We start from the raw sequence: 133143 nt of genomic DNA on the forward strand, positions 1-133143 counted from the left end.
GCGGAGTTGGCCATATACCACAAACCCCTGAGGTGCCTTATTGCTATTAAAAACTGGTTACCAATGTAATTAGAGCAGTAAAAATAAATGCTTTGTCATTCCCATGGTATACGGTCTGATATACCATGGCTGTCAGCCAATCAGCATTCAGGGCTCGACCTCACCCAGTTTATACTTTAACACATTTGACAGAATGACAGAATATCTGGAATGATTTATTCCATAAATGTCTAGCATACTTTTACAACCTTTGTTTTGAATACAAATTCCAGTTTTGATTTGATAAAAATACAGAAAATCTATAGAATGCCATTAAAAGCGGTATAAACTTTTACAACATTTTATTTGAGTAAACATTCTAGTTCTGATTAGATAGAAATACATAACACCTATAAAATGTAATTTAAAGCTGTACAAATCAATAACCTTTTCACAGATTATGACAGAAGAATCAAACTAGGTATGATGTATTCTATAAATGTATAGCATAGTATAGTATAGTATAAAAATTCCAGTTTTGATTTGATAGAGGGAATGTAGTCCGTCTAGAGTGCATGTGGTCAAAGTTCAAACCAGTCTGTTGTACCCTATTAGAAGGGACCTGGCATAAGATTCTGCATCTTCAGTCATATTAAATTACAGGAAAAAACTATGGGATGAAGGGGTCAGGCCTGACTAACAAAAAAGACAGGTGGATGGATCAACATGGACCTTCCACAGTGGAGATAAGGAAAACTAAGAGTGACCCATAACCTACACTCCCATTCAAAGAAAAGCACGTTTTTTTGTCCATGAAAATAAGATCAAAATGATCAGAAATACAGACTAGACAATGTTAATATTGTAAATGACTCGTAGCTGGAAATGGCAGATTTTGGGGGGAATATCTACATAGGCATACAGAGGCCCATTATCAGCAACCATCACTCCTGTGTTCCAATGGCACATTGTGTTAGCTAATTCAAGTTTATCATTTTAAAAGGCTAATTGATCCTATGAGGACCTTGTGGATCAGATGTACCATTATACCCACTGATCAAATGTATAACAGACAGACCCTGCTAAAAAGGGGTTGTTTGTGATATTTTCACTCAGTTGCCACTTTATTAGGGTCACCATCCTATTCACGAAAATAAATTGCTCTTACATACAGTTGAAGTCGGATGTTTACATACACCTTAGCCAAATACATTTAAACTCAGTTTTACACAATTCCTGACATTAAATCCTAGTAAAAATGCCCTGTCTTAGGTCAGTTAGGATCACCACTTTATTTTAAGAATGTGAAATGTCAGAATAATAGTAGAGAGAATTATTTATTTCAAATTGTATCACATTCCCAGTGGGTCAGAAGTTTACATACACTCAATTAGTAATTGGCAGCATTGCCTTTAAATTGTTTAACTTTGGTAAAACATTTCGGGTAGCCTTCCACAAGCTTCCCACAATAAGTTGGGTGAATTTTGGCCCATTCCTCCTGACAGAGCTGGTGTAACTGAGTCAGGTTTGAAGGCCTCCTTGCTCACACACGCTTTTTCAGTTCTGTCCACACATTTTCTATAGGATTGAGGTCATGGCTTTGTGATGGCCACTCCAATACCTTGACTTTGTTGTCCTTAAGCCATTTTGCCACAACTTTGGAAGTATGCTTGGGGTCATTGTCCATTTGGAAGATCCATTTGCGATCAAGCTTTAACTTCCTGACTGATGTCTTGAGATGTTTCTTAAATATATGCACATAGATGGCATCATTAGGATGGAAAATTATTTAGTGAAGTGCACCAGTCCCTCCTGCAGCAAAGCACCCTCACATCATAATGCTGCCACCCCTGTGCTTCACGGATGGGATGGTGTTCTTCTCCTTGCAAGTCTCCCCCTTTTTCCTCCAAACATAACGATGGTCATTATGGCCAAACAGTTATATTTTGTTTCATCAGACCAGAGGACATTTCTCCAAAAAGTATGATCATTTTACCCATGTGCAGTTGCAAACCGTAGTCTGGCTTTTTTAAGGCGGTTTTGGAGCAGTGGCTTCTTCCTTGCTGAGCAGCCTTTCAGGTTATGTCGATATAGGACTCGTTTTACTGTGGATATACATACTTTTATACCTGTTTCCTCCAGAATCTTCACAAGGTCCTTTGCTCAAATTATGTCGATTAGCCTATCAGAATCTTCTAAAGCCATGACATAATTTTATGGAATTTTCCAAGCTGTTTGAAGGCACAGTCAACTTAGTGTTGACTGTGGTCATCCCCCTCTTCAAAGGGGGAGATACTCTAGACCCAAACTGCTACAGACCTATATCTATCCTACCCTGCCTTTCTAAGGTCTTCGAAAACCAAATTAACAAACAGAGTACCGACCATTTCAAATCCCACCGTACCTTCTTCGCTATGCAATCTGGTTTCAGAGCTGGTCATGGGTGCACCTCAGCCACGCTCAAGGTCCTAAACGATATCATAACCGCCATTGATAAGAGACATTGCTGTGCAGCCGTCTTCATCGACCTGGACAAGGCTTTTGACTATGTCAATCACCACATTCTTATCGGCAGACTCAACTGCCTTAGTTTCTCAAATGACTGCCTCGCCTGGTTCACCAACTACCTCTCTGATAGAGTTCAGTGTGTCAAATCGGAGGGCATGTTGTCCGGACCTCTGGCAGTCTCTATGGGGGTGCCACAGGGTTCAAATCTCGGGCCGACTCTTTTCTCTGTATATATTAATGATGTCGCTCTAGCTGCTGGTGATTCTCTGATCCATCTCTACGCAGACGATACCATTCTGTATACATCTGGCCCTTCTTTGGACACTGTGTAAACAAACGAGCTTCAACGCCATACAATACTCTCCTTCCAGACTCACATTAAGCATCTCCAATCCAAAATTAAATCTAGAATCGGAGTCCTATTTTGCAACAAAGCATCCTTCACTAATGCTGCCAAACAAATCCTCGTAAAACTGACCATCCTACCGATCCTCGACTTCGGCGATGTCATTTACAAAATAGCCTCCAACACTCTACTCAACAAATTGGATGCAGTCTATCACAGTGCCATCCGTTTTGTCACCAAAGCCCCATATACTACCCACCACTGCAACCTGTAATCTCTTGTTGGCTGGCGATTGCTTCATACTCGTCGCCAAACCAACTGGCTCCAGGCCATTTACAAGTCTCTGCTTGGTAAAGCCCCGCCTTATCTCAGCTCCCTGGTCACCATAGCAGCACCCACCTGTAGCACGCGCTCCAGCAGGTATGTCACTGGTCACCCCCAAAGCCAATTCTTCCTTTTGCCGCCTTTCCTTCCAGTTCTCTACTGCCCATGACTGGAACAAACTGCAAAATTCACTTAAGCTGGAGACTCATATCTCCCTCACTAGCTTTAAGCACCAGCTGTCAGAGCAGCTCACAGATCACTGCACCTGTACATAGCCCGTCTGTATATAGCCCATCCAACTACCTCATCCCCATACTGTATTTATTTATTTATCTTGCTCCTTTGCACCCCAGTATCTCTACTTGCACATTCATCTTCTGCACATCTACCATTCCAGTGTTTAATTACTATATTCTAATTACTTTGCCACCATGGCCTATTTATTGTCTTACCTCCCTTATCCTACCTAATTTACACTCACTGTATATATACTTTTTATATTGTATTATTGACTGCATGTTTGTTTATTCCAGGTGTAACTCTGTGTTGTTGTTTGTGTTGCACTGCTTTGCTTTATCTTGGCCAGGTCGCAGTTGTAAATGAGAACTTATTCTCAACTAGCCTACCTTTTTAAATAAAGGTGAAATAAAATAAATAAAATAAAAAAGTGTATGTAATCTTCTGACCCACTGGAATTGTGATACAGTGAATTAGAAGTGAAATAATATGTCTGTAAACAATTGTTGGAAAACTTACTTGTGTCATGCACAAAGTAGATGTCCTAACCGACTTGCCAAAACTATCATTTGTTAACAAGAAATTTGCGGAGGGGTTGAAAAACGAGTTTAATGACTCCAACTTAAGTGTATGTAATTTTCCCGACTTCAACTGTATACCAAGTCCATAAAGGTTATGTATTTCTATCAAATCAAAACTGGAATTTGTATTCAAAACAAAGGTTGTAAAAGTATGCTAGACATTCATAGAATAAATAATACCTAGTTTGATGTTTCTGTGACAAACGGTGAATTAGTTATTGATTTATACAGCTTTAAATTGCATTTGATAGATTGTATGTATTTCTATCAAATCAAAACTGAAATTTGTATTCAAAACAAATGTTGGAAAAGTATGCTGTACATTTATATAATCAATCCTATCTAGTTTGATGATTCTATGACAAACGGTGAATTAGTTATTGATTTCTAAATTTGTAAATGGTTTTTGGCGAATGTCTGTTGAATGTCCGAATGTGTGAATATAAAACCAACTTCACCTCGGTCTTTATGAGAACGAGCTGATCCAGTAGTCTAAAGCCAATAGCTACTAAAGACTATTATTATAGTCACCAATAAGATAGTGACTATAATAATTAGCTTGCACCGCAATTGTGTCATCGGCTATGTATAGGTTAGTCAGAGAAGACTCACAGGCGAGTTACATGGCGACATCAGCATTCCAAAAATACTGGAAGTTGTGGCGAGCTCGGGCTGTGACTGTAAAAGAGATCAATGAGATAAGAGGAGAGGAATTCCTGTTTCACTGAGTGCTTGTGGGTAACGATGTTCTGGGTTGTTCAGAGGACTGAATGTATGTGACTGGTGAAGACACCGAATAGAAGTTCTCGGTGAACCCGTTTCAATGAAGAAACTTGACATTTACAGAGACAAAATACACGAGTCATGCTTGCGGAGTTCAGGAGTTTGAGACAGACACCACGATTTGGAACAGCGCGCCTAACCTGGGATCTGGATGAGTCCGTTTTAAGTGGGATATTCTGTCGGCAATTCTTTAATGTCGAATAATATGCAGCGAAAACTGGCAATAAATTATTAACCAATTTATACCGTCAAAACAACGCTTGTTCAGCGGCGTTATCAGTTTATCGTTCAGCCAACCAGCAGCAAAATAGCGAGCGCTGCCCTACAGTGTTAAAGGGACACCGCATGTATTGACTAAATTGTTGTCGTGACATTTAAGGTTACCATCACATGCCATTGTCGGACCTGGATTGACTAAATTGCCATCATGTCATCCGGAGCGGAGAAGAGGCTGGACACCCGGCTGAAAAAGTTGGAATCGCTGATCAGAGACCCGAAGTCAGCGTTAAACTTGGAGAGTTTACTGGTAAGTTTTTAACAACAGGACAACATAACTGTCAAGAGAGAGGAGCAGCATGGATTTACAGTAGCATATCATCAATCTATGAGTAGCTGATCAGTCAAACGTCCATCTAATCTATTAGATGGTGGTAGTAATTTTTCCTCTTTATCTTGGCTATTCAGGGATTTTGCCCCCAGAGTTAATTCACTCTTATAACATCTTGTGGGTGTGTAAAGCACATGTCAATAATTTAGTCCAGTACAGTACACTACCGTCACATGGAAGGACAAATGTTTTGCTATCATCCTATACAACTATAGTGATTTAGATTGAACAGAGCCTGAAGCAATAAGGTTCCCATCATCTTGCTCTCCCCTCATACTAGAGGGAAGATTGCACTTCGTTGCATCAGGTGTATGGGACACAGATCTGAAAATCTGGCTCCAAGAGTTGGCCTATTTGCTAAGTCAACCTGTAGTAGGCTCAAGTGTTAAATAAGTACAAGAGGTGAGCAACCACCCATGTTTGTCTCCCTGACAGCTAGCAACCTCCTCTGCTTGGACAAGCCCCTTGTGACCACCTGGCTGGCGGCCATTTTAGAACTTGACCTATCAAGGAATGGACCGCAGATCTCTCAGAAAGCAACCTTGTGTGGATGCAGCTCTTTGTTAGCTGATGTCAGGGGATAGGGGAGTCACTAGGTTTTTGTTCTAGCGTGTTATCAGTGCATTCATTTGACTTAACCTCAGCACACACCCCTTAGCCTCAGGCAGTGGCCTAATGCCCTGAATCTATGGTATTTCCAGGGTTTTGGATCATTAAAAAAAACATGCTTAGTAGGTGTCTATAACATCTCGACTATAATTTACTTATAATACAGTCAGGCATTTTTATTTTTTGGTGGCACACTTAATTTGCTAACCAATGAAGCGTTTTAAAATAATTCACAGAAAAATGTCTAGACTGGATGAACATGCTTTTCTAGATGAACATGTACTCACTATCCATTCCCCTCATTCCATGTCTATTTCAGGTCACAGATGTGATGCTTTAACTTGAGGAAATGGTTTAGGATTACACCTCAGTTTTGGATTCAACAAGTCAAATCAGTAGACCTACACACTCTTATAATCTCTTTCAATCCCTCCCCCATAACTCCCATGAGTGGATTTAACAGGTTTGGAATAAACAGATTATGTGTAGGCAGATTGTTAGGCATATTAGGTCATTATGAAATTAAGGAAGAAACAGATTAGCTAGCTAACTCCATAGTCCGACTGTCTCAAATCTGGGCCTGTATGTGTCTGAGTAGGAGGACTGATTTAGGATCAGTTTTGCCTTTTCAATCACAATGAATAAGACCTGATCCTAGATCAGCACTTCTACATAGAGTCCCCAGAGAATCTACTCTTGAGTGTTTGGTTGTAAGAAAAAGTGTCATGTGCTCCACAGACATTGATAACAAACCCATACTTTATCTACATCAGCATACTGCAAATAAAGGGATTGGCAGGTTGTTGTGGTACACCCAGCACATATGATGATATAGACTATGACCTTAGTAGCTACACAATAATGGAAGCTACTAGACAGTATATCAGAGGAAGCTATTGGATATGGATATGCCTATAAATCTTCTTCCATTTGTAAAGGGACACGTCAGGATTTTGGCAATGAAGCCATTTTATCTACTTGCCCAGTCAGATGAACTCCTGGATACAATTTTTATGTTTCTGTGTGCAGTTTGAAGGAAGTTGCTAACTAGTATTAGAGCAATGACTGGAAGTTGATGGTAACAGCTAGCATGCTTAAGGGAAAGGGGGATACCTAGTCAGTTGTCCAACTGAATGTATTCAACTGAAATGTGTCTTCCGCATTTAACCCAACCCCTCTGAACCAATGAGGTGCTAAGTGGTAGCATGCTAGGTATCCACTATAGGTTTCAATCATTGTGTATCTGCTGATGATGGAGATATGGAGAAGAAACCACATTAGGCTATTTGAGAGTGACGCAACCTAATGGTCTTGTGTGAAAATGACGACACATCCAAAATTACCTGCTTAATGGAATAATTGTGTTGTTATTTTGGGTTGTCATGAGTCACTGTGAGAGGAAGGCCCATTGAAACCCTCACAATAGACCAATAGTGTGCGCTCACTAGATCGTAATCTAGGACTGTCATGGATCCAAATATGGGCATTGTATTTTACACTATCGGCTAGTTGCTATTCCAGCTATGCTAAGCCTCTCTTATTCAACCATTCCTAAATTGTTTTTTTTACAATGATAATACATGTTTATTGTGATCAATTAATCAATTATCCCTCAATCCACCTGACTTAGTTAAAGGAATAGTTTGGGATTTTGGCAATTAAGCCAATGCTTGCTGATCCCTTAGACTTTGTCATTGTTTGGGGACCAGCATGCCTAATTTTTAGCCCTACAGAACTGGGTCCTGTTCAGTAAGGTACAGCATAGCAAAACATTTCACAACACTAAAATCTTTGTTCTTATTGGACAAGTTCAGATAGCAGTACATCCGTTTCATTCTTTATCAAAACATTTTCACCCAACTAGCCTAAACACTAACCTGTTTTTGTTTCATCCAGTGCTCTCATATCACTAAGGATACCCAACTGATTGTGATTGTGATTTTAAAAAGATATTTAGAAATCGCCCCAGAAACTACCTTCAACTTCCTTCTAACAGCACGCAGAGACCTATACATTGTATCCATGAGTTCATCTGACTGCCAAAATCTCAAACTATCCCTTTAAATCACAAGAGTGGTAGGCTATCAGCTGATTCAATTTAGTGATATGAGGGCACTGGATGATACCAAAACAGGCTAGTGTCTACATTAGTTGGCTGACAACGTTTTGTTGAAAAGTGAAACTGGGATGTACTGCTATCTGAACTTGTCCAATAAGACCGCAAAATGTTTTGCTAATGTTTTGCTATCCTGTGCCTTACTGAACAAGTCTCTGTAGAAGGCCTAAAAATGAGTCATGCTGGCCCCCGCTGCAGAGCACCACACCTCAGGAAGCTGAAAGCACATCCTGGCATTGAGCATGGAGATAACCCACCCTGACCACACAGTACTATTTCCTGTTTGTTTACGCTTGTTTTGATGTAGTCGCTGGCACTCATCGTTTGTGAGGAAAACAAGCAGGAATACATGTTTCAATGAGACCTGTGTCTCCTGAGTAAGTTTACCAGTCCGCTTGTCCCTGTATTTGTTTTATATATTCATCTTACATTCAGTCAAAATGTACAGACAGGCCTGGAAGGAGGTTTGAGATGGAAATGTGATAAAACTAGCGATAAAACTTTAAGGGTCAAATCCTAAAGCATGAAACGCACAGAGAATCTGACTGCCGATAGACGTACCTGCTGCGTACCGACGAACCTGACCTTTCTACTTTTAGAATCGCAATGCTCGGCAGTGGCCGACAACCTGACTTTGAGCCAATCAGAGAGCACTTCAACCTCCACGTGGGGGAGTGACAAGAAAAAGGAAGAGGGCACTTTTTCCGATCTAAACCACCCACCTTTTCATCAGAATTATAAAACTATAAAGCTGCATAATACATTTTATTTTTTCTAGAACAAGTCTTTACATCTTTTACATATAGCTAAGGAGTTTTCCGCTCAAATATTTTTCTGTTTGTTAGCTTTGATAATGTGCCCTAGCTTATTAGTTAGCTAGCTAACGCTAGCTTGTTAACAGGCAGTCACACAGACTTTATATGAAACAAATGGGGCGGTAAGTGCAGCACATTGCGCACACAATACTAAATGCTTTACCAAGCTAGCTATCTGGCCACTGCAGTAATATTATGATTAAATCGCAATGGATTTCCATGAAGCAGCTGCCCGTAGCTGGCTGCCGAGAGTCAATGCGGGGCGGCAGGTAGCCTAGGGGTTCTAGCGTTGGGCCAGTAACCGAAAGGTTGCTAGATCGAATCCCAGAGCTGACAAGGTAAAAATCTGCATTCTGCCCATGAACAAGGCAGTTAACCCACTGTTCCTAGGCTGTTATTGTAAGTAAGAATTTGTTCTTAACGGACTTGCCTAGTTAAATAAAGGTAAAATAAAAAATGCAGTGTATTTTACTTTACCTAGCTAGCACAGCAGCTAGCTAGCTAGTAAATCATGCTAACCATTTAGCTAATGTTAGCCTGCTAGCTAAAAATGTATGCGATGATGGAAGGTGAAATTGTTGGCCATCTTGCTAGCTAGTTACAGTGCCTTCGGAAAAGTATTCAGACCCCTTCACTTTTTCCACATTTTGATACGTGCCTTATTCTAAAATACATTAAATAAAACAATTTCCTCATCCGTCTACACACAATACCCCATAATGACAAAGCGAAAACATTAAAAGCAAAAAACATAAAAACCTTATTTACATAAGTATTCAAACCCTTTGCTAAGAGACTGGGAATTGAGCTCAGGTGCATCCTGTTTCCATTGATCATCCTTGATGTTTCTACAACTTGAGTGCAGTCCACCTGTGGTAAATTCAATTGATTGGACATGATTTGGAAAGGCATACACGTGTCTATATAAGTTCCCACAGTTGACAGTGCATGTCAGAGCAAAAACCAAGCTATGAGATGAAAGGATTTGTCCGTAGAGCTCAGAGACCGGATTGTGTCGAGGTACATATCTGGGGAAGGGGACCAAAGCATTTCTGTTGCATTGAAGGTCCCCAAGAACACAGTGGCCTCCATCATTCTTATTGGAAGAATTTTGGAATCACTAAGAGTCTTCTTAGAGCTGGCCAAACTGAGAAATCGGCGGAGAAGGGCCTTGGCTAGGGAGGTGACCAAGAACCCGACGATCACTCTGACAGAGCTCTAGAATTACTCTGTGGAGATAGGAGAACTTTGCAGAAGGACAACAATCTCTGCAGCACTCCACCAATCAGGCTTTTATGGTAGAGTGGCCAGACAGAAGCCACTCCTCAGTAAAAGGCACATGACAGCCCTCTTGGAGTTTGCCAAAAGGCACCTAAAGGACTCTCAGACAATGAGAAACAAGATTCTCTGGTCTGATGAAACCAAGATTAAACTCTTTGGCATAAATGCCAAGCATCACATCTGTAGGAAACCTGGCATCATCCCTACGGTGACGCATGGTGGTGGCAGCATCATGCTGTGGGGATGTTTTTCAGAGGCAGGGACTGGGAGACTAGTCAGTATCGAGGCAAAGATGAACGGAGCAATGTACAGAGAGATCCTTGATGAAAACCTGCGCCTTGGTCTCCTCCTTACGACGACCGTAACGTACGTGTGTGTGTGTGTGTGTGTTTGTGTGTGTGTGTGTGTGTGTGCAAATGGCGTGAAGTGGTAAGGCAATAAATAGGCCAAAGTAATTACAATGTATCAGATTAACTCTGGAGTGATAGATGAGCAGAGGATGTACAAGTAGTGAAACTGGTGTGCAAAATAGCAGAAAAGTCAATTAAAAACAAAAAGAAGCCTTGGCCAGGTCGATGAAGACGGCTGCACAGTACTGTCTTTTATCGATGGCGGCTATGATATCGTTTAGTACCTTGAGCGTGGCTGAGGTGCACCCATGACCAGCTCGAAAACCGGATTGCTCAGCGGAGAAGGTACAGTGGGATTCGAGATGGTCAGTGATCTGTTTATTAACTTGGCTTTTGAAGACTTTAGAGAGGCAGGGCAGGTTGGATATAGGTGTATTACAGTTTGGATTCAGAGTGTCACCCCTTTTTGAAGAGGGGGATGACCGCAGCAGCTTTCCAATCTTTTAGGATCTCGGACGTTACGAAAGAGAGGTTGAACAGACTGGTAATAGGGGTTGCAACAATGGCGGCGGATAATTTTAGAAAGAGCGGGTCCAGATTGTCTAGCCCAGCTGATTTGTACGGGTCCAGGTTTTGCAGCTCTTTCAGAACATCTGCTATCTGGATTTGGGTGAAGGAGAAGCTGGGGGGGCTCGGGCAAGTAGCTGCGGGGGGTGCGTAGCTGTTGGCCGGGGTAGCCAGGAGGAAAGCATGGCCAGCCATAGAGAAATGCTTATTGAAATCTTTGATTATCATGGATTTATCGGTGGGGACTGTGTTACCTAGCCTCAGTGCAGTGGGCAGCTGGGAGGAGGTGCTCTTGTTGTCCATGGACTTTACTGTGTCCCAAAACTTTTTGGAGTTAGAGCTACAGGATGCAAATTTCAGTTTGAAAAAGCTAGCCTTTGCCTTCCTGACTGACTGCGTGTATTGATTCCTGACTTCCCTGAACAGTTGCATATCGCGGGGTCTATCCGATGCTATTACTTTATTTAACCAGGTAAGCTAGTTGAGAACAAGTTCTCATTTGCAACTGCGACCTGGCCAAGATAAAGCATAGCAGTTCGACACATACAACAACACAGGGTTACACATGGAATGAACAAAACATACAGTCAATAATACAGTAGAAAAAAAGAAAACAAAGTCTATATACAGTGAGTGCAAATTAGGTCAAATAAGGGAGTTAAGGCAATAAATAGGCCATGGTGGTGAAGTAATTACAATATGGCAATTAAACACTGGAATGGTAGATGTGCAAAAGATGGATGTGCAAGTAGAGATACTGTGGTGCAAAAAGAGCAAAATAAATAAATACAGTATGGGGATGAGGTAGATAGGTGGGCTGTATACAGATGGGCTATGAACAGGTGCAGTGATCTGTGAGCTGCTCTGACAGCTGGTTCTTAAAGCTAGTGAGGGAGATCTATTGCAGTCTGCCACAGGATGTTTTTGTGCTGGTCAAGGGAAGTCAGGTCTGGAGTGAACCAAGGGCTATATTTGTTCTCAGTTCTACATTTTTTGAAAGGGGCATGCTTATATAAGATGGTGAGGAAATTACTTTTAAAGAATGACCAGGCATCCTCGACTGTGTGCTAAAGCAGTGAGTAAAACAAACTTAGGGTGGAGGCTTCTGATGTTAACATGCATGAAACCCAAGACTTTTTCATTTACAGAAGTCAACAAATGAGAGTGCCTGGGGACACGCAGGGCCTGGGTTAACCCCCACATCTCCTGAGGAACAGAGGAGGAGTAGGATGAGGATACAGCTATAGACTATCAAGACTGGTCGTCTAGTGCGTTGGGGACAGAGAATAAAAGGAGCAGATATCTGGGCGTGGTAGAATAGATTCAGGGCATAATATGCAGACAGGGGGTATGGTGGGGTGCGGGTACAGTGGAGGTAAGCCCAGGCACTGAGTGATGATAAGAGAGGTTGCATCTCTGGACGTGCTGGTTATACTGGGTGAGGTCACCGCATGTGTGGGAGGTGGAACAAAGGAGGAATCTGAGGCATGTAGAGTGGGACTAGGGGCTCTACTGAACTTAAACAATGATAACTATCCTAAACAACAGTATAGAAGGCATATTGACATTTGAGAGTGTTACGGTTTTCTTCCGGTGAAGGAGAGGAGGACCAAAATGCAGCGTGGTTAATTCGATACATCTTTAATGAAGATGATACACGAACAATACAAAACAATAAACATAACATGAAAACCTAAACAGCCTTATCTGGTGCAAACAAACACTAAGACAGGAACAATCACCCACGAAACACTCAAAGAATATGGCTGCCTAAATATGGTTCCCAAACAGAGACAACGATAAACACCTGCCTCTGATTGAGAACCACTCCAGGCAGCCATAGACTATTCTAGACAACCCCACTAACCACAATCCCATGACCTACAAAAACCCCAAGACAAAACACATCACATAAAATAACCCATGTCACACCCTGGCCTGACCAAAATAATAAAGAAAACACAAAATACTAAGACCAGGGCGTGACAGAGAGAGACATATAGCGAGGCATAAAGAAATCACAGGTGTTGATTGGGAGAGCTAGCTAAGACAACAACGGGTAAGACAAAAGCAGCTAATCAGCTAAGAAAACAACAGGTAAAATGGCGATAAATGGGCAGAGGATTGGTTAACTACACACAAGGCCTGAGTTCGGGGCCGACAGATAAACAACGTGGAGTACCGTGATATGAACAGTCCAGCAGGCATCAGCTATGTAGCCAAGTGATCATAGGGTCCAGTGAACAGCAATAGATGGAAAAAGGGAAGCTGCGGGGTAGTCGTTGCTACGCTAGTACGAGGGAGACACGGCGTCTAAAGTTAGCAGGCCGGGGGTAAGTAGAAGCATCTGCGCCGACGCTGGGCACAGTGGATGGAATTACGTCTGCGGGACCAGTTGTGGTGGTACGGCGGGGTGCCGTGGCGACAAAGGGACCGGGCCAGATGGCGGAAGAGGTATTGTAGTTGTAGGAATTTAGTTTGCTAGCTGGGAGATGCGCCTGGCTCAGGGCTAGCTTCGGGGCTGGGTCACTCGGTGGCAGCTAGCTAGCTTTGATGATTAGGAGTAATGGTCCAGGGTTTACGGCAGGAATACGGCGTTGTAGTGGAGAAAACAGTCCGAGGCTGACAGGTGTTAACCAGGCTAAAAAACGTCTGGTGCCTATGCAGAGGGTAAAGGCCGCTAGCAGTGGCTAACATTGACTAAATAGCTAGTAGCAAATTAGCTGCTTAGCTTCTGATGGCTAGCAACTGATGGAGGTTTTGGCTATAATGTCTAAAAACAAAATAGCGGGTTACCGGGAGGTAGATTTAATTTTAAAATATAAAAGAGATTGAAAAATAAATTGAAATGTATACAAAAAAATACAAAAAGTAAAGGGAGGACGACGCCATCTTGGAATTGCTGTATTGGAATATAGCTGTGGCCATCTGGCTAGTATCAACAAGGGTTTTCTACAACAGTAGCAACTTTAGCGCAGTTACAGTAACTAGTAGGGCTGCAGGATTTGGACAAAATATCTAATTGTGATATTTGGGGGGGGGGGGGGGGGGCATAAATTGCAATTTATGAATTGCAGCTTTTAAACACGTGAGTGTAAACTTGTTAATTCCATCAGACATAGTTAAAACAACTGACACTTCTAAAATGAGATCATATTCTGAATAGATACCGCAGCTAACCGAGTGAAATACTTTCCAACATTGTTATAGGCTGTATATGATACCATTATTACACCTACATATTAACAGACAAATGTTTAACATGATTATCAAAATATAGTGTGCTATAAGCACAGTACTTATTAATTAATTCATAACATTGAGTTTATTTTATCATTAGGCATATGATTTCTTAAATTAAGTTCATTTTTAATTCAGGCAGCCATAGGCTGCAGATGGAATAGGAAGCTTATGATTGTGTAGAAGTAAGTTCAATCATTATTATAATGGAATTATAAGTCAAAGTGCCTTAACCTACCAGTTGCAAGGTGCAGCCAGTGTCCAAAACATTGTAGTCTGGTCCACTCATTCAACGCAATGTTTCAACTTCTCCCTTCGTTTTGTTATAGTGTTGGGATGGCGACTTGGGAGAAATATCTGCAAGATGGAATCGTGTATCTCCTGTCAGCTTGTTTATCATCTTCTTGAAGCTGTCTTTGCTGACTGTGTAGATAGGAGACATGTCTTTGGTCACGTTATAGGTATAGCCTCTGATTTCCATGTGTCTGTGGCATGTTTTATATTCAAATGATTGAATACATTTGTAGTGTCGTCGCCACAACTCCGAGGCACTTTTTGCACAACACCTGCATTTGGTCGCTTTGCCTATAGCCAAAATACTGCCATACTCAGTAACAGTGTGTGGGTAAAATCACCAGGGAAGCCAAGCCAGGTGGAAAAAATACATATTACAACCTATGTGTTGTGATAATTGCGTTGTTTGCTCTATAACCTGTTAGTTCAATCATATGTTACAACAAACAGTTACATGACCTACAGCATGGCCAAGCAAGTTAATGTCTCTGACATTTTTGGACCACATAACAACTATTAAGTTACCACAGGTCATAAAGAAAACAAGCACTGACTACATTATCCAACACCATTTCAACTTCAACATCATCTAGTCAACTATGCTTAGTCTAATACAGTAACAACTAAAAGATAACAAATGATTTAGTCCAATCAAAGTAAGCCGAATATGATGTGGAATAATACATCTAGCTACATTTTAAACTTCCATCCTTTCAGGCCAGGGGCACAATGTATGAATTTATGTTTGAATCAGAATTGTTGTTATAATCATTGGCCAGTACAGAGAATGAAGTAAAACCACAAGTCAAACTCCCTATCTCCATCCATGACTAGTTTAGGAAAGAGATGATTTTAGCTAAATGGCTAGCCACCGGAGGACAACAACGCAACGATTCAATGACATTTGTCTTCTGATGTGATTTGTGTGAAGCCAAATCCAAACTGGCTTCCCTTCCCTTGTGCCAGGACCGTTCATAGCAGCGTTCACTCAGTTTAGGCACGCTACGGGCGGTAACAATGTCATACTCTTTTTGACCAGACAGCATCAGATAGATGGGCTACACATACTGAGACAGAGGGGCGCTCTTTCGTTCGATGGGATGCTTTCTCCGGTGAGATACATTCAGTCTTGCGATTTGAGGGATATTTATGAAACCCAGAGAGATAAAAGGTAAATCATTTTGTATGTTTTTTTCTTTGTTACATTTTTTGGGGAAGCCTGGCTCACTTTAGCATCCATGAATACATGCCACTGGCCATACCACTGAAGATGCACCCTTCTTTGGCACTATATCAAAGGTCTTGTTAGCACCAGCAGCACTCATGTTTCTGACAAGCACTCTGTGGTATAGCTGTTCTCTCCTCACCAGTATCTAACTGCTCACTCTTAGCGGGGACACTTGTAATGGGACAGCATGCCATGCAGAGAGTGAGAGAAACCATTTGTGATTGGTCAGCATCCTCTGCATGTAGAGAGGGAATGATGGGGTCTAGTTTATCGCGTTGGAGGAGGTACCGTAGTCTAGTTTTTGTTGTATTAACAGAGTGTGTAAAAAAGGAGAATCACAGCCTACAGGAGGGTAGCTCTCCAGGAACAGGCTCTCCGACCACCAAGCAACAGACAGACATGCATTGTCAAACACTACTGCCACCTTCTGGTTTGGAGTATTTTAACTGAGTGGCTGACGACTTCAAGGTCATTGCTGTGTGAACACGAGATTGGCTACCGAAACTGTTCAGAGTTGCTAAGTAGCCACCCGTGTGACAGTCCTACTGGTGTGTCTGAGCCATTTGATGAGTACTCTGGATGTAGATTTAGGATTCGTCACTATTACAAATAGAATACATGTAGTCAATGACAAAATGTATTCCGTCACAGACCCACACAGCTGCTAAAATTAAATGGACCCTGAGCTCCTAGAAATGCTGGGTCAAGTCAGAGAACTGTTCAATAAACCATTATAGCCTCTGAGCCCCGGGTCTATTTCCACACACCCGGCCTGCACCGGGGGACATCTCTCTCGCTCCCTTTTTCTTTCTCTCACTCTATCTTTAGCTCTCTCTCTCGCTCTTTAGCTCTCTCGCTCTTTAGCTCTCTCTCTCTCTAGCTCTCTCTCTCTAGCTCTCTCTCTCTAGCTCTCTCTCACTCTCGCTCTTTAGCTCGCTCTCTATATATAGCTCTCTCTCTATATATAGCTCTCTCTCTCTCTCTCTCTCTAGCTCTCTCTCTCTCTCTCTAGCTCTCTCTCTCTCTAGCTCTCTCTCTCTCTCTCTCTCTCTAGCTCTCTCTCTCTCTATAGCTCTCTCTCTCTGGCTCTCTCTCTCTCTCTCTCTCACTCTCTCTTTAGCCCTCTCTCTCTCACTCTCTCTTTAGCCCTCTCTCTCTCTCTCTCTTTAGCTCTCCCTCACACACACACAAAAGGCTAGGAATTGTTCCACATGCCAGGGAGAGCCATCCTAGACCTGGCCACTCACATGGCTAGAGTTAAGGGGGGGACATTTGATGCTGTGAGAACATCCTCCCTTCCCCCTAGTTGACTCCACTTGACCCTCCCTCCACATTCCTGGAGGTAATAACTTGAAATGTTTCAAAACTTTTTCTTCCTACTAAACCCATGGTCTTAAGTAGCATGGAGTCCCTCACCACCCACACATCCCCCGTGGGTGTGGTATTTATAAACTACCCTCACTCTATATACTACCAGCCGGCTGTGGTGGAGTGTAGACAGGACCTGGAAAGGACAGGCAGGAGGTCTGCCTTATATCACTGTGACTTGTTTTGGAAGGAGATGTTGAATGCCCATGCCCAGATGGCCATCCCTCTAGGAGGTTGTTGAAATGCCCAGATGGCCATCCCTCTGGGAGGTTGTTGAAATGCCATGCCCAGAAGGCCATCCCTGTTACCCCCTACTTCAAAGGCCGAACTCCACTAGTCATTGTGTCATTTGTTTGTTATTCTGTCTATTAGCAGACTCATCTTCTCTCCCAGCTGTGTTGCATTTGGGAGAACGCTGCTATGAAGGGCAATAAGAGATATTGATTTCATTAGCCTAGTCATTTTGACCTTTGCCTTTTTATTCATTAATTTGATGGTATAAATCATTGAGTTGTTTGCTGGAGATCAGAAAGAAGACAGAGGTTATGTTCCATTGTCCATGCTAGCGTACGACTTGTCCATGCTAGCGTACGACTTGTCCATGCTAGCGTACGACTTGTCCATGCTAGCGTACGACTTGTCCATGCTAGCGTACGACTTGTCCATGCTAGCGTACGACGTGTCCATGCTAGCGTACGACGTGTCCATGCTAGCGTACGACTTAGAATGCATCTCCAGCCCAATACATTGCTTCATTCTAAGTAGTATGACTGTTTGGATATCGGAACACAGACCGTTTTGGTTAGAAAGATTTAAAACTCATAGCGATATTTCAGCAATTTTACATATTTTGATCATGAGCTTTCAAGGTAAGTAAACAAATGTGAAAACATGTAATCACTGAACTTGCCCTTTAAGCTTGTATTTAGCAGGTGAACTGAATTATTGGCTTAATTAGATTCTATAATAACGCATGAAAACCATTTCAAACACATTCAATTGATTGGATTTATTTGACTTTTTCCGCAGGATTCCATGAATGCCTTGGCCCTGGATTTGGACTACCCAGCGCTACGGAAAAACAAAAACATAGACGCCTTCTTAAACAGATGTAAGATATATCATTGCTTTGAGGCAGACCTTGGTAATAAGATGCTTTGCATTATCTGAGGTAGCAAGGAAGAAGGAGATGGCAAAAGCAAGCAAGTGTGTTGTATGCGTTGCTATGGTGATTCAGAAACAGTGCAAATCAACATCCAGTAGAAAAAGTACAAATATTTTAACTCTGGCGCCAAGTCCCATCTACCGTGGCGGCTGATGGCATTCACTGCCAGGTTCAACGGCATTTACCTTCATGCTCTATCTCGTACCATCTAATCTAAACGCAGCTGAAGCATGGAGATATCCAGAGCACATAAATATGGCTCTATATTTAATATTGCTCGACTTCATATCTCCTTAATTCCTGGCTACTTTCAACATCGTAATCCATTGTCATCTTTAGTGTGCATTTGTAAATTCACTCGGGTGTGTCAGTGCGCTCTGGGCCATACATAATTCAGTGCGTTGTCAGATAGTCCTTGTGTAAATTCAGAGCGTTTCGCTCTCAGGAGTGTTCAGAGCAAAACATTGGAGGCTCAGGCCGAGGAGTAGGGTTTATCCGAGCATTCTGACCTCACAGCAGCAGTCAAGTACCCAAGCTAACTGGCTAAAGTTGCTTAACTTCAAGCAAATGAAATCAAGCAAATCAAATGGTATTTGTCACATACAACAGGTAGACCTTACAGTGAAGTGCTTACTTACAGGCCCTTAAACAACAATGCAGTTTTAAGAAATTGTAAAAAATAAATAAAAGTAACAAATATTTAAAGAGCAGCAGTAAAATAACAGTAGCAAGGCTTTATACAGGGGGAGTCAATGTGGAGGCTATATACAGGGGGTACCGGTACAGAGTCAATGTGGAGGCTATATACCAGGGGGTACCAGTACAGAGTCAATGTGGAGGCTATATACAGGGGGTACCAGTACAGAGTCAATGTGGAGGCTATATACAGGGGTACCAGTACAGAGTCAATGTGGAGGCTATATACAGGGGTACCAGTACAGAGTCAATGTGGAGGCTATATACAGGGGGTACCAGTACAGAGTCAATGTGGAGGCTATATACAGGGGGTACCAGTACAGAGTCAATGTGGAGGCTATATACAGGGGTACCAGTACAGAGTCAATGTGGAGGCTATATACAGGGGGTACCAGTACAGAGTCAATGTGGAGGCTATATACAGGGGGTACCAGTACAGAGTCAATGTGGAGGCTATATACAGGGGGTACCAGTACAGAGTCAATGTGGAGACTATATACAGGGGGTACCAGTACAGAGTCAATGTGGAGGCTTTATACAGGGGTACCAGTACAGAGTCAATGTGGAGGCTATATACAGGGGGTACCGGTACAGAGTCAATGTGGAGGCTATATACAGGGGGTACCAGTACAGAGTCAATGTGGAGGCTTTATACAGGGAGTACCAGTACAGAGTCAATGTGGAGACTATATACAGGGGGTACCAGTACAGAGTCAATGTGGAGGCTTTATACAGGGGTACCAGTACAGAGTCAATGTGGAGGCTATATACAGGGGGTACCGGTACAGAGTCAATGTGGAGGCTTTATACAGGGGTACCAGTACAGAGTCAATGTGGAGGCTATATACAGGGGGTACCGGTACAGAGTCAATGTGGAGGCTTTATACAGGGGTACCAGTACAGAGTCAATGTGGAGGCTATATACAGGGGGTACCGGTACAGAGTCAATGTGGAGGCTTTATACAGGGGGTACCAGTACAGAGTCAATGTGGAGGCTATATACAGGGGGTACCGGTACAGAGTCAATGTGGAGGCTATATACAGGGGGTACCAGTACAGAGTCAATGTGGAGGCTTTATACAGGGGGTACCGGTACAGAGTCAATGTGGAGGCTATATACAGGGGGTACCAGTACAGAGTCAATGTGGAGGCTATATACAGGGGTACCAGTACAGAGTCAATGTGGAGGCTTTATACAGGGGGTACCGGTACAGAGTCAATGTGGAGGCTATATACAGGGGGTACCAGTACAGAGTCAATGTGGAGGCTTTATACAGGGGGTACCAGTACAGAGTCAATGTGGAGGCTATATACAGGGGGTACCAGTACAGAGTCAATGTGGAGGCTATATACCAGGGGGTACAGGTACAGAGTCAATGTGGAGGCTATATACAGGGGGTACCAGTACAGAGTCAATGTGGAGGCTTTATACAGGGGGTACCAGTACAGAGTCAATGTGGAGGCTTTATACAGGGGGTACCAGTACAGAGTCAATGTGGAGGCTATATACAGGGGGTACCAGTACAGAGTCAATGTGGAGGCTATATACAGGGGGTACCAGTACAGAGTCAATGTGGAGGCTATATACAGGGGGTACCAGTACAGAGTCAATGTGGAGGCTTTATACAGGGGGTACCGGTACAGAGTCAATGTGGAGGCTATATACAGGGGGTACCAGTACAGAGTCAATGTGGAGGCTTTATACAGGGGTACCAGTACAGAGTCAATGTGGAGGCTATATACAGGGGGTACCGGTACAGAGTCAATGTGGAGGCTTTATACAGGGGTACCAGTACAGAGTCAATGTGGAGGTTATATACAGGGGGTACCAGTACAGAGTCAATGTGGAGGTTATATACAGGGGGTACCAGTACAGAGTCAATGTGGAGGCTATATACAGGGGTACCAGTACAGAGTCAATGTGGAGGCTTTATACAGGGGTACCAGTACAGAGTCAATGTGGAGGCTATATACAGGGGGTACCGGTACAGAGTCAATGTGGAGGCTTTATACAGGGGTACCAGTACAGAGTCAATGTGGAGGCTATATACAGGGGGTACCGGTACAGAGTCAATGTGGAGGCTTTATACAGGGGGTACCAGTACAGAGTCAATGTGGAGGCTATATACAGGGGGTACCGGTACAGAGTCAATGTGGAGGCTATATACAGGGGGTACCAGTACAGAGTCAATGTGGAGGCTTTATACGGGGGGTACCGGTACAGAGTCAATGTGGAGGCTATATACAGGGGGTACCAGTACAGAGTCAATGTGGAGGCTATATACAGGGGGTACCAGTACAGAGTCAATGTGGAGGCTTTATACAGGGGGTACCAGTACAGAGTCAATGTGGAGGCTATATACAGGGGGTACCAGTACAGAGTCAATGTGGAGGCTATATACCAGGGGGTACAGGTACAGAGTCAATGTGGAGGCTATATACAGGGGGTACCAGTACAGAGTCAATGTGGAGGCTATATACAGGGGGTACCAGTACAGAGTCAATGTGGAGGCTATATACAGGGGGTACCAGTACAGAGTCAATGTGGAGACTATATACAGGGGGTACCAGTACAGAGTCAATGTGGAGGCTTTATACAGGGGTACCAGTACAGAGTCAATGTGGAGGCTATATACAGGGGGTACCGGTACAGAGTCAATGTGGAGGCTATATACAGGGGGTACCAGTACAGAGTCAATGTGGAGGCTTTATACAGGGAGTACCAGTACAGAGTCAATGTGGAGACTATATACAGGGGTACCAGTACAGAGTCAATGTGGAGGCTTTATACAGGGGTACCAGTACAGAGTCAATGTGGAGGCTATATACAGGGGGTACCGGTACAGAGTCAATGTGGAGGCTTTATACAGGGGTACCAGTACAGAGTCAATGTGGAGGCTATATACAGGGGGTACCGGTACAGAGTCAATGTGGAGGCTTTATACAGGGGTACCAGTACAGAGTCAATGTGGAGGCTATATACAGGGGGTACCGGTACAGAGTCAATGTGGAGGCTTTATACAGGGGGTACCAGTACAGAGTCAATGTGGAGGCTATATACAGGGGGTACCGGTACAGAGTCAATGTGGAGGCTATATACAGGGGGTACCAGTACAGAGTCAATGTGGAGGCTTTATACAGGGGGTACCGGTACAGAGTCAATGTGGAGGCTATATACAGGGGGTACCAGTACAGAGTCAATGTGGAGGCTATATACAGGGGTACCAGTACAGAGTCAATGTGGAGGCTTTATACAGGGGGTACCGGTACAGAGTCAATGTGGAGGCTATATACAGGGGGTACCAGTACAGAGTCAATGTGGAGGCTTTATACAGGGGGTACCAGTACAGAGTCAATGTGGAGGCTATATACAGGGGGTACCAGTACAGAGTCAATGTGGAGGCTATATACCAGGGGGTACAGGTACAGAGTCAATGTGGAGGCTATATACAGGGGGTACCAGTACAGAGTCAATGTGGAGGCTTTATACAGGGGGTACCAGTACAGAGTCAATGTGGAGGCTTTATACAGGGGGTACCAGTACAGAGTCAATGTGGAGGCTATATACAGGGGGTACCAGTACAGAGTCAATGTGGAGGCTATATACAGGGGGTACCAGTACAGAGTCAATGTGGAGGCTATATACAGGGGGTACCAGTACAGAGTCAATGTGGAGGCTTTATACAGGGGGTACCGGTACAGAGTCAATGTGGAGGCTATATACAGGGGGTACCAGTACAGAGTCAATGTGGAGGCTTTATACAGGGGTACCAGTACAGAGTCAATGTGGAGGCTATATACAGGGGGTACCGGTACAGAGTCAATGTGGAGGCTTTATACAGGGGTACCAGTACAGAGTCAATGTGGAGGTTATATACAGGGGGTACCAGTACAGAGTCAATGTGGAGGTTATATACAGGGGGTACCAGTACAGAGTCAATGTGGAGGCTATATACAGGGGTACCAGTACAGAGTCAATGTGGAGGCTTTATACAGGGGTACCAGTACAGAGTCAATGTGGAGGCTATATACAGGGGGTACCGGTACAGAGTCAATGTGGAGGCTTTATACAGGGGTACCAGTACAGAGTCAATGTGGAGGCTATATACAGGGGGTACCGGTACAGAGTCAATGTGGAGGCTTTATACAGGGGGTACCAGTACAGAGTCAATGTGGAGGCTATATACAGGGGGTACCGGTACAGAGTCAATGTGGAGGCTATATACAGGGGGTACCAGTACAGAGTCAATGTGGAGGCTTTATACGGGGGGTACCGGTACAGAGTCAATGTGGAGGCTATATACAGGGGGTACCAGTACAGAGTCAATGTGGAGGCTATATACAGGGGGTACCAGTACAGAGTCAATGTGGAGGCTTTATACAGGGGGTACCAGTACAGAGTCAATGTGGAGGCTATATACAGGGGGTACCAGTACAGAGTCAATGTGGAGGCTATATACCAGGGGGTACAGGTACAGAGTCAATGTGGAGGCTATATACAGGGGGTACCAGTACAGAGTCAATGTGGAGGCTTTATACAGGGGGTACCAGTACAGAGTCAATGTGGAGGCTTTATACAGGGGGTACCAGTACAGAGTCAATGTGGAGGCTATATACAGGGGGTACCAGTACAGAGTCAATGTGGAGGCTATATACAGGGGGTACCAGTACAGAGTCAATGTGGAGGCTATATACAGGGGGTACCAGTACAGAGTCAATGTGGAGGCTTTATACAGGGGGTACCGGTACAGAGTCAATGTGGAGGCTATATACAGGGGGTACCAGTACAGAGTCAATGTGGAGGCTATATACAGGGGTACCAGTACAGAGTCAATGTGGAGGCTTTATACAGGGGGTACCGGTACAGAGTCAATGTGGAGGCTATATACAGGGGGTACCAGTACAGAGTCAATGTGGAGGCTTTATACAGGGGGTACCGGTACAGAGTCAATGTGGAGGCTATATACAGGGGGTACCAGTACAGAGTCAATGTGGAGGCTATATACAGGGGTACCAGTACAGAGTCAATGTGGAGGCTTTATACAGGGGGTACCGGTACAGAGTCAATGTGGAGGCTATATACAGGGGGTACCAGTACAGAGTCAATGTGGAGGCTTTATACAGGGGGTACCAGTACAGAGTCAATGTGGAGGCTATATACAGGGGGTACCAGTACAGAGTCAATGTGGAGGCTATATACCAGGGGGTACAGGTACAGAGTCAATGTGGAGGCTATATACAGGGGGTACCAGTACAGAGTCAATGTGGAGGCTTTATACAGGGGGTACCAGTACAGAGTCAATGTGGAGGCTTTATACAGGGGGTACCAGTACAGAGTCAATGTGGAGGCTATATACAGGGGGTACCAGTACAGAGTCAATGTGGAGGCTATATACAGGGGGTACCAGTACAGAGTCAATGTGGAGGCTTTATACAGGGGGTACCAGTACAGAGTCAATGTGGAGGCTATATACAGGGGGTACCAGTACAGAGTCAATGTGGAGGCTATATACCAGGGGGTACCGGTACATAGTCAATGTGGAGGCTATATACAGGGGGTACCAGTACAGAGTCAATGTGGAGGCTATATACCAGGGGGTACAGGTACAGAGTCAATGTGGAGGCTATATACAGGGGGTACCAGTACAGAGTCAATGTGGAGGCTTTATACAGGGGGTACCAGTACAGAGTCAATGTGGAGGCTTTATACAGGGGGTACCAGTACAGAGTCAATGTGGAGGCTATATACAGGGGGTACCAGTACAGAGTCAATGTGGAGGCTATATACAGGGGGTACCAGTACAGAGTCAATGTGGAGGCTTTATACAGGGGGTACCAGTACAGAGTCAATGTGGAGGCTATATACAGGGGGTACCAGTACAGAGTCAATGTGGAGGCTATATACCAGGGGGTACAGGTACAGAGTCAATGTGGAGGCTGTATACAGGGGGTACCAGTACAGAGTCAATGTGGAGGCTTTATACAGGGGTACCAGTACAGAGTCAATGTGGAGGCTATATACAGGGGGTACCAGTACAGAGTCAATGTGGAGGCTGTATACAGGGGGTACCAGTACAGAGTCAATGTGGAGGCTTTATACAGGGGTACCAGTACAGAGTCAATGTGGAGGCTATATACAGGGGGTACCAGTACAGAGTCAATGTGGAGGCTGTATACAGGGGGTACCAGTACAGAGTCAATGTGGAGGCTATATACAGGGGGTACCAGTACAGAGTCAATGTGGAGGCTTTATACAGGGGGTACAGGTACAGAGTCAATGTGGAGGCTATATACAGGGGGTACCAGTACAGAGTCAATGTGGAGGCTTTATACAGGGGGTACAGGTACAGAGTCAATGTGGAGGCTTTATACAGGGGGTACCGGTACAGAGTCAATGTGGAGGCTATATACAGGGGGTACCAGTACAGAGTCAATGTGGAGGCTTTATACAGGGGGTACCAGTACAGAGTCAATGTGGAGGCTATATACAGGGGGTACCAGTACAGAGTCAATGTGGAGGCTATATACCAGGGGGTACAGGTACAGAGTCAATGTGGAGGCTGTATACAGGGGGTACCAGTACAGAGTCAATGTGGAGGCTTTATACAGGGGTACCAGTACAGAGTCAATGTGGAGGCTGTATACAGGGGGTACCAGTACAGAGTCAATGTGGAGGCTATATACAGGGGGTACCAGTACAGAGTCAATGTGGAGGCTTTATACAGGGGTACCAGTACAGAGTCAATGTGGAGGCTATATACAGGGGGTACCAGTACAGACTCAATGTGGAGGCTTTATACAGGGGGTACCAGTACAGAGTCAATGTGGAGGCTTTATACAGGGGGTACCAGTACAGAGTCAATGTGGAGGCTATATACAGGGGGTACCAGTACAGAGTCAATGTGGAGGCTATATACAGGGGGTACCAGTACAGAGTCAATGTGGAGGCTTTATACAGGGGGTACCAGTACAGAGTCAATGTGGAGGCTATATACAGGGGGTACCAGTACAGAGTCAATGTGGAGGCTATATACCAGGGGGTACAGGTACAGAGTCAATGTGGAGGCTGTATACAGGGGGTACCAGTACAGAGTCAATGTGGAGGCTTTATACAGGGGTACCAGTACAGAGTCAATGTGGAGGCTATATACAGGGGGTACCAGTACAGAGTCAATGTGGAGGCTGTATACAGGGGGTACCAGTACAGAGTCAATGTGGAGGCTATATACAGGGGGTACCAGTACAGAGTCAATGTGGAGGCTTTATACAGGGGGTACAGGTACAGAGTCAATGTGGAGGCTATATACAGGGGGTACCAGTACAGAGTCAATGTGGAGGCTTTATACAGGGGGTACAGGTACAGAGTCAATGTGGAGGCTTTATACAGGGGGTACCGGTACAGAGTCAATGTGGAGGCTATATACAGGGGGTACCAGTACAGAGTCAATGTGGAGGCTTTATACAGGGGGTACCAGTACAGAGTCAATGTGGAGGCTATATACAGGGGGTACCAGTACAGAGTCAATGTGGAGGCTATATACCAGGGGGTACAGGTACAGAGTCAATGTGGAGGCTGTATACAGGGGGTACCAGTACAGAGTCAATGTGGAGGCTTTATACAGGGGTACCAGTACAGAGTCAATGTGGAGGCTATATACAGGGGGTACCAGTACAGAGTCAATGTGGAGGCTGTATACAGGGGGTACCAGTACAGAGTCAATGTGGAGGCTATATACAGGGGGTACCAGTACAGAGTCAATGTGGAGGCTTTATACAGGGGGTACAGGTACAGAGTCAATGTGGAGGCTATATACAGGGGGTACCAGTACAGAGTCAATGTGGAGGCTTTATACAGGGGGTACAGGTACAGAGTCAATGTGGAGGCTTTATACAGGGGGTACCGGTACAGAGTCAATGTGGAGGCTTTATACAGGGGGTACCAGTACAGAGTCAATGTGGAGGCTTTATACAGGGGGTACCAGTACAGAGTCAATGTGGAGGCTTTATACAGGGGGTACCAGTACAGAGTCAATGTGGAGGCTTTATACAGGGGGTACCAGTACAGAGTCAATGTGGAGGCTATATACAGGGGGAGTCAATGTGTCAATGTGGAGGCTATATACAGGTGGTACCAGTACAGAGTCAATGTGGAGGCTATATACCAGGGGGTACCAGTACAGAGTCAATGTGGAGGCTATATACCAGGGGGTACAGGTACAGAGTCAATGTGGAGGCTATATACCAGGGGGTACCGGTACAGAGTCAATGTGGAGGCTATATACAGGGGGTACCAGTACAGAGTCAATGTGGAGGCTATATACAGGGGGTACCAGTACAGAGTCAATGTGGAGGCTATATACAGGGGGTACCAGTACAGAGTCAATGTGGAGGCTATATACCAGGGGGTACAGGTACAGAGTCAATGTGGAGGCTATATACAGGGGGAGTCAATGTGTCAATGTGGAGGCTATATACAGGGGGTACCAGTACAGAGTCAATGTGGAGGCTATATACAGGGGGAGTCAATGTGTCAATGTGGAGGCTATATACAGGGGGTACCAGTACAGAGGCAATGTGGAGGCTATATACAGGGGGTACCAGTACAGAGTCAATGTGGAGGTTATATACAGGGGGTACCAGTACAGAGTCAATGTGGAGGCTTTATACAGGGGGAGTCAATGTGTCAATGTGGAGGCTATATACAGGGGGTACCAGTACAGAGTCAATGTGGAGGCTTTATACAGGGGGTACCAGTACAGAGTCAATGTGGAGGCTTTATACAGGGGGTACCAGTACAGAGTCAATGTGGAGGCTATATACAGGGGGAGTCAATGTGTCAATGTGGAGGCTTTATACAGGGGGTACCAGTACAGAGTCAATGTGGAGGCTTTATACAGGGGGAGTCAATGTGTCAATGTGGAGGCTATATACAGGTGGTACCAGTACAGAGTCAATGTGGAGACTATATACAGGGGGTACCAGTACAGAGTCAATGTGGAGGCTATATACAGGGGGTACCAGTACAGACTCAATGTGGAGGCTTTATACAGGGGGTACCAGTACAGAGTCAATGTGGAGGCTTTATACAGGGGGTACCGGTACAGAGTCAATGTGGAGGTTATATACAGGGGGTACCGGTACAGAGTCAATGTGGAGGTTATATACAGGGGGTACCGGTACAGAGTCAATGTGGAGGTTATATACAGGGGGTACCGGTACAGAGTCAATGTGGAGGTTATATACAGGGGGTACCGGTACAGAGTCAATGTGGAGGCTTTATACAGGGGGTACCGGTACAGAGTCAATGTGGAGGCTATATACAGGGGGTACCGGTACAGAGTCAATGTGGAGGCTATATACAGGGGGTACCGGTACAGAGTCAATGTGGAGGCTATATACAGGGGGTACCGGTACAGAGTCAATGTGGAGGCTATATACAGGGGGTACCAGTACAGAGTCAATGTGGAGGCTATATACAGGGGTACCAGTACAGAGTCAATGTGGAGGCTATATACAGGGGGTACCAGTACAGAGTCAATGTGGAGGCTTTATACAGGGGTACCAGTACAGAGTCAATGTGGAGGCTATATACAGGGGGTACCAGTACAGAGTCAATGTGGAGGCTTTATACAGGGGGTACCAGTACAGAGTCAATGTGGAGGCTTTATACAGGGGGTACCAGTACAGAGTCAATGTGGAGGCTTTATACAGGGGTACCAGTACAGAGTCAATGTGGAGGCTTTATACAGGGGTACCAGTACAGAGTCAATGTGGAGGCTTTATACAGGGGTACCAGTACAGAGTCAATGTGGAGGCTTTATACAGGGGGTACCAGTACAGAGTCAATGTGGAGGCTTTATACAGGGGTACCAGTACAGAGTCAATGTGGAGGCTATATACAGGGGGTACCAGTACAGAGTCAATGTGGAGGCTTTATACAGGGGGTACCAGTACAGACTCAATGTGGAGGCTTTATACAGGGGGTACCAGTACAGAGTCAATGTGGAGGCTTTATACAGGGGGTACCAGTACAGAGTCAATGTGGAGGCTTTATACAGGGGGTACCAGTACAGACTCAATGTGGAGGCTTTATACAGGGGGTACCAGTACAGACTCAATGTGGAGGCTTTATACAGGGGTACCAGTACAGAGTCAATGTGGAGGCTTTATACAGGGGTACCAGTACAGAGTCAATGTGGAGGCTTTATACAGGGGGTACCAGTACAGAGTCAATGTGGAGGCTTTATACAGGGGTACCAGTACAGAGTCAATGTGGAGGCTTTATACAGGGGTACCAGTACAGAGTCAATGTGGAGGCTATATACAGGGGGTACCAGTACAGAGTCAATGTGGAGGCTATATACAGGGGGTACCAGTACAGAGTCAATGTGGAGGCTATATACATGGGGTACCAGTACAGAGTCAATGTGGAGGCTATATACATGGGGTACCAGTACAGAGTCAATGTGGAGGTTATATACAGGGGGTACCAGTACAGAGTCAATGTGGAGGCTATATACAGGGGGTACCAGTACAGAGTCAATGTGGAGGCTATATACAGGGGGTACCGGTACAGAGTCAATGTGGAGGCTATATACAGGGGGTACCGGTACAGAGTCAATGTGGAGGCTATATACAGGGGGTACCAGTACAGAGTCAATGTGGAGGCTATATACATGGGGTACCAGTACAGAGTCAATGTGGAGGCTATATACAGGGGGTACCAGTACAGAGTCAATGTGGAGGTTATATACAGGGGGTACCGGTACAGAGTCAATGTGGAGGCTTTATACAGGGGGTACCGGTACAGAGTCAATGTGGAGGCTATATACAGGGGGTACCAGTACAGAGTCAATGTGGAGGTTATATACAGGGGGTACCGGTACAGAGTCAATGTGGAGGCTATATACAGGGGGTACCAGTACAGAGTCAATGTGGAGGCTATATACAGGGGGTACCGGTACAGAGTCAATGTGGAGGTTATATACAGGGGGTACCGGTACAGAGTCAATGTGGAGGCTATATACAGGGGGTACCGGTACAGAGTCAATGTGGAGGCTATATACAGGGGGTACCGGTACAGAGTCAATGTGGAGGCTATATACAGGGGGTACCAGTACAGAGTCAATGTGGAGGCTATATACAGGTGGTACCGGTACAAAGTCAATGTGGAGGCTATATACAGGTGGTACCAGTACAGAGTCAATGTGGAGGCTATATACAGGGGGTACCAGTACAGAGTCAATGTGGAGGCTATATACAGGGGGTACCGGTACAGAGTCAATGTGGAGGCTATATACAGGGGGTACCGGTACAGAGTCAATGTGGAGGCTATATACAGGGGGTACCGGTACAGAGTCAATGTGGAGGCTATATACAGGGGGTACCGGTACAGAGTCAATGTGCAGGCTATATACAGGGGGTACCGGTACAGAGTCAATGTGGAGGCTATATACAGGGGGTACCGGTACAGAGTCAATGTGGAGGCTATATACAGGGGGTACCGGTACAGAGTCAATGTGGAGGCTATATACAGGGGGTACCAGTACAGAGTCAATGTGGAGGCTATATACAGGGGGTACCAGTACAGAGTCAATGTGGAGGCTATATACAGGGGGTACCAGTACAGAGTCAATGTGGAGGCTTTATACAGGGGGTACCGGTACATAGTCAATGTGGAGGCTATATACAGGGGGTACCGGTACAGAGTCAATGTGGAGGCTATATACAGGGGGTACCGGTACAGAGTCAATGTGGAGGCTATATACAGGGGGTACCGGTACAGAGTCAATGTGGAGGCTATATACAGGGGGTACCAGTACAGAGTCAATGTGGAGGCTATATACAGGGGGTACCAGTACAGAGTCAATGTGGAGGCTTTATACAGGGGGTACCGGTACAGAGTCAATGTGGAGGCTATATACAGGGGGTACCGGTACAGAGTCAATGTGGAGGATATATACAGGGGGTACCAGTACAGAGTCAATGTGGAGGCTATATACAGGGGGTACCGGTACAGAGTCAATGTGGAGGCTATATACAGGGGGTACCAGTACAGAGTCAATGTGGAGGCTTTATACAGGGGGTACCAGTACAGAGTCAATGTGGAGGCTATATACAGGGGTACCAGTACAGAGTCAATGTGGAGGCTATATACAGGGGGTACCAGTACAGAGTCAATGTGGAGGCTATATACAGGGGGTACCAGTACAGAGTCAATGTGGAGGCTATATACAGGGGGTACCAGTACAGAGTCAATGTGGAGGCTATATACAGGGGGTACCAGTACAGAGTCAATGTGGAGGCTATATACAGGTGGTACCGGTATAGAGTCAATGTGCGGGGGCACCGGTTAGTCGATGTAATTGAGGTAATATGTAGGTAGAGTTAAAGTGACTATGCATAGATAATAAACAGAGTAGCGGCAGCATAAAAGAGGGGGGCAATGCAAATAGTCTGGGTAGTCATTTGATTAGCTGTTCAGGAGTCTTATGGGTTGGGGGTAGAAGCTGTTAAGAAGCCTTTTTGACCTAGACTTGGCACTCTGGTACCGCTTGTCGTGCGGTAGCAGAGAAAACAGTCTATGACTTGGGTGGCTGGTGTCTTTGACAATTTTTAGGGCCTCTGACACTGCTTGGTATAGAGGTCCTGGATGGCAGGAAGCTTGGCCCCAGTGATGTACTGGGCTGTACGCACTACCCTCTGTAGTACCTTGCAGTCGGAAGCCGAGAAGTTGCCACACCAGGCAGTGACGCAACCAGTCAAGATGCTCTCGATGGGGCAGCTGTCAAACTTTTTGAGGATCTGAGGGCTCATGCCAATCTTATCAGTCTCCTGAGGGGGAATAGGCTTTGTCGTGTCCTCTTCACAACTGTCTTGGTGTTTGGACCATGATAGTTTGTTGTTGATGTGGACACCAAGGAACTTGAAACTCTCGATCCTGCTCCACTGCAGCCCCATCGATGAGAATGTTTGCGTGCTCGGTCCTACTTTTCCTCTAGTCCACAATCATCTCGTTTGTCTTGATCATGTTGAGGGAGAGGTTGTTATCCTGGCACCACACGGCCAGGTCTCTGACCTCCCTGTATGCTGTCTCATCATTGTCGGTGATCAGGCCTACCACTGTTGTGTAATCCGTAAACTTAATGATGGAGTTGTGCCTGGCCATGCAGTCATGAGTAAACGGGGTACAGGAGGGGACTGAGCACGCACCCCTGAGGGGCCCCCGTGTTGAGGATCAGCGTGGCGGATGTGTTGTTACCTACCATTACCACCTGGGTGTGGCCCATCAGGAAGTCCAGGATCTTGTTTATGGTGTTGAACGCACTATGGTGTTGAACGCTGAGCTGTAGTCAATGAATAGCATTCTCACATAGGTGTTCCTTTTGTCCAGGTGGGAAAGGGCAGTGTGGAGTGCAATAGAACCTGCATCATCTGTGGATCTGTTTGGGCGGTATGCAAATTGGAGTGGGTCTAGGGTTTCTGGGATAAGGGTGTTGATGTGAGCCATGACCAGCCTTTCAAAGCACTTCATGGCTACAGATGTGAGTGCTATGGGTCGGTAGTCATTTAGGCAGGTTACCTTAGTGTTCTTGGGCACAGGGACTATGGTGGTCTGCTTGAAACATGTTGGTATTACAGACTCAGTCAGGGAGAGGTTGAAAATGTCATTGAAGACACTTGCCAGTTGGTCAGCGCATATTTGGAGTACACATCCTGGTAATCCATCTGGCCCAGAGGCCTTGTGAATGTTGACCTGTTATGGTCACATCGGCTAAGGAGAGCGTGATCACACAGTTGTCCAGAACAGCTGGTGCTCGCATGCATGTTTCAGTGTTACTTGCTTCGAAGCGAGCATAGAAGTAATTTAGCTCATCTGGTAGGCTCGTGTCACTGGGCAGCTCGCGGCTGTGCTTCCCTTTGTAGTCTGTATTAGTTTGAAAGCCCTGCCACATCCAACGAGCATCGGAGCCAGTGTTGTACGATTCAATCTTAGTCCTGTATTGACGCTTTGCCTGTTTGATTGATTGTTCGTCGGAAGACATAGCGGGATTTCTTATAAGCTTGAAAGCTCTACCCTTTTAGCTCAGTGCGGATGTTGCCTGAAATCCATGGCTACTGGTTGGGGTATGTACGTAGGGTCACTGTGGGGGACGACCTATTGATGAAGCCAGTGACTGATGTGGTTTACTACCCAATGCCATCGGAAGAATCCCGGAACATATTCCAGTCTGTGCTAGATTTGTGTCTGGAATTTGTGCCAATCAAAAGCTTGGCACTAAAATGGTGATCTGCATTTTTGTCAATTTAGTTATTGACATAGCTTTGTTCTGTTTTAATGTTCTCAAGCTATATAGTACTCTAAATACCCCAATTCATGTTAAGTTCAAAAGAATGCAAGATCAACATTGCTGACTGGGGGAATGGACTGTACAAGGTGTCTGAAGCATTCCAAAGGGATGCTGGCCCATGTTTACTCCAATAATGTGTCAAGTTGGCTGGATGTCCTTTGGGTGCTTGACAATTCTTGATACACACTGGAAACGGTTGAGTGTGGAAAACCCCAGAAGCGTTGCAGTTCTTGACACAAACTGGTGCGCCAGACACTTACTATCATACCCTGTTCAAAGGATCTTTTGTCTTGCCCATTAGCCTTCTGAATGGCACACATACAACCCATGTCTCAATGTTTAAAAATCCTTATTTAACCTGTATCTTCCCTTCATCTACACTGATTTTAAAGTGACAAGTGACATCAATAAGGGGTCATAGCTTTCATCCAGATTCACCTGGACAGTCTGTCATGGAAAGAGCCTGTGTCCTTAATGTTTTGTACACTCAGTGTAGTTCCAAGCTCTTGTAATGAGAGAAGAACTTATTCTGAATATATTCTGATCATTTTACTCACCTAGTGACTGTAACCGTGCTACTGGCAACAATTTACTTCTGTTTTTAGCCGCTGTTTACTGACACCTGTCATAACAGAACTAAGTGCATTCGTAAATTGATCAATTATTCTGCACTCGGGTGCACTGTCGACCAAGAGTGTTCTGCCATTGGATTGTTTTGCCAGTGTGAATGTACAACCTCTCCCTTAGTTCCAGGTTTATAACAATTAACTACAGTTTCTGTATCAACCCTGCCTTGCAATATTTCATATCAGAAGACTATATAATAACCAGTATGAAACCCGACGCCAAACATATATCACCTTTACTGTAGCAATTGGTGACACAACACAGGTAGACGGGCAAGTTAAGGTAACTAACCACTGGTACAACTGCAAAGGTATTTGACCTCTGTGAGGCCCTTGCTGACCTCTCCTTTGAACGCAACCGTTTGGGTGGGCCTCTGTTTGCAAGGTAACCCATTTGACCTCTGACCTCTGTCTGTCCTGTAGATGAGAAGGCCATGGTTAAGATGCGGGACCTGCAGATCAAACTGGAGGACTTTGACAAGGTCAAGATGATCGGCAGAGGAGCCTATGGAGAGGTGCAACTGGTGAGAAACTCCCTCCGTGTGTTTGTGGCACAAAGATACAATGATACACAAACAGATGAAGAATATTTACATTCCTCACTGCCTCTGTGAGCTCTTGCGTTTGTGTCTCCCCCTTCCAGGTGCCTGTCTGTCTGCATTTTTTTTTCTTTGTGTATTTTTCAGGTTCTGTGTACCTTGTAATAAAGGCATGTTTAGACAGGTCGTGTGTGTGTGTGTGTGTATATGTGTGTTGGAAAGATTAATTTTGTGTCTGAAGTCTTGTGTGAAGAGGGGGGGGGGCTGGTCGATCTGTGTGTACATGTTGTCCTGTGGGTGTCTTGTGTTTTTTTTTGTGTGTTGTCATGTTGTTTGCAGGACTTTATGTTATCAAGGGTCTTCAATGGCATTCTCTGCCACTTTGTCACAGTCAAAGTGACATTGTATCTTGTCTACTGGTGACTATGTTATGAATGTGTGTTTATACTGCTTTCTTTTGACGGTTTCCCTCGTAAAAAAAATCTTGAATCTCAGTAGCGTCTACTACTTGTATAAATAAAGTGTGTGTGTGGCCGTGTGTGTGTGGCCGTGTGTGTAATCTTATACCTCGTCATCTCAAGCTCTAAATTTAAAGACTCAATCATGGACACTGACAGTTGTGGCTGCTTTGTGTGATGTATTGTTGTCTCTACCTTCTTGCCCTTTGCTGTTGTCTGTGCCCAATAATGTTTGAACCATGTTTTGTGCTGCTACCATGTTGTCATGTTGTGTTGCTACCATGCTGTGTTATGTGTTGCTGCCTTGTTGTGTTGCTGCCTTGCTATGTTGTTGTCTTATGTCTCTCAATGTAGTGTTGTGTCATCATGATGTGTGTTTTGTCCTTTTAATCCCAGCCCCCGTCCCAACAGGAGGCCTTTTGCCTTTTGGTAGGCCGGCATTGTAAATAAGAATTTGTTCTTAACTGACTTGTGAGGTTAAATAAAGGTGAAATAAAAAATGTACCTCCCGTCCTCCAGGTCCGCCACAAGGCGTCTCAGAAGGTGTACGCCATGAAACAGCTGAGCAAGTTTGAGATGATCAAACGCTCTGACTCCGCCTTCTTCTGGGAGGAGAGAGACATCATGGCCTTCTCCAACAGCCCCTGGGTCGTCCAGGTGAGAGAGACTTGCACTCATACACGTACAGTACACACACCTCTCACATACTCCAAATGTCAGTCAAGCTTTTATTGTTGTGATATGTGTTTTCCAGCTGTGCTGTGCTTTCCAAGATGACCTCCACCTCTACATGGTGATGGAGTATATGCCTGGTGGAGATCTGGTCACCCTGACCATGAACTACGACATGCCAGAGAAGTGGGTCCGTTTCTACACTGCCGAGGTGGTGCTGGCGCTAGATGCCATCCACTCTATGGGTTTCATCCACCGCGATGTGAAACCGGACAACATACTACTGGACCAAAATGGCCACCTCAAGCTGGCTGACTTTGGCACCTGCATGAAGATGGACTCTGTGAGTTTGCAGGGGAGTTGGAGAATTGGCTGAGGGTCTAGGGAAGTGCTACCTGGTCCTGGGGAGCCAAAGGGGCTCACATTTAGTTGTTTTGCCTTAGCACTAACACATTCGAATCAACTCGTCATCAAGCCTTCACTTGAATCAGGTGTGTTAGTGCTAAGGAAAAAACCTAAATGTGCACCCCTTCGGGTCCCCAGGACTGGGAAGCACTGGTCCAGGGCCTAGACTGGGCTGTGGGGGTTTTCTGAGTGAGACGTCATCCTAACCCGAAATGGTCTTGTTATGGTAATTTTGTCTGAAACACCAAACTCAAGCCCTAGACCTTACTTTTTTTTCTGCTTTCTTCTGTAACTTTTAATTGTAACATGAGCTCATTTTAGACTATTTCCAAGGTGATGAACTGTCTACTGCTAAAATCTGGGTTTGGGGGAATTTCACTGCTCCAGTGCACCACCATGTGGTCAGATTATGAATTGTTTAGTGTCAATTTCCACATAGAAAGTCCATCAGGTTAAGTTGCTGAATCATGACTTACAGGACAGGTAAGCTGTGCCAAAAAGGTCTTTGACAAATTTAATGGGCCGGTTTCCCAGACACATACTGAACAACCTGCCCTCTAAATATACATCTGCTGTCTTCAACTAGGATCTCAGCGATCACTTCCTCATTGCCTGTGTGCGTACTGGGTCTGCAGTCAAATGACTACCCCTCATCACTATCAAACGCTCCCTAAAACACTTCAGAAGGCAGGCCTTTCTAATCGACCTGGCCGGGGGTATCCTGGAAGGATATTGACCTCATCCCGTCAGTAGAGGATGCCTGGTTATTCTTTAAAAGTGCCTTCCTCACCATCTTAAATAAGCATGCTCCTTTCAAAAAATGTAGAACCAGGAACAGATATAAGCCCTTGGTTCATTCCAGACCTGACTGCCCTCGACCAGCACAAAAACATCCTGCGGCGTTCTGCATTAGCATCAAATAGCCCCCGTGAAATGCAACTTTTCAGGGAAGTCAGGAACCAATATACACAGGCAGGTAGGAAAGCTAAGGCTAGCTTTTTCAAACAGAAATTTGCTTCCTGTAGCACTAATTCCAAAAAGTTTTGGGACACTGTAAAGTCCATGTAGAATAAGAGCACCTCCTCCCAGCTGCCCAGTGCACTGAGGATAGGAAACACTGTCACCACTGATAAATCTACAATAATCGATCATTTCAATAAGCATTTTTCCATGGCTGGCCATGCTTTCCCCCTGGCTACCCCTACCCTGGCCAACATCTCAGCACCCTCAACTTGCCCAACCCCCCCCCCCCCCCCCCCCCCCCCCCCCGCTTCTCCTTCACCCAAATCCAGACAGCTGATGTTCTGAAAGAGCTGGATCCTACAAATCAGATGGACTAGACAAGGGCTGGACCCTCTCTAAAATGATCCGCCAAAATTGTTTCAACCCCTATTACTAGCCTATTCAACCTCTTTCGTGTCGTCTGAGGTCCCCAAAGATTGGAAAGCTGCTGCGGTCATCCTTCTCTTCAAAGGGGGAGACACTCTACACCCAAACTGTTAGACTTATATCTATCCTACCCTGCCTTTCTAAAATCTTCGAAAGCCAAGTTAATAAACAGATCACCAACCATTTCGAATCCCACCTTACCTTCTCCACTATGTAATCTGATTTCCGAGCCGGTAACGGGTGCACCTCAGCCACACTCAAGGTACTAAACGATATCATAACCACCATCGATAGAAGACAGTACTGTGCAGCCGTCTTCATCGACCTGGCAAAGGCTTTCGACTCTGTCAATCACCACATTCTTATCAGCAGACTCAACAGCCTTGGTTTCTCAAATGACTGCCTCGCCTGGTTCACCAACCACTTCTCAGATAGAGTTCAGTGTGTCAAATCGGAGGGCCTGTTGTCCAGACCTCTGGCAGTCTCTATGGGGGTGCCACAGGGTTCAATTCTTGGGCCGACTCTTTTATCTGTATATATCAATGATGTTGCTCTCGCTGCTGGTGATTCTCTGATCCACCTCTACGCAAACGACACCATTCTGTATACATCTGGCCCTTCTTTGGACGCTGTGTTAACTAACCTCCAAACGAGCTTCAACGCCATACAACACTCCTTCCGTGGCCTCCACCTGCTTTTAAATGCTAGTAAAACTAGCTCTTCAACCGATTGCTGCCCGCACCCTCCGGCCCGACTAGCATCACTACGCTGGACAGTTCTGACCTAGAATATGTGGACAACTACAAATACCTAAGTGTCTGGTTAGACTGTAAACTCTCCTTCCAGACTCACATTAAGCATCTCCAATCCAAAATTAAATCTAGAATCTGCTTCCTATTTCGCAACAAAGCCTCCTTCACTCATGCCCCCAAATATACCCTCGTAAAACTGACTACTTGCACATCATCATCTGCACATCTATCACTCCAGTGTTAATGCTAAATTGTAATTATTTTTGCCTCTACGGCCTATGTATTGCCTTATCTCCCTACTCTTCTACATTTGCTCACACTGAACATAGATTTGTCTATTTGTCCTTGTCTTTTGTGTTATTGACTGTACGTTTGTTTATGTGTAACTTTGTGTTGTTTTTGTTGCACTGCTTTGCTTTATCTTGGTCAGGTCGCAGTTGTAAATGAGAACTTATTCTCAACTGGCCTACCTGGTTAAATAAAGGTTAAATAAATAAAACACAGATTAGGCTTAGTCCTGGACTAAAAATCAGAGTCACCATTAAAAGTGCTTCTTAGGACTAGGCTTAATCTATGTCTGGCACACTGGCCCAATATGTTTCACTGTTTAGTTGACCTACTTTAACAATGTCTCTGTCTGCCTGTCTCCCCGCCTGCCTCTCCGTCTGCACGTCTCTCTCATTCCAGACGGGCATGGTCCACTGTGACACAGCGGTGGGGACTCCGGACTACATCTCCCCTGAGGTGCTCAAGTCCCAGGGGGGGGACGGCTACTACGGCCGCGAGTGTGACTGGTGGTCCGTGGGGGTGTTCATCTTTGAGATGCTGGTCGGTGAGTGAGTTTCTCTGATCCTGAATCAGAACGGTTTTCAGGATCTCAATTGGACCGTTGACCTGCTAATGTTAATTCTCTTAGTTTTGTCATTTGGATTGGGGCTAAGCGACTAAAGATGGTTTGATTAACCCCGCTCGGGTGATATGTAACCTTGCCTGAGACCTCAAGACTTGTGTTAGCTCCCTGAGCTAATGTCTTGGATTTAGCTCAGCGGGCTAACAGTCTTGTGGCATGCCGTACACCTAGGTTTAAACCCAGTGGTCACACTACTAGGCTATTTGTGTTTATTGAAGCTAGTTTAACCTCCCCTGTAAAGCCTAACAAAAGCCCAAAAACATATTTTAAATTTCACCTCTCTTTTTAGGCGACACCCCATTTTATGCTGAGTCACTAGTAGGAACATACGGGAAGATCATGGATCACAAGAATAACCTCAACTTCCCTGATAATGTGCAGATGTCCAATGATACCAAGGACCTCATCTGTGCCTTCCTGTCTGACAGGTACAGTATGTTTGACCCCGTGACCGGTCTGACCTCTCGGCTCCTTCAAAGTGTGATCTCTTTTTTTTCACACTTTCCTGTGGAGGCTGTTACTTACTAAATGAGAGGAGCTGGTCATGCCACATTTTGCAGAGCACCAGACATAAGGTTATGTAGCCTAGTAGGACTCGTTTTACTGTGGATATACAGTGCCTTGCGAAAGTATTCGGCCCCCTTGAACTTTGCGACCTTTTGCCACATTTCAGGCTTCAAACATAAAGATATAAAACTGTATTTTTTTGTGAAGAATCAACAACAAGTGGGACACAATCATGAAGTGGAACGACATTTATTGGATATTTCAAACTTTTTTAACAAATCAAAAACGGAAAAATTGGCCCCCTTAAGTTAATACTTTGTAGCGCCACCTTTTGCTGCGATTACAGCTGTAAGTCGCTTGGGGTATGTCTCTATCAGTTTTGCACATCGAGAGACTGAAATTTTTTCCCATTCCTCCTTGCAAAACAGCTCGAGCTCAGTGAGGTTGGATGGAGAGCATTTGTGAACAGCAGTTTTCAGTTCTTTCCACAGATTCTCGATTGGATTCAGGTCTGGACTTTGACTTAGCCATTCTAACACCTGGATATGTTTATTTTTGAACCATTCCATTGTAGATTTTGCTTTATGTTTTGGTTCATTGTCTTGTTGGAAGACAAATCTCCGTCCCAGTCTCAGGTCTTTTGCAGACTCCATCAGGTTTTCTTCCAGAATGGTCCTGTATTTGGCTCCATCCATCTTCCCATCAATTTTAACCATCTTCCCTGTCCCTGCTGAAGAAAAGCAGGCCCAAACCATGATGCTGCCACCACCATGTTTGACAGTGGGGATGGTGTGTTGCTTTTACGCCAAACATAACGTTTTGCATTGTTGCCAAAAAGTTCAATTTTGGTTTCATCTGACCAGAGCACCTTCTTCCACATGTTTGGTGTGTCTCCCAGGTGGCTTGTGGCAAACTTTAAACAACACTTTTTATGGATATCTTTAAGAAATGGCTTTCTTCTTGCCACTCTTCCATAAAGGCCAGATTTGTGCAATATACGACTGATTGTTGTCCTATGGACAGAGTCTCCCACTTCAGCTGTAGATCTCTGCAGTTCATCCAGAGTGATCATGGGCCTCTTGGCTGCATCTCTGATCAGTCTTCTCCTTGTATGAGCTGAAAGTTTAGAGGGACGGCCAGGTCTTGGTAGATTTGCAGTGGTCTGATACTCCTTCCATTTCAATATTATCGCTTGCACAGTGCTCCTTGGGATGTTTAAAGCTTGGGAAATATTTTTGTATCCAAATCCGGCTTTAAACTTCTTCACAACAGTATCTCGGACCTGCCTGGTGTGTTCCTTGTTCTTCATGATGCTCTCTGCGCTTTTAATGGACCTCTGAGACTATCACAGTGCAGGTGCATTTATACGGAGACTTGATTACACACAGGTGGATTGTATTTATCATCATTAGTCATTTAGGTCAACATTGGATCATTCAGAGATCCTCACTGAACTTCTGGAGAGAGTTTGCTGCACTGAAAGTAAAGGGGCTGAATAATTTTGCACACCCAATTTTTCAGTTTTTGATTTGTTAAAAAAGTTTGAAATATCCAATAAATGTCGTTCCACTTCATGATTGTGTCCCACTTGTTGTTGATTCTTCACAAAAAAATACAGTTTTATATCTTTATGTTTGAAGCCTGAAATGTGTCAAAAGGTCGCAAAGTTCAAGGGGGCCGAATACTTTCGCAAGGCACTGTAGATACTTTTGTACCGGTTTCCTCCAGCATCTTCACAAGGTCCTTTGCTGCTGTTCTGGGATTGATTTGCACTTTTCACACCAAAGTACGTTCTTCTCTAGGAGACAGAACCCGTCTCCTTCCTGAGCGGTATGACGGCTGTGTGGTCCCATGGTGTTTACTTATACTTGCATACTATTGTTTGTACAGATGAACGTGGTACCTTCAGGCATTTTGAAATTGCTCCCAAGGATGAACCAGACTTGTGGTCTACCATTTTTTTTCCTGAGGTCTTGGCTGATTTCTTTTAATTTTCCCATGATGTCAAGCAAAGAGGCACTGAGTTTGAAGGTAGGCCTTGAAATACATCCACAGGTACACCTCCAATTGACTCAAATGATGTCAATTAGCCTATCAGATGCTTCTAAAGCCATGACATCATTTTCGGGAATTTTCCAAGCTGTTTAAAGGCACAGTCAACGTAGTGTATGTAAACTTCTGACACACTGGAATTGTGATACAGTGAATATTAAGTGAAATAATATGTCTGTAAACCAATTGTTGGAAAAATGACTTGTGTCGTGCACAAAGTAGATGTCCTAACCGATTTGCCAAAACTATAGTTTGTTAACAGGAAATTTGTGGAGTGGTTGAAAAACAAGTTTTAATGACTCCAACCTAAGTGTATGTAAACTTCTGACTTCAACTGTATTATGAATTTGCTTAAATGATTTGTGAAGTATCAATGTAGTGCTTATGAACACTACAAATATTGTTGTTAAGCATTGAACAACTAACAAAGTTGTTCTTAGTTTAAACTGGGACCAGAAAAGATGAACACCTGAGTGAGCGATTCTTTGTTAATGGCTATTAGATACTTAGGATCATAGTAGTTGATAGGAGTAGAGGTTAATGATTATACTTAGCATCATAGTAGTAGTAGTTGATGGGAGTAGAGGTTAATGAGAGGCTGGGACATTAGCGGTATAGTAGTAGTAGTTGATAGGAGTAGAGGTTAATGAGAAGCTGGGACATTAGCGGTATAGTAGACGTCAAACACCCTTTCTGTTGCCACACAATGCCTGTCTTATACTCCCCTTCCCCTCTGTTTACATTCTCTCACTCACTCTGCAGTCTCTCTCTCACCACACACACACTCACATACACACTGAGATGCACACACACCCATACACACACACACATGCCCTACGCAAACTAAGATTATTATAGTAAACTGAAACTAAAATAAAAAAACGACTTAGTAAACTGAAATAAACTATACTGAAACTATTATCTTTGACTGCAAAACCACGTAAAATAAAAACCACAAATTATTTGTAGTTTTTTTCTTCTAAAAATCAGTTGGGGTTTTGAAGGGTTTTATTTTGAATGGGTTTTTAAGCTTCGGACTCTGTTGGGTAAAGGCTGCCAGTAGATGGCAACGTTTCAAATAGGCCTAGCTTGTGCATCAGTATCACTAACTAACAGGGTGAGCACAGACTGGACTGGGCCAAGGTAGAACAGCTTGTTAAGTTGCTGGAGCCGTTCGCAATCCACGCTGACCAGCTTCAAACTGACAGCCAGACGCTGTCTGATGTGGTGCCGTGCCTTCTCTACCTTGAGGCACACTTTCAGTCAACTACTGTTGCCAAACAGTTGTCCCGGGTCCTCCTGAAGTCACTGTGGGAGCGCTTCGCATGCATACTGAATCCTCTGGCAGCCAACTTCAATCCAACCCCTGCAGCAGCTTGCCTGATGACCCAAGTGGGTCTCTGGCACTTTGTTCAACATAGATGGAGCCACTGATGAGGGAAGCAGAGTCTTATACTTCAGCAAATCAGAGTGCAGCTGTGGAGCAGCAGGATCCCTGAAAGATGCCAGCATATTGAAACCATCTTGACCACATTTCATCAGAAATATAGCTTCCTTGCATTGACCATTGTGTCTGTGGTCACAGTCTGCTGTGAAGGTGGGCATGTTTACAGTCACCTCTCCAGTTCTGTCAGGCAAGGATGGCTGTTTATCCAAAGCTGTGCCCTGTGGCACTGGGTCTGGTTTCTGCCCCTGTATCCCAAGCGCTCGTGGAGAGAATATTCAGCCTGTCATCAGGCTTGAGAAACCAAAGGACCACCTCCTCTGGAATGCTGGGTCTTCTTGAAGATACAGCAGACAATCTCGTTTGGTTGAACAGAAACACACACACACTCACGCTGGCTGGCTGTGAACGGATGGATTTCTGAAGAAGTGTTGTATTGTGTTTTTACTGCTGTTGATGTTTTTATTAACCCAATTTGAAGAGGGTAGTCAGTGATGCATCTTTAATATTACATAACATAACAGGTCACGTGTGCTATGACTTCATTTGTTGTTGTTTTCCTCTCTCTCTCTGTCAGATAAACTTTGTTCTTACATCTACTACTAACGAAAATAAAAAAGCATTGGATTGATGTAAACATGGTTAAGAGTTTCCTTACACCTTGTTTCTTCCACCAGTCCAGGCGCTTATCCTTTAAATCCAAGTCGTATTAGGATTGTTTTATCATTTAAACCTAACCAAACCTATATCCTGGCCATGGAGTTGTACAGAGTCCTCTAGTGGCCTAAAGACTGTGTTGGCATGGGCAGCGCCATTGAGGCCCTTCGCCATTTTGATTTAGTCAACTGAGCGGAACTTCCAACTTCATTGGCTGATGCCTCCTGATGAACTGGTTGGAGTCATGACAGCTGGGTCATCAGGAGGGATCAGCCAATTTAGTATATTGTCTTGACAGATAGTTATTTCCAAGATGGAGATGGCCTTAATGGCACTGCGCGTACTCTCACAGACGCCATCATGAGAGATATAGAGATGTTATGTCTATCCAAGTCTAGGGTCCTGGCCCATCACCTTGTGTATTACTGCCCCTCAGTGGCAAGAAGTGGCATCACAAAAACAAATTTATAGGCCTACAACACATATAGGCCTACAACACTGAAAATAAATCATATAAAAATGAAATAGAAATGTTTTCAATCAAATAAACGAAATAAAAAATGGTAAATCAAGTCTGAAAACTAACTGAAACAACTGTTTAAAAAAAAAAAAATGAATAGAAATAAAAATGAATATTATACCCCAACTATAATAACGTTGCTACACACTGACTCATACTTATTCCCCCTCTGTCATGCTAACTGCTCAGCTCCACCATGGATTTTGCCATCAGTGTCGTCTCAGTGTGACGTTACTTTTACTCCACTACATTCTTAAAGAAAATAATGTACTTTCTTCTCCATACATTTTCCCTGACACCCAAAAGTACTCGTTACATTTTGAATGCCTAGCAGGACAGAAAAGCCCCTGGATATCCATATATAAAAAATTAAATAATAATTGTGCTGTCTGATTTGCTTAATATAAGGAATTTGCAATGATTTATACTTTTAATACTTAAGTATATTTTAATACTTTTAGACTTACTCAAGTAGTATTTTACTGGGTGACTTTCACTTTTACTTGAGTCATTTTCTATTAAGGTATCTCTACTTTTACTACAGTATGACATTTTGGTACTTTGCCCCTACTGTACTGTACCATTTTCATCCATTATGTGTAAGTACAATAGCTTTGTGTTCATTCAATTGTTGCTGATGGTTGTACTAAATTATCCTCTAACTACACAAGTTGCTTTTGTTTACATTGTGAACCTAGCTAGTCAATGTAGCTAGCAAGCTAGCTAGTACTTGTAGCTTCTTAACTTCATAAATGTTAGTTAAATAACCAGTGGTGTATAGTTGAGGCCATATGCAACCAAAATGAATAATTTCCTCAACATCTGATCACTGATGGCAATGCCGGACGCCCGATGGCTATAGTGTAGCAGGACCATTACACACTGTGGTTCACTGACTCCCTCACCAGCTCACTCCATCAGTCAGTAAGGACCAGTCCCACCAACTCTCTCTCTACTCACCAGCTCAGTCAGTCAGTAAGGACCAGTCCCACCAACTCTCTCTCTCTCTCTACTCACCAGCTCAGTCAGTAAGGACCAGTCCCACCAACTCTCTCTCTACTCACCAGTTCAGTCAGTCAGGACCAGTCCCACCAACTCTCTCTCTACTCACCAGTTCAGTCAGTCAGGACCAGTCCCACCAACTCTCTCTCTACTCACCAGTTCAGTCAGTCAGGACCAGTCCCACCAACTCTCTCTCTACTCACCAGCTCAGTCAGTAAGGACCAGTCCCACCAACTCTCTCTACTCACCAGTTCAGTCAGTAAGGACCAGTCCCACCAACTCTCTCTACTCACCAGTTCAGTCAGTAAGGACCAGTCCCACCAACTCTCTCTACTCACCAGCTGTCAGTCAGTCAGTCAGTCAGTAAGGACCAGTCCCACCAACTCTCTCTACTCACCAGCTCAGTCAGTAAGGACCAGTCCCACCAACTCTCTCTACTCACCAGTTCAGTCAGTAAGGACCAGTCCCACCAACTCTCTCTACTCACCAGCTGTCAGTCAGTCAGTCAGTAAGGACCAGTCCCACCAACTCTCTCTTTACTCACCAGCTCAGTCAGTCAGTAAGGACCAGTCCCACCAACTATCTTTACTCACCAGCTCAGTCAGTCAGTAAGGACCAGTCCCATCAACTCTCTCTACTCACCAGCTCAGTCAGTAAGGACCAGTCCCATCAACTCTCTCTACTCACCAGCTCAGTCAGTCAGTCAGTCAGTCAGTAAGGACCAGTCCCACAAACTCTCTCTCTACTCACCAGCTCACTCCATCAGTCAGTAAGGACCAGTCCCACCAGCTCAGTCAGTCAGTCAGTCAGTCAGTCAGTCAGTAAGGACCAGTCCCACCAACTCTCTCTCTCTCTACTCACCAGCTAAGTCAGTCAGTCAGTAAGGACCAGTCCCATCAACTCTCTCTACTCACCAGCTCAGTCAGTAAGGACCAGTCCCATCAACTCTCTCTACTCACCAGCTCAGTCAGTCAGTCAGTCAGTCAGTAAGGACCAGTCCCACAAACTCTCTCTCTACTCACCAGCTCACTCCATCAGTCAGTAAGGACCAGTCCCACCAGCTCAGTCAGTCAGTCAGTCAGTCAGTCAGTCAGTCAGTCAGTCAGTAAGGACCAGTCCCATCAACTCTCTCTACTCACCAGCTCAGTCAGTAAGGACCAGTCCCATCAACTCTCTCTCTACTCACCAGCTCAGTCAGTCAGTCAGTCAGTCAGTAAGGACCAGTCCCATCAACTCTCTCTCTAATCACCAGCTCACTCCATCAGTCAGTAAGGACCAGTCCCACCAACTCTCTCGACTCACCAGCTCACTCCATCAGTCAGTAAGGACCAGTCCCACCAACTCTCTCTCTACTCACCAGCTCAGTCAGTCAGTAAGGACCAGTCCCACCAACTCTCTCTCTCTACTCACCAGCTCAGTCAGTCAGTCTGTAAGGACCAGTCCCATCAACTCTCTTTACTCACCAGCTCAGTCAGTAAGGACCAGTCCCACCAACTCTCTCTCTACTCACCAGCTCAGTCAGTAAGGACCAGTCCCACCAACTCTCTCTACTCACCAGCTCAGTCAGTCAGTCAGTCAGTAAGGACCAGTCCCATCAACTCTCTCTCTACTCACCAGCTCAGTCAGTCAACTCTCTCTCTTACTCACCAGCTTAGTCAGTCCACTCTCTCTCTACTCACCAGCTCACCAGCTCAGTCAGTCAACTCTCTCTCTACTCACCAGCTCAGTCAACTCTCTCTCTTAATCCTGTCCCTCCCCATCTCTCTTTTTTCCCCACATTTCTGTTTTTCTCTCTTTGGCATTCGGCCCTCTTGTTGTTTTGGTATGCTCTCTCTCTCTCTCTCCATATTTCTCTTTCTGTATTACCCTATAGCTCTTTCATATTCACTCTCACCTCAGTATTCTGAGCTTCGGGACATGCTCTGTGTGTCTGCCATGGTCTCTCCCATCATGTTTTCTAGTGGGGCACACCCCTCCCTTGCTCTGTTCCTTTTGGCTGAGTCTGGAATGTCCCACACGTGGCAGTCCAAACTGCCGCACCCCTCTGGCCCTGCACCCTGTGGCAGAAGAGGGAGGGAGGCCAGATGGGAAGAGGAGGGAGGGAATTGCAGCAGTAGATATAGTAGTGGTGTGTCAGTAGTGTTGTTGACTAGTCTGGTCCCTACTTTGCTCCTGTGTAACTTCCTGGATCTACATTCTCTCGTATCATTACTCTTACTGTTCTACTGGCCGTTACTGACCGCTGCAGTGGTCGTGAGGCGGTCCAGCCGGGCCAATCTGTGGACTGTGGTCAGTGCCTAGTGGGCTAGTGGTCACTCCAGCTGTGTGGAGCAAAGTGGCGCTTTGCTTTGTGTTCATGTTGCGGTCAATTTCCACGTTTGAGTGAGTGACCGCTCTCTGACCGCTCCGTCCCATTGGCTATGTACAGGGAGGTGCGTCTGGGGAGGAACGGCGTGGAGGAGATCAAGAGACACCCCTTCTTCACGAACGACCAGTGGACCTTCGACACCATCCAAGAGAGTAAGTGTGTGTGTTCAGTCAAACCGTGTGTATTTGTGTGTGTATGTCTTCAGTCATACTGTGTGTGTGTGGTTATTTGTGTGTGTGTGTGCCTGTCTGCCCCTCTCTCTCTGTCTCTCTGTCTCTCTGTCTCCTTCCCAATCTGTCTCTCCATCACCCAACTTGTTATTGTCATGACTTGACACTACAGTTCATTCCCATGTAGGGAGCCTGAATCTCAACTCTATCAGCAGAGACTGAGCAGAACAGTCACGTGTCTATCATCAGCACTGCAGCACAACCCTGCATGGCCAGAGGCTGTGTGTTCACTATGACTCGTCTCAGAGTAGGAATGCTGATCTAGGATCAGCTCTTTCCTGCTGTCCATGTTATCTTATTCATTGTGATCTAAAAGTGAAAACAGATCCTGGATCAGCACTCCTACTCTTGATGTATACTGAACTATTACTAATCGCTCATTACAGCATACTACACTGTGTAATGCTACACAGATTCATGCTTGGTGAGGAGTATGTACTTGGGCTGCTCAATCCTTCCATCCTCACTGATTTTGATATCATGTGACAAATCTATTGAAAGTACTACGGTGGGATCACACACACACACACACACACACACACACACACACAGAGAAACGTTGGAAAGGGGGGGGACAATGCAACTAGACTGGGTAGCCATTTGACTAGATGTTCAGGAGTTGTATGGCTTGGGGGTAGAAGCTGTTTAGAAGCATCTTGGACCTAGATCTGGCGCTCCGGTACCGCTTGCCGTGCGATAGCAGAGAGACCAGTCTATGACTAGGGTGGCTGGAGTCTTTGGCAATTTTTAGGGCCTTCCTCTGACACCGCCTGGTATAGAGGTCCTGGATGGCAGGAAGCTTGTCCCCAGTGATGTACTGGGCCGTTCGCACTACCCTCTGTAGTGCCTTGCGGTCGGAAGGCCGAGCAGTTGCCATACCAAGCAGTGATGCAACCAGTCAGGATGCTCTCGATGGTGCAGCTGTAGAACCTTTTGAGGATCTGAGGGTCCATGCTAAATATTTTCAGTCTCCTGAGGGGGAATAGGTTTTGTCGTGCCCTCTTCACGACTGTCTTGGTGTGCTTGGACGGTGTAAGTTTGTTGGCGATGTGGACACCTAGAAACTTGACGCTCTCAACCTGTTCCACTACAGCCCCGTCGATGAGAATGGTGGAGGGCTCAGTCCTCTTTTTCCTGTAGTCCACAATCACCTTGTTTGTCTTGATCACGTTGAGGGAGAGGTTGTTGTCCTGGCACCACACGGCCAGGTCTCTGACCTCCCTATAGGCTGTCTCGTCGTTATCAGTGATCAGGCCTACACCTGTTGTGTCATCAGCAAACTTAATGATGGTGTTGGAGTCGTGCCTGGTCGTGCAGTCATGAGTGAATGGGGAGTAAAGGAGGGGACTGAGCACGAAGTGTTCTTCTATTGGGTTCCCTCACGCTATAGTATCAGTGTTCTAATGGGTTCCCTCACGCTATAGTATCAGTGTTCTAATGGGTTCCCTCACGCTATAGTATCAGTGTTCTTCTATTGGGTTCCCCCACGCTATAGTATCAGTGTTCTTCTATTGGGTTCCCCCACGCTATAGTATCAGTGTTCTAATGGGTTTCCTCACGCTATAGTATCAGTGTTCTTCTGTTGGGTTTGCTCACGCTATAGTATCAGTGTTCTGTTGGGTTCTCCCACACTATAGTATCAGTGTTCTTCTGTTGGGTTCCCCCACACTATAGTATCAGTGTTCTAATGGGTTCTCCCACGCTATAGTATCAGTGTTCTTCTGTTGGGTTCCCCCACGCTATAGTATCAGTGTTCTGTTGGGTTCTCCCACGCTATAGTATCAGTGTTCTTCTATTGGGTTCCCCCACACTATAGTATCAGTGTTCTTCTGTTGGGTTCCCCCACGCTATAGTATCAGTGTTCTGTTGGGTTCTCCCACGCTATAGTATCAGTGTTCTTCTGTTGGGTTCCCCCACGCTATAGTATCAGTGTTCTAATGGGTTCCCTCACGCTATAGTATCAGTGTTCTAATGGGTTCCCCCACGCTATAGTATCAGTGTTCTAATGGGTTCCCTCACGCTATAGTATCAGTGTTCTAATGGGTTCCCTCACGCTATAGTATCAGTGTTCTTCTATTGGGTTCCCCCACGCTATAGTATCAGTGTTCTAATGGGTTCCCTCACGCTATAGTATCAGTGTTCTTCTGTTGGGTTTGCTCACGCTATAGTATCAGTGTTCTTCTGTTGGGTTCCCCCACACTATAGTATCAGTGTTCTAATGGGTTCTCCCACGCTATAGTATCAGTGTTCTAATGGGTTCCCCCACGCTATAGTATCAGTGTTCTTCTATTGGGTTCCCCCACGCTATAGTATCAGTGTTCTAATGGGTTCCCCCACCCTATAGTATCAGTGTTCTAATGGGTTCCCCCACCCTATAGTATCAGTGTTCTTCTATTGGGTTCCCCCACGCTATAGTATCAGTGTTCTTCTGTTGGGTTCCCCCACGCTATAGTATCAGTGTTCTTCTGTTGGGTTCCCCCACGCTATAGTATCAGTGTTCTTCTGTTGGGTTCCCCCACGCTATAGTATCAGTGTTCTTCTGTTGGGTTCCCCCACGCTATAGTATCAGTGTTCTTCTGTTGGGTTCCCCCACGCTATAGTATCAGTGTTCTTCTGTTGGGTTCCCCCACGCTATAGTATCAGTGTTCTTCTGTTGGGTTCCCCCACGCTATAGTATCAGTGTTCTTCTGTTGGGTTCCCCCACACTATAGTATCAGTGTTCTTCTGTTGGGTTCCCCCACGCTATAGTAACAGTGTTCTAATGGGTTCCCCCATGCTATAGTCAGCCCATTGTCTCCCGTTACTATAGCACTTACTATATGAATCCATCATGGATTTAAAAGTGCAGATTTGTGTAAGCATTGGCTGGGGAAAGTTTCCACCATTGCCAAAACAATGGGAGGAAGTTTGCAGGTGGATAAGGGTGGAGAATGGGAAGGCAGCGTCACTCTCTAGTCTGCTCGTTAGCTAGCATGCTGAAGCCCCATTTCTGACTGTTGCCTGAAATAAAGCTGTAAAACTCTTGGATGTGGGAGACTGGGTCTGCCTATCAAATGGCACTCTATTCCCTACATAGTGCTCTGGTCAAAAGTAGTGCACTATGGGATTCCTTATTGGCCCTGGTCAAAGGTAGAGTGCCCTATATAGGGAATGGAGTGACATTTGGGACACAGCCTGTGTGTGCTAGTAAGCACCCTGTCCAATGATGGAGCAAGGGAGGGGACAGAGATAGCCCCCTATGTGCTTGCAGGAGTAATAAGAGGGGCACCCCAGAACCACTGCACCAGCCCCAGATCAGATTTGAGGGCGGTCGCTCCCTCCTCTCTCAACTCTTACTGTGGCCACAGCTGCCTGTCATTAGCCTACCCGCTATCAGGAGCATGCTGGGAAAGCCATGCCGCAATTGGCTCCCGGGAGCTGGGACCGTGTCTGTCTCTCTCCAGTCTCACCGCACAGCTGTTGCTTTTCGCTTTTTCTTTTTCTTTCATTCCCTCTTTTATTGCTCACTTTCTCATTTTTCTCTCTCTCCCATTTGTCCACCATCTATTGATCTCTCCCTACTGAGGGTGCTGTCTTGACTTGGTTCTCTTTGCCTGGAGCCAGAATGGATCCTGTTGAAGAAATAAGATCCAACATGGCCACTTAGTTCCCTAGCCAGTAGTGACATCTTTATAGGTTGTCGAGCAACTGGGCTCGTCTCAGCTTTCGCCTCCTGGCCCCTTGACACATTTCTGTCCGCCTACTGTACAGATGGAGGCCTTTAAAAGAGCAGAAGGGGAGTTAGTTCTCTCTCTCCTAGAGTGTGTTTAGGTGTGTGAAAGGCAACAGTGTGTGTTGGGGCACAAAGAGGGCACTGTAGGGGGAGAGAGGAGTGGTGGGTTTGGAGTCCGCCCCACGCCAGCTCGCTCCTACCGCCTGTGCCCAGGGCGGCTCGGTGTACTATAGACTACACACACCTAGAACATCACAGTATAGTCTAAAAATGATATCTTATTGAGAATTGGAGGAGCCAACGGTTATCTCTGATTTGATTAATTTTAGACATTTTAACCATCTGTCTCCTTCCTCTGCCCAAACCCACACTATTTCCACCTTTTCCTGTTCTCTCGCTCGCTCTCTCACACTCTTTGCTTCTTTCTGACTGAATCTCTCTCTCACTTTGCCTCTCTCCTCCCTCTCTGTCACCTCTCTACCTCCTCTGCTTCTCCCGCTCTGCATTCCTCTCTCACTCTCTGCCTGTCCCTCGTTCAGCCGTGGCCCCAGTAGTGCCGGAGTTGAGCAGTGACATAGACACCAGTAACTTTGACGAGATTGAGGATGAAAAAGGTGACGTGGAGACCTTTCCCACACCAAAGGCCTTTGTGGGCAACCAGCTGCCATTTGTGGGTTTCACCTACTTCAAGGAAGACCAGTAAGGCTAATTGTTTTCTATCTATACTAAGAGTGAAGTTTGGCATCTATACAGTGTCTGTATATAGTTATATTATTGTTATATTTAGCTTCAGCAAGCTAGCCAATTATCCAGGAATCATGTTTGGTTTACTACATTTAAATTGGAATGAATTTGAATCTATGTGCTGTATGTTTTAAGTAATTTTTTTTGTTAATGGTCTGTCTTTATTCACTAGGGTATTTGGTTTTTTAAGGTTCTCTGTGCTCTGCAGGAAATGTGCTTAGTCAGCTCTGCCTGTAACTAGAGAGGGAGGGAGGGAGGGAGGGGATGGATGGAGAGGGATGGAGGGAGGGAGGGAGAGGGAGGGAGGGATGGAGGGAGGGAGAGGGATGGAGGGGGAGAGGGATGGAGGGAGGGAGGGAGGGAGAGGGATGGATGGAGGGAGGGAGAGGATGGAGGGAGGGGAGGGAGAGGGATGGAGGGAGGGAGGGAGGGAGAGGGATGGATGGAGGGAGGGAGAGGATGGAGGGAGGGGAGGGAGAGGGATGGAGGGAGGGAGGGAGGGAGGGAGAGGATGGAGAGGGATGGAGGGAGGAAGGGAGAGGGATGGAGGGAGGAAGGGAGAGGGATGGAGGGAGGGAGAGGGAGGGAGAGGATGGAGGGAGGGGAGGGAGAGGAGGGAGAGGGATGGAGGGAGAGGGATGGAGGGAGGGAGGGATGGAGGGAGGGAGAGGGATGGAGGGAGGGAGGGAGAGGGATGGAGGGGGGGAGGGAGGGAGGGAGAGGATGGAGAGGGATGGAGGGATGGATGGAGGGAGAGGGATGGATGGAGGGAGGGAGAGGGAGGGAGGGAGGGAGAGGGATGGAGGGAGGGAGGGAGAGGAGGGAGAGGGATGGAAGGGAGAGGAGGGAGAGGGATGGAGGTAGAGGGAGGGAGAGGGATGGAGGGAGGGGAGGGATGGAGAGGGATGGAGGGAGGGAGGGGAGGGAGGGAGAGGGATGGAGGGAGAGGGATGGAGGGAGGGAGGGAGAGGGATGGATGGAGGAAGGGAGAGGGAGGGATGGAGGGAGAGATTGTGTTTCATATGTGTAGAACTGTAAAACCGTTTTAAGCCAGTCGTACACTCTGCGTCTGTTCCTGCTTTACACTGCCTCCTTGTTCCAATAGCCCTTCTAGAAAATCCATGCGGATAAAAGTCTGATCTTATGATCACGATCAGTGAATGGGGATTGTAGCGCTGGAGTCTGAAGTGGGTGGGTTCTGGGTTGGGCCGGGATGTGTTATGGGGCGGGACACTGGCATGGAGGTTGGCATGGTGTGGTAGGGCACCTCAGGTAAAGCCAGTTTAAAGACCCATGTCCTCTCTCCTCCCTCTCCCTCCTCCTCTACCAGATTGCTAAGAAGTGTGAATAAAGTGATCTCTGTGGAGGAATCTAAGGACTGTGTGGATAACTGTGAGGAAAAACAGGACAGCATCAAAGGAGAGGTAGGTTGTTGAATCGTTGCATACGTACATGTGTTTGGGTTTGTTTGCTTGTTTTTAAAGCACAGCTGGGAGCAGAGGGGAAGATGTGTACTCAGATGGCCTGAGACGACATTTGAGTAGCTCTGAAGACTAACCAGTGAAATAGAACACTCGCATAGACAGACATAATTCTTAGACTGATTGAATAGAACACTCAGACATACTCAGCATGTGTTTGTAAATAGAATCTGGAGTGCCAGAGTGCCCTCTGGGCGTTCTTAAACTTAGAGGGTTGTCAGATTGTCCGTTCGTAAATTCAGAGTGTTTCATTCTCGGAGCATTCAGAGCGCACACTGGACACTCTGGCTGAGGAGTAGGGTTGATCCCAGCGTTCTGGCCTCACAACAGCAGTCAAACACCCAAGCTAACTGGCAAAAGTTGGCTAGCTTACTAGCTACATCCAGACACAAATGAGAGAACGCCTCACTCTGACCATTTTACTCCCCCTAGCAGAGCTGTTTAGGCAGTTTTCATGTTATCCAGAGTGTTGGTGACTGTAACTGTGCTGCTGGCAACAATTTAATTACGCTTCTTTGCTGACGTTTACCGATACCGGCCATATTCAACAGGTGTTGAGTGTTTGTCAATTCGTAAGTTACTCTGCTCTCTGGCACACTCAGACGAGAGTGCTCTGAAATAGCCCGAGCGAATTTACGAACGCACCCTCAATTATCAGACCGACGCAATAGAATTCTATCTGACAGACATACAACAACTGACAGATCTCAGCTCTGTGTGATTACCAGACAGAACTGACAAAACCCAGAGCTGTGTGATTACCAGACATAACTGACAGAACTCAGCGCTGTGTGATTACCAGACAGAACTGACAGACTGACAGAACTCAGCACTGTGTGATTACCAGACAGAACTCAGCGCTGTGTGATTACCAGACAGAACTGACGGAACCCAGAGCTGTGTGATTACCAGGCAGAACAGACAGAACTCAGCTCTGTGTGATTACCAGACAGAACTGTCAGACTGACAGAACTCAGCACTGTGTGATTACCAGACAGAACTGTCAGACTGACAGAACTCAGCTCTGCGTGATTACCAGACAGAACTCAGCTCTGTGTGATTACCAGACCGAACTGACAGAACTCAGTGCTGTGTGATTACCAGACAGAACTCAGTGCTGTGTGATTACCAGACAGAACTGACAGACATGTTGATACCTGAGTGTATGAGCTCCATCTGGTGAGCTCCATGTTAGTGTGTGTACCTGTTAACTCTCCTTCCCTGTCTTCTTCAGTCAGATCAGCTGCGGAAGAAGCTCCATTGTCTTGAGGAGCAGCTCAACCATGAGATGCAGGCCAAAGACCACCTGGAAAACAAATACAAGTAGGGCTCACCTCAGAACACACACACACACACACACACACACACACACACACTTACTTACTCCCACATGTTCCTCTCTCCCCAGGACTACCACTAGTCATCTAGAGAAGCTGGTTAAAGAACTGGAGGAAGAGGTGAGACTGGGTGATGTGCAGTATGTAGAGTTGGTCAGTAATGTTTTGGCACATCACACATGAACCCTTCCCTGTCCCTGTAGATGAGCAGCAGGCAGAGAGTGGAGTCTTCTCTGAGGCAGCTGGAGAGAGAGAGGGCCCTGCTGCAGTACCAGAGTGCAGAGAACCTCCGCAAAGTGGAGCTGGAGGCGGACAGGAAACGCTGCCTGGAGAACGACTGTAAGCCCAGGCTGTGTGACGCATACACATGGAACCATAGAAGTAGAATCCATTGAACAGATCTCCCCATTCAAGGGTTAGCAGGGTTTCCCAAACTATGTCCTCGGGACCCGACGGGGGGCACGGTTTGGTTTTTTGCCCTAACGCTACACAGCTAATTCAAATGATCAAAGCTTGATGATTACTTGATTATTTTAATCAGCTGTGTTGTGCTAGTGCAAAAAAATAAGTCTGCACCCTCTGAGGTCCCAAGGACAGAGTTTGGGAAACCTGGGTTAGAGGTACCAAGCCCTTTCAATGGATGCTACGCCTATGTATGGAACATTATCTAATTATCTCAACATTATGTCAATGAAACAGTTGCTGAATCCCAAATCGATCCCCGGCCCCTACTGCCCAGCCCCTACTGCCCAGCCCCTATTGCCCAGCCCCTATTGCCCAGCCACTCCTTTACATCTGAGAGGATTGGCTAGGTGGAAGCAACACCGTGACATCATTCTCCACCCAGCCAATCAGAAGGCAATGTGAATCGATTTACCATAATGCTTAGATCTGTCCAATCCTCTCAGATCTATAGTGCCTAGGGTGTAAGGGCTAATTCAGCAATTAAGTTAGGATTTTGTCCCTACACACACTCCAGTTACCTTTACCTTTACAGGAAGAGTAGCGGCTGCCTCGGGGTTCCATAACAAATCCTCCTGGCCATCTATTATGTCACCTGTACACGTTCACACTCTCCTAAACACAGATACACTGATTGATCTGTCCACCTGATTGTCCTTGTCTAGTGAACAGCCTGCGGGACCAGCTGGAAGAGCTGAAGAGGAGGAACCAGACCTCTCAGATGTCCAGTGACAAGAACATCCACCTGCAGAGACAGGTGAGGCAGAACAGTCCATCTCTCTACCTACCTTCTCTGTCGCGCTCTCGCTCACTCGACACCAATTCTGCACTCCTGAATTGACTAATAAAGATAAAACTCCAACCACCCCACCACCACATCTCTTCCTTCTCAGCTGGATGAGGCGACAGCCGTGCTGGCAGAGGAGCAGGAGGCGGCGGGGCGTCTGCGGAGGAGCCAGGTGGAGGCCCAGAAGCATGCCCAGGCCCTGGAGCTCAGCCTCAGGGAGCTGGTGGACAAGTGCACCCAGCTGGAGAACGCCAAGATGGGCCTGGAGCAGCAGCTGATGGGCCTTCAGGCCGACCTGGAGGCTGAGAGGAGGGACCGCTGTCTGGGGACAGAGATTATAGTTGACCTGCAGGGTGAGTTTGCACATTTGTAACCATTCCATTGGTTCCATATTGACATGAGTGCCAGAGGGGCAGGATTTTCACTTTAGGAACCATTTCATTAGTTATATTGTGCCAGGCAAGCTCAACCAAGCACAGCTAGGACCCAGGTCTGCCTGAGACTACGTCACTCTTACAGAGACCCTGTGTTTTGGAAACTTTGGGACATTGGTCATTGCGTCCATTCAGTTCAGACAGGACAGTTTGGAACAGGCAAGTGATTTTGTTTGCTGTGATGTCTCATAGTTTTCCCTCTTTCAAAGTCTCCACTTGGGTGGAGTCAGGAGCAACAAGGAAAATAAACATTGACAGATGTTATTTTTACACATTTAAGAAGGGAATGAGTGAATACAGGTAGATGATGTAATGTCTCCTAGTACTCTGTGTGAAGCCTTGACTGAACCCGTGTGTGTTCTCCTTAGCTTGATGCCCTCATAGATATCTCTACCTCTATACTAATGTGCCTCTACCTCTATACTAATGTGTCTCTACCTCTATACTAATGTGCCTCTACCTCTATACTATTGTGTCTCTACCTCTATACTAATGCCTTTACCTCTATACTAATGCCTCTATACTAATGCCTCTACACTAATGCCTCTACCTCTATACTAATGTGTCTCTACCGCTATACTAATGTGTCTCTACCACTATACGAATGTGTCTCTACCTCTATACTAATGTGTCTCTACCTCTATACTAATGTGTCTCTACTAATGTGTCTCTACCTCTATACTAATGTGTCTCTACCTCTATACTAATGTGTCTCTACCGCTATACTAATGTGTCTCTACCACTATACGAATGTGTCTCTACCGCTATACTAATGTGTCTCTACCTCTATACTAATGTGTCTCTACCTCTATACTAATGTGTCTCTACTAATGTGTCTCTACCTCTATACTAATGTGTCTCTACCGCTATACTAATGTGTCTCTACCGCTATACTAATGTGTCTCTACCTCTATACTAATGTGTCTCTACCTCTATACTAATGTGTCTCTACCGCTATACTAATGTGTCTCTACCGCTATACTAATGTGTCTCTACCTCTATACTAATGTGTCTCTACCTCTATACCAATGCCTTTACCTCTATACTAATGCCTCTATACTAATGCCTCTACACTAATGCCTCTACCTCTACCAATGTCTCTACCTCTATACTAATGTGTCTCTACCGCTATACTAATGTGTCTCTACCGCTATACTAATGTGTCTCTACCGCTATACTAATGTGTCTCTACCGCTATACTAATGTGTCTCTACCTCTATACTAATGTGTCTCTACCTCTATACTAATGTGTCTCTACCGCTATACTAATGTGTCTCTACCTCTATACTAATGTGTCTCTACCTCTATACTAATGTGTCTCTACCTCTATACTAATGTGCCTCTACCTCTATACCAATGCCTTTACCTCTATACTAATGCCTCTATACTAATGCCTCTACACTAATGCCTCTACCTCTACCAATGTCTCTACCTCTATACTAATGCCTCTACCTCTATACTAATGCCTCTACACTAATGCCTCTACCTCTACCAATGTCTCTACCTCTATACTAATGTGTCTCTACCTCTATACCAATGTGTCTCTACTAATGTGTCTCTACCTCTATACTAATGTGCCTCTACCTCTATACTATGTGTCTCTACCTCTATACTATGTGTCTCTACTTCTTTTTCCCTTTCTATATTCCACACACTCTCATTCTCCATCTTATTTTCTCTCTGTCAGGACATATCCAGTGTCTGGAAGAGGAGGTGAAGCAGGTGAAGGGTTCTCTCTCTGGAACACAGACAGAGAAGAGGCAGCTTCAGCAGAGACTCACTGACATGGAGAAGGTAAGAGGCTTGGGTGGTGTTCATTAGACACCAAATGGAAGAAAATTGACTAAAACAAGTGTTGTTTTTTTTAAATGTGCCATGATGAACACAACCCTCCACCCCACTGGTAAGACTTAATGTAGATGGCACTCTGGCTCCATGGGAATTTCCCAAGCCCAAATCGACCTCTAGTCCCTCCCCCTTTCTTGTGGAGATCTGAGAGGATTGGATAGGTGTGAGCAACGTGATAAAAATGTCCCTGTAAGAGAGGGAGAAATATCTTCTATTTCTTTAATCATCTCAAATCCTCTCAGGTCTCACAGGGGCGGATGTCCTCTCTTTGTCCTGTGGATGTACACAGATTACAGCCACAAATTAACAAACACACAGCTGACCTTTGACCTCTGGTTGGGCCCATTAGGAGAAGAGCAACCAGGAGATTGACCTGACGTTCAAGCTCAAGTCGTTGCAACAGAGTTTTGACATAGAGGAGGCCGAGCACAAGGCCACCAAGACACGCCTTGCTGACAAGAACCAGGTCTATAAGTCCATTGAGGAGGCCAAGTCTGAGGCCCTGAAAGGTGAGAGGGAGGAAGAAAAAGGAGAGGTGATTGGGGGAAATGGGATGCCTAGTCAGTTGTACAACAGAATGCCTTCAAATGAAATGTGTCTTCAGCATTTAACCCAACCCCTCTGAATCAGAGAGGTGCGAGGGGCTGCCTTAATCGACATCCGTGTCTTTCGGCGCCCGGGGAACAGTGGGTTAACTGCCTTGCTCAGGGGCAGAACTACAGATTTTTACCTTGTCAGCTCAGGGATTCGATCCAGCAACCTGGGGTGGATAGAAATGGAGCATATTAGAGAAAAATGTATGTGGGGGGAAAAAGAGAGGTCAAGAAACTACTGAGTCAATAATGACCGTTTGGATAAAGGTGTTGGCTAATGGACCACATTATACAATTGTCTATTATTCTAATAGTTATGGTAGCATTGTCTCCTTGTGTTTGTCAGGGATGGAGCGGACGCTGCAGGAGGAGCGGAGCTCCAAGCTGCAGTTGGAGTCCAGACTGCTGCAGCTGGAGAAGGAACACTCCATGCTGGACCGTGACTACAAGCAGGCCCAGCACAAAGTGGATGAGCTGAACACGCACAAGGACAAACTCGCCGAGGAGGTGTGTGTTTCTGTGTGTGTGTCTGTACTTGCCCTGTGTGTGTGTACATACCTTGTGTTTGTGTGTGTGTGTAAGGAGTTGAATGTGCGAGAGAGTGTGTAAAGATTGTGTTTCGTGAAGACTTCTCTCTGTTTCATCAGCTGCAAACATACAGGAACCAGCCAATATAAAGGGAAAACCAACATAGTGTTTTAATAGGGTTTTGGACCACTATCTTCAATGCACCTTGGCATAGATTCTACAAGTGTCTGGAAATCTATTGGAGGAATGCTCCATTCTTCCACAAGAAATTCCACCATTTGGTGTTTTGTTGTTGGTGGTGGAAAACGCTGTCTCAGTCGCCACTCCAGATTCCCCCATAAGTTTTATTTTTTTTCACCTTTATTTAACCAGGTAGGCAAGTTGAGAACAAGTTCTCATTTACAATTGCGATCTGGCCAAAATAAAGCAAAGCAGTTCGACACAAACAACAACACAGAGTTACACATGGAGTAAAACAAACATACAGTCAATAATACAGTAGAAACAAGTCTATATACGATGTGAGCAAATGAGGTGAGATAAGGGAGGTAAAGGCAAAAAAAGTCCATGGTGGCAAAGTAAATACAATATAGCAAGTAAAACATTGGAATGGTAGATTTGCAATGGAAGAATGTGCAAAGTAGAAATAAAAATAATGGGGTATAAAATAAAATAAAGGAGCAAAATAAATAAATAACATAAAATAAATACAGTAGGGAAAGAGGTAGTTGTTTGGGCTAAATTATAGGTGGGCTATGTGTTCTATTGGTTTGAGATCATGGCATATGGTTTACATCGTTTTCGTGCTCATCAAAGCATTCAGTGACCACTCGTGCCCTGTGGATGGGGGCATTGTCATCCTATGGGGACATAGCCATAGCAACCAAAATAATGGCCTGCCCAGCATTTTTATACATGACCCTAAGCATGATGGGATGTTAATTGCTTAATGAACTCGGGAACCTCACCTGTGTGGAAGCACCGGCTTTCAGTATACTTTGTATCCCTCATTTACTTATTTTGGCTGTTAGCTGTAAGTCTTGGTGCTCTCTTTACCCTGACTAACCTCGCCATCTTGCTCTCTCTCTCCCTCTTTATTTTTCTCTCTCACCTCCCCCTCCCTCCTTCCACCTCTAGGTGAAGAACCTGAGCCTGGGCATGGAGCAGGAGGAGCAGAAGCGCAGGCTGAGCCAGAACGACCTGAAGGCCCAGACCCAGCAGTTGACCGCCCTGCGCTCCTCAGAGAAGCAGCTGAAGCAGGAGCTCAACCACCTGCTAGACATGAAGCAGAGCCTGGAGAAACAGAACCATGAGCTACGCAGGTAGAGTGGGATACACACACACACACGGGCAGCTGGCTTGGACATAAGTGTGTGAGAGAGAGGATGTGATGACCAATGGATGTTAGATATCATGATTGTCTTTCCCATACCCTAAGTGGTGGGAGTTGTGTATGTCAGTTGTTTCAGATTGACATGTGATTTGACATGGTAGTGATTGACAGTGATTTTGCCCAATCACAGGGAGAGACAGGAGGCTGAAGGACAGCTGAAGGAGTTGAAGGACCAGCTGGAGGCAGAGCAGTATTTCACGGTACTGTTGATTTCTAGACACTCCCAATGTTTGGAAAGACTGGGTTGCAAAATTCGGGCAATTTTCCCCAAATTCCCAGGTTTTCCAGAAATCCTGGTTGGAATACTCCTGTGTATTTTGGGAAAGTTAATTTTGCATCCCTAAGAAATACTATTAGCTCTTTTCTGTCTATTCATTCTGCTTACCAGTGTAGTGTTTTGTCCCAAATGGCACGCTATCCCCTATGTAGTGCACTACTTTTTATTTTCATTTTTTAATTTCACTTTTATTTAACCAGGTAGGCTAGTTGAGAACAAGTTCTCATTTGCAACTGCGACGTGGCCAAGATAAAGTATAGCAATTCGACACATACAACAACACAGAGTTACACATGGAATAAACAAAACATAGTCAATAATACAGTAGAACAAAAGAAAACAAAAATTCTATATACAGTGAGTGCAAATGAGGTAAGTTAAGGAAATAAATAATAAATAAAGGCCATGGTGGCGAAGTAATTACAATATAGCAATTAAACACTGGAATGGTAGATCGGCAGAAGGTGAATGTGCAGGTAGAGATACTGGGGTGCAAACGAGCAAAATAAATAAATACCAGTATGGGGATGAGGTAGGTAGATAGATGGGCTGTTTACAGATGGGCTATGTACAGCTGCAGTGATCTGTAAGCTCCTCTGACAGCTGGTGCTTAAAGCTAGTAAGGGAGATGTGAGTCTCCAGCTTCAGAGATTTTTGCAATTCGTTCCAGTCATGGGCAGCAGAGGATTGGAAGGAAAGACGACCAAAGGAGGAATTGGCTATGGGGGTGACCAGTGAGATATACCTGCTGGAGCGCGTGCTACGAGTGGGTGCTGCTATGGTGATCAGTGAGCTGAGATAATAAGGCAGGGCTTTACCTAGCAGAGACTTGAAGATAACCTGTAGCCAGTGGGTTTGGCGACAAGTAAGAAGCGAGGGCCAACCAACGAGCGTACAGGTCGCAATGGTGGGTAGTGTATGGGGCTTTGGTGACAAAACGGATGGCACTGTGATGGACTGCATCCATCTTGTTGAGTAGAGTGTTGGAGGCTATTTTATAGATGACATCACCGAAGTCGAGGATCGGTAGGATGGTCAGTTTTACGAGGGTATGTTTGGCAGCATGAGTGAAGGATGCTTTGTTGCGATATAGGAAGCCGATTCTAGATTTAATTTTGGATTGGAGATGCTTAATGTGAGTCTGGAAGGAGAGTTTACAGTCTAACCAGACACCCAGGTATTTGTAGTTGTCCACGTATTCTAAGTCAGAGCCGTCCAGAGTAGTGATGCTGGACGGGCGAGCAGGTGCGGGCAGTGATCGATTGAATAGCATGCATTTAGTTTTACTTGCGTTTAAGAACAGTTGGAGGCCACGGAAGGAGAGTTGTATGGCATTGAAGCTCAGATCCCAGATCCCTATGGACCCTGGTAAAAGTAGTGCACTACATATGGAATATGGTGCCATTTGGGACATCCCATAGTTGTTGTGTGTTGACCGTTTCCTCTGTACCAGACCCTGTACAAGACCCAGAACCGGGAGCTGAAGGAGGAGTGTGATGAGAGGAACAAGCTGTATAAAGACATTCAGCAGAGACTGGAGGAGTACCAGGAAGAAAGGTACTGGAACATTAGGATCCAACCAGAAACTGTTCCTTGACACTAAGATTGCAACATTCTGGTAACTTTTCCCCAAATTCCCATGTTTTCCAGAAATCTTACAGTAATCTTACAACCAGGATTTCTTGAAACTTTGGTCAAGGTTAACGGAATTTTGTAACCCTACCTGACACTATTTGTTCACAATACTGAGCCAAGCCAAACTGAGCCGAGCTGTACTGCACTGGCCTGGTTACGTATCTACTGTAGGTGCTGGACTGGACCATTTTGAAAGGAAAATTTCATCTTGACCCTCTGAGCACCTCTAACAAACTGTTGAAGATTAGAGTCATGAGCACACACTTAGTCTCTCTAGGACTGTAGTCTGTCCCTGAAAGATGATCTGTAGCCTAACGTCAACATGCATTCCACCCTTATCACTCAGTCAATTGCGAGATGATAGCCTGACAATACTGCAGGTAATATAATCAGCGTGTTACCTAACCTCCAGTCTACAGGTGACGTGCCATCAATCACCATATCACCAACACAATAAGCTTTGAGCGTCTGACAAAATGACGCAAGATTCTAGTTCTGAGTTAACCGAGATTAACACGCACTGTAAAGTCACACAGACAGACTTTTAACGTGTAGATTCCTGTAACAGCAAGCCCGTAGGACTGTGGGTAAGTGTTTCATAGAAATGGCTATGGAGCTCATTGATTGGCCTGAACATAACGTTTACTGACTTTGAGAGATTAATGTAGGCCTTGGTCGTGTGAATGCCCTGACAAACATGACACTAATGTCATCTGTTCCTCTTTCCCATATTGTAGTGTAAAAAAATCCCACAAACACTGATTTTCCTGGTATTACGGGATTTCCTTTCCGGGCTTCCAGTGACTGCTCTGACATACAGTACTGGACTAGATTAGGTTTCATTAACTTTATTTTCCCATACAGTAGTGTGAGAATTTCCCCACATTCCTAATTTCCAGGGGTCTCTGGCGGCCATAACAGTACTGGGCACAGATTTGGTCTCATTAACATTTCCCAGGTTATAGTGTCCAATTCCCCAATGTTCCCACATTCCCTGATATTCCGGATCGTCTTTCCCTCAGGGATTCCCTGGCGGCCCAGCTGGAGGTGAGCCTGACCAAGGCGGACTCGGAGCAGCTGGCGCGCTCCATCGCCGAAGAGCAGTACTCTGACCTAGAGAAGGAGAAGATCATGAAGGAACTGGAAGTGAAGGAAATGACGGCCAGACACAGGCAGGAGCTAGGAGACAAGGAGGCTACCATCGGCTCGGTGAGAGGGGGAGATAGAGAGGGGGGCAGAGAGAAAGGGAAGGAGAGGGAGTGAGAGGAGACATGATGGCAGGAGCTAGTAGACAACAGGGAGGGAGGGGATAGAGAGAGACAGAGGGAGGAAGAGAGATTGAGAGGGAAGGAGGAAGAGAGACAGAGAGGGGGGATGAGAGGGAGGAAGAGAGACTGACACAGAGAGGGGGGACGAGAGGGAGGAAGAGAGACTGACACAGAGGGGGGGGAGACTGACAGAGGGAGGAAGAGAGACTGACACAGAGAGGGGGGGGGGGACTGACAGAGGGAGGAAGAGAGAGATACCGAGAGTGAAACCGAGACATGAATTCAATCAATCAGTTAAGAATATTGTCAAAGAAGCTAGGTTTCACTGGCTAGGTTTCTGAAGCTAGGTTTCACTAGCTAGGTTTCTGAAGCTAGTTTTCTGAAGCTAGGTTTCACTAGCTAGGTTTCTGAAGCTAGTTTTCTGAAGCTAAGTTTCACTAGCTAGGTTTCTGAAGCTAACTTTCACTAGCTAGGTTTCTGAAGCTAGGTTTCACTAGCTAGGTTTCTGAAGCTAGGTTTCACTAACTAGGTTTCTGAAGCTAGGTTTCACTAGCTAGGTTTCACTAGCTAGGTTTCTGAAGCTAGGTTTCACTAGCTAGGTTTCTGAAGCTAGGTTTCACTAGCTAGGTTTCTGAAGCTAGGTTTCTGAAGCTAGGTTTCTGAAGCTAGGTTTCGGTTTCACTAGCTAGGTTTCACTAGCTAGGTTTCTGAAGCTAGGTTTCTGAAGCTAGGTTTCTGAAGCCAAGTTTCTGAAGCTAGGTTTCTGAAGCCAAGTTTCTGAAGCTAGGTTTCTGAAGCCAAGTTTCACTAGCTAGGTTTCTGAAGCCAAGTTTCACTAGCTAGGTTTCTGAAGCTAGGTTTCACTAGCTAGGTTTCTGAAGCTAGGTTTCACTAGCTAGGTTTCTGATGCTAGGTTTCACTAGCTAGGTTTCACTAGCTAGGTTTCTGAAGCTAGGCATCCATCCAATAGCCAACTGTTTTTCATGCAAATATTCTAAAATCTGCATAAAAAATTCTCGCATTACTCATTTTACAGACACAAAAAGATCCCAATTTGTCTTGCGTATTTTGATTTTGCTGACATTTGGAAAGTTTACTGGAAAATGTGCTTTTTCCATCAGGCTTGTTGTGACATTTTTTTATCCGGCATGTACTGTACTCGCATGAAAAGACCACACACACACACAGTACTTGGAGTGTCTGTAACGCCGACCTGTCCTCTGCTGTCTCCTACAGCTGGAGGAGTCCAACCGCACCCTGACAGTGGACGTGGCCAACCTGGCCAATGAGAAGGAGGAGCTCAATAACCAACTGAAGGAGATGCAGCAACGTGAGTCACGCCTCTCATTGTCTAGACCCCTTGTGCTCTGAGCCCCGGTTTACAGTGGCCAGAATGTAACAGAGATGTTGTGAGAATGTTTGTTATTGGTTTGGTGATGCTGTGTGTTGTCCAAAACATTCCAGGGGTGTTGTGAGAATGTTTAGTATTGGTTTGGTGATGCTGTGTGTTGTCCAAAACATTCCAGAGGTGTTATGAGAACGTTTAGTATTGGTTTGGTGATGCTCTGTGTTGTCCAAAACATTCCAAAGGTGTTATGAGAATGTTTGGTATTGGTTTGGTGATGCTGTGTGTTGTCCAAAACATTCCAGAGTGTTGTGAGAATGTTTGGTATTGGTTTGGTCCACAGAGCTGCAGAAGGCCAGAGAGGAGGAGAGACAGATGAACTGTGTGAAGATGTCCTTTGAGAAGCAGCTGCAGACGGAGAGAACGCTCAAGATTCAGGTGACAGACTGGGCGGATGAGACTGGGCGGATGAGACTGGGCGGATGAGACTGGGCGGATGTGTGTCACGTGTGAACTAGCTGGCTAGTAAGCGCTAGCAGCCATATTGCGGTGACATCACCTGCCCTGAGACCTGTAGTAACGTCACCCTAACCCTACTAAGACGATGTCTGTTTCTGAAGTCTATCTTGTCTACTACTTACTAAAACGACATCTTTACATTTTAGTCATTTAGCAGACGATCTTATCCAGAGTGCGTTACAGTAGTAAGTTAAATACTGTGTACTAATAGTACTACATACTATTTAGAATGTACTGTTTAGTAAAAACAGATGAAGTACACAACAAATATCAACATACTAGGCTCATCCATACTGAGAATGCGCAATTACATTGATTCCCGCCAATAGTTCATTTGGGTACAGCTCGTCATATCTGAATATCAGCTGTTCTTCCTCAATAGTGTGCAGTGAATTATACTAGATGGAAATGAGTATATGACATCCTGGCATTTAAAGCATCGTCTTTCCCAAAATGTCACTTTCTATAAAATTTTATATTTTCACATACCCCAAATGCTTACTATTTAGACAGCAAGTATAGGTATTTGAACACTGCCCATGTTATTGGTAGGGTAATGGTTAGCATAAAACGCTAGCACCTGGAATACAAATGATGGTTGTGTTCATGTCCTGGGTTCAGCAGGACAGAGACAGAACTCCAATGTTACATAGTATGCATATATTTGTTGATTTAATATATAGAGTCAGATGCCTAGTTCCGGACTAAAAAGCATACTCAATAGAGAATCTCCATTACATGTGTGTGTTTTGTTCCAGGACTAGGCTGAATCGTGTGTCAGAGAAACCAGCCCATAACGCATTTTTCATTGAGAATATATATTGCAGTGTGCTGTCCATTATCATAATATATTGTGGACTGTATATGTACATTACCACCAGGCGATCAACAAGCTGGCCGAGATCATGAACCGCAGGGAGACGTTGCGAACGGGTCACAACCGCGACGACACGCTGGACGTGCGCAGGAAGGAGAAGGAGAACAGGAAGCTGCAGCTGGAGCTGAGGTCAGAGAAGGAGAAACTCAACTCCACCATCATCAAGTACCAGAAAGAGATCAACGACATGCAGGCGGTCAGTCTAAAACACAACCTTATACTAACCATCTCACAACCACTTTAACAGGCAGTCAGTCAGTACAACCAAACCACAGCCTTACACAAACCATCACACAACCACTTGAATAGGCAGTCAGTCAGTCCAACCAAACCACAGCCTTATACTAACCATCACACAACCACTTTAACAGGCAGTCAGTCAGTCCAACCAAACCACAGCCTTATACTAACCATCACACATCCTCTTTAACAGGCAGTCAGTCAGTCCAACCAAACCACAACCTTATACTAACCATCACACATCCTCTTTAACAGGCAGTCAGTCAGTCCAACCTAGTGCTGAGTGATTTAACCAACGTTTCGTAATTTGACCAATGTTTTTTTGTTTGTTTTGTGAGTCCAACGCAGCATTTGTCGAAAGAGAATTCAAGTCAAGAACTTTATGGGGGACGCTGAGCTGAAGGCAATTGTAGTTTTCATTAAGCCAAATATTCAATCTACGTGGCAGTTAATGAACATAATCTGACTATTTTTTCCGTCTCGGACAAGAGACAAATGTCCAAAATAAATCCAATGGGTGAACTTTGAACTTAAGCTTGTCGCCTGCCTTCCTGCCTTTGGTACAACGACTCCCATTGTTAAGGTGGAAACATGAGCATCTAGTCATTATATTTTTTTTATTTTTTTTTTATTTTTTATTTTACCTTTATTTAACCAGGCAAGTCAGTTAAGAACAAATTCTTATTTTCAATGACGGCCTGGGAACAGTGGGTTAACTGCCTGTTCAGGGGCAGAACGACAGATTTGTACCTTGTCAGCTCGGGGGTTTGAACTCGCAACCTTCCGGTTACTAGTCCAACGCTCTAACCACTAGGCTACGCTGCCGCCCCATATACAGATCAATTCAATTCAATTCAATTCAAGGGCTTTATTAGCATGGGAAACATGTGTTAACATTGCCAAAGCAAGTGAGGTAGATAATATATAAAGTGAAATAAACATTAAAAAATAACAGTAAACATTACACATACAGAAGTTTCAAAACAATAAAGACATTACAAATGTCATATATATATATATATATATATATATATATATATATATATATATATATATATATATATATACACAGTGTTTTAACAATGTACAAATGGTTAAAGGACACAATATAATATAAATAAGCATAAATATGGGTTGTATTTACAATGGTGTTTGTTCTTCACTGGTTGCCCTTTTCTTGTGGCAACAGGTCACAAATCTTGCTGCTGTGATGGCACAGATCTCTGGACAGATACACTTTTACGCCTGCAACATTAGGTTAGATGCACACAAATGAGGGAGGAATGTACACAACACAACAACGAGGAGGGCAGAGACCGTTTGTGAAAGTATGTCTTATCTACTTTGGAAAACTAGTCAAATGATTTTGTCAGACAGCTCTGTGGCATGCTTAGGCAGGCAATCTAAATAGGATGACTGAAGGCAGTACAGTATGGGGAACACAGAGATAACTGGCTGGCTGACTGCTACTGTCTGAGCAGCGATGAGATGATGACTGAAGGCAGTACAGTATGGGGAACACAGAGATAACTGGCTGGCTGACTGCTACTGTCTGAGCAGCGATGAGATGATGACTGGGGAATGAAAAATAATCAAGTTGTTCATATAGTAATATACACAACTGAACTGTTTTATTATTTCATAGTCATGTCCTATTTTTCTACTGATGTCTACTCAATGTGGACCTGAGAGACGATGGAATATTTTCAATGTTTTGGCAATTGAATGTTCACTATTTGTGTCTTTGGAATTTCCATGACAAAGCTCTAAAGTCATTGTCATGTCATTATTTTAAATGCATTTAATGTTAAAAACAATATATATTGAAATCGAAAACCGTGATACTTTTTTAATAACGGAAACCACCTCAAAAAGCACTTATCGCTCAGCACTAGTCCGACCAAAACACAATCACAATGTTAAACTCAGCATCACACAACCACTTGCTGCTGTGAACATTTCACTGTGAGAGCATCTCACATGTTTTTGTTGTTGTTGTTGTTATTATTACTAGGTAGTGCTGTGGGGAATGAGGCCAGTTGGCTGTAATGACCTCCCACAATTACATCGATATGAAGACACCAGTAAATCCAACCTAACTGACATTCTTTCTGCTAAATTCAAAAGTGTGTGTGTATTTCCACCTCCAGGTGATATCAGACGAGAGCCAGGTGCACATTGAGCTGCAGATGGCCTTGGACAGTAAGGACAGTGACATCGAGCAGCTGCGCTGTCAGCTGACCTCTCTGAGCATCACCTCCATGGACTCCACTAGTTTCAGCAGTGGTAACGACCTGGACATGGACGACAGCGGTTACCCAGGTAACAACACTTTCAACACCCCTCACTTTAGCACCCGAGTCAAAACGACCGAGCACCCGAGTCAAAACGACCGAGCACCCGAGTCAAAACAACCGAGCACCCGAGTCAAAACACTGAGCACGTAGTAATTTAACACTAATTGTTAGTCAATCCTTCCCCCATCTCTGTGCTGTCTCTTTCCACAGTATTTCTTCTCCTCTATCCTCCCCTATCTCTCAGCACAATGTCCCTCACGTTTATTTCCCCCCGTCACTCCTCTATGGCCTTTCCCACCCCTTGTTTCACTATTCCTAAACCTCTGCTTTAAGATACACCTGTTATTCCTTATTCCTGCCTGTTTTCCCTTCCTCCATCTCTCTCTCTGTTGTGGCTGCGTAGTGCACATCACTCACTCCCAGACCTCTGAGTCCATGTCCTTCCACTACCAGCGCACGCAGAAATCTGTCAGCGTTGCCACCCGGCCCTCCTTCAGAGTATCTCACCCTCTCTTTGAGGATGAGGAGGAGGATGAGTATGAAGGAAATGATGGGCAGTTAGAACATGGCTGCCAACCTTTGGCCCTCACCTATGAGCAGCCGCCCCCAGAGCCTGACTGCAGTGGTGCAGGTGAACCCGCATGCTGGTTCAAAGTTCAAACACAATGCAGCTAGTCGCCAAAAATACGCATCTTCTCTCTCCCGCCTCGGCTGTCTGTCTAACACTACTGACAGTGGCTTTACTCAGCTGTGTGTCTAACACTACTGACAGTGGCTTTACAGTGCTACTAATACTGCCTGGTGTTTTGCAGCTGTGTGCGGAAAGTCGCAGCCTAACATTTTGTGGCCCCTGTTAACCTTGAGTTGACTCAAACTATAGTATGAGTACTGTCCAGACTTTGTTTGTCTTTTGGAATGGATCCAGTGTAGGGATCCTGAGCTGTATCTGAAATGGCCCCCTATTCCTTATATAATGCACTTCTTTGACCCATAATGAGTGCACGACATATGTGGTGTCTTTTCAAAGCAGCCCTGCTTTGTTTCAAGCACAATTAGTAGATGATACCAAAATACAATTGCAAGGAAGTCATGTAAAAAAAAATTATAGAGATAAATTAATTGGCAAAAGGGCATAATATGATGCACGCAACGTGTTTGCATTGACAACAGGGGTTTAACTTGTTGAAACAAAGTGTGCCGTGTGGATTGGCTCCTAACCTCCGCTACTTCTCTGCAGTATGGAATATACTGGAATAGTGTATTGCTCTTATTTGCTAATGTAATTCCCTTTTCCCTTGTGCAAAACAGATACCAGGCTGGAGGGCTGGCTGTCACTTCCTGCCAAGAATACCAAGAGGTTTGGATGGGATAGAAAGGTATGCTGCTCCCTCTGGCTCCGCCTATCCTTCTGCTAATACAGTCCTGGGTACTAATAGTATTTGAAATGCTTTATCTTCGATCGATTGAGCTATCCTGGCTCAATGGCAACAAGTGGAATAGTCCCAAAAGTGTAAACGATGTCCATTTAACACTCCGGGCAGGCTCAATCAAACACTCTAAAGTATTCAAAAGAAAACAAACACTATTTGAACCCATGTCTACAGACATTGATATTTCCCCAGTATTTGAGATGATAAAGTGTGACTGTTCTCTCTCTCTCTCTCTGACAGTATGTGGTAGTGAGCAGTAAGAAGATTCTGTTCTACAACAGTGAGATGGACCGAGAGCAGTCCAACCCCTTCATGATCCTAGACATCAAGTGAGTGAAGACATCCACATTCTTATGTGGCTCTGTCTGCTCCCAAATGGCACCCTATTCCCTATATATTGAACTACTTTCAACTAAGGCCCATAGTGCACTGGTTTTAACTAGAGACCTATGTAGCTAATAGGGTGCTATTTGAGACGGAGCCTCTGTTTTCGTCCCATGAATTCCTATGGCCTCTGCTGATAGAGACCAACTGCTTGTATTGAGATGCCTATCATAACCTTGTTCATAACCTTGTTCTTTCCTCCTTGCAGTAAGCTGTTCCACATCCGACCGGTCACTCAGACAGACGTGTACCGCGCTGACGTCAAAGAAATCCCCCGGATATTCCAGGTAATATAACTCAGACACAAAGTTGAGCCAAGCTGTCCTGGACTAGTTTTACATTCCTCTGTTTTGAGCAGTAGAAAAACTGTTAATGGTGAATTTCACTTCTCTCATCCCTCTCTTTTCTGTCTTCCCTTTCTTCCCCCTCACAGATTCTGTACGCCAACGAGGGCGAGAGCAAGCGGGAGCAAGAGTTTGCGGCGGAGCCCCTAACGCTGACAGGCGAGCGCTCATCCTTCGTCAGGCACAAGGGTCACGAATTCATCCCCACGTTCTACCACCTGCCGTCGAGCTGCGAGGCATGCACGCGACCCCTGTGGAACATGTTCAAGCCGCCTCCCGCGCTGGAGTGCCGCCGCTGCCACACCAAGTGCCACAAGGACCACCTAGACCGGAAGGAGGAGGTCATCGCCCCCTGCAGGGGTCAGTAGAGGGCAAAGGTCACATCTTGTTGGGCCGTGGTTCAAATACTCCACTAGTATTGTTAACCAATGTACAGCACAGTTCATAATGGTTTTTCTACCTGTTTTAGAGTGTATTGACTAACCTTAACCCTCGTCTCTCCTCAGTAAACTATGACATGTCCACGGCCAAAGACCTGCTCCTATTGGCCGGCTCTCAGACAGAGCAGAAGAGATGGGTCAGCCAGCTAATCAAACGCATCCCCCGGAAACACCCCACCCCTAGCCCCGCCCCCACTGCAGCCTCTGCTGCCCAAGCCCCCGAGCCACCCTCTCGCTCCTCCCCAGAAACCTCCCCACAAGCCTCCCCCCGCAACACCCCACAACGCTCCCCCCCCCGCAACTCCCCTAGCCTTTCCTACCGCGGAGCCATCAAGGTCCAGCCTAGTCGCCAGAAGACTCAGCTCGAAGGGAAGCCCAGGTGAGACTATGGGTGGGGTTTGACTAGGAACTGGAAATCTTTCAAACGTTGTGTAGTGTAGGAGTGTACTTGTCAGACTATTCATTCTAGGAACTTTCCACAGTAATCACATAATGGTTTATGTTACTTGTCTTTTAGACCAGAGTCATCTTGCTTAGCTTCATGCCAGTTTATGAGCTAATAAGTAAATTATCTTATAAACAAATCTGCAATCATGGCATAATGTTCTTGCTGTTGCTTGAGTCTTTTATGGACTATACTTATTCCAAACTGTCACAACTCTATGTGCCGGTTTCCCAGAGAAAGATTATGCCTAGTCCTGGACTTACACACACTTTCAACACTATAACTTCACAAATAACCAAAGCCAAGTTGATGTCATCAGTGTGAGGTCCATCATTCACCTTTAGCAATGAATACGAAGGGTGTAGAAAGCCTCAGAATGCTGGAAAACTCATTTACTCACATGCTCAGCTAGCTCCTAACTCACTCTCTTCCACTGGCCACTTCCCTTTAGTGCTGGCCCCATGCTCAGAATCATCCTCCACTGACACTTGACTCCTCACCTTTGAACCCCCCCATCATACTAGTGCTAATCACTCTGCTAGACTGTAAGTAGCAGACCCCAGTCAGTATTGTGTGTGACTGTCAGTCTGCTGCACTGCCTGCAATGTCATCTCTACTAACCACTCCCTCTCTCAGCCGCTCATCCATGTCATCTCTACTAACCACTCCCTCTCTCAGCCGCTCATCCATGTCATCTCTACTAACCACTCCCTCTCTCAGCCGCTCATCCATGTCATCTCTACTAACCACTCCCTCTCTCAGCCGCTCATCCATGTCATCTCTACTAACCACTCCCTCTCTCAGCCGCTCATCCATGTCATCTCTACTAACCACTCCCTCTCTCAGCCGCTCCTCCACCCTCTGCCTCATGTCATGCATTTCAAGTAACTGTACAGGGCTGACCCCATGTCCCAATTCTCTACCGTTCTCTATCTAGGAGTGAACTGGATTGGTGTGTATATGGGCTGGACTAGGGAGTTGGCACCATATTTCTTACACCAGTCTTTTTCAATCCATGAAAGTGTACAGTTAGGGCAGAAGGGTAGAGAATCAGGAATTGCTCACTGTAGTGTCTGACTAAAACATGGACTGCAGGCCATGGACTGACACCAGGGGGACTCCCTCTACCGTTTCAGATTGCTTGTTGATTTTGAAAGCCTGAAGGACTGGAGTTGGTCGTTGGAGGATGTCGATGATGATGATGATGATGATGATGATATGTTCGGCTTCTGAGGAAGTGAGGGGTAACTTCAGCAGTGGCTGCTGGGAAATTGAGTTTTTGTTGGAGGCCTTGAGGCCTGATGCATGTGTGGCTCCATTGGTAAGAGCATGGCACCTCAGTCGTAGTTCAATTCTGAGAGGGATAACAGACTAAAAATGTATGCACTCACTGTACTGTAGGTCGCTTTGGATACAAGTGTCTACTAAATGGCATACCGGTATTATCACTATTATGCATGTTTTGTGTGATTTCAATAGGGGCATTAAACAGAATTGATTGCCAGTAATGATTGGGTTGTGTAGAGCTTTCTGATGGGAGTCACTGAGTTGGACATTCACTATAATATGATAATATCTGCTGAAGAACCCACCACAGTCAGTGTTCTGCTGAAGAACCCACCACAGTCAGTGTTCTGCATAAGAACCCACCACAGTCAGTGTTCTGCTGAAGAACCCACCACAGTCAGTGTTCTGCTGAAGAACCCACCACAGTCAGTGTTCTGCTGAAGAACCCACCACAGTCAGTGTTCTGCTGAAGAACCCACCACAGTCAGTGTTCTGCTGAAGAACCCACCACAGTCTGTGTTCTGCTGAAGAACCCACCACAGTCAGTGTCAATGTGTGTTTGAGTTGTCAGAGTTCTCAACAAATCTTTGTTTAGTTGCATGCTGTGTGCTGCTAGTTTGTGGTGTTGATGGCTGATGTTTTGTTAGCTGTTTGGTGTGTGTGTGTGTGGTGTTGATGGCTGGTGTTTTGTTAGCTGTTTGGTGTGTGTGTGTGTTTTTGCACGCACTCTTCGTGTGCGTAATCTGACTTCATCTAGCAAAATGCCATATGAATTAATTACTTTTCTCTCTTCACAGTTTACCTCTATGATACAAAGATGTGCTGAATCCTCTCACATCATGTGGACTGGAGCCTGAACACAGTGGAACCTATACATCTACTTTGCCTTTTCAGAGACAAAGGCAGTGTCTCAAATGGGGCCCTATTCCCTATATAGTGCACAACTTTTAACCAGGGCCCATATGGTTCTGGTCAGAAGTAGTTGCACTATATAGGGAGTAAGGTGCCATTTTGGATTCAACCAAAGACTGCAAAATGCCAGATATTTTAGGGAAAGAGGGTCAGGTTAACGTTGCATTCATGTAAGGACTGCAGTCGGACTTGCATATGTCTCAGTAAACCAAATGGTTTCACCTTCTGCCTTCTACAGTATAGCCTGGTCCTAGATCCGTTTGTGCTGTCTTGCCAACTCCATTACTGTGCTGTTGTCATGCCAATGGCAAGACAGCACAAACAGATCTGGCACCAGGCTTCATACACTATGCATGTCATAGCAAATTTGTACAATTCCATGATTTCATGGATCGAGAAAATGAAATACTTTGCAGGTCACTCTAAAACGGCCTTATTTTATAATTGTCATGTTGAAATACATACAGACCTAGCCATATATTTGCCTGTGTCTTTACATGCCTGGGTGATCCTCATAAGCTATATAATTAGATGGGTCTGTATTAGGTATGTGAGTGTGTGTATGTGTGTATATATAGGAACACGTGTTCTGTCAGTGTATTATTGCCACAAAGATACAGTACCAGTCAAAAGTTTGGACACCTACTTATTCAAGGGTTTTAATTTATTTTTACTATTTTCTACATTGTAGAATAATAGTGAAGACATCAAAACTATCAAATAAAACATGGAATCATGTAGTAACCAAAAAAGTGTCAAAAAAATCTAAATATATTTAAGACCTTTAAAGTAGCCACCCTTTGCCTTGATGACAGCTTTGCAACAATTCAACCACGAAGGCCTGATTCACGTAGTCGTCTCTGAACAGTTGATGTTGAGATGTCTGTTACTTGAACTCTGAAGTATTTTTTGGGGGCTGCAATATCTGAGGCTGGTAACTCTAAGGAACTTATCCTCTGCAGCAGAGGTAACTCTGGGTCTTCCTTTCCTGTGGCGGTCCTCATGAGAGCCAGTTTCATCATAGTGCTTGATGGTTTTTAAGACTGCACTTGAAGATACTTTCAAAGTTCTTGAAATGTTCTGCATTGACTGACCTTCATGTCTTAAAGTAATAATGGACTGCTGTTTCTCTTTGCTTATTTGAGCTGTTCTTGCCATAATATAGACTTGGTCTTTTACTAAATAGGGCTATCTTTTGTATACCTTGTCACAGCACAACTGATTGGCTCAGAAGGAAAGAAATTCCACAAATTAACTTTTAACAAGGCACACCTGTTAATTGAAATGCATTCCAGGTGACTACCTCATGAAGCTGGTTGAGAGAATGTCAAGTGTGCAAAGCTGTCATCAAGGCAAAGGGTGGCTACTTTGAAGAATCTCAAATATAAAATATATTTTCATTTAACACTTTCTTGGTTACTACATGATTCCATGTGTTATTTCATAGTTTTAATGTCTTCACTATTATTCTACAATGTATGAAAAACTTTAAATAAATTAAAACCCTTGAATGAGTAGGTGTGTCCAAACTTTTGACTGGTACCGTATGTGATAGTTTTATTTTTACGAAAACTAAATATTTCACTGCACATATTTTTCCCTGTAATGTTACAAGATAGGCTATGTATAAACAATATAATTTAAAGTGTGAAATCTGAGTTTAGTCTACAATTGATACTTAGATGAGTGTATTACTTCATTCAAATCATGTTACATTATCAGAGTAAAGTGTTTGTAGCCTAGTCCCAGCTCTGTTTGTGCTGTCTTGTCAACAACACCAACCAAAGGGGCAAAACGGCACAAATGGATCTGGAAACAAGCTAAAGTGTTTGTCTTTATGACCGAATAAGGTGAACCATGAAGTACAATATGGGAATATTCTTCCACAGTCGCCCCAAAGGACGCTGATCCTGGGTCAGTTTTGTATTTAGCCCACTAATGGTTAGGATTGGGGGAGGGGAAGCTATTCCTAGATCTGTACCTAGAGAAGACTTCACCCCCGGAGTTTCTCGTTTTCAGGCTTCAGTAAACAATGCTGACCATCAGACAGAACTGGATCAATATATTTCATTTATGTTCTATATCACTGCCCGTCTACTACATGGCTTGTTGGAAAAAATCGGAATAAATACTGTACTCGATAAGAGTGAATATTCTTTATTGTGTGTTTTTATTGTGTGTTTTACTTGTATTGCTCATCATTTTGGAGAATTTAAGACTTTTTTTCCTAAGGGTTGCTTCAATACCATGTTATGGGACCAAAAGACCAGTGGATCAGACCTTGTTTGTGGTTTCACAAGTCAGACATTTTGCAAGTGAAAATGCTAGTTTTCTTTATAGGACAGTCCAGTTTTAAGTCCAGTTAGTCCCTCCATGTGTCATTCTGTGTTCTTCTGTTTGCTGCCTGAAGAATATGACTCAGGTGACTGACAGACTCATCTCCAAAGCTCATTCCACCTTTTTGACATCTCTTCTGTAGTGGAATATCATGGCCAGCACAAATCCATTGAGCGATGACAAGACCGCGAACCGGGTGAGAACTGGAAGAATCAAAGAACCAAAGGCCACAAACTGATCACTGTGGGCTCACTTCCTAATGTTTATAACTTCTGTTGAACTTTCAGAAAGTGATCTATTTCATCAAAGCCATAGAGTTGGGTAGAGGACCCACTTGGCCTAAAACCCTATTTCAGCAAAAGTATGAAATGAGCTCTAGTACATCTCTATGGACTAAGATCACATGGTGATTGCCAAGTCTCTACAAGGAAGGCAGTAGATACTGACCTTGTATGTCTGCTGTTGTCATAATTGTAGTGAACATCCTCGCTGAAACACAGAGGATTTGAGTGTAAAAACATAGACGCACAAACAAACCCTCAAAACAGTCAATGATATCTCAATTACTGTATTAAAGGGACAGTTCACCCAAATTACAAAAGGGTGAAATATCCCTTTAAACATTCGGACCCCCACAATACAAAATGACCAATGGAAGAGGCCTACTGTTCTAGTACCAAACTGGTGGTCAGATTCTCTACTCTTCAACCTGAAGTGTCCACCTGTTCACTCCTCATGGATTTAAAAGCAGTGGATTGGATGTAAATATTGGGAGTTTCCATAATTTCCTTACACCAATCCATTCTTTGTAAATACATGAAGGGGTGTGAACAACTGCACACTTTGAATGGTAGAGGAATTGGACCACAGTCTCTTCCCCTCCCTTGGCTTGGTACTCACCCAAGCAGGTGTAGCAAGATATGCTCCAGGCGAGGGCACTGACCCCGGAGGAGTCCTTGGACTGGTACAGGCACTGGGCAGAGGCAAACTTACTGCTGGCACTGATTAAGGTACAGAGGCTCTGAAGGGGTAGAAACAAGACCAAGAACAGACATGAAGATTATTATTTTATTTTTTACCTTTATTTTACCAGGCAGGTCAATTAAGAACACATTTGTATTTACAATGACAGCCTGATTTAAGCCCCACTGGGTAAGAACGGAGGGCAGATCCGTCCTAACGCACCTGATTCAACTAAGGGCTTGATGATTGGATGATTCAAGTGTGTTGGTCTGGAACAAAAGCCTGCACACCCACTGTGGGCCCTCAGAAACAGGATTAAGGCCTATACACAAGTCACCTAACAGCTGAATGATTTCTGGAGCATCTATATAGGCCTTATAAACAGTTTATGAATCCTTCACTAAGCTTTACAAGTTGTAGTTTGTTTAAAGTGGGACCTAACATGCTATACTTACCATAGCCAGATCAATGATCCAATCTTGTAGTGTGACAAGTTTCCATCCCCCTACAAATCTAGAGTGGAACATTAAAGACTACAACAGCTGACAGTGAGCAATGTTTGTCATTTCTCAGTGATTGGTTAGGATTGTCAAAGTCAGCCGCTTGTACTCAGTGATTGGTTAAGGTTGTCATGAGTCAGCCGCTTGTACTCAGTGATTGGTCAGGGTTGTCATGAGAGTCAGCCGCTTGTACTCAGTGATTGGTTAGGGTTGTCATGCGAGTCAGACGCTTGTACTCAGTGATTGGTTACGGTTGTCATGAAAGTCAGAGGCTTGTACTGACTCCCTCCCCTTCAATTAAAACGCAATCGCCCTCAGAAAAACACGCATAGCATACACGCTCTCACATCCCTCACCCCTTTCAGTGGTCTTTAATGTATAATTGTGTCTGTGAAAGATTGTAATCGGTCAAATCTACCTGAGCATCTGCATTCTGATTGGGTGGAGGATACAGTGCAATGTAGATCAAGCTGTGCTTGGCTTTCCCATTGTAATAGAGGATGAGCAGAAGCAGGACGGTGTCTAAAACAAAAATACACTGTGCTTCAATTTACACCTCTTAGTTAATGCAACAGACTTGTTAAAGGGGGATTTCAGTAGTTATTGTTAGTTGATTCTTCACCCTGTGACTAGTCTATGGGAAGGATAAAAAGTAATCCATGGTTCAGATTTCATTAAACTGCCTCTACAAACGTCTGCTAACTTTAGCCACTTCTAGCTGGCTATCAATGGTATAGTGTCAACCGTGACAATTTTCTAAATATCATGGCCAAACCAACTGAATTATTTGACATTAAAGACGATTTTTGTAACATTGCACAGTTGCCCGTATTAATCCCATAGAGTTTTAGCTAGCTGTGGCTAAAGTTAGCCTAAGTTTGTATAGGCTGTTAAGGATCGGTTTTTGACTAAAATGACATAACCAAATCTAACTGCCTGTAGCTCAGGACCTGAAGCAAGGATATGCATATTTTTGATACCATTTGAAAGGAAACACTTTGAAGTTTGTGGAAATGTGAAATGAATGTATGGATAATATAACACATTAGATCTAGTAAAAGATAATACAAAGAAAAAAACATGCTTTTTTTATTATTATTTTTTTCATCTTCTTTGAAATGCAAGAGAAAGGCCACAGTGTATTATTCCAGTTTAGGTGCAGTTAGATTTTGGCAACTAGATGTCAGCAGTGTATGTGCAAAGTTTTAGACTGATCCAATGAACCATTGCATTGCTGTTCAAAATGTTGTTTCAAGTCTGCCCAAATGTGCCTAATTGGTTTATTAATATATTTTGAAGTTCATAACTGTGTACTCTCCTCAAACAATAGCATGGTATTATTTCACTGTAATAGATACTGTAAATTGGACAGTGCAGTTAGATTAATGAGAATTTAAGCTTCTGCCCATATCAGATATGTCTATGTCCTGGGAAATGTTGTTGTTATTTACAATCTCATGCTAATCACATTAGCTCTTTTTAAAGAAAAACTAACCCCGGATTACAGTTTCTCCTGGTCCATATACTTTCAAGATTAAAAAATATTAACATCAAGTTGTAAAATACTGAAGTTCACCTTTAAGGATCTTCTTCTCTGTCACACACACAATGCTCTATTTGTATATATTTCACTCAGAACACACACACACACACACACACACACACACACACACACACACACACACACACACACACACACACACACACACACACACACACACACAGGAAGAACATCCTTTCATGACTCGTGCCATGATGGGGGCATAGCACGAATCATTGCACATGATAGCATCATCTTGTGCAACATCACCTTGGGCAATGAGTATCGGGTACTCCAGGAACGTGGAAGATGGTGCAGCATGGTGAATCTGGTAGGTGACAAACACGACATATCTGGAATGGAAGGACATGCAGACAGTCAGGCAGACAGATGGAAGGACAGAGAGGGAGAGAGAGACAGACAGACACAGAGGGACAGACAGACAGGACAGACACAGAGGGACAGACAGACAGAGAGAGAGGCAGGCAGCCAGACAGTGGATTCATTTAGATGCCAGTACCAGCAGAGTGACCAGACACACAGGCTGCATGTATGCCAACACACTAAATCACAAAACTGTACTGCAGGGAATTAGGATTAGGGGAGTCTGATTTCTGTAGTATGTTGAACTGTAGTGAAGTCATGAGGTTGTCCCGACCTGGCCTTGAACCCGGGACATTTAGACTGTCAACCCAACACCTTAGCTATTACATCTGAATCCGAATCTCTTGACAAGGTAGCTAGGTGTTGGGTTAGGAGTCGCCCTTGCCTTTACCATGCTGCCAACTGACACCCTGGTTCCCCTCACTCCTTTCTCCCAAAGTCAGACACTCCCCATCAGTCTGTACCCCATCCATTTCCAGTTGACATTTACCAGTGGGTCGAGTGACAGTGTAATGGGGCACCACAGCTGCAGCCGAGCTATACTGAGACCAGTACAGTATAGAATGCCTAGTTTAAGCCCCTCTTCCCCTACACGTAGCTTCAAAGTTAATGAAAGCTGAGGAAGAGTTCAGGGGGGATCAAAGTTATTTCAGAAGGTAGACAGGACTGTAGGTATAGCATCTGGAAACGTTATCGGAAATGCATCTTTGATGGGTTATAGGCCTATATCTCATGAAGTATGCTTTAGAAGAAATACCTTGAATGTCATATGCTGTTCCTACTCAGAGGAGATGAGATGTTTCAAACCACTTGACATTCATTTAGTAGTTGATGGTGTAACCTGTTTTCTAGTTGATTAATAACAAAACAGCCATCATTGGTGCTTCCTAGTTATTACAAAAACATCGAAATGTACTAGAACCCCCCCCCCCCCAAACAAAAATAAAACCCGTTGTTTTTATGTCTCAATTTATCCGTGCAAATTAGACTCTGTATGCTTAAGTTTGACATAAATGTACCAATAGGCTAGTCTGAAACACAGCTATGTGAGTACAGACGTGTGGAGATGTCCTTAACTTACCCAGTCAACTCCAACAGCAAGCCCTTCAGGCTGAATCCCTTGGAAGACTTCGCTCTTGCTACGAGAACAATCGACGGGATTTTAGACACTAAACACAAGCAGAATGTACTATAATTTAACAAGTGTAACAAAATGTTCGAGTCGTCTACGGGTGACGTTAGCATAATGTCTTGGTATTGGGTAAAAATAATGATACTTGTAGTCTGCAATCACTCCTGTTAGTTGCCGGATTGACTTGACAGCGTGTAGTCAGTCTACCCGAGAGAATTGGACAGGTGGCTGAGCATTTTTCCAGTATATTACTTCAAGCAATAACCTTTTGGCCATCACATAGTGAGCGTTGAAGTGCGCCCCCGAATTTGTATGGCTTGTATTTCAAAGAAGCGTTATCTTACATTACATGGTTGACAAACTATACAGTTACAACAGTAGCCTATAGGCAGTTGTGCCTGCCTATATGATGGTCAGTGAGTTTGAAAAACGTGAAAGAAATATGACACAGATGAATGTAGGCCTATTTCTCCAGAGGTTCGTGATTCACTTTTGGAACTGTTTGTTCCCGCCAAGTGCTGATGGCTCATTATTTACTCAATGATTAATGATTGTACGGCAGGCTATCCACCTTCCTAATTCCCGTCTACAACGTTGAAACCATTCTGACTGGACGATACAAAACAGGAGCTGGTATAATTTACAGCATCATTTTAGACTATTATAAAACCAGGGTAAGTGAAATTTCAATGGATCTTTTTTTTCAATTGATCAATATGCTCATAGTTTTGGACAGAAGCCTAAGGACATGTCTTTAGCCTATACTAGTGATCTAAGCACTGAGAAATGTAACCTACTGTAGTTGGAAATATCCACATTTAATGTAATCAAATCAATTGTTTACGCTTGTAGTAACATTATAGGCACAGCACTTTAGCAATTGCATTTTAATTGCTAAGCTATTTTTATTTCCAGACAGGAGAATAACTAACATTTATGAGCATTCCTCTCTCTTTTCCCTTGCTCAGTGCCTTAGGGATGAAGAGCTGGTTTCTCCTTCCTCTCCTGTTTCTGGCATGTTGTTGCCATGGCACCTTCTCTTGCCCAGCCCTTTGCAAATGCTACATATCCCCAAGAAAAACAGAGGTGGTCTGTAATGAAGTCCCCCTCACCCAGTTCCCCTCCTACGGTCTTCCAAGCAACACAACCTCCCTCACCATCCAGTTCACCAACATCAGCTCCATCTCAGAACAGCACCTGAGAGCGACACCCCTTCTACAGGAGCTCTACCTGTACAACAACAACCTGAGCACCCTTCCCTCAGATCTCTTCAGGGGTGTCCCTCACCTGTTCTCGGTGGCTCTCTCGGGTAACGCATTGGATCAGCTTCCCGCCAATGTCTTCAGCCACGCTCCACTGCGTGACCTGGTGCTGAAGAACAACCTGATCAGCAGTGCGGATGCTAATTGGCTCCCTGACAACAGTAACCTCACCTGGCTGGACCTGTCAGGGAACCGTTTGACGGCCGTACCCACAGCCCTGTTCCAGAAACTACGCCATCTGAAGAACCTTGACCTCTCACATAACCACCTGGAGAAGCTCCCGCCAAATTCGTTACACCCTCTGACCAAACTGGAGAGGCTGACGCTGGAGGCGAACAAACTCAGCACCCTGGACGTGTCTACCTTCAGTAACAACCTCAACCTGACACACCTGTTTCTTCTGTCGAACCGGCTTGGACAACTGCCACCAACCCTGTTCCATGGCCTCCCAAACCTGGCGCACCTGAGTCTGGATGATAACCTGCTGAGCCACATCCCTCCTGGTCTGCTGGACCAGCTTCACTCCATTGAGGAGCAGGGGTTGGACCTCACGGTGAACCCCTGGGTGTGCGATGGCAAGGTGGAGTACCTGTGGAGGTGGCTGCAGAAGAACCAGAAGAAAGTATTCCTGGCCGATGACATCAGGTGTGCCAGCCCTGAGTCTCTGAAGGAACGATCAGTTATGTCACTAACTGACAGTGAGCTAGGACTCTGATCCATCAAACCTTTTTCACTCAGATTATGAATTATCACTTTAACCTATCTCAAAGTGTGGTCTATTGAACTCCTATCTCAAATGAATCTAAGGTAATGTTGATCTATTGCATATTGTGTATTTTCATCATAATTATGCACACATCCACGTAAATAAAAAAGTGACCTGAATTGGAATTTTAAATGACTTATCTTGGTGTCCTATCCTTGCTCTCTAGCACCTTAGTCTGTCAGAAAGGGGTATAAATACCCCACCAACTGGCCCCACGTCTTGACTGAATAATATGCCTATTAAATAATGATGTATTAAGTCAAATTGTTGTAAAAAGTAGTCAGATGTTAAAGGCTTAATTAAACACGTACTGATATTAATCTCTGAACATAACTGAAGGACATGCAAACAACAGGCCACCGCAGTCTCTTTGTTCACATCAACAATTTATATTTGACCTGTAAAAAATTACCAAAATTGTCATGCCCTGACCTTAGAGCCTTTTTTATTCTCTATTTGGTTAGGTCAGGGTGTGATTTGGATGGGCAAATCTATGTTTCTATTTCTTTGTTGGCCTAGTATGGTTACCAATCACAGGCTTTTAGGGATTAGGGATCATACTTAGGCAGACCTTTTTCCCCACCTTCAGTTGCGGGATCTTGATTTGGTTAGTTCCTGTATAGCCTGCAGAACGTTACGGTCGGTTTGTATTTTTTTGGGGGGTGTTCATTTGAAATAAAAGTAAGATGTTTGCCTACCACGCTGCACCTTGGTCTCATTCCAACAACGAACGTAACAAAAATAGCTGTAATTCAACTGCTAATTTACATGATATTTTGTCGTTGTTGTGTAGATGCCCATGTCATGTTTTCAACTACCCCAAAAATAGTTACAGCAAAATAATAAGCGTATGATGAATGACTAAGAATGGAAATTCCCCAGTTGCCCAGGTCTCTAATTATTTGTTTACATTTTGCAATAAATCCACAAAAACAGGTTGTGGACTTTATCTAAACCCACTCATTATTTACTCAGTCTGGTGCATAGCCTGACCCACACAAACACACACACATTTTATATAAGGAGCATTGAAATAGTCGTAAGAGCAGATGAAACAAGCAAGCCAATGAAGGCAACAAAACATGAATGACAGCAAGACTTCAGGTAAGGTGAACTAAAGGACTTTGATTTAATTACTGTGTCTTAATCCTCTTGACAAACAATACTTTTATCTGTATCTGAAAAAAACTATAACTCAAGTTATTTGTTATGTATTATTTACGACTTATGATTATATCGAACATTGAAAGATACCGATCAGAATAGTGTCATTCATTAAAACAACTGCTTGTATAATGGACTTGATGTTACAGAGCATTAAGGAATTCTTTAGGATTTATGAGTCACCTATGTCTTTTGCGTTAACATACACTTCTGCAAATATTAAATCATGTATGTTTTGAGGCCCAACTATCTCTTTGTTTCACAGTTTTAGAAAGATGAGCACCTGGTTCCTCCTTCCTCTGTGCGTGCTGACCTGTTGTTGCAGCCGTAGCAATGGCGCCCTCTCTTGCCCAGACATGTGCACCTGCCATTTCTCTTCCAGCGACACCAAGGTGGTCTGCAGTGACGACTCCCTCTCCCAGTTCCCCTCCGATTGTCTCCCAGGCAACACCACCTCCTTGTCCATCCAATCCACCAACCTCAGCACGATTACTGCCAACCACTTACAGGCCACGCCCCTTCTGAAAGAGCTCCAACTATATTACAACAACCTGAGCACACTTCCTTCAGATCTCCTCAGAGCTGTCCCTCACCTGCACACGTTGGATCTCACAGGGAACCACCTGCACTTCCTACCACCATATGTCTTCAGCCACGCTCCACTGCGTAACCTGGTGCTGAAGAACAACCTGATCAGCGGTGTGGATGCTGATTGGCTCCCTGACAACAGTAACCTCACCTGGCTGGACCTATCAGGGAACCACTTGACGGCCGTACCCACAGCCCTGTTCCAGAAACTACGCCACCTGAAGAACCTTGACCTCTCCCATAACCGCCTGGAGAAGCTCCTGGCGGGGGCACTGAATCCTCTGAGCAGCCTAGAGAGGCTCAACCTGGAGGGGAACCAACTCAGCGCCCTGGACCCTTCCGCCTTCAGGAACACCCCAAACCTGACGCACCTCTTCCTCCAGGAGAACCAACTGGAGAGGCTTCCCCCGACTCTCCTCCAGGGGCTCCATCGCCTCGAGTTCCTGTTTCTCAACTTAAACCGGCTTGGTCACATCTCCAACACCCTGCTGGAGCAACTCTCCTCCCCATGGACAAGCAACCATCTTTGGGTGGCCTTCAGCCAGAACCCCTGGGTGTGTGATAAGAAGGTGGAGGACCTGTGGAAGTGGCTGCAGAAGAACCAGAAGAAAGCTTTCCTGGCCGATGACATCAGGTGTGCCAGCCCTGAGTCTCTGAAGGAACGATCAGTTATGTCACTAACTGACAGTGAGCTAGGACTCTGATTTATTTTATATTTATATTACACAATAAGACGGTGGGGAGCTGTGGAGGTGTCTCAGTATGACCCCGGGGAGAGTGTTCTTTCTGGAGGAGGTGAAATGTGCCAGCCCTGGTTGTTAAGGACCAGCGGTTGTGTCTCTGACAGAGAAAGAGCTAGGCCTCAAAACTGATAAATAAAACAGGCCCACTCTTCAGGTAACAACTGCAAATTATTCTGTGTTTTGATTGGCTAAAAGGTCTTTCTCTGTCTGTCTGTATGTATGTGTGTATATATATATATGTGAGTATATATATATATATATATATATATATATATCTCACTTACATTATCACACACACATTTGAGACAAAGACCTCTTGCATTTCAATTAAGGCTTCTGTATATTTGTGGATACCCTTAGGACGGTCCACTGGCACTAGGTGGCATCATATTCAATGTTTTTGCACGATGAGCTCCCTAGTAGACTATTGAGTGACCTGTCCTGAACAGTTGTTCTAATGTATAATATACATGGTTGACAACAACTATGCATGAATAGAAAATGGACACCTTTGTGACAGGATGTCTTTGTGACAGCTACATTTCTACAGGTCAATCAGCCTGGTGGATCTAGTGATCTGGGGGTGGTAATACTTTGTGGTTTCCCCTCTGCATTGTCTCACTTGTATATGCACTTCATTCTTCTTCTCCTGTTTTTTAATGGCATTGAAATCAATGGGGAGGGAGCGAGAGAGTGAGAGAGAGAGAGAGAGAGAGAGATGGAGCGAAAGAGAGAGAGAGAGAGGTAGGGAGCGAAAGAGAGAGAGAGAGAGGTAGGGAGCGAAAGAGAGAGGTAGGGAGCGAGAGAGAGAGAGAGAGAGAGGAGAGAGAGAGAGAGAGATCAAGAGAGGGAGAGAGAGGTAGGGAGTGAAAGAGAGAGAGAGAGAGGTAGGGAGCGAGAGAGAGAGAGAGAATCAGTGAGTTTGTCCTCTGCGGATGTGGCACAGGCCTCTCTGTCCTCAGGATGCCTTGATCACAGTAAGTGAGAGACCCAATAATTTATGACTCTTGTAAAGCAGCACCCACGTCTCCAGAGGTGGTTACTAATGAAAATTGAACCCTGATCATAAATATTTGCTGAAGAGCGGAAGAAAACATGGCTTCCTGAAACGGCAGCGGACGTCGGAGCGTTTTCCCCCGGCATCGTACAATAGAGTTGGATAGAGGGCGCCAAAGCCCGTTTTACCATGGACAGCGCAATTGAGGGCTTTAACCATTTTGAAGTAGCCAACTGGGTGGGACTTGCTATGGGTTAAAGAAGGATTAAATAATTCCATCCAAGTCAGTAGGAGGTGTCAGCCAATGAATTATACTCCTGAGTAAACATTTCATAATTAAATCACCAACTATGACGTGTTCTGACTGGTACGCACCTATGTACTGCCAAGACAAGCATAGGAGAGGAACTTGACCACTTTAAAAGAGAAAAAGCCCTCAATAGCTGGTGGCATCAGACAAAGACAAAGATGGCAAAGATAAGAGATCTCTAGTGCATCTTTAAGCGTCCTACGCTCGTTCTGCCCACGAACAGGTGACCTCTCTCTCTGATCGGGATGGACGAGACGGAGTGTGTGCTCTGGCATCGGGCCGCACTGTAATGACTGACTGACAGTGATAAAAAAAAAGGTTATTGGCAGGGCTTTTAAAAGGTTATTGGCAGGGCTTTTAAAAGGTTATTGGCAGGACTTTTACAATGTTATTAACAGGGCCTTTAAAAGATTATTAACAGGGCTTTTAAAAGGTTATTAACAGGGCTTTTGAAAGATTATTGGCAGGTCTTTTAAAGGGTTATTAGCAGGACTTTTAAAAGGTTATTAACAGGGCTTTTAAAAGGTTATTGGCAGGGCTTTTACAATGTTATTAACAGGGCCTTTAAAATATTATTGGCAGGTCTTTTAAAAGGTTATTAACAGGGCTTTTAAAAGGTTATTAACAGGGCTTTTAAAAGGTTATTGACAGGGTTTTTAAAATGTTATTGGCAGGGCTTTTACAATGTTATTAACAGGGCCTTTAAAAGGTTATTGGCAGGGTTTTTAAAATATTATTGGCAGGTCTTTTACAATGTTATTGGCAGGTCTTTTACAATGTTATTGGCAGGGCTTTTCATGCACGCCAAACAAACATGGTTCATTACAAGATGAAGAGTTAAAATGTAATTCATCTTCCAAATGAGGGTGATGTGATATGAGTATGACTAGTAAGTGCTCAATAACTCTGCCTTGTAAAATAAATACTAATAACAACTTCATATTCTGCATTGGACAAACTGAAATGTATTTTTTTTTTAAGAAACATATTGCCAACCTAAATATTTCAGTCAAAATCATTTGGATAGAGAATGGCATCTCAATAAAATGCTTTGAATGCTATAGTGCTTTATAGTAATAGACTGAAAACAAGTTGTGGCTAAAAATGCTTTATGGAATTGCTGTGATTTACAGTGTTTGATTGAATAGAAAATTGTGTTCATCCAAAATGGCACCCTATCCCTATCTAGTGCACTACTTTTCACCAGAGCCCTATGGGCACTATAAAGGGAATAAGGTGCCATTTGGGACGCATTAAATGTTTGATTGATATACACCCCATCATGATTCATAGCACCTGATAAATAGGTTGTCATCTTCCATCTCTGAACTACAGTGCCTTATATAAATACTCTCTCCATTAAGGTCTTGCCTGATTCCTGGCACCTTTGTGAATACATGTGCCATTGTGGTAAAGCAAGGATCATGGCTCACAACTATAAACCTGTCACGCCCTGACCTTAGAGATCCTTATTATTCTCTATGTTTGGTTAGGTCAGGGTGTGACTCGGGTGGGAAAGTCTATGTTTTCTATTTCTTTGTTTTTGGCCGAGTGTGGTTCCCAATCAGAGGCAGCTGTCTATCGTTGTCTCTGATTGGGGAGCATATATAAGTTGTCATTTTCCGTTTGGGTTTTGTGGGATCTTGTTTTCAGTTTAGTGTCTTAGCCTTACAGAATTGTGCGCGTTCGGTTTTTTGGTGTCGTCGACAAAAATACAATGTACGCCATGGTCTCCTTCTCCTTCTCCTCCTCCTAAGGTCAATTCTATTTCAAATTTCAGAAAAACTGTAATTCCCCCCACATAGACATTTTGGAATTGGAATTTCAATTTAATTCCCGAACTGACTCAATTTAAATGGAATTTATCCCAATCCTGTAAGACACAAATACTATTGTTTGATCTAAAGGGCCAAACTGATCCTAGATCAGCATTCATTCAGACTCTTTCTGAATACAGGCCAGGATTATTGAGGTAGCCTCCCAAATTGCATCCTATTCCCTACATAGTGCCCTACTTTTGATCAGAGCCATATTGGTCCTAGTAAAAAGTAGTGCACTTTAAAGGGAATAGGGTGCAATTTGGGAAAGGAAAACAGTATTGTTTCCCACCATTTTTATTTAACTAGTTATTATTTACAATGACGCCCTATCAATGTATAGTAGACTTAATTTTTCTGTACTCAAAGCATTGAAACGTTTATTTTCAATAGACCCCACATCTCGGATTTCTTATGTCAGTGTAACAGTATAACTTTAGACCGTCCCCCGCGAACCATCACACATCAACAACATCGTTACCCATCGCTCCACAAAAGCCGGGGCCCTTGCAGAGCAAGGGGAACCACTACTTCAAGGTCTCAGAGTAAGTGACGTCACCGATTGAAACACTATTTAGCGCGAACACCACTAACTAGCTAGCCATTTCACATCCGTTACATGAGCCCCCTTGAAATCCCACAGTTCATGGTCATTTTATTTGTTGTAGATGTTCAAAACTCTATCAAAAGTGAGAGGAGGTAGCGACGTGCCCATTAAATACCTACCTGCAGCTCGGTGAGAGGAGGAAGAGACATGCTCATTAAATACCTGCAGCCACACACGCGCACACACAGAAAGAGAGAGCATGTTTAAAGGCTCTACATGGTCAATCTGCCATCTGCATTGGCCGTGCAGCACTTAAGGTGATACGGCTGCGCAGCAAGGGCTTCATACTTCTTGCGCTTCGCGGAACAGCGCAGAGTTGTTGTGAAGGAAGTTGTCAAGGAAGTGAGTTTGTGTTTATACAGGACCTTCCACCCCCACCTACCGTCAAGAAATTGTGTCAATGTAGAGCTAGCTATACCTCCTCACTGTTACAAAATGTAGCCTCTGGGCGCCTCTGGAGGCTACGCAATTGCGTCATATGTAGCGTCTGACTACATTTTCAGATCAAGCATAAATTGACTTTAAGGGTGAACCTACTCATCATACCTCAATGATAGCATACAGGTGTAAGATCTTAATTTGCTAAAGCATGAACACTGTCCTGTAGCAATCGGGAAATGTGAATTATTATGTGGATTATAATTAATGGATATTGCTGTCTGACTCAGGGTTGGGGTCAATTCTCTTTTCAATTCAGGCAGTGAATAAAAATTCAGTTCATTAAGGGGGCTGATTCATACACCTTTCCTACACAGTTCTCAATATTTTCTGTTCAGATTTAACTTATTCGGTCACTAGCTCTGCAGGTGTGGCTACTTTGCACGCTCTGAATACATTTCATTCAACAGTTGAAACCCTCCCACTTGCCCTTCGAACAGATTGTCTCATTGAGTTTTCATTCAATAGGGTTTTCAGTACGTGTACAGTATCTTAAGCCATCCCTTAAAAATGGTGTGCCTTTCAGTTAGAATTTTATCGACAGACTCACGAGAACATATTGAGAGAACTGGTTCAGAGTATTAGGGATATATTTTAATTGTATTTTTTTAACTTAACCTTTATTTAACTAGGCATGTCTGTTAAGAACAAATTCTTATTTACAATGATGGCCTACCCCAGCCAAACCCGGATGACTCTGGGCCAATTGTGCGCCACCCTATGGGACTCCAAATCATGGCCAGTTGTGATAGTGCCTTAGACCGCTGCACCAGTCGGGAGCCATCTAAATATATGCATATTTGTCTCCAGTTCAGCTTCAATTCTAGATTATATAAGTTTAGGAAAGTATTTACAAATCATTTAAAATACAGTTTCAGAGCGTCTTTATGCATGACAGAAAGAAAACGGTGAAAAGGATTCATGTAAATAAAAAATGGAATTTCTTTTTTTATTTCAACTTTATTTAACCAGGTTGGTCAGTTGAGAACAAGTTCTCATTTACAACTGCGACCTGGCCAAGATAAAACAAAACAACACAAACAACAACAGAGTTACACATGGAATAAACAAGCGTACAGTCAATAACACAATAGAAAAAAAGTATGTATATACAGTGTGTGCAACTGGCGTGAGAAGGTAAGGCAATAAATAGGCCATAGTGGCAAAGTAATTACAATTTAGCAAATGAACAGTGAAGTGATAGATGTGCAGATGATGATGTGCAAGCAGAAATACTAGTGTGCAAAAGAGCAAAAAAGTAAATAAAAACAATAAGGGGATGAGGTAGGTAGATTGAATGGGGAATTTACAGATGGGCTGTGTACAGCTGCAGCGATCAGTTAGCTGCTCAGATAGCTGATGTTTAAAATTAGTGAGGGAGATATAAGTCTCCAACTTCAGTAATTTTTGCAGTTCGTTCCAGTCATTGGCAGCAGAGAACTGGAAGGAAAGGTGGCCAAAGGAGGTGTTGGCTTTGGGGATGACCAGAGAGATATACCTGCTGGAACGCGTGCTACGGGTGGGTGTTGATATCGTGACCAGTGAGCTGAGATACAGCGGAGCTTTACCTAGCAAAGACTTATAGATGACCTGGAGCCAGTGGATCTGGCGACAAACATGTAGCGAAGGCCAGCCGACGAGAGCATACAGGTCACAGTGGTGGGTGGTATATGGGGCTTTGGTGACAAAACTGATGGCACTGTGATAGACTGCATCCAGTTTGCTGAGTAGAGTGTTGGAGGCTATTTTGTAAATTACATCGTCAAAGTCGAGGATCGGCAGGATAGTCAGTTTTACGAGGATATGTTTGGCAGCATGAGTGAAGGAGGCTTTGTTGCGAAATAGGACGCCGATTCTAAATTTAATTTTGGATTGGAGATTTTTAATATGAGTCTGGAAGGAGACTTTACAGTCTAGCCAGACACCTAGGTATTTCTAGTTGTCCACATATCACATATTGTCCACAAGTCAGAACCGTCCAGAGTAGTGATACTAGTCGGGCGGGCAGGTGCGGGCAGCGATCGGTTGAAAAGCATGCATTTAGTTTTACTAGCGTTTAAGAGCAGTTGGAGACCACGGAAGGAGTGTTGTATGGCATTGAAGCTCATTTGGAGGTTTGTTAACACTGTGTCCAAAGAAGGGCCAGATGTATACAGAATGATGTCGTCTGCATAGAGGTGGATCAGGGAATCACCGGCAGCAATAGCGACATCGTTGATATATACAGAGAAAAGAGTAGGCCTGAGAATTGAACCCTGTGGTACCCCCATAGAGACTGCCCGATTTGACACACTGAACTCTATCTGAAAAGTAGCTGGTGAACCAGACGAGGCAGTCATTTGAGAAACCAAGGCTGTTGAGTCTGCTGATAAGAATACGGTGATTGACAGAGTCGAAAGCCTTGGCCAGGTCGATGAAGACGGCTGCACAGTACTGTCTTTAATCAATGGCGGTTATGATATAGTTTAATACCTTGAGTGTGGCTGAGGTGCAGCCATGACCAGCTCGGAAACCGGATTGCACAGCGGAGAAGGTACGGTGGGATTCGAAATGGTCAGTGATCTGTTTATTAACTTGGCTTTCGAAGACCTTAGAAAAATAGGGTAGGATAGATATAGGTCTGTAGCAGTTTGGGTCTAGAGTGTCACCCCCTTTGAAGAGGGGGATGACCGCGGCAGCTTTCCAATCTTTAGAGATCTCGGACGATACGAAAGAGAGGTTGAACAGGCTAGTAATAGGGGTGGCAACAATGACAGCGGATAACTTTAGAAAGAGAGGGTCCAGATTGTCTAGCCCAGCTGATTTGTACGGGTACAGGTTTTGCAGCTCTTTCAGAACATCTGCTATCTGGATTTGGGTGAAGGAGAAGCTGGGGAGGCTTAGGCAAGCAGCTGCGGGGGGTGCGAAGCTGTTAATTACATAGAATTATAATAGGGAGAATAGTGTATAATAGCCTTTGTCTTTTGCCTGCACCAACCATGGAACTGTGTGATGAAGCGGCCAAGTATTGCACCATGCGTCGGGTTCAAGCTGTTATGGCTTGGTCTGCGCTCCGCTCCATAACGATTTAATGAGCCCACATGTCTTTAAAAAATATATGTAATCAAATGTTACTAATGATCTTCAGCAAAAACCACACAGCAGTGAAGGAGTTTACAAAGGAAGCAACCCACTGTGCACACACTGGTTGAATCAACATTGTTTCCACTTCATTTCAATGACATTACGTTGAACCAACGTGAAATAGATATTGAATTGACGTCAGTGCCTAGTGGGAGATGCAGCAAACAAAAAACTATTTAAATAAATGGAATGATAATGCAGACTATACCAAGTGGAGGGAACTAACAGTAAATTAACAGTGTAATATGTGTGGTTATAGTGATAGTGACTCATTTTTAACATGATAGAAATGGGAAACAGAGAAAGTCGGGATAGCCTATAATTAAGACATTTGAGAGTGCCCATCCCTGAAAATTAAAAGTCTGTACATTAAAAATTCAGCATAATGGCAAAGCATTTCATAAACATTCCTGTGGGAAAGTTGATAAGCTGATATGATTCAGATTGTTGCCATATGACTGGTTTCACATTTGTCTCCAGCGATTATAAGATAAACTAGATCTCAAACAATTGTTATTTATATTTACAATCCCCTTCTGCAAACAGATGACTCATTTAGCCGTTAACAATAGCTCTTATCAAGTTGTATATTACAAGTGCATGGAGAATGGTGCTATTTCTGTCTTCAAAAATAAAGATGCTTTTTCCACTTGGAACCGGTAGTTTCGCTAGACTTTATTCATGATGGAATTATTAGGGAATAAAGTCCATGTCGGAATACGGTGTATCTGTAGACACAACTTCATTTACTTGAGCTCCACCCCAAGGGAATAGAGGGTGAATAGCATGCTTTTCTCCTGCTTACCCAGACTGATTTCAAAATGAAACCACAAGGGAATAGAGGGTGAATAGCATGCTTTTCTCCTGCTTACCCAGACTGATTTCAAAATGAAACCACAAGGGAATAGAGGGTGAATAGCATGCTATTCTCCTGCTTACCCAGACTGATTTCAAAATGAAACCACAAGGGAATAGAGGGTGAATAGCATGCTATTCTCCTGCTTAAGTTCAAGGTCAGAATAAGCATAGAGAGAAAAAAGGGATTTACATTCCATTTACACACTCTTAACTCGGGTCAGAATTCTCCCCTAATTGAAAACAACAGATTTTTTTTGTGGCCATTTTCAGATCATTAAATTCTATTTCAACTTATTTCCTGGAATTGACTCAATTGAAAACTTGAATTGACCCTAGCCAACGTTGCCAATCATCCAACTCTATTGCTCACACAAAACAAGAAAGTCTGAGTGCGAATGTTGGGACAGCTTAAATTGAGCACACTGCTGTTTTACATTTCTCTTAGAGCCATGATAGAGAGCAGTACAGCCCAGGCATCCATCTCATTGACCTTGCAGAACTAAACGCACCCAAAACAATCACCTGACGAGACAAGAGATGACAGACTATGAATTTAACACCAGGCACAACTAGGCAGAGATGTGCTTTGGCTAATGAGAGAGAGTAGTAGTGAGAAACTGGCAGGTTTCACCTTTCTGTTGAAGGGCTAAACAGTAGTGCTGTTGGCCCCGAGCCTCTTTAGTCCCTCCTGTAGATCTGAGCGGTTTGGACAGGTGGAAGCTAGTTACAGAGTGGCTATAGTTATAGACTGGCAGGTCTCACTCTCACCCTTTGGCACGCTGAAGTCTGCCTGCAATGGAGTAAATGCTGGCTAACCTTTACCTCCTCCCTGACCCTGCGCTATGCAATTAGACCACACACCTTCGTGCTGTGGCTTTCTGTTAAGATATCTTTGTCCTCTCGCCTAAGCTGCCATCTAAATATATACTACACAGCAACACCTTCTCTGCCCTCTTACACTATAATTAAGTCTTATAAGTTCAAAGAAAAGAACATTTCAACTTCATTAGCTCTCATAGATAAGATGTGAGGGGACATATAAAATGCATTTATAATCTCTTCTAAAGAGATGTGTGTGTTACTGGCTCCGTCTATCCTGGTGGGATTTAACCTGTCGTCTATTACGGAGCATCCAGCTGTTGAAACAGGTTTAGTGGGGTCTGGTTCTGGGCCCCTGACCGACGCGTCTACTGCTCTTCAACCCTGTCTGTGGGATTTAACCTGTCGTCTATTACGGAGCATCCAGCTGTTGATACAGGTTTAGTGGGGTCTGGTTCTGGGCCCCTGACCGACGCGTCTACTGCTCTTCAACCCTGTCTGTGGGATTTAACCTGTCGTCTATTACGGAGCATTCAGCTGTTGATACAGGTTTAGTGGGGTCTGGTTCTGGGCCCCTGACCGAGGCGTCTACTGCTCTTCAACCCTGTCTGTGGGATTTAACCTGTCGTCTATTACGGAACATTCAGCTGTTGATACAGGTTTAGTGGGGTCTGGTTCTGGGCCCCTGACCGAGGCGTCTACTGCTCTTCAACCCTGTCTGTGGGATTTAACCTGTCGTCTATTACGGAACATCCAGCTGTTGATACAGGTTTAGTGGGGTCTGGTTCTGGGCCCCTGACCGACGCGTCTACTGCTCTTCAACCCTGTCTGTGGGATTTAACCTGTCGTCTATTACGGAACATCCAGCTGTTGATACAGGTTTAGTGGGGTCTGGTTCTGGGCCCCTGACCGACGCGTCTACTGCTCTTCAACCCTGTCTGTGGGATTTAACCAGTCGTCTATTACGGAACATCCAGCTGTTGATACAGGTTTAGTGGGGTCTGGTTCTGGGCCCCTGACCGAGGCGTCTACTGCTCTTCAACCCTGTCTGTGGGATTTAACCTGTCGTCTATTACGGAACATCCAGCTGTTGATACAGGTTTAGTGGGGTCTGGTTCTGGGCCCCTGACCGAGGCGTCTACTGCTCTTCAACCCTGTCTGTGGGATTTAACCTGTCGTCTATTACGGAACATCCAGCTGTTGATACAGTTTAGTGGGGTCTGGTTCTGGGCCCCTGACCGAGGCGTCTACTGCTCTTCAACCCTGTCTGTGGGATTTAACCTGTCGTCTATTACGGAGCATCCAGCTGTTGAAACAGGTTTAGTGGGGTCTGGTTCTGGGCCCCTGACCGACGCGTCTACTGCTCTTCAACCCTGTCTGTGGGATTTAACCTGTCGTCTATTACGGAACATCCAGCTGTTGATACAGGTTTAGTGGGGTCTGGTTCTGGGCCCCTGACCGACGCGTCTACTGCTCTTCAACCCTGTCTGTGGGATTTAACCTGTCGTCTATTACGGAACATCCAGCTGTTGATACAGGTTTAGTGGGGTCTGGTTCTGGGCCCCTGACCGACGCGTCTACTGCTCTTCAACCCTGTCTGTGGGATTTAACCAGTCGTCTATTACGGAACATCCAGCTGTTGATACAGGTTTAGTGGGGTCTGGTTCTGGGCCCCTGACCGACGCGTCTACTGCTCTTCAACCCTGTCTGTAGGATTTAACCTGTCGTCTATTACGGAACATCCAGCTGTTGATACAGGTTTAGTGGGGTCTGGTTCTGGGCCCCTGACCGACGCGTCTACTGCTCTTCAACCCTGTCTGTGGGATTTAACCTGTCGTCTATTACGGAACATCCAGCTGTTGATACAGGTTTAGTGGGGTCTGGTTCTGGGCCCCTGACCGACGCGTCTACTGCTCTTCAACCCTGTCTGTGGGATTTAACCTGTCGTCTATTACGGAACATCCAGCTGTTGATACAGGTTTAGTGGGGTCTGGTTCTGAGCCCCTGACCGACGCGTCTACTGCTCTTCAACCCTGTCTGTGGGATTTAACCTGTCGTCTATTACGGAACATCCAGCTGTTGATACAGGTTTAGTGGGGTCTGGTTCTGGGCCCCTGACCGACGCGTCTACTGCTCTTCAACCCTGTCTGTGGGATTTAACCTGTCGTCTATTACGGAACATCCAGCTGTTGATACAGGTTTAGTGGGGTCTGGTTCTGGGCCCCTGACCGACGCGTCTACTGCTCTTCAACCCTGTCTGTGGGATTTAACCTGTCGTCTATTACGGAACATCCAGCTGTTGATACAGGTTTAGTGGGGTCTGGTTCTGAGCCCCTGACCGACGCGTCTACTGCTCTTCAACCCTGTCTGTGGGATTTAACCTGTCGTCTATTACGGAACATCCAGCTATTGATACAGGTTTAGTGGGGTCTGGTTCTGGGCCCCTGACCGACGCGTCTACTGCTCTTCAACCCTGTCTGTGGGATTTAACCTGTCGTCTATTACGGAGCATCCAGCTGTTGATACAGGTTTAGTGGGGTCTGGTTCTGGGCCCCTGACCGACGCGTCTACTGCTCTTCAACCCTGTCTGTGGGATTTAACCTGTCGTCTATTACGGAACATCCAGCTGTTGATACAGGTTTAGTGGGGTCTGGTTCTGACAACAGAACAGGTTCAAGGTGATGACAACAGAACAGGTTCAAGGTATGGACAACAGAACAGGGTCAAGGTGATGACAACAGAACAGGGTCAAGGTATGGACAACAGAACAGGGTCAAGGTGATGACAACAGAACAGGGTCAAGGTATGGACAACAGAACAGGGTCAAGGTGATGACATCAGAACAGGGTCAAGGTGATGACAACAGAACAGGGTCAAGGTGATGACAACAGAACAGGTTCAAGGTGATGACATCAGAACAGGGTCAAGGTGGTGACAACAGAACAGGGTCAAGGTGATGACAACAGAACAGGTTCAAGGTGATGACATCAGAACAGGGTCAAGGTGGTGACAACAGAACAGGGTCAAGGTGATGACAACAGAACAGGGTCAAGGTATGGACAACAGAACAGGGTCAAGGTGATGACAACAGAACAGGGTCAAGGTGATGACAACAGAACAGGGTCAAGGTGATGACAACAGAACAGGGTCAAGGTGATGACAACAGAACAGGTTCAAGGTGATGACAACAGAACAGGGTCAAGGTGGTGACAACAGAACAGGGTCAAGGTGATGACATCAGAACAGGGTCAAGATGATGACATCAGAACAGGGTCAAGGTGGTGACAACAGAACAGGGTCAAGGTGATGACATCAGAACAGGGTCAAGGTGGTGACAACAGAACAGGGTCAAGATGATGACATCAGAACAGGGTTAAGAGGATGACAACAAAGTGTCACAGATGGTAAGGTTGTTAGAAACTTACTAAATGGCCTTGGAGTGTCTGAGAGGTTTGGACTTTCCTGGGATGCCCCCCAATGGACAGGAATTCAGACAGGAATTTGGGAATGGGAAATTATCATGAGCTGTATAGTAAGTACTTGCTTACTCAACGTACAGATTAATGTACAGTTTTTACATCTATGCTTGTAGACTGAATCACTTCATCCATCTGAATTGGCAACTTTAGGTCCAGCCGTCCATGTATATTTGTGCTTGTTTTATTGCTATTTGCACAGTATTTCCATCAACATCGCACAAGTGGGAGTGTTACATTCGCACAAGTGGGAGTGTTACAAGTTATTAGTCTAGGCGCATTCATTGTCATTATGCAGACTTTGCTGTTACATAATGATTCATGGTAAATGCATATCTGAGTAAATCTAACGTGTGAAATAAATATTAAGCCCTAGAGGAGCCATGGGCCTACGCTTAATGAAACAGTCACTCAATAATGTTTTTTTGTTTTTTACTTCAACCCCAAATCATTTGCGATCATTGGACGAGACCACTTGAGAAGGTTGTTCCGGTTCATAAAATATAATTGTCTCTCGCGATGAGAAAATCAGTCTTGGAGGGAATCACCAGCAACTTGCCTGAAGCAGTTCTATCTATCTTTATGGTCACAGCCTCTTGTAAAACCACTTCTATCTATCTCTATGGTCTCAACCTCTTGTAAAACCACTTCTATCTATCTCTATGGTCTCAGCCTCTTGTGAAACCACTTCTATCTATCGCTATGGTCTCAACCTCTTGTGAAACCATTTCTATCTATCTTTATGGTCTCAACAGCGCCTCTTCAACCTCAGGAGATTGAAGAAATTCTGCTTGTCACCAAACACACTCACAAACTTTTACAGATGCACAATCGAGAGCATCCTGTCGGGCTGTATCACCGCCTGGTACCTCAACTGCTCCGCCCACAACCGTAAGGCTCTCCAGAGGGTAGTGAGGTCTGCACAACGCATCACCGGGGGCAAACTACCTGCCCTCCAGGACACCTACACCACCCGATGTCACAGGAAGGCCATAAAGATCATCAAGGACAACAACCACCCGAGCCACTGCCTGTTCACCCCGCTATCATCTAGAAGGCGAGGTCAGTACAGGTGCATCAAAGCAGGGACCGAGAGACTGAAAAACAGCTTCTAACACCACTAACATTGAGTGGCTGCTGCCAACATACTGACTCAACTCCAGCCACTTTAATAATGGAAAAATGGATGTAATGAATGTATCACTAGCCACTTTAAACAATGCAACCTAATATAATGTTTACATACCCTACATTACTCATCTCATATGAATATACTGTACTCAATACCATCTACTGCATCTTGCCTATGCCGTTCTGTACCATCACTCATTCATATATTTGTATGTACATATTCTTCATCCCTTTACACTTGTGTGTATAAGGTAGTTGTTTTGGAATTGTTAGTTAGATTACTCGTTGGTTATTACTGCATTGTTGGAACTAGAAGCACAAGCATTTCGCTACACTCGCATTAACGTCTGCTAACAATGTGTATGTGACAAATAGAATTTGATTTGATTCTATCTCTATGGTCTCAGCCTCTTGTAAAGTCACTTCTATCTATGGTCTCGTCTCTTGTGACCAATTTTCTTAATGATAAGCCTGTAAATGTATCAACTGAATTGAGACAGCGCTAAAATAACATGGCTGACGCTGTGTGCCCTCTGTAAAACATTTTTGCGCCTGGCTCGTCTGTCAGCCAAGGACTGAGACACTGTTAGAGAGGGGAAAGTGCCTCATAGAGACGAGGGGAGGGTGTGTGGGTATTCACGGTCTTGTCATGTGCCCAGTAATTTAATTTGGTCAGACGCTCATTTTCGTAGGCTGTCCACAAGAGATTATTTGACCAGCAATGAATGTCATTTGCATCATTGGTAGAAGATTAACCTGGGTCTGGGGAACCATCCCTCCAAGCAGTTCACCCTAGGCCTGATCATAGCCAAGCCATTGCCATATGGCTTGGCCTGTTTAACCTTCAACAGGAGGGTATGCGATTATATTATAACGTCCTTCAGCTAGCATTTATTGCTATTCTCCTTCACACACCAACCACTGTTCTCTCCTCCTGTGAAACACGTTTCCTCTGGTCTGGGAGAAACGACGTGGCATCACGCCATGTTCCCATTGGCTCTATCGTCTCCAATGCTGCTGAAAGGTTATTGTGGACATGCAATCATAAAGTTTTAACGAGCCCTATAAGAAAATACATCAAGAGATTTATATTTATATTCTTTATATTCTCTCTCCGTGTTAATTACAGAAAGAGGTTTAAATTGTTATGGGCCCTAATTGTATTGATTGATTTTTTTCCATTGACGATTTTGCATTTAGCCTAATTTCTGTGGCCCCTGGGGTTTAATCAGTTGTTGATGTTGTTGGAAATGATAGTATATAAGCTATAGGCCTTGGTAAATGAGTCATTCCTTATCATTCTTCGTGAAATGGAATTGTACTCGTTCTGTAGGCTACATTCCATCTGCGTCATATTGAACATTGGCCCAACAGGGCCCTGGGGCCCCATACAGTGCGTTTGAGGTGGAAATGTATCTTTACTATAGAGAAATTAACATAGAGAGACATAGAGGGGGAGGGTGTGGCAGATGGAGAGATTTCAGAAAAGTACAAAATTGTGTCTAGTTGTTTTTCAGAAGTCATATCCATTTTAATCTTTTCGCTTGGAGAAAGGTCCGATTGAATCTTTGTGCTGATTTTTTTTTGTTGCGTTTTCACGGATCTCTATGAGTCAAGCTGCCTTCTGAGTGCACATATGCGTGCTTTTAAACTTTTCTGTCCAGGAAAAAAATATCAATGTTCTGAAAATTATAATGGTTCTGTAGACGGTTTCCATTCCTCCTAAATCTGCAATCATTTAGGAGATTACCTTACCCATTCCCCGCATCTGAAAATATCTCTCCCACCGGGTGGGGAATATGTCTCTTTGAGCCTTGGCTTTACCTTCCAGCATCCTTTTTCAAATGAATGCTACTACTGTCTATTTCATGCAGAATTCGATACCTCGACATAATTTACATACAGGGGCACGACTTTGGTTTTAGAAGTGGGGGAACAACATCATTTTTATTTAAAATATCCAGTCAGATTAACACTCCAAACAGCCTACCCGACTGCTCGGAGGCATCCACATGGTCCTAAAGCACACCGTTGTCTCATGTTGTATCACATTCCAATTATAAAACTGGAGGGGACAAAAATGCAATTTCAGATTTTTTTTGGGGGGGGGGGGGGGGGGGTGACATGTCCCCCGTCCCCATCCCCAGTGAAAGTTGCGCCCCTGTTTACATATACCACATACCACCCTCGGTCTGCCCTTAGGCAATAGATATATTACTAACTTTCATCCAGAGCTCAACAATGGCAGCAGTCATCCCCAACATTGCTGAGGGATTGATGTCACCTGAAATTTGTTTTACTTACAGTTTTTTTCAACTGCTTACACACAAAATCTTTTCATGTCACACGATTTTTGAAACCTCTCACTCAAAGTGCAAAACTACACACCAAATATCCAAAACCATAAGCTGTTTCTCAGCCTTTGACTCAGTTGTCAATTGCATAAAACACTTTTTTCAAAACACTACACACAATTCTCTACCTGAAACACAAAAATCTAACAGGAAGTGACTTGCTTTCCTTTTCCAAACACAACCAATCAAAATGCTACACTTATTCACCAGGTCACACACACACTCATTTTGCATTTTGTGTGTGCAGTTTTGGGAATTGTGTGTAGAGTTTTGAAAAAAGGAGACAGGTTTGAAAACCTGTGTAAGCAGTTAGAAAAAACTAATGGGATAGTTCACTCAAGCTATCGTTTAGTATTTCGTTCTTTAGTCCACTAGTTTTTGAGTAATCCTTTAAGATTCTTGAATAGTATTGGATCTGTTTAGCAACATTGATTTGCAATGAAGTATTCAGTTCAAATATATATCAGTTACACATCTGAATTGATGACACTGAACAAGTGGGTCAGTCTAGGTCTCGTTCTTCCTTTAGTTCTATTTTTAAACAGGGACATTAGTCAGAAATCCAAATCCTAAAATGACAGAGGGAAAGAGAGGGGGCTGGGACAGGAATTATATCTCTATTTGTTTATCATCACAATGGTTGTTGCTGTGTAACTCAACACTGATCCATGTAATTGATTCAAAAGAAAACATTCAGACTCAGTGAGTCAGCTGCATGTGACACGTGTGTGTGTGTGTGTGTGTGTGTGTGTGTGTGTGTGTGAAACCTGGGCTCAAATACTCTTTTAGGGTATTTCAATTACTTCCAAAGACATTTGGAGGTAAGTATTTAGATATATTTTTAGGTTAATATTGGAATGTATTTGGAAATACACTTGGAAAATATATAATTTACATCTATTATTTGTTATTTTCTAACATTGCCATGAAATGAGCAGTAGCAGTACAGAACCATCACTAGACCAGCACATTAGACAGCACATTCCTCACTTGCAGATGCGCAATTAAAGGCCAGATGCGCAATTAAAGGGGAAATGCACTCAAATCTAAATGTCTTCGTTTTCTTCCAGACCTAAAAAATAAAATATTTAGAAGTGATTTAAGCATTGACATTAACTTGTTTTTTTCTGAGCAATTGTAATTTTGAGAGTGAAAAACAACCTAAAAACCCATAAAAATAAAACAGAGAAAACATAATTTGGGAAAAAAAATAAGTTAAAGATTTTATCAGGCCCCCCTTTATTAACCATTATTTTACCAGGTATACTGACAGAAAACAGTGCAATACGTTCTCTTTAAGGACCCGAGGAAGAGATGCAGAGGAGAAAAAGAAGAGAATGTTCCTGTTTGAAAGCTAGAAAAAAAATGCACCTTGTGACATGTACATTTAAAAAAAAGTAGCTCTCATGCTAGAAAAGGTTGGAGACCCCTGCCCTAAAGCATCAGTCTGGTGGATACGTGTGTACATCAATTCCTCTCATTGTGCAGTGAGACGATCTCCCTCTCATGCATGTATGAGGGGCAGGGAGAGAGAGACATTGTCCCGCTACACAATAAGAGCATTTGACATTATTTGACATTACAGCTCCACCTGTCAGGGAGTTAGAGGCCTCTCCCACTAGCCCTGACATTGTGTGAGTGCATGCTGGCCACTGCAGGAGGAGATAGGGGCCCCTAAGCGGAAGTGTATGTGTGTGTGTGTGTGTGGGTGGACAGCCTGACAAGCTGTTGCTAACTTGCATCCACTCCTGTCCTCCCTCCCATTCTCTCCCTACCCACAGCAGTTTAAAAGCGTCAGCATGCTTCAGTTCGGCTAGTACCTAGCCAAAGTCGGCTAGCCGAATAAAACGAGTGTGCTCATATACTCCCTTAAAAAACTTTCACTTGAAAAACAAGAAAAAAGTGGCCATAGTAGGCCTACCGTTTGTCAATTTTGAGATGCCATAGCCAGTATACACTTCCTCAGAATAGACAGAATTCATCTTAGAAAACTCAAGAAGTCTGTCATTAATTTTGTCGTTTTTGCCTTGGAGATGTTTGGTGCAGTATATCTCAATGAAAAAATGTGTATAAAAACGAGTCCTCTCTCGTTGAATGGCAACAGATTTTTATTGAAGAATCCCTCCTGTTGACCAATCACCGATGAAGGGGCTTAGACTTTGGCTCCGAACACTGGCTTGCCTCAAGAAAAGATTTGAACATGCCCTAACAACCCTCACCGAAGTCCCAAACTAACAAAAACGTAACAAAATATGTCATAATATATGCACAAACTATTCCGAACTGTTTCGTCTGGGAAGCATGTGGACGCCTTTACTCAGCGATCAAGTATGCCACACAGGGGCGCAACTTTGGTTTTAGAAGTTGGGGGGACATAATGTATTTTTTCTATTTGTATTATTATAATTTGGGGGGATAAACACTCCAAACAGCCTACCCAACCACCCGGAGGTGTCCGCATGGTCCTAAAGCACACCGTTGCCTCATTTTGTATCACATTCCAATTATAAAACTGGGGGGGGGACAAAAATGCTATTTCAAAATGTGTGTGGGGGGGGGGGGGGGACATGTCCCCTCCGTCCCCACTGAAAGTTGCACCACTAATGCCACATATGCCCTACACCCTCAGGGGAGGCTTCGGGGGCTGCTGCAAAATTTATACCCATTACTGAAATGTCGTAGAGCCAAGGAATGTTCTCTATCTGACATTGGAAGGTTGACCTCACCCCACTTTAAATAGACACATACTGTATAAAGAAAGTGTTTGCCTGTAAGTATCTCAGACTGAAATGAACAAAGAATTTACAGGAAAACTGAACTTGAGAAGATTTAATGAACAAAACATAAACTGAATGGGTAAAGTTGTACCAAAGCCTGCTTGCAAACCAATGCAGATGAAATGGTGGGATACCCTGCATGCTCTTTTCTTTGAGGCATGATGACTTTAGTTGAGTACAGTCACAGCTGACAAGTCTGCTGATACTGTATCTCATTTTATTAGGCTACACATGATAACATCCCACTGAGCAAAAATGTGTTGAATCAACATTGTTTCCAAGTCATTTCATCCCCAAAAAATGTAATGTGATGAGTTCAATGAAATGTCAACCAAATGTAAATCAAAACTAGATGGTGAACTGACGTCTGTGCCCAGTGGGATATATACATGTATATCTGTAGATATAGGAGCATCTAGTGCCTATAGAAAAAAATGCAATAGAGAATAGACATTCATAGTTAATTCACTTTTAATATACTTTTTTTACAGAGGAAAATTAGACACACTGTATAATTGTATGCATATGCAGTGGACTGCATCGACACATGGCGCTGTTCAGCACCACGTCAACCCGCTTATCAATACACCGGTGATTAGGTCCATTTGACTGTCAGTCCAAGGTTATAAAGAGGAGGAGTGACAGAGTACTGTTCTTGCAGCACTTAGACCTTACACAATCACAGATGAGATGACTGTCAAGTAGCCTCGGCTATAGGCCTACACCAGGGGTATCCAATAGGTCGATCGTGAGCTACCAATAGCTCGCAGCCCACCTATGAGTAGCTCAACAAACAATTCTGAAAGTACATGCAATTTTGAAGTGTTCCACCGCAAACTGTCATAAATAAATCTCACAATTATCAGACACCGTAAGCTCCCAGCTACTACACAATCAAAGCAACATTGACATTATCCCACTTGTGGGTTGACAGAAATACTTTCCCCAAAACCTCAATTAAATGTTAACTGCAAATTAAAGTACTTGGCAGAAGTATATCATGAGTAAGTATATAATTTGTATCTATTATTTGTTATTTTCTAAATTTGCCATGAAATGAGCAGTAGTGGTACAGAACCATCACTAGACCAGCACATTAGACAGCACATTCCTCACTTGCAGATGAGCAATTAAAGGGCCAGATGTGCAATTAAAGGGGAAATGCACTCAAAAATCGAAATGTGTTCGTTTTCTTCCAGACGTAAAAAATACAATATTTTGATGTGATTTAAGCATTGACATGGGCTGTTTCTCCATGAACAATTGTCATTTTGAGAGTGAACAAAAAATAATAATATCTAAAACCAGAAAAAATCTAACTGAGAATACATAATTCAGGAAAATATAAAACATAATTTGGGGAAGAAATCACAGATTTTATAGGGCTCCCCTTAGAGTTGTTTATTAAAAATATTTTAGTAGGTATACTGAGAGTGAAAACAGTGCAATACTTTCTCTTCAAGGACCCGAGGAAGAGGTGCATGGGAGGGGAGAAGAGAAGAATGTGCCTATTTGAAAGCTAGAAAAAAAACTCTAACTAGCCACATGTTTCGTTTTTTTAAAGTAGCTCTCATGCTAGAAAAGGTTGGAGACTCCTGGTTGGTGACTTCTGGTTGGAGACTCCTGGTTGGTGACTCCTGGTTGGTGACTCCTGGTTGGTAACTCCTGGTTGGTGACTCCTGGTTGGTGACTCCTGGTTGGTGACTCCTGGTTGGTGACTCCTGGTTGGAGACTCCTGGTTGGAGACTCCTGGATGGTGACTCCTGGTTGGAGACTCCTGGTTGGTGACTCCTGGTTGGAGACTCCTGGTTGGAGACTCCTGGTTGGTGACTCCTGGTTGGAGACTCCTGGTTGGAGACTCCTGGTTGGTGACTCCTGGTTGGTGACTCCTGGTTGGAGACTCCTAGTTGGTGACTCCTGGTTGGTGACTCCTGGTTGGAGACTCCTGGTTGGTGACTCCTGGTTGGTGACTCCTGGTTGGAGACTCCTGGTTGGAGACTCCTGGTTGGTGACTCCTGGTTGGTGACTCCTGGTTGGTGACGCCTGGTTGGAGACTCCTGGTTGGTGACTCCTGGCCTACACCAATGGTCCAGCGTAAACATGAACCAACCACTTTGGTCTACATTTACAATAACCACAAGTTCCTACTCTATTATTTACACTATTGCATCATCCATATACTTGTATTGTCTTTTCTTTCTATATTTTTTTCAAATGATGTGTTTATGTATTTTGGAAAAGTGACATTATTACACTAATGAACTTATATTTTGAGACATTTTACAATGGGTCACCAAGTTCTTTATCGTGATTTTATTATCATTTGTGATCTCGCAATGGATGTTTTTGGGGCATATACTGTAGGTCCATTAAAGCTGTGCGCTGTGAAGAGGGGTGATTTGACTCAGCTATGAACTGTCAAAGCTTCTGTCCAAGCTTGGGGTTTGTACTCCTGCTCTGGGGTCTTTCAGCAGGGGAATGTAGGTGTCACTGTGACAGGAGCGTATGGCATTGTCCCACACTCCGGCCGCGACACCGACTGATCTGCGCTGTATGTGGGGCCCGCTCTCCTCTGCACATGCCTCGCTGGAACGCAGCGCCATCAGTTCGATCTCGTGTTTGGCCGCGGTCTCCAGCACCTGCTGCTTATTGTAGAATATGACGAAGTTGTTGATGATAGGGTGTATGGGCAGCGCGATGGCAATCACCCCGCAGAGGAAGCTGACGGCCGCGTTGCACCGACCAAGCGTGGTCTTGGGGTAGATGTCTCCATAGCCCACGGTGGTCATGGTGATGACGGCCCACCAAAAGGACTGCGGGATGCTGGTGAACATGGTCTCCGGGTGGCTCTGCTCCAAAGTGTAGGCCAGTGCCGAGAACAAGAAGACGCCCACGCCCATGTACATGAGCAGCATCCCCAGCTCGCTGAAGCTGCTTTTCAGGGCCGAGGTGAGAGTCTGCAGCCCAGAGGAGTGGCGCGCCAGCTTGAAGATGCGCGCGATGCGCATGATGCGCAGCGCCTGCACCGCCTGCTGCACGTTAGCCAGCTCCATCATAGCCGTGCCCAGAGACGTCAAAGTCAGCACCACGTAAAAGGGCATGATGGCCATGAAATCTATGATGTTCATGAAGGACAGGACGAATTTCACTTTATTCGGGGACGATATCAAGCGCAGGACGTATTCAACGGTGAACCAGCCGATACACGTGGTCTCGATGGCCTCCAAGATCGGGTGTTCCATGTGATTGCCCTCAGCGTCCTCCACCTGCAGGTCAGGGATGGTGCCTACGCACATCACCACCGAGGAGATGAGGATGAAGAGGAAAGACACTATGGCGATGACGCGCGCGGACAGCGACGACTCCGGCTTCTCCAAAAGCTTCCACAAGCACATTTGGAAACATTGCCAGCCCCTGGCAGAGGGGTCCCCTTCCCGGTCGACCAGAATACTTTGAACCTTCTCGGCGATCTCTGCAAGCTCGTCCTCCGCCTCCTGTAGGTCGCCTTTACAGCAATCGTCCAGGAAATATAAGTCGATTTTCCAGAACTCCATCTCCTGTACGAAACAAATTGGACAGATGCCCCGTTTAATATGTATCTCCCCGTAGTAATACAGCTCAATTATACACTTAAACGCGTCCGGGTCTCTGTCAAAATAAAATTCACCTTTCCCTGAGTCATAGTCGTCACAAAGCGAGGATAAGTCCTCCAAACACCCCTTGGAGGTGTTCCACAGTTCCGCTAGTCGGGTCTCCGGAAAACGGTTCAGCACATCCCCACACAACACCTGTATTACTCCACCGATGTTCAGGACAATCCCGGTCTCCTCACTGGCCTCCGAGCCATTGCAATCAGCATATCGCGTCCTCGTTATTCCCCACATACTTGTCCGTGTAGCCTATATTGTTGATTAACTCCAAGAAAATCTGAATGAATATTGTTGGCCTGTATTAATGCAACTAGTCTACGCTAGGATACTTGCGTAGGAAACTGCGTGCGTAAAAGACTGCAGAACATCAAAGGAAAACGACAAGTTTTCAGATCTTCTTAAATGTTTGACACAAATGTATAGGCCTATAGGCTAAGCTTCATTCGAACCTGGAAAAAATCCACATGTACCTTTTGCGTAGAGCTGCAGCAAGCAATGCCGAATGAACAGGCGTCTCTTCTCCCACTAGTCCGTCATCAGAAAATAAGAGAGCGCCTCTGTGCCTGCTGTTAAAAGTTGGACTACTGTGCATCAGTGCGCAGTCTTGCAGAATACGCGTCACAACAAATATAAATATGTGAGGCTGCTAATGAATAGTGGAGTAACTAGAGGCAGAGAGCTACAGGGAAGTGTGGGGGAAGTGGGAGGAGAGCTGTAATAAATTGTGTTTTATGGTAAAGAGACGACATTAGCCAGGAAACGGACATATATCACATGGCAGAAAATATTGTCCCCACTACCAGTCCAATACCATTTGTCTATTTCCTCATGGAGGTAGCCTACCCCAAGGGTAAAACAACAAGCAAATCTGTCTCAGGCTAGCTTTTGAAAAATGTTTCGGCTTGTGTGCACAAATATATTGCCTGTCAAGAAAGGTAAATCTCTGTTGTCAAGGAATACATTTCACCAAGATTGTGAAGTGAAAAAGGAGATCTTTAATGGCCATATTATGGAAGGATGTTAGGTTACCCAAGTGTGCGTAAATGCGCAGAGGCATAAGGCAACAGTCTTGCCTAGTATCTCCATCTAGCGACAATGAGTTCACGTTGCAATCACGAACCACATAAATTGGTTTGTTGAATCAATATTAGCCTATATATTCTCAGTGTTGGGAAGTAATCAACTAACGTAGTTCAGCTAAACTAGATTTTGCAGAAGCTTGGTGGTAGTTGAACTAAATTCAAATATTGGTAGTGTTTTCAGTCGTTATTTACTTTTTTTGACATGTAGCATGTAGCTAACTACTCGAACTCCAAACTACGTTTTTGCAAAAATAAAACGGGTGTAGGCAAACATTTTATTTGTTCCGGTATCAGACTTGCCTAATTATCACTTGAAACATTGTTTTTGTGTAGGCTAAATTACACATTCTGTTAACACCTGACTCCAGAGTGATCTGTTCTTGCAATTTGTAGTCTATGATATTTCAGATTTAGATATGACCATTTTTTACTAGGTAGTTTGTATGTAGTGAATGATGTACTTTTTCTTAGTGTAGCCTAGCTTCTTCCAGTGTGAAGTAATTGGTAGCTTGGTAAACTATATTTTCAGAGTAGCTTCCCCAACACTGTATAATTTATTGATTTAAGCAACAAACAAAGTCCATCCTACTGTAGGCTTAAATGCAAAACTTTGGCTCATCTAGAAATGCCCCCTGTGCAGTTTTTTTTACACTAAGAAATGTGTAGGTTACAGACAAGGAGCTGGAGCAGCCCTATTTTAACTTGAATAGCATAACCTACAGATTTTAGGCAATCAATCATTCCACATCATAAGAACTCAAGTGGGGGTTTCCTAAGAACACATCCAAATATTGGATAACTTTAGCAATATGGGAACCTTAATCATATTCAAAAAACAAAGCAAAATCATTGTAAGAAATCACTTTTAGATTTTAATCTATGGTGTTATGACTACTGAACTTCATTGTGGTCATAGAAAAAACCTTGGAGTGAAAGCAGGGCCGGTCCGTGGCTTCTACCGCCATAGGCAAAACCAAAAAAATCCTCTCCCTCAGGATGTTGAAATCAAGTTCATTTTCGGTTCTGAACCAAAGTTGAAAATACTTATTTTCCAGATGTTGAAAATACATGTTTTACAGACACTGAAAATACGTATTTTACAGATGCTGAAAATATCTGTTTTCCGGGTGTTGAAATCAGGCTCATTTTTGCTTCTCAATGAAAGTTGAACATAAGTCATTTATAGACGTCTATGTTTGGACCAAAAAATCAATGTCTGTGGCTGTGGAAATCAAGGCCGGTCCGGAACTGCACCAAAAAATACCTCCAAAACGGCGTCGGTCCGTGCTTACTGAGGTGTAGCCTACAGTGTTGCCTGACATTGAATTGTATTAATGCCTATCTATGTGGCTAAGACTACCGTTTGTAAAACACCAAAAAACGACGTAAAGAAGATGTCGGCTAGTGCTTACTGGGGTGAAGCCTACGATGTCCGACACAATGGAATTTATGAATGCCCATCCATCTGGTAGACCCACCTTTCGTAAAACAGGTCATTGCATTGGCTTTATTAGTCCTGATTCCTGTGACTAACCAATTTGGCTATGTAAGCTCTGAATATCAGCTACCCAACTTCATCAGGAGTTATAGAGAGGCCTATTTGCAATGTGTTTACACAGTGGGAAATGCAAAAGTATTTTATTTTTGCTATGATCAGCGTGTCAATAATTGACAGATACAAACTTCAAACCACTGATCATGACAATGGGGTGAAACTCCTGGACAACAGTTGTGATTGTCCATTCCATATTGTCCATTTTACATTGAACTGTCCTGTTTTTTAGGATATGTTGTTTGTTAACATGACAGCTGCATTTTTTATTTCATTGAGCGCCATTTAGGTTAGGCTTGATTGGAGAAACTTGCATGATGTAAAAAGTGTCTGTCTCATTACATTGTCATACATTTTATGCCCAGCCTGTAGGCTACAGAAAATACCACATACTCTTTCTGCCATATCCTATATCTGCTACATGATTTATATTAGATCTTCTTTTTTTGGTGGAACATTGGTGGAGTGCTGCAGTGATGCATCTCTCCAACAGAACCCTGGAGAAGTGCGCTAGGAATGGGCGCTAGGAATGAGCAAGCAATGTATTTTGTGCCCTGCCTTAGACAAAGTGGGCACTGCTTATCAAAGGGCGGCATCAGCGCTCACCTAAAAAGCCCATATGGCGCTGGTTGACAGAAATTGTCATTATTTTGGGGCAAAATTATGTAAGGTGTTATGTGTTGTTGTTGGAGGTGCGTCTCAGTTAGTTTAGCTCAGAAAATTCCGCCCTCGTCAATCTTTCGCCATAGGCGGTCGCCTAATCCTGCCTAATGAGCGGTCCGGTCGTGACTGAAAGCATCTTGGCTCTCCACCATGGCTTTAACTCTCCACACATCTTCCTGTGATTCTTTTACACGCCATCCTGTACTGGCTGGGAAAACTACACGTCGAGTTCTGATTGGACGTGGCGCGGCACAGCCGGCAGGGAGCCAATCAGCGTGGGCCACGGTAAAACATTTCGCCCTCTCTTTTTGTAGAGCTGGTCCTTTTCTGCAACAGAGCTGCTCAGGACAATTACATTGGACTGGTGCACAGAGATCCGCTGGAATCATGAGAGGGCTTTTACTTGGTAAGAAAGTCTAAACGGCTTGTTCAGATTTATTAGTATTATATTGGTTTGTAGTTAATGCCATTGTAAAAAAAGAACAAAGCTATTTAGCTAAGGTTCGGTCATGGTGGCCATAGGATGTATCCAAGATTGCTAGCTATCTGACGTTAATGCTACTGAATCAGATTGTATTTTGATTCACTCTGGCAATATTAGTTAACTAGTGACAATGACACGATGGCTAAAAGACGACAAGCTGAATTAAAACCTGATGGAATGGGTTCTGGATTGTAGACTAGTAACCTTAGCTAGCTATCTAGAGTTTGGCTTGATGTGCCAACTTAATTTTTAAAATTTTATTCTGCTGAACTGTAGCCTATTCCCTACATAATTGAAAGTTTTTATGTGTTTAGCAATCATTTCAAGCTACCAACATGGTCTTGGACAGTGTTTGTTTGCATATGCAATATGCCAATGTACATACACCTCACACTCAGCTCCTTCTTTCCTCTGCCTCTTTCCCACCAGGTGTTTTGGGTTGTTCCCTGGTCTTGATGGCCCAGGGATTCTACTCCGCTGCTGATGATGTCGTTGAACTCAACCCCTCCAACTTCAACCGAGAGGTTCTTCAGAGCGACAGCCTCTGGCTCATTGAGTTTTACGCTCCTTGGTGAGTGGTTGAATCTGATGGGGGCCCAATGAGATACTGAGAACTTAGCCACAAGGGTTAAATTGCCACCAAGCAGCTAGCATTGTATGAAATCTCTTTATCCCAATAACCTGTCAAGGAGGGACACAATAGTTTGTAGACCTGGGGTGCATTCAGAAGGTTGTAGCGTTACAGAAAGTTTGGATAGAGATGTATTTTGAAGAACAGAAAACATTGTCTGTTAAGAAGAATAGGAAATTGTCAATAACATTTCTACAGCGTTCTAATAACTGAATACACATTGATATAGAAGTTCAAATAGTAGCTAGTGAACACATCGTCCCTTTGGCATAAACTTGAAGCAAATGCACACATCCTGACTGAAAAACATCTGTGGCAGGTCTATGCAAAACCAGACTTGCTCATTATCACTCAGAGTGATCGTATTTGTGTAGACTCCACTCTGCTAATGCAGATGGCTATAAGGCTGTGTGTAGTCTGGTGCCTGGAACAGGAAGACTGTTTGTCTCCACAGGTGTGGACACTGTCAGAGCCTGACTGCTGACTGGAAGAAGACAGCCACAGCCTTGAAGGTAAACTCTACATCTGTTATTAGTGTCACCTATATTACACCAATATTATTTTCAACTTAAGATGTTGTAATTCAACTTTAAGTTGTTTTATTAATGTGTTATGTCACTAGCTACATGAAGTGCACGTTACTACAGTGCGCTCCACATGCAACCATCACATCTGTGCAGGACCATTTGATAATTATAAGCAGTTGATCACTATACCACATTCACAATAAGCAGCTGCATCTTTTACTGCTACTGCTTGTCGGTGTCAAGTCCTGGGTGTATCTCTTTCTGGTACAAAACAAATAGAGATCACCAGTGCACTATGAGCTATACTAATGAGGGATGCAATGACTATTTCTGGCAACAGTAATGATGATGGTGGTGACATTGACTGTAACCTCTCGCTGTTCCCCCCCCTCAGGGCATTGTTAAGGTCGGTGCAGTGGACGCCGACCAGCACAAGTCCCTGGGCGGTCAGTACGGTGTCAGAGGCTTCCCTTCCATCAAGATCTTTGGGGCCAATAAGAACAAGCCTGATGATTACCAAGGTACGTCTAGTAGCTGGGCCTTTCCCTAACTTTAAAGGTAGACTCAGATATGACATCATAAAGCAAACAGCATCATCCTCAGGCTCAATTCCTACCACATGTAGAGCCGCTAAATGGCATATACAGTATTATGATGTCATATTGACGTTACCTTTAACATGGACCAGGGTTGTGTTCATTAGGGCACGCAATGGGAAACATTTTTAAATGCTTTTCGATTGAAAAGGAAAATCTGCGTTTCTTATTGGATCAGGTAGTCCCTCCCTGTTTCAGTCCATTTTCTTCTCTTTGGTGCCTAATAAACACAACCCTGTGTTGTCTTCATTAGTGCACACCCATAGCAAAACATTTTTGCAACGGAAAACAAAAACAAGTGTTTCTAATTTGACACATTCAGGTTACCCCTTTCTATTTTTTGGTTTGTTTTCTTCCGTTTGGTGTTTAGTGAACCCATGTGACTTTCTGGCAATATTTTGTATTTATTGAACCTTTATCTAACTAGGCAAATAAATTCAGAACAGATTCTTATTTACAATGATGGCCTACCAAGCGGCAAAAGGCTTCCTGCAGGGACAGGGATAAAAAAAAAGAAAGATGTAGGACAAATCAACCATCAAGACAAGAGACATCACAACACCACATAGAGATCTAAGACAACAACACAACATGGCAGCAACACATGACGACACACCATGGCAGCAACACAACATGACAACACAGCATGGCAGCAACACAACATGATGACACAGCATGGCAGCAACACATGACGACACAGCATGGCAGCAACACAACATGACGACACAGCATGGCAGCAACACATGACGACACAGCATGGCAGCAACACAGCATGACGACACAGCATGGCAGCAACACAGCATGACAACACAGCATGGCAGCAACACAACATGGCAGCAACACATGATGACACAGCATGGCAGCATCACATGACAACACAGCATGGCAGCAACACAACATGGCAGCAACACATGGCAGCAACACATGACAACACAGCATGGCAGCAACACAGCATGGCAGCAACACATGGCAGCAACACAACATGGCAGCAACACATGACAACACAGCATAGTAGCAATACAACATGGCAGCAACACATGACAACACAGCATGGCAGCAAACACAGCATGGCAGCAAACACAGCATGGCAGCAAACACAGCATGGCAGCAACATATGACAACACTGCATAGTAGCAACACAACATGGCAGGAGCACAAACATGGTACAAACATTTAGGCACAGACAACGGCACAAAGGATAAAATGGTCAAGATATCAATGTGTTCGGATTGCTGGGCTCTAATGGTGTTAATAATCTCCCTCCCTCAGGTGGGCGTAGTAGCCAGGCCATAGTGGACGGAGCCCTGAATACTCTCCGTACTCTAGTGAAGGACCGGATGAGTGGCAGGTCAGGTGGTTCTGACAACAACAGACAGGTAACTACTACTGACGCCTCGGCTGGGTCATGTTCAGAATGGACAAAACGTTTAAAGTGAAATATGGAGGTACTGGCAGTCCAACAAGAACACTGGTTCTTTTTCGTCACAAAATGTTTTGCTACATTGTACCCTATTGAACATGAGTCCGGTGTCCTACAACATAAATTTAGCCAGATGTAGCAGCGTTTTGAAAGAATTGAATATGATTACAGGGTTTTCAGAATCGTGTCGAGTCTTCTTGTTTAAACATTTTGCGCAGAGTGTAAGTGGTACGTCTAAGTAAACATACTCTTTCTCCAGAGTGGTGGTGGTGGAAGTAAGAAGAATGTTGTGGAGCTGACGGATGACAACTTTGACCGGCTGGTTCTGGACAGTGGTGAAGTGTGGTTGGTGGAGTTCTTTGCCCCCTGGTGTGGCCACTGCAAGAGCCTGGAGCCTGAGTGGGCGGCCGCAGCCTCGGCCGTCAAGGAGCAGACCAAGGACAAGGTCCACCTGGGAGCCGTGGACGCCACTGTGCACCAGGGTCTGGCCAGCCGTTACGGGGTGAGCAGGAACACCCAGCAGTCAGATACTATCAGTGTAGCATCACCACTGATGTCTGTCTGCGCACAACAGCAGAACGTTCAGATTGTTCTACATTATATATTTCTAACACTGATTTATATAGAAATACAGGAATCGTGTCTGCTCTATTCAGGACATTTATACAAGAAACAACATTTGCCTACCGAGTGTGGCCGAGGACTGAGGTTTTCCCCGTTTCTCTTTCCGTATCTGCAGATCCGTGGATTCCCCACAATTAAGATCTTCAAGAAGGGGGAGGAGCCTGAGGACTACCAGGGGGGAAGGACCCGAGGTGACATCATTGCCCGCGCTCTGGACCTGTTCTCTGACAACGCCGCTCCTCCTGAACTGCTCGAGGTAGGTGTGCTGGTGTCTGTCTGGGGGCGGTGTGTGTCTGTCTGGGGGCGGTGTGTGTCTGTCTTGGGGCGGTGTGTGTCTGTCTGGGGGCGGTGTGTGTCTGTCTGGGGGCGGTGTGTGTGTTTGAGAGCATTAAAACAATAAGATTGTAACCTAAAAGGTTCCAATATATCATTTTTATGCTCTCGATCAAAGTTAACCATAATAAAAAAATATATATTTTAACTAGAAGATAATCTTCCTTTTGAAGTTTAGTGTTTCTTTTAAGACCGACTGTTCGATTCTTAATTGTGTGTGTGTGTGTGACTCTCTCAGATCCTTAACGCAGATGTCCTAAAGAAGACCTGCGAAGACTACCAGCTCTGTGTCATCGCTGTGCTGCCCCACATCCTGGACACAGGTTAGATGGAAATACTCTATGCCAGTTTGGACCAGTTCTGACCAGTTTACTATGCCAACTTCTATTATATCAATGTATGCTTATATTCTCAGGCTATTTGATATGGCAGTTAGTCATTGTACCTCATGACGGTACATTGATCATTTTGGATCTGTACGAGACTGACCTGTCCCTTTCCTTCCTTGCCTTGTTACAGGTGCAGCAGGCAGGAACAGCTACCTGGAGGTGATGATGAAGATGGCAGAGAAGTACAAGAAGAAAATGTGGGGGTCAGTATATAGAAAGAGGCTGTGTTTGAGTGTATCACCGACTCCGCAGAATGACTGATTTTTTTTTACAAATGATTGTATCCTAAAGAAGTACCCAATAGGATTTATTCAGTGCATTCGATTTCAAACTGTCTGACTGAATGAATTTGATCTCAGACTGTGGCTGGATCAATTCAACCCAATAGAATTTATTTAGTGTAATTTGATTATCTCTGTCTAGCTGGCTGTGGACTGAGGCTGGTGCTCAGATGGAGCTGGAGGCGTCGCTGGGCATCGGAGGGTTCGGCTACCCCGCCATGACGGCCATCAACGCCCGCAAGATGAAGTTCGCCCTGCTCAAGGGCTCTTTCAGCGAGACCGGCATTCACGAGTTCCTCAGGTAGGGGGGCGCTGTCTGCTCATTTTGTGCTTTACACAGTATAGAGTAGCTCATGGATGCGTCCCAATTGCACCCTATTCCCCCTGGTCAAAAGTAGTGCATTATAAAGGCAATAGGGTGCCATTTGGGACCTATCCATGCCCAACTCTCTTCCTGGCGAGATACTGGATCTGAATGCTTCTGCTCCAAGCTGATTTTAAAGTCCTTGTGAACAGCCAATCAGTATACAATATTTCCACAGTAGTATTCTGAGGTGTATCTTCTGTCTCTCCTAGGGATCTGTCTGTAGGCCGTGGCTCCACTGCTACCGTTGGGGGCGGGGCTTTGCCTAAGATCAACTCAGTTGATGCCTGGGACGGCAAAGATGGAGAGGTGAGTGAGAAAGGTCAAAAGTCACGGGGTGGATGGGATGCGGATGTATTCCTACCATAATACGGTTTTGGCTGAACGAGGTGACTTGAGCTTCTTTTGAAATGGTGAAGAATGGCTTTGGACAAGTCTTGCCTGGGGCCTGTTCAGGAGGATGTAACGTTACAGAACATTACCAAACGTCCAGATAGAAATGTACAGTGTAGAACATATGTCAGGGAGGACAGACTCATTGAACACATCACAGGGCAGTATTGACTAGAAACCATACGGACTGAAATGGCATCATCTGATATTTTCTTTCAAAAACTTTTTTCTGTTGCAAAATGTTTTGCTGTAGTTTGCAACTGTTTACACTAATGACTACGACCCATATTTTGTATTGTCTGGCCAGTTCTTACATCTTTTATCCCCAGCTTCCCGTGGCGGATGACTACGACCTGAGTGACGTGGACTTGGACGACGACATTGGGAAGGAAGAGTTGTGAGAGCCCAGCTTTCCGGGCGGGCCGATCCAGACGGATACGGTTGGGCGCCATCTTGTCTGTCTGGTCTAACTTGGCGCGACCCGTCTCTCCTCTCCCATGGAACAATGTGTAGATTGGGTCGCCCGGTTACTGAAGTACTCACGAAGAGGAAAGAAATGAAGAGCATAACCCTGTTTGAATAATTCAGAAAAGTATCCTTCCTTTGTTACCTTGATAGAGCACAGATCTATAAGTGATAGGAGGTGAAAGCAAAGTTACCAGCCAATTTGACCAATCCAATCAATTCAGATCTGTGATTATTTAAAGGAAGGTAGAAGGTAAGGAAATAAGTGTACATTTCTGAAGTATTTGAACAGGACCAGAGAGACATACAGCTTCTCACATCATCTCCATCAAGTGGGGAGAAGCTTGGCCTGCAGGAGATTCGCCCGTAGAGAATGATAGAGATATTATCTTTTTATATAAGTCCCATTATGGCGTCTGAGTGCACAGGCAGCGCCATTGAGGCAAACTCCATTTTGAAGTAGTCCTTCTAGAAGTTGGCAAGCAAACTGAAAAGGTGCACTGCAACCTAGTGTTATGTTTGAACCGGTATAAAGCCAAAGTTGGCGATTTATTGGCAACTGCAGTTATGGAACGTTTGCTCAAGAGTGTCATTCATTGGCTGATCCCTCCTGATGACCAGGATGGAATCATGTGATCCTTCCTTATCCCATAGGAATCCCCACCCAGTTGACTACTTTAAAATGGTGGAAGCCCCTCAATGTCCATGCCAAAACAGGTTCTATCCATCTAGAATCCTTCGCCTTACAGACCTACTGAACATTCTATTTTCTGATTTAGTCTTTTTTTTTTCTCTCTCTCGGTGAGAACACCAGTGATTTTACATTGTCTGTGCAGGACAAAGGGGAATGTGGGACTTCTTGTGTAGATTTTTCTTACACAACTATTTTGATTGTGTGTGAAAACAAAATGACATTTTTGTTAAAAAATAAAGAGAATAAAAAGTTACTGTTTCATTATTCATGTAAATTGCTGAGAATGACAAGCAGAGCTCAGGCACAGCTATAACCTCTAACTGTAGGGAACCTCTAACCCTTTCACTAGACTGCAAGCGTGTATCTGTATTTTGGGTCACCCGCAATTGGAACCAACCCACTGTACTCATGACATCCTAGATACACAAACTGTAAAAGCAGCATATGAGTGAAGCAAGACTTGCGCTGCAGGACTTTTTTTTGTTACCATAAAGAAGTCTGAAGTAAAACAACAAAGTTGCATTTGTTTTTTATAACTGATGTGCTTCTGGAGCAGCAGGCTAAAAACACCACGTTTGCGATGTAGTTTTCGGGGTCAGGGTCCCCAAAGTGTGCCGATCGGGACCTGGGATAATCCACTCTGTTGGCAAGCCCTGTGGAGCTAAACAAGCCAGTGACTGCAAAACATTACAAGATACTGGTTTTAATACAACACTGGAACTTTCTGTACAGGTTGGGTATTAAAACATTCATTTTCAAAAATCCTGTGCTGCAGAAACAGTATATAGTTCAAGTGAAAAACATTTTTGAATGTGCCTAACTAATATTACATTTAGAGAAAAGGTCGCAATGAGACGACCCATGGTTTTTACGTGTTAGTAATTTAGCAGATAATTAGGGATGAGTGTCTTGCTCAAGGGTACATCGACAGTTTATTTTTTTACCTAGTCAGCTCGGTGATTCAAACCAGCAACCCTTCAGTTACTGTCCCAACGCTCTTAATTGTTAGGCTACCTGCTGCTCCAGGTTGACGTACAAAATATTGGTTTTGGTTGATTTCTTCTTACCGTGACACATCAGGGGAAAAAGTCATAATACTTAGTGTAATAATACATTCAGTACAAATATTTAGATATGGCACTTCACGTTGACTAAAGTACGGCAAGCAAAAATAAAACATTAAGTAAAACATTTGCAAGGAAATGTCATAAGTCTATTCAGTGGTACTGTGGGTGTAAAATTTGTTTCATGATGCAAAACATATATCGCTGTAGAATGCATGAAACCGCTGCATTGGGATATTGGAAACTGCTATCCTGGTCCCAGATCTGTTTGTTCTGTCTAGCCAACTCCATGCAATAGCGAGAACAAACAGATCTGGGATCAGGCTAGGGAACTACTGATGATGTAAACAACAAGACATGGAATGAGAGAATAAAAAATGGCTGCCTGATATGAGTGTTGTAATGACAACTGTGCCTCTTCCACCTCTTTCTCGTGTGTGTGTGTGTTGGATGGGGGATGATACAGTGATCTCCACTTTCCTGTCTTCAGAACTATGTGTGTGTGTGTGTGTGTGTGTGTGTGTTGGATGGGGGATGATACAGTGATCTCCACTTTCCTGTCTTCAGAACTATGTGTGTGTTGGATGGGGGATGATACAGTGATCTCCACTTTCCTGTCTTCAGAACTATGTGTGTGTTTATGTCTTCAGAACTGGCGAGAGGTCCCCTGGTCAGATTGCAGGAGCCGGACGATGGAAGGGTCACTCTTGGCACCTTTGATGAACTCCTCCAGAGAGAGTTTGCCTATAGTCAAGAAGAGACCCCAGGTTAGCAACACACACTACACTATAAACACCAAAAATCACATTATTTGCACAGCAGGGGGGGGGGGGGGGAACCTCTGAACGAGGTCACCAGAAATCCTTACTGTTTCAATACACAGACATAGCACATAAGAGCTCAAGTGAAATACCCATTCAAGACATACTGTAGGCTCGGGTTTTGTGGACTCAAGTTTGCACTGTAAATGATTGTCACTAGAACAAGTCAAAGAACGAGATGTCTAAAAGCAAAGAAAAACTCACCGTCTTTGTCTACGTCCATCTGTCTGAAGATTTTATCTGTCCGTTTCTCTGGCGTCGACTCATCTTCTGGCATCTTCATCACTGAGGACACCATCTTGTAGATCGCCTGCAGAAGGAAGAAGAATGTATCTTGGGCAAAACAGTTTCATTAAGCTCATAAGGTATTAAAAAGTTACATTCTTCAAGAATCAATGTGTATACAGTTTGACCATTAAACAACAGGGTAAATCACAAAAAAATATTCAACGTTCTCTGTCAGAATGGAACTATTCTGCAGTCAGGTTACCACCTGGAAAAATCCTCACGGGGTCTCTGGCTTTATAAAAAATATCAATGAGACAGGAGCATATGGTCTGAGGACACTTTAACAAGGGAATTTGTTTATTCAGGTTCGTTTGTATCAGCACCACACACAATCGCCTGAGCCAACACTGATACGAGACATGCTGCTCAGGCCACGATGGTGGGGAGAGCAAATATCACCATGTTGATAAAGGATAATAAAAGGAGAACAAGTAGCAGCCAATGTTTATGACTTGTGGTGAAAATATGTTTATGATATCACGGATGTGAGTAATAAAGAACATACCACTCAGATATATACAGTGAAAGAAAAGTCGTAAATAGGAGAGAGAGATCCCGTCGAATGTCTTCCGAATCCACAGTGAAAAGTATGGCAATTTAAAGGTAGACTCAGCGAGATGACGTTGCAACGAGCAGCACCGCAGATATTGAGATGAGCGCCATGCAAGACTTTGCTCTCACATGGTCACACAGAGTATCTGCACGGGTGCGCTTCACGCTACAGTGTGGTAACTATGGAGGAGAAAGAAACGCACACCTGTTTAGGCGAAGTGCTGGCTAACAGAGTAGAACACTTCAGAAAGAAAATAAGCTCCGATCCAGACAGCTTGTCTATCAAGACCTTGGTTATTCAATTATTGCATCTGAGCTCCTAGAGTGAGGCTTTCCTTTTCTTTTTCAAGCTATGGAATCAAAACATCAAAGAAGTTTAGCCTTGTGATTAGTTGTTGCGGAAATTGACCGGATATTGTCCTTACTTTGTGCATGCAAAGACATATCAACATGTCTACCATTAATATAGCCATCTATCAGTCATTTTTATCCAAAGGAACGGACAGAACTATCAACATTGACAATGACACATATTCAGAATATGTGGTACATGCAGGAATCACACCCACAACCCTGGTACTGATAGCACCATGTACTGTTAGAATAAAAGGTGCTTCCTAGAACTAAAAATTGTTATTTGGCTATTCCTGTTGGGACACTCAATGGAAAACCCTCAGAGGTTTATTGAAAAAGGTTCACTGAGCCATCAGAACCACCTCACCTCATTGGTAGACTACATCTCACCTGTACGATCTCCAGCATCTCAGCCCGGCTGATGTAACCGTTCCCGTCCAGGTCATACATACTGAAGGCCCAGCGCAGCTTCTGCTCCAGGCCGCCGCGCGACGTAACGCTCAGCGCAATGATGAACTCCCGGAAGTCAATGGTGGCGTCGCCGTTGGTGTCGAATGTCCGGAAGACGTGCTCGGCGAACTTGGAAGCGTCGCCATACGGGAAGAAGTTGGCGTAGATCTTCTTGAACTCTTCGACGGTCAGGTGGCCCGTGGGGCAGTCTTTGAGGAAGCCTCTGTACCATTCCTGAAGCTCGTGGTCAGAAAACTCTGTGTTCTCGCGCAGGTCGTTCAGCACTTCGGGACGCAGTTTGCTGTTCTGTTTCCCCATGACTAGCTCTCTGCAACAAAGTTTAGAACCTCAAGGGTCTTTCCTGGTTAAATTACGGTGAAAGTCTACTGGGCTGCTAGTCTTGGGACCTGATCTCCACCACACAGGACTGCAGGTCCCCCTTCTGCTCTCCTCAAGATGTCTGTCTGGCTGGCTGCAGGTCCCCTTCTGCTCTCCTCAAGATGTCTGTCTGCTGTCTGGCTGGCTGCAGGTCCCCTTCTGCTCTCCTCAAGATGTCTGTCTGGCTGGTTGCAGGTCCCCTTCCGCTCTCCTCAAGATGTCTGTCTGGCTGGCTGCAGGTCCCCTTCTGCTCTCCTCAAGATGTCTGTCTGGCTGGCTGCAGGTCCCCTTCTGCTCTCCTCAAGATGTCTGTCTGCTGTCTGGCTGGCTGAAGGTCCCCTTCTGCTTTCCTCAAGATGTCTGTCTGCTGTCTGGCTGCAGGTCCCCTTCTGCTCTCCTCAAGATGTCTGTCTGGCTGGCTGCAGGTCCCCTTCTGCTCTCCTCAAGATGTCTGTCTGGCTGGCTGCAGGTCCCCTTCTGCTCTCCTCAAGATGTCTGTCTGGCTGGCTGCAGGTCCCCTTCTGTTCTCCTCAAGATGTCTGTCTGGCTGGCTGCAGGTCCCCTTCTGCTCTCCTCAAGATGTCTGTCTGCTGTCTGGCTGCAGGTCCCCTTCTGTTCTCCTCAAGATGTCTGTCTGGCTGGCTGCAGGTCCCCTTCTGCTCTCCTCAAGATGTCTGTCTGCTGTCTGGCTGCAGGTCCCCTTCCGCTCTCCTCAAGATGTCTGTCTGCTGTCTGGCTGCAGGTCCCCTTCCGCTCTCCTCAAGATGTCTGTCTGCTGTCTGGCTGCAGGTCCCCTTCTGCTCTCCTCAAGATGTCTGTCTGCTGGCTGGCTGGCTGCAGGTCCCCTTCCGCTCTTCTCAAGATGTCTGTCTGCTGGCTGGCTGCTCGATCAATGTCCTCTTCCTCTGTTCCTACGGGAAATGGAACACTCTCATTAGGAACATCAAGTGAAACCAGTGATAGTGAGGTTTTGATTCAACCAATTTGTCTGGATGTTGTGTAATAACTTGAGGTTGAAGAACCACCTCAAACAGCCCAATGTTGATTCATACTGAATTATGGTTATTATAAACTGGGTGGTTCGAGCCCTGAATGCTTATTGGATGACAGACGTGGTTTAACAGACCGTATACCACGGGTATGACAAAACATTTATTTTTACTACTCTAATTACGTTGGTATCCAGTTTATAATAGCAATAAGGCACCTCGGGGGTTTGTGATATATGGCCAATATACCACTTTTAAGGGCTGTATCCAGGCACTCCGCGTTGCGTCGTGCTTAAGAACAACCCTTAGCCATGGTATATATACACCACACCCACTTGTGCGTTATTGCTTAATTATAACGTTTGACAGAAGAGGCTTTGAACAGCCTATGAGCAGTGGCAGAGTGATACTGATAAGATGACAACTGAGATGCTCCGAGTGCCACTCGGGAGGGCGAGACCTGGTCTCCGAGGCAACCATTTGAATGCCCTCACACGGTGAGAATTTATCGACCGTTTGCCATGCGATGGAAGGAGAGTGGCTGGGAGCATTCTAGGATTCAATACGTCAGTCTTGTCTCTCAAAAAGGTCAGCACGGCACAAGAAGCTGTTGTTACCTCAGAAGCCAGCCAACCATTACATAATCCAGGTAACTAGGTTAGGCCACGTGGGATTCAGTTACACACACAGGCAGGGGTTTTCAGTTGTATGTGTGTGTGTATGTATGTGTAAGGGAGAGTGAGGGAGAGAAAGAAAGTGTGTGAAAAAGAGGGGAATAACAGGGTATCTGGCATCACAGCATATTGGTTGTTTTTTAACACAGATTCACAAGAGAACGCATCTAATTAGCCTACTGGGAAAATTGAAAGACATTTGCCACTGCAGGGGGCTGCTTTGGTCTTTTTGAGGGCATCATTGTAAAAGTGTGTGTGTGCACGTGTACGTGGTGTGCATGTATCCTTGTGTGTGAGAGAGAGAGAACTTGCAATAGAAAAAGTCATATGTATCAAAGGAAAACCCTAATTTCTAGGTAGGCTATACCATGGGAGCCGCGGTGACTGCACACACATGGCACACATTTAATGACACATTATATAACACTTCCTCTCCCTGCACTTTACCAACAAAGCTTTTATTGGCCAGAGAGAGGAAAGGTCATATGATCCTGTTCTCTCATTACCTCTCTTTCTCTGTTTACCTCTCTTTCTCACTGTCCTCTGAGGTTATTGGCACAGGACAGATTATACCAGAGACAGTAGCAGAGGACAGAAACTAATTGGGCTTGTGACTGTGTTCTAACAAGCTTCTCGAAAGGCCTCTTGTCTCGAGAGTCCTTAATGTACACAGTCCTTAATGTAATTTCCTGCAGTTTTCTCAATCTGAGTCGCAATGTAAACGGAGCTCTAAGGGGGCGAGTGGATTGGGAGTAGCCTGAACTCTCCCTGTCACACCACCACTAGCCCTAGCTTGGTTTACAGCTGTGCAAAGCTGGGAATGAAACATCACAGACACAGACACACACACCCATCCAGAGCCCGACCGCACCCTCTGGCCCCAGAGTTTAACACCCCCAGGAAGCAACAGGCAGCGCCTCCCCTGGACTGTGTCACATGGACGGTTTTCCACGCCAGCTCACTGTGCTTGGCAGGGCTAGGTCAGACATAAACACAGGCGTTGCTATTTATTCCCTACTTGCACACAAACCCACAAGACATCCAAAAAGATTCCATTCCAGATAGAAATGGCTGTTCTTTTTTTTACTTCTAATTTTAAAGTTTAAAAAAACACTTAGTAGCCTACACTCCAATAGATGCCCATGAAGTATCCACTTTATCAAACTGGTGTATGATAATGCATTATATAGCACAACACTATAGCAACAATGTCATGTAGTAATTGTTAAAGATTTTGCTGGATAGCAATGCAGGTTTACACACAGTGAAGGATGGGCATATGTTTGTTAAAAGCAATGTCTTCCTTTACGGATGTCTTACTGAAAAGGAGCAACATAGGGAAGAACTGTCAGCTATGTGGATCTCCTCTCAGACCTAGAACAATAAGTTCTACAAAATGGTAGTCATGCACATACCGTGTCAATGGCAGATATCTACCCAGTCTGGTGCTTGGCAGGTTACACAGCATTACATTTGACAGGTGTTTTCACAGCTAGAACCTTAGCCTAATACTGCCAATTCAAATGATGTATTCAGTGCCATGAACAGAAGTTGGGATGGCAATCTAGCCCTGTTTTCTGGTGTATAGAAAGTATTTGGCTGTGATTCAAACAAACTGCAACGTTCACTTAACAGATTATTAATGTTTGAGCCAACATTCACAGCTTTTACCACAAAAAAATTGTATCAAGTGTGGTACCACGTCAGCACGTTGCAGTTTGTCTTTGTCTGTCTTTATGGCATGAAGGTGGCAGTATAATGAATTTTCCCTTCCTCCTTGTAGACTTTATCATGGTGGAGATGGTAGAAATTGTTACTGGCTGGTGCTATTTGGATCGCTGTCATACCTTGTCCATAGACTGCTTACAGGGTAAGCAAACCAACATGTCATTTGGGTGAACTATCCCTTTGTTATTTTTCCCCATTGCGTTCCAACAGGTATTCAAGCAGGTGGCGTCACTCCTATGTGAAGTGCAGACGGTTCATTGTGCTCTCTGTTGTAAGATGATGCTTTTTTTTTTTACCAACCAGAAAAAATGGTTTAGTTTGCGTCTTTTCATATGCCGATAGAACCACACTTTTGATTTGTTTGTGGGAAAAGAGCAGGCCTCACTAAGTTCACATATGAACTCCAGTGACATCCATTAGGCCCTATGTTCTGAGATTGTGAAACTGGTTGTCCCCTATTAAACCTAGATTCCTTCCACAGCACGTTCACACCATGAGCAGCCCGTGAGATTATCATTTCGCATTCAATGCTTGCGTCCCAAAAGGCACCCTATTCCTTATTTAGGTCTAGTGCACAGCCCTATGGAACCTGGTCAAAAGTAACGCACTACATTGGAATAGGGTGCCATTTTGGACACAACCAATGTATGCCTTTCCTCTCAGTAACACGGCAACAGTCTTTCTCTTGCTGCTCTGGCTCTACCACTTACTGTAGTCTGTAGAAGCCCCCCCCCCCCCCCCGATCAACCCTTTACCCAATAACCATGGCTGCCGTTGTTCCACTTTTTCCACTGGCTAATGAAAATATTTGCACAGCTTCCAGATTCCACACACTCACACGGCATGCATTTTCACGACTGGGGAGTCCTGTCCCACCTCTGACCCCCGAAAGTTCCTAACGGTATGTAGCAAATCATCAGGTCCAGTAAATCACACATGACTCTAGTAACCCCTAACCCCAGTGTTGGTGACCGTTGCCTTGGAGCTCGTTACCTTACACATGGCCTACAGGCAGGCTTAGTGACATCATCACATGCCGGGGGAGACCCCATCCCCTACAGGCAGGCTTAGTGACATCATCACATGCCGGGGGAGACCCTGACTGGTGTCAAAAGATTCCCCCCAACACAAAGCACCATCTCTCTCCGGCTGCAGTGAACCAGATGATCACACTCAAAACAAACAGCAGGCTGTTAACCATTTGGAGAATTCCCAGTATCCCCCCAGAATAGCATTGTTGGCAATGGCGCACCGTTTAATGATGTCTGTCAGGGGGCGTCAACATGCACATTTCCCATTGCTAACTACTGCTCCAGAGATGGATTGGACAGAGAAAATACTATTTGGGAATGCAAATGGCCAATCCATCATGTGATGTGCTTGGGGAGAGAGAACCCAGTTAGACAGCGTACTGGCATTGAAAATCTCATTATCGTAGCATGCTGTGAAGCTGACTGGGCTTCAATTAAATATGTACTAGTGAACTCAACATCTTTATGGAAGACTACCGCTAGTCACTCATATTCAGACCTCTCTGTCAAAGTTGGCTGTGATGAGACTTTTGAGAAAAGGCTAGGTCAGGAGATGACCCAGTATTTGATCGAGGAGGGGAAAAGACATTTCCAAACCATTCTCACTTCCATCTGTGTGTGAGGTTTACTGAGGCAGTGTCAGAAAAGCATGAACTGTAGCAGACATATATAGTCCCTTGACACACCTGTCTCCACGGCAACACCATGGTGCTAAGGCTGACTTATGCAGGGGAGGAGGCAGCAACTAACGACTGGGGCACGTCTCCAACTGGGCACAGCATTCAAAGCATTGCAGATATAAATGGAGCACATAGAACCACAGACACATGTCTGTATTCTACTTGTTAGAAAAGAGGGTTCATTCTAGTACTAGTTGTACCTGATACATTCTGAACATCCTGTTCTGTTATCTCCAAATAAATGGCCGTGACTTGAGAGAAAAAACAATATTATTGTGTAGAATATGACACAATGTGATAATATCTGCTGAAAAAATGATTCAATGTCTTCAACCATAATCCTCTCAATGTTTTTATAAATTATTTTATATTTCCCAAAAAAAAGCTATGACATCGACTTTGACTATTGCCACACCTTACATAAAGCAGATAATATGCCATTCTATTTTCCTAGTCCACAATAACCCCCATATGAGCTTCTCTCTGCTGCAGAAAACACCACTGTGACAAGATGTACATACTCATGATCAGATATCTAACCATGGAAAGAAAGTTGCCGATTTTAAACTACAGTCTGAAGGACGCAAGATTATGCACATAAATGCATCGCCATATTGAGCCAACATCGAGCATATACAATTATTAAAATAAATATCGAACTGTTAACAAACTCAACGTTTTATACTTAGTCCTGGCATACGATGTTGTGCTGTCGGCTGAAGATGGGTAGGCCTATTCAGTCCGGTTGTGTCCAAGTTGCGGCTCAATACCGTTAACTTTTATTTCTAACGCTTCAACAGAAAAACTCAACTCAAGTAAATTAAGGTTACAATTACCTTGAGATGGTATAAGCAACCGTATTCAGTCTGAACATTAAACTGTTGAAAGGACTACACAACTAAAAAGTATTTTTGAAGGAAGTTCTGTTTTAAAATATATTCAGAGATCAGGATAAACAACTTCTTCATGCAACGCTGGTTCCTCATTTTGCATGATATACGACACATACACGGCTGCTCTGCTTTACCCGGACTCGCCCAATTCTCTCGTGGGGGATGTCTTTTCTATCTAATAGCAGTCGTTTTACTTTTATACTGCCTCTTAGTGGCATTTGATAGGCTACTTTATTTTTTTTTTTAAACCCTTTCCCGCAATGGAATGTATGTCGGCCCTCGGTAATAAATTCTCAAATATATTACTGCCAAAAGGCCCCTCCTACTTGGATATAGAACAATCCACAGTCGCTACCACAAGATTTGCTCTGCTGATACAGTAGCGGGAACGTAACAGTAACTGTTGGGCCTAATACAATCTGCAGGTCCAATGGAAGGATATCTGATCGGTGTGGGTATTTAATCGCACATTCTGGATTTGTTTAAACGTTTGGTGTTAGTCTTGCAACCGTATCATATTACACTCATTATTTATTTCATAAGAACTTTGGACTACATTGCTATAGTAAATACTGTACTAATATAAATTCATAGGAACATTGCATTCTATGTGTCAATTCCATTGTTATGAAGTCAGTTAACGACCCTTGTTGAATATAAAAGGCCTAGGCCTATAGAATTTACTTTAAGAATGCTCAATAAGGTATACAGTCATGGCCAAAAGTTTTGAGAATGACACAAATAGTAATTTCCACAAAGTTTGCTGCTTCAGTGTCTTTAGATATTTTTGTCAGATGTTACTATGGAATACTTATGTTTTTTATTGACAATTATATGAAGTTGATGCAAAGAATCAATATTTGCAGTGTTGACCCTTCTTTTTCAAGACCTCTGCAATCCGCCCTGGCATGCTGTCAATTAACTTCTGGGCCACACTGATGGCAGCCCATTCTTGCATATTCAATGCTTGAAGTTTGTCGGAATTTGTGTGTTTTTGTTTGTCCACCCGCCTCTTGAGAATTGACCACAAGTTCTCAATGGGATTAAGGTCTGGGGAGTTTCCTGGCCATGGACCCAAAATATCGATGTTTTGTTCCCCGAGCCACTTAGTTATCACTTTTGCCTTATGGCAAGGTGCTCCATCATGCGGGAAAAGGCATTGTTCGTCACCAAACTGTTCCTGGATGGTTGGGAGAAGTTGCTCTTGGAGGCTGTGTTGGTACCATTCTTTATTCATGGCTGTGTTCTTAGGCAAAATTGTGAGTGAGCCCACTCCCTTGGCTGAGAAGAAACCCCACACATGAATTGTCTTAGGATGCTTTACTGTTGGCATGACACAGGACTGATGATAGCGCTCACCTTGTCTTCTCCGGACAAGCTTTTTTCCAGATGCCCCAAACAATCGGAAAGGGGATTCATCAGAGAAAATGACTTTACCCCAGTCCTCAGCAGTCCAATCCCTGTACCTTTTGCAGAATATCAGTCTGTCAGTTTGGTACCATTCTCCAGATCTGTAACTTGACTAAATCCTGTCTCGGAGCTCTACGGATAATTCCTTCGACCTCATGCCTTGGTTTTTGCTCTGACATGCACTGTCAACTGATGTGATCAATTTCAAAACTAGTATAACCCTTGAATGAGTAGGTGGTCTAAAACCTTTGACTGGCAGTGTATTGTTGTAAAGTTTTTTGTATGTAATGTCTTTTTGTGTCAGACCCCAGTAAGACTAGATGTCGCTAATGGGAATCCTAATAAATCAAATCCCGAACTAATGCCTAGGTTTTAGCTCAGTAGGCTAAAAAAACTTGTTGCACACAGATAACCTGGTTACAAACCCAATTGACCCAGATTCTGACCATTGATGTCTATCAGATGCAGGAGTTGTTGTGGAGAAATTCTGCCCATTGATGATTATCAGATGTAGGGGTTGTTGTGGAGAATAGTAGGAGGTCAATAAGGAGCTGTAGTGTAACAGACAGAGATGGTTCAGAGTACCATGCTCCCATGGTGACTGTGAATAGGCTAACCTAGTCTAAGACCTGGAGACTAGTGTTAGCTCCCTGGCATAATAGCTAGCAGCACACCACACTGCAGGCTTGCCTCTGAAGCTAAGCAATGTTGGTCCTGGATGGGAGACCAGATGCTGCTGGAAGTAATATTGGAGGGCAAGTAGGAGGCACCCTTTGCTCTGGTCTGAAAAAAATATCCAGATGCCCCAGAGCAGTGATTGGGGACATTGCCCTGTGTAGGGTGCCGTCTTTCAGATGGGATGTTAAACAGGTGCCCTGACTCTGTGAGGTCACTAAAGATCTCATGGCACTTACTGTAAGAGTAGGGGGGTTAACCCTAGTGTCCTAGATACATTCCCAATCTGGCCCTCATATCATCCCCAGCTTCCAATTGGCTCATTCATCTCCCCTGTAACTATTCCCCAGGTTGTTGCTGAAAATGAGAATGTGTTCTCAGTCAACTTACCAGGTAAAGTAAGAGGCTTGTCTTTAGCTCATAGGGCTAACACAATGTTGTGGCACGCAAACAACACAGGTTCAAACTTAGTCCATCACATATCATAGTCAAAATCAACCATCGAGAAAATCAAAAAATCAGACCAGAGGCATTGAATGAATTTGGCAAGCACATGAAATCATAGCTCCTGTTTTAATATTTGACAGCTTTACAGGAAGAGGGTACATCGCTCTAATGTTTGTAGAGCTTTGATGTACACTCACCACTCTCATGTTTTTGCATGCCAACCAAATTCAATAGCTTATCTCTTGTACAAAGCACAGAAAAAAAAGGAAAAACAGACTTAAACTTGAGCTCTACCCAGTAAATGTACATTGCTTGGATCCTCCCCTTCACAGCACAGAGTAAAAGACGTCAGTGTTGGTCAGTTGCTAGTCAGAATATCCATGTCACAATGTTGTACCCAAGACCTCAGTGTGCTGGAGACCTGATGTTGTAAAGAGGGTGGTGTACATGTCAGCACTTTAAATAAATAATTAATACCATAGTGAGTGCGTCACTGTCGCTCTAGGCCAACACCTGTTACTAAGCAAATTGGCTGTTTATGATTGTCAAAGAATGGGCTAGACTCATGACAATTAACATTTTTGCTGACACTTTCAATGGGTGCCCCCTGATTCATTTCTCTGCGTTAGGCTATTACCCAGTGTCTTTACTGAACCTTTATTTAACCCTTGTTTGGTGTTCGGGTCTGTGGGACCCATTTTCAATGTTTACTAAAATAATACCTCAGAGTCATTGGTGTGTTTGGAGAGAGATGGAAGGAGATGGACCAAACGCATTTACATGCATACTTTGGAGTTCTTATCCTTGCTGGTGTTTTCAGATCCAATGGGAAATCTACAAAATCCCTGTGGGATGCAGAAACTGTCAGAAAACTTTCCGATGCCACAATATCTCAGGAAAACTTCCACATTATTTCCATGATTATCCGCTTCTCTAACCGAGACACCAGACCAGCTCAGCGGCAGAGAGACAAGCTAGCTGCAATCAGATCAGTGTAGGACAAGTGGGTGGACGCCTTCCCCTGTTTTACAACCCTGGGCCCATTGTTACTGTTAATGTGCAGTTTATGCCATTTAGGGGCTGCTGCCCCTTCAGGCAGTACATAACGTTTAAACCCGCAAAATATGGAAACGAGATCTGGGCTGCCTGTGATGCTGCTTCATCAAATGCGTGGATCTTGCAAGTGTATACGGGGAATGCAGATGGAGGAGCCCTTGAGAAGAACCAAGGGAGGTGGACTTGATAAAGGGACTCTGTGGCCACAACATCACATTCGATAACTTTTTTACTTTGCCCAAGCTGGAACAGGAGCTCCTCAAGAGGAAGCTGACAATGGTAGGAACACACACACTTGGAAGGCACCTTCCCCCTAGATATTTGTTAATTTTGTGTTTGAAAGAGTTGAGGCTGTTGCAGTGCTTGAGGTGGTCCAGGAGACACTTCCAAAAAAGACTGACCTCTGACCTCTGTAAGAGATGGA

General features: G+C 44.4%; 7 protein-coding genes across 16 annotated transcripts; 4 read left to right on the forward strand and 3 right to left on the reverse strand.

Moving 5' to 3' along the window:
- Window positions 1–4436: 4436 nt before the first annotated feature.
- LOC110529374 (rho-associated protein kinase 2) lies at window positions 4437–77146 on the forward strand. Of its 8 annotated transcripts, none has more exons than XR_005052775.2 (34): window positions 4437–5284; window positions 18263–18344; window positions 34495–34595; window positions 35588–35725; window positions 35823–36083; window positions 38974–39118; window positions 39486–39624; window positions 47807–47898; window positions 52228–52387; window positions 53763–53856; window positions 55148–55236; window positions 55322–55370; window positions 55454–55589; window positions 56378–56469; window positions 56606–56852; window positions 58621–58727; window positions 59131–59290; window positions 59721–59881; window positions 61040–61224; window positions 61426–61495; window positions 63026–63129; window positions 64230–64416; window positions 65712–65805; window positions 66164–66258; window positions 67221–67412; window positions 69607–69778; window positions 70157–70384; window positions 71062–71129; window positions 71424–71512; window positions 71776–71854; window positions 72001–72271; window positions 72418–72730; window positions 73248–73341; window positions 74881–77146. XR_005052775.2 is itself a non-coding variant. In XM_036984757.2 (34 exons), exons 1-33 carry the CDS (start codon window positions 5186–5188, stop codon window positions 74027–74029), a joined length of 4596 nt encoding a protein of 1531 aa, XP_036840652.2. In that variant the 5' UTR covers window positions 4437–5185; the 3' UTR covers window positions 74030–74033; window positions 74881–77146. The 8 variants fall into 8 exon arrangements, 6 of the variants coding, with proteins under 6 accessions (XP_036840652.2, XP_036840653.2, XP_036840655.1 ...); XM_036984757.2 differs by lacking the exon at window positions 73248–73341 and adding an exon at window positions 73933–74033; XM_036984758.2 differs by lacking the exon at window positions 73248–73341 and adding an exon at window positions 73933–74040 and having other exon boundaries at window positions 74881–75747.
- Window positions 77137–82165, reverse strand: LOC110529377 (solute carrier family 66 member 3). Of its 3 annotated transcripts, XR_016497595.1 has the most exons (8): window positions 81801–82132; window positions 80606–80688; window positions 79248–79317; window positions 78751–78808; window positions 78518–78617; window positions 78233–78353; window positions 77780–77821; window positions 77137–77535 (listed from the first exon to the last, which is right to left on the reverse strand). XR_016497595.1 is itself a non-coding variant. In XM_021611516.3 (7 exons), exons 1-7 carry the CDS (start codon window positions 81962–81964, stop codon window positions 77444–77446), a joined length of 630 nt encoding a protein of 209 aa, XP_021467191.2. In that variant the 5' UTR covers window positions 81965–82132; the 3' UTR covers window positions 77137–77443. The 3 variants fall into 3 exon arrangements, 2 of the variants coding, with proteins under 2 accessions (XP_021467191.2, XP_090098698.1); XM_021611516.3 differs by lacking the exon at window positions 78518–78617; XM_090242572.1 differs by lacking the exons at window positions 78518–78617; window positions 78751–78808; window positions 79248–79317 and having other exon boundaries at window positions 81801–82165.
- LOC110529376 (uncharacterized) lies at window positions 82021–84576 on the forward strand. The gene is made up of 2 exons (XM_021611515.3): window positions 82021–82525; window positions 82820–84576. The coding sequence occupies exon 2, from the start codon at window positions 82830–82832 to the stop codon at window positions 83826–83828; it is 999 nt and encodes a 332-aa protein (XP_021467190.2). The 5' UTR covers window positions 82021–82525; window positions 82820–82829; the 3' UTR covers window positions 83829–84576.
- Window positions 84577–84827: 251 nt separating this feature from the next.
- On the forward strand, window positions 84828–88621 carry LOC110529375 (uncharacterized). Its single transcript, XM_021611514.3, has 2 exons — window positions 84828–84983; window positions 85309–88621. The coding sequence occupies exon 2, from the start codon at window positions 85319–85321 to the stop codon at window positions 86333–86335; it is 1017 nt and encodes a 338-aa protein (XP_021467189.3). The 5' UTR covers window positions 84828–84983; window positions 85309–85318; the 3' UTR covers window positions 86336–88621.
- Window positions 88622–105538: 16917 nt separating this feature from the next.
- Window positions 105539–109308, reverse strand: LOC110529184 (voltage-gated potassium channel regulatory subunit KCNF1-like). The gene has a single exon (XM_036984764.2). It carries the CDS (start codon window positions 108963–108965, stop codon window positions 107490–107492), a length of 1476 nt encoding a protein of 491 aa, XP_036840659.1. The 5' UTR covers window positions 108966–109308; the 3' UTR covers window positions 105539–107489.
- A 2974-nt stretch (window positions 109309–112282) lies between these two features.
- Window positions 112283–119482, forward strand: LOC110529378 (protein disulfide-isomerase A6). Its single transcript, XM_021611517.3, has 12 exons — window positions 112283–112434; window positions 112942–113083; window positions 113598–113655; window positions 114065–114191; window positions 115536–115642; window positions 115946–116188; window positions 116426–116566; window positions 116882–116966; window positions 117163–117235; window positions 117456–117614; window positions 117890–117986; window positions 118400–119482. Exons 1-12 carry the CDS (start codon window positions 112416–112418, stop codon window positions 118469–118471), a joined length of 1323 nt encoding a protein of 440 aa, XP_021467192.3. The 5' UTR covers window positions 112283–112415; the 3' UTR covers window positions 118472–119482.
- Window positions 119483–119916: 434 nt separating this feature from the next.
- Window positions 119917–123807, reverse strand: LOC110529379 (hippocalcin-like protein 1). The gene is made up of 3 exons (XM_021611520.3): window positions 122699–123807; window positions 121319–121424; window positions 119917–121037 (listed from the first exon to the last, which is right to left on the reverse strand). The coding sequence occupies exons 1-3, from the start codon at window positions 123074–123076 to the stop codon at window positions 120940–120942; spliced, it is 582 nt and encodes a 193-aa protein (XP_021467195.1). The 5' UTR covers window positions 123077–123807; the 3' UTR covers window positions 119917–120939.
- Window positions 123808–133143: the final 9336 nt, after the last annotated feature.

This window comes from Oncorhynchus mykiss, chromosome 8, assembly GCF_057628025.1.
Source record: "Oncorhynchus mykiss isolate SJ-2025 chromosome 8, ASM5762802v1, whole genome shotgun sequence".
Taxonomy (NCBI): domain Eukaryota; kingdom Metazoa; phylum Chordata; class Actinopteri; order Salmoniformes; family Salmonidae; genus Oncorhynchus; species Oncorhynchus mykiss.

Coding starts and splice junctions, on each gene's coding strand:
- LOC110529374 (XM_036984757.2), top strand. CDS start 5,186: ATGTCATCCGGAGCGGAGAAGAGGCTGGACACCCGGCTGAAAAAGTTG. Junction 55,237..55,321: donor CACCTGGAAAACAAATACAA/GTAGGGCTCACC, acceptor CTCTCTCCCCAG/GACTACCACTAGTCATCTAG. Junction 72,731..73,932: donor CAGCTCGAAGGGAAGCCCAG/GTGAGACTATGG, acceptor CTACCGTTTCAG/ATTGCTTGTTGATTTTGAAA.
- LOC110529377 (XM_021611516.3), bottom strand. CDS start 81,964: ATGCTAACGTCACCCGTAGACGACTCGAACATTTTGTTACACTTGTTA. Junction 78,354..78,750: donor GGATCATTGATCTGGCTATG/GTAAGTATAGCA, acceptor CTACCCCTTCAG/AGCCTCTGTACCTTAATCAG. Junction 77,536..77,779: donor GACAACAGCAGACATACAAG/GTCAGTATCTAC, acceptor TGATTCTTCCAG/TTCTCACCCGGTTCGCGGTC.
- LOC110529184 (XM_036984764.2), bottom strand. CDS start 108,965: ATGTGGGGAATAACGAGGACGCGATATGCTGATTGCAATGGCTCGGAG.
- LOC110529379 (XM_021611520.3), bottom strand. CDS start 123,076: ATGGGGAAACAGAACAGCAAACTGCGTCCCGAAGTGCTGAACGACCTG. Junction 121,425..122,698: donor AGATGCTGGAGATCGTACAG/GTGAGATGTAGT, acceptor TTCCTTCTGCAG/GCGATCTACAAGATGGTGTC. Junction 121,038..121,318: donor GATGGACGTAGACAAAGACG/GTGAGTTTTTCT, acceptor TCTTGACTATAG/GCAAACTCTCTCTGGAGGAG.
- LOC110529378 (XM_021611517.3), top strand. Junction 113,084..113,597: donor ATTGAGTTTTACGCTCCTTG/GTGAGTGGTTGA, acceptor TTGTCTCCACAG/GTGTGGACACTGTCAGAGCC. Junction 117,236..117,455: donor TACAAGAAGAAAATGTGGGG/GTCAGTATATAG, acceptor ATCTCTGTCTAG/CTGGCTGTGGACTGAGGCTG.
- LOC110529376 (XM_021611515.3), top strand. CDS start 82,830: ATGAAGAGCTGGTTTCTCCTTCCTCTCCTGTTTCTGGCATGTTGTTGC.
- LOC110529375 (XM_021611514.3), top strand. CDS start 85,319: ATGAGCACCTGGTTCCTCCTTCCTCTGTGCGTGCTGACCTGTTGTTGC.